Source organism: Coregonus lavaretus, assembly GCF_964263955.1.
Source record: "Coregonus lavaretus genome assembly, chromosome: 34".
Lineage (NCBI taxonomy): Eukaryota > Metazoa > Chordata > Actinopteri > Salmoniformes > Salmonidae > Coregonus > Coregonus lavaretus.
Window position 1 is genome coordinate 9,565,975 of NC_140021.1, and position 144,179 is coordinate 9,710,153.

At 45.5% G+C, this 144,179-nt stretch overlaps 3 protein-coding genes and 1 long non-coding RNA gene across 6 annotated transcripts in view; 3 read left to right on the plus strand and 1 right to left on the minus strand.

The window, feature by feature from the left end:
- Positions 1–6,910: 6,910 nt before the first annotated feature.
- Positions 6,911–120,075, plus strand: LOC311109402 (LIM zinc-binding domain-containing Nebulette-like). The gene is made up of 7 exons (XM_084152264.1): positions 6,911–7,042; positions 8,497–8,591; positions 42,521–42,605; positions 63,547–63,654; positions 113,525–113,702; positions 117,430–117,551; positions 117,793–120,075. Exons 1-7 carry the CDS (start codon positions 6,974–6,976, stop codon positions 117,967–117,969), a joined length of 834 nt encoding a protein of 277 aa, XP_084008390.1. The 5' UTR covers positions 6,911–6,973; the 3' UTR covers positions 117,970–120,075.
- Positions 120,076–124,870: 4,795 nt separating this feature from the next.
- Positions 124,871–132,935, plus strand: LOC311109192 (translocon-associated protein subunit alpha-like). 2 transcript variants are annotated; one of them, XM_084152031.1, is made up of 9 exons: positions 124,871–125,017; positions 127,616–127,740; positions 127,843–127,939; positions 128,279–128,541; positions 128,984–129,060; positions 129,203–129,281; positions 130,372–130,465; positions 131,284–131,298; positions 131,778–132,935. In XM_084152031.1, exons 1-9 carry the CDS (start codon positions 124,948–124,950, stop codon positions 131,843–131,845), a joined length of 888 nt encoding a protein of 295 aa, XP_084008157.1. In that variant the 5' UTR covers positions 124,871–124,947; the 3' UTR covers positions 131,846–132,935. The 2 variants fall into 2 exon arrangements, with proteins under 2 accessions (XP_084008157.1, XP_084008158.1); XM_084152032.1 differs by lacking the exon at positions 131,284–131,298.
- Positions 132,936–138,613: 5,678 nt separating this feature from the next.
- LOC311109422 lies at positions 138,614–141,652 on the plus strand. The gene is made up of 3 exons (XR_014610596.1): positions 138,614–139,153; positions 139,215–140,412; positions 140,461–141,652. It is a non-coding gene; the product is annotated as an uncharacterized lncRNA (long non-coding RNA).
- A 319-nt stretch (positions 141,653–141,971) lies between these two features.
- Positions 141,972–144,179, minus strand: part of LOC311109421 (ras-responsive element-binding protein 1-like) — a 63,383-nt gene continuing 61,175 nt past the window's right edge. For both annotated transcript variants that reach the window (XM_084152303.1, XM_084152302.1), the window contains exon 12: positions 141,972–142,696. In XM_084152303.1, coding sequence (XP_084008429.1) covers positions 141,978–142,696 — 719 coding nt within the window. In that variant the 3' untranslated portion in view covers positions 141,972–141,977. The remainder of the gene's footprint in view (positions 142,697–144,179) is intronic.

Consider the following 144,179-nt stretch of genomic DNA (forward strand, 5'->3'; position numbering starts at 1 on the left):
ATTTCCTCAAATTGCAAATCAGCCTTGTTATTCCAGATTATTTTATCATGTGCTGCCATAGCTTTTCCATAGATAAGATCACTCAATTTTCCAGTGTGTAACGCAAAATGGGGAATCCATGCTCGACAGTAATTAATCATTCCCAAAAAGCTCATCATTTGTTTCTTATTCAGAGGTTTAGGAGCTTCTAATATTGCCGTTGTTCTTGACGAGTTTAGGGTTCTCCCATCCTGCGTTATCGTGTGACCTAAATAAATTACCTCTTTCTGCCAGAGTTGTAGTTTATTTTTACTGACCTTGTGTCCTTGTCCTGCCATAAAGGTTAACAACTGGAGAGGATCCTTTTTACACCCCTCCTCTGAGGGGTTTGCTACCCGTATATCAAAATGTGGCTCCCCTCTTGGGGTTCAAACATTCTCATATTCATACGACTTTCATATCACATTCACACAACACCTGGAATCACCCCTTTCTGTTTATGTAGTCTTGACTAGTCCCCCAGAATGATCTCATAACATTACAGAGGAATTTATCCCCTCAAATGTAATCTTGACAATTCCTGACAGTCTCATACAACAGAAATGGGTTCTCCCTCCTCTAGCCACCTTTTCTATATAACAAGTAATTCAAAACAGTTTCACACAACACCTGAAATCACCCCTTCCTGTATAGGTAGTCTTGACTAGTCCCCCAGAATTATCTTATACTCTACGGAGGAATTTATCCCCACAATGTAATCTTGACAATTCCTGACAGTCTCATACAACAGGAATGGGTTCTCCCTTTCCTAGTGATCTTAACCATCCAAATTTACTCAATTATATCCTCTCTTTTACTTTTTGTATTTGTTTAACCCGGATTATTTGTTGAACATTACTGTTCTATAATCTACTACAGGTTCATCCCCTTAGGTATGCTTTCAATAGTTCCTTCTATTTCAATACCGGGGGAGTTTATTTTGGTAATGGCCTATTACCGTGAATCGTTACGGACCCACCCTAAGCAATCCCAGACTGCTTCCCTTTTAATTGGCTAATCCATTGATCTGTTGCTACTTTGAATTATGACGTTTACTTCAGTCAATATTTTAGCAAGTTCTCAAATCAATTTCCCCAATTAATGAATAAACACTACTGACCTTATCCTTGCAGCCGAGATTCAATGTAGGTTGGATTCCGTCACCGTCTCTGTCATTATCAGGTGTTCTCTGGCCTGTGTTATTGAACCCTTAATGCCAAAGGGCAGGTCTTTCTAATTACGAATGTTTCATTCGCCCGTCGACGGTTTTCAGAGTTACCTGGAATGACAGAGGTAGGTATTGGAATCCGGCTCGAAAGGACCAAGCTGTTAAGATAATGTATTAACTAACTATTTCAGTGTCTCTGTGCGTCTCCCAAAAGGTTGTAAGGCTTTTGGATCAAGAAACGGACAGAGCCTCAGTGCAATAGCCAGGTCTTTATTCAGAGAATTCTGTTATCACAATTTCAGAGTCCATCTTTTATACACACACATCATACAAAAATCCCACCCCGCTTTAGGCGGGCTGTATTGTTCCACTGTACATGGGTTTAGCTCATGTTTTCCTCTGCTCTCCTGACCATCAGGTCAAACACACAAACACACACACACACACACACACACACACATACACATACACACACAACATGTTCTTATCATAGTCTACTCCCTGCTCGGGCAGGCTGCATTTCTCAGTTATCGTCGTTCTCACAATATCCTGCAACATATTTCATACTCTCTTCCAAGCCTAACGGTTTCTCTTCTTCTTCGCCGTCCGGCCCAACTCCCACTCACATTGCCAAACAGCAACACAATGTAATCTCAACTTGCCCTACGCTCACACATTAGCAGGTAGTAGATTCTAACACATCTCACACAGTTTCGGAGTGTAATAATTAGTCACTACCAAGAAAGTACTAATCATACTTAAAACAAGAACATTTCACAACTCTATTTAAGGGTGGAACATTTAGTCATTTCTTTTAACCTGTATATATATTTTAATTTCTATATCAGTATCACGGGTATGACAATTACTTTTTACTGTTCTAATTAAGTTGGTAACCAGTTTATAATAGCAATAAGGCACATTTTACATGACGCTCTTATCCAGAGCGACTTACAGTTGGTGAGTGCATAAATTTTTTCACACTGGCCCCCCATGGGAAACGAACCCACAACCCTGGCATTGCAAGCGCCATGCTCTACCAACTGAGCTACATGGCATCTCAGGGGTTTGTGATATATGGCCAATATACCACGACTAAGAACAGCCCTTAGCCGTGGTATATTGGCCCTATACCACACCTCCTCAGGCCTTATTGCTTAATCATAGTATTCAAAACAAGTTAAATCGACAATGGAAAATGATCTGGCGAGTTTAATAAGGGCTAATTATCTTTTCTCTTGCGACATCTTAAGTTCCAAAAATTATTATTTAGATGGAAAACCACATTTTGTAGTAGTTACAAATTACGTCGCTATTCCTTCTTAATTAACTCTATAACGTAATGGAAAAGGGGTTTATTGGATAATTGTAGCAACTCGTCTTCCTGCGCCCCCAAAAATAATGTGGGCTAGCTTTCAGGACTTGTGGCCGGGTTTTGAGAGGTCATTGGGCTACAAATTGTAGCTAGACCTCTCAACCCTGGCCGCCGATAAACCCCACACAGAAGAAGGGGTGGGGGCGACAGCGTTAGCTAGCTAGCTATCCATACACCGATAGACAGTATCCTTCGCCCCCGCCTGTCAGGCACTTTACACATGGCACTTTACATATGGTTCTGGGTCTAGTTAGATTTTGTTAGATTGAATTAAGGCAAAGTTGTGAGTAGATTGCTTTTCTAAGGTTAAGTTACAACCAGGGGTGAAAGTATAATTAATTTCTTCCCAGTAAGTGACCTCCTATTTGTTTATGGGTCAAATCATAGAATTCCATATATAATCCCTATTAATTCAATAGGATCTCTGTTGGCCGTTGTAAAGATTTGTCATTTAACATTTATAAACTTTTATTGTGGCATAAACACAACCAGTCATTATGTTTTCATCTGATTGACAAACTATCACTTCAAAGGGCTCATTTACTAGGCTATCCGCGCACGTTCATCCACTCGCAATATATTTCCAGCCTCCATACAGTCGTGAATGGAGACATATGTTACACAAAACACCAAAAAGTGTAATGACATTTGGCCAGAATTTATGCGTCCACTGCTTTCTGCGCACGTCACGTTATCGGCCACTCTTCTCTGCCTTGGCGAAATGTATGTGTTCTCGTGGAACCACATCGCATTTTGGAGCGTAGGCTATAGGCTACCACCCGTTTTCAAGTACATTCGCTCATTTTTCATGCCTCTGACATACGGTAATGATAAAAAGTGGTGTAATAGCCTACAGGTTTCTTGATTTTTTTTAAATTATTGTGATAGGCTCCTGTTTTACCAGTACAAAGTCAAATTGTGTAGAGAGCTGTGTAGAGAGCGGATTGGGGTCACTATCAATCAAGGACTCCTGACTGACAATTATCAATCGTATGAACCCACTACAATCTGACCCGCCGAGCGTCGAATGCTTTGCCATGCTTATTTATAAGAAAATGAACGCATATAGTTAGTTTTTAGTCATGGTTGGTGACATTGCAGAAACCCGTATGGAAACTGCATATTTGTTCCGCCATTACATTTAGTACAATGATTGCTCGATGAAATAGATAGGCCTACAAGATTTTAGAGAAATATTTGTGATCTATTCTTTGGAGAACTTGGCAGTGGATTAGGGATAGGCCCCTACCACAAATAGCCGAGACATCATTAGGCACACGTTGAATCTAATTGCAGGACAGACATAGTGAACCGCACCATGAATTCCCTGCTTTTTTACGACACTTTTCGAGATACATAAATAAGAAGTATCAGGCGCAATGATTTTACCATTATCAGCCACTTGGGGGCGCACCACGCCCGTGTTATTTCTGAGAACACCGGTTTCTATCGTCACTGACACTATCACTATCATGGGCTACAGTGCTGTATCATGAGTGATGAGTCAAATTACAAATTAATGTCTTAGGAACAGAATACTTAAAGTAATAGACTAGGATATAATATCAAATCTTAGTAGGCACTTGCCGTGCTGCTTCCTCGTTTTTTTTTATTAGTCGTATGTACGGGATACGCAGGCCGTGGTGCACACTCGATGGTGCAGCGGTAGTATTTCAACAGGACCCGGGGCAGCGTGCCGAATTTCTTCAGCCGCCTTAGGAAGTAGAGACGCCGTTGTGCCCTCTTGACAATAGTGGTGGTGTTGTTGGTCCATGACAAGTCCTTGGTGATGTGGATGCCGAGAAACTTAAAACTCATGACTCTCTACTGCAGCTCTTATCCAGCGCGACTTACAGTTAGTGAGTGCATACATTTTCATACTGGTCCCCCGTGGGAATCGAACCCACAACCCTGGCGTTGCAAGCGCCATGCTCTACCAACTGAGCTACACGGGACTAGCTGATTGTTGACTTTCTAAAGTCAATAATCAACTCCTTTGTTTTGCTGATGTTGAGGGAGAGGGTATTGTCATGAAACAACAATGTCAGTTCACTTACCTCCTCCCTATTGGCCAGGGTTGGCCCACTGGTGGTTTTATTTGGCCCCTCAAGTTTTCTGAGCAAAAAATAATAATTAAAAATCAGGTATTGCTATCCCAAGTGGCGCAGTGGTCTAAGGCACAGCATCGCAGTGCTAGCTGTGCCACTAGAGATCCTGGTTCTAATCCAGGCTCTGTCGTAGCCGGCTGCGACCAGGAGACCCATGGGGCGGCACACAATTGGCCCAGGGTTGTGGCTTTGATTCCCACTGGGGGCCAGTATGAAAATAAAATAAAATAATGTATTCACTCACTTGCTCTGGATTAGAGTGTCTGCTAAATGACAAAAATGTAATGTATTTTTTTTACTTTTCATTGTTGGACATAAGACTGTAGAAACTACAGGAAATCAGTTCCACGTCGTTTTAATTTTGGAAATCGGTTCCCAAGTAGTCCCACTCATAATAGAGAGACACGTGATTGTATACAAATGTAAGCGAAGTTTGAAATGATGTTAGTCAAACATATATGTTTGGGCTTCTTGTGGTCAATTTGCAGTCTACAAATTATTTGTAATTATGTTCAGGCCCCCCAACCATCTGCTCAAGAAAAAATTGGCCGGCGGCTGAATCTAGTTGATGATCACTGCTATAGGCTGACTCGTGGTTGTTGGTTATCAGGGCTACAACCATTGTGTCGTCAGCAGACTTGATGATGGAATTGTTGCCGTACAAAGCCACGCAGTCGTGGGTGAACAGGGAGTACAGCAGAGGGCTGAGGACACCCCCTCTGTGGTCCCCTGTGTTAAGAGTCAGTGTGGAGGAGGTGTTGTTGCCAATCCTCACAGCCTCTGGTCTGCCCATCAGGAAGTCCAGGATCCAGTTGCAGAGGGTTGTGTCCAGACCCAGGGCTCTGAGCTTGGTGACGAGCTTCGAGGGAGCAATAGTGTTGAATGCTGAACTTTAGTCAATGAACAGCATTCTCACATAGGTGTTCCTCTTGTCCAGATGTGTTACTGCCGTGTGAATAGCGATGGAAATGGCATCTTCCGTGGATCTGTTGGAGCGGTAGGCAAATTGGAGTGGGTCCAGTGTGCCTGGCATGCACTCCCCGAATGACTGAAACACAGGCAGCCTATTACAATCGATGGGCCTATCTATTCCTCAAGAACCTCTTATTTCCCATAACACTTCATTGATTGACTGCTGCTGTTATGTCATTTCATGATAGGCCTGTGGGGTGGAAATGGTTTGCAGTCGACCATTATGAGGGAGTGAGTCATTTGGTATGGCTATTGTACTGAAAATGCTTTTTAAAGATGGGAAATTATGATACATTATTGCTAATGACAAATGCACACAGGGATGCACACCACTTTTTCAGGTAGTTTGTTGTGATTGGGATTTCTAGAGCTGTTGTTGTGTATGTGATCGTGGCTATATTTCATGACTAACTTGCACTCATACAAAAAAAAACCCAGGATGGGATCCTTTGATCTTCTTCCCACTGAATGTGTTATGTAATGCTGCCAGTCTCTTTGTCTTCACACAAATTACCATGGGAAATGTGCTGCCTGTGCTCATCTTTCAGTTGTGCTGCTGGTCCACAGATTTAGGATTGGTGCTGCTGGTCCACATATTTAGGATTGGTGCTGCTGGTCCACAGATTTAGGATTGGTGCTGCTGGTACACTGATTTAGGATTGCCACTCGGATGATGGAAACAAAAGGGATGGTTCTACAGAGAATGATGAGTCTTTTTTAAAGGAAAAGATTGCAAAGAGAAAGATTTACAGATTGTAAAGATAACTGTTCATATTATGCTTGGTCTTTGACACAACATAAACAAGTCAAAATTACTTATTTTTTGTGGCCTTCAACAACAATTTTAGCTTATCCATCAGCGTTCAACAGTACATTAAATTGAATAGGCTTATGTTGAATTTCATTTGCTGCCTAGTTTGGTTTCTCTCTCTCTCTCTCTCTCTCTCTCTCTCTCTCTCTCTCTCTCTCTCTCTCTCTCTCTCTCTCTCTCTCTCTCGCCCTCGCTCTCTCTCTCTCTCTCTCTCTATCTCTCTATTACGAACGCAGGAACATCATGTGGTCCTGGCTTGGCGGTGTCGCTGAATCAAACAGTTGGATCGTGGTAGGTGCTGTGTCACACAAGCAGCCACAGCTTACGTCTGTGCAATTTTAATGCGGCATCCACTCAGGACAGGATAGTGACTGTGCGAACTCTGAGAGACGCGCAACTTTGTTTATTTCTACCGACTTGACCTCGGGATATGAAGTAGAGCTGTTACCAGATTTCAAAGAACGACTTGCACACTAAAACATTTGATTTATTCTCGTGGGGAGTAAGACGCATATTTGAAAATGAACCCTCCGTGTGCGCGCTGTGGGAAAATTGTCTATCCGACGGAGAAAGTCAACTGCCTTGATAAGGTGAGATGATCACAATTTCAATGCACTGTTATGATGACGTCTATATCAGAATTGACTGCGCTGTATTTTTCAGGAGTCTGTTGGGGGATTTTTAAAACTTTGATTCAAACTTATCAGAATAGCCTACATTTGACTATACAAAAAGTTATTGTTTTTGTGTGGTTTTGGTTAGCTTGTGTTACTCTCATGGTAAGTGTATTATAATAACCTATCTATTGTAGTATATACTAAGAAAAAGGGCTTCCATCTCCTACGGGGACAGTTGGAAACCCTTTTAGGTTCTAGATAGCATCTTTTTTTCTAAGAGTGTAGGAGGATGCATCATATTGACATGGCTAGGGGATGGAATAGACTGCAAGTTTACCCTTTATCCCCTGAAGGACATATTCTCAGATTTGTACAATAGGGAATGACTGGCATTGTCTTGCATGTGATCCTTTCTTTTTTACCTGCGCATCCTTTTTGTGCACTTGATCAAAATATGAATTCTGGTTTATGGTTGAATATGGCCTACAACTAGTTAATGATCGATTAATAGCTACTTTGCATTATTTTTGTCTATATCAGACCTAGGTCTATACTACCCTACTACTACTGCTACTACTGCTACTGCTACTGCTACTACTACTACTATGTTTACCACTACTACTACTGCTACTGCTACTACTACTACTATGTTTACCACCACTACTACTGCTACTACTACTACTACTACTACTACTACTTTTACCACTACTACTACTACTACTACTACTACTACTACTACTACTACTACTACTACTACTACTACAGTTTAATAATAGTAAGGTTCTTTAGGAGTGAGCGTCTTATGTCAAAGTTGTCGAAGACCAACCCTATATAGCCTTTATCTTGACCACTTTTGTAAACTATCAACTTTTCCGCAGGCCTACCCATTACCTAAACCCCTAACCCTGGTCCTGGCCATATGGCTTTTTGGCACCAATGTGGCACACTTTCTGAGGACATCACACACATGCAATCCACATGAACACATCATGGGCATTGAATACTGTCTGGCACCCATCCAAACAAATCCATGGCCGAAAAGCCAGTGGACAGTCGTAGCACCGGTATATCTGCAACCAAATGCATGGCCTATTGTAGGCCTACAGCTCAGAACCCTATACATACACCAGAGACATATTCTTAGTAAAATGATTTACTCAATTTAGAATCAGTAATCTCCTCAGAATGAGTTGAAATAGATAACCTTTTTTAAATTAATAAACCTTTCTTCTTGAGGGCCTTATTAATTCACAAACTGGTCATTTTTGTTAGAACCACTTCTCTTGGTTGTGATAATAGAAATCTGGAATATCAGTAATCTCTACGCCTCCAATTAATAACGGCGATTATTGATTCACAATTATCAGATTTGAGCACCGGCACAAGGTCAAACTGACTTGAAATATAATTTGTGTTTTCTTTTCCAGAATTGGCATAAAGGATGCTTCCACTGTGAGGTGTGCAAAATGACCCTCAACATGAAGAACTACAAAGGCTATGATAAGAAGCCCTACTGCAATGCGTGAGTACAGTTGTTGCTTTAGCTATTTATTTGCTTTGGTTTTAGGGCTTGTCAGGGGTCTTAAAGTGTTTAGTTGATGAAGTGGTAGACATAGAGTATGGACACATGGGCATTGGGCATTAATGGGCAATGCATGTATAGTGGAGGTGATTTGGAATCACGCTCTCGTAATGAGGTGGCCCTGCCTGACACTTTATCTTTCAGGTTTCAGGAGAAGACCCAGATGCAGACAGTGTTGAAGTAACAAAAGTTTATTACAAAAACAGGGGGCAGGCAAACGACAGGTCAAGAGCAGGCAGAGGTCAGTAATCCAGATCAGAGTCCAAAAGGTACAGAATGGCAGGCAGTCTCAGGGTCAGGGCAGGCAGAGGTCAATAATCCAGGGTGGTGTGACCAGGTACAGAATGGCAGCCAGGCTCCGGGTTAGGGCAGGCAGAATGGTCAAAACCAGGAAAACTAGAAAACAGGAACTTGAGAAAGACAGGAGCAATGGGAAAACCGCTGGTAGGCTTGACGAAACAAAACGAACTGGCAACAGACAAACAGAGAACACAGGTATAAATACACTGGGGATAATGGGGAAGATGGGCGACACCTGGAGGGGGGTGGAGACAATCCCAAAGACAGGTGAAACAGATCAGGGAGGCCTCCTGAATGAAGCAGCAGTCTAAGGCTCTGCATCGCAGTGCAAGCTGCATTACTACAGATCCTGGTTCGATATAGGGCTGTGTCGCAGCCGGCCGCGACCGGGAGACCCATGAGGCGATGCACAATTGGCCCAGCGTCATCCGGGTTAGGGGAGGTTTTGGCCGGCCGGGATGTCCTTGTCCCATCGCGCTGTAGCGACTCCTGTGGCGGGCCGGGCACATGCACGCTGACGCAGTCGCCAGGTGTACAGTGTTTCCTCCGACACATTGGTGCTGCTGGCTTCCGGGTTAAGCATGCATTGTGTCAAGAAGCAGTGCGGCTTGGCGGGGTTGTGTTTCGGAGGATGCATGGCTCTCGACCTTCGCCTCTCCTGAGTCCGTACAGGAGTTACAGCGATGGGACAAGACTGTAACTACCAATTGGATATGACGAAATTGGGGAGTAAAGGGGGTAAATATATATATATATATATATATATATATATATATATATATATATATATATATATATATATATATATATATATATATATATATACAGTGAGGGAAAAAAGTATTTGATCCCCTGCTGATTTTGTACGTTTGCCCACTGACAAAGAAATGATCATTCTATAATTTTAATGGTAGGTTTATTTGAACAGTAAGAGATAGAATAACACAAAAAAAATCCAGAAAAACGCATGTCAAAAATGTTATAAATTGATTTGCATTTTAATGAGGGAAATAAGTATTTGACCCCCTCTCAATCAGAAAGATTTCTGGCTCCCAGGTGTCTTTTATACAGGTAACGAGCTGAGATTAGGAGCACACTCTTAAAGGGAGTGCTCCTAATCTCAGTTTGTTACCTGTATAAAAGACACCTGTCCACAGTAGCAATCAATCAAACAGATTCCAAACTCTCCACCATGGCCAAGACCAAAGAGCTCTCCAAGGATGTCAGGGACAAGATTGTAGACCTACACAAGGCTGGAATGGGCTACAAGACCATCGCCAAGCAGCTTGGTGAGAAGGTGACAACAGTTGGTGTGATTATTCACAAATTAACTGTCAATCCCCCTCGGCCTGGGGCTCCATGCAAGATCTCACCTCGTGGAGTTGCAATGATCATGAGAACGGTGAGGAATCAGCCCAGAACTACACGGGAGGATCTTGTCAATGATCTCAAGGAAGCTGGGACCATAGTCACCAAGAAAACAATTGGTAACACACTAGGCCGTGAAGGACTGTAATCCTGCAGCACCCGCAAGGTCCCCCTGCTCAAGAAAGCACATATACAGGGCCGTCTTAAGTTTGTCAATGAACATCTGAATGATTCAGAGGAGAACTAGGTGAAAGTGTTGTCATCAGATGAGACCAAAATGGAGCTCTTTGGCATCAACTCAACTCGCCGTGTTTGGAGGAGGAGGAATGCTGCCTATGACCCCAAGAACACCATCCCCACTGTCAAACATGGAGGTGGAAACATTATGCTTTGGGGATGTTTTTCTGCTAAGGGGACAGGACAACTTCACCCCATCAAAGGGACAATGGACGGGGCCATGTATCGTCAAATCTTGGGTGAGAACCTCCTTCCCTCAGCCAGGGCATTGAAAATGGGTCGTGGATGGGTATTCCAGCATGACAATGACCCAAAACACACGGCCAAGGCAACAAAGGAGTGGCTCAAGAAGAGGCACATTAAGGTCCTGGAGTGGCCTAGCCAGTCTCCAGACCTTAATCCCATAGAAAATCTGTGGAGGGAGCTGAAGGTTCGAGTTGCCAAACATCAGCCTCGAAACCTTAATGACTTGGAGAAGATCTGCAAAGAGGAGTGGAACAAAATCCCTCCTGAAATGTGTGCAAACCTGGTGGCCAACTACAAGAAACGTCTGACCTCTGTGATTGCCAACAAGGGTTTTGCCACCAATTACTAAGTCATGTTTTGCAGAGGGGTCAAATACTTTTTTCCCTCATTAAAATGCAAATCAATTTATAACATTTTTGACATGCGTTTTTTTCTGGATTTTTTTGTTGTTATTCTGTCTCTCACTGTTCAAATAAACCTACCATTAAAATGATAGACTGATTATGTCTTTGTCAGTGGGCAAACGTACAAAATCAGCAGGGGATCCAATACTTTTTTCACTCACTGTATATATATACAGTTGAAGTCGGAAGTTTACATACACCTTAGCCAAATACATTTAAACTCAGTTTTTCACAATACCTGACATTTAATCCTAGTAAAAAATTCCCTGTCAGTTAGGATCACCACTTTATTTTAAGAATGTGAAATGTCAGAATAATAGTAGAGAGAATGATTTATTTCAGCTTTTATTTCTTCATCACATTCCCAGTGGGTGAGAAGTTTACATACACTCAATTAGTATTTGGTAGCATTGCCTTTAAATTGTTTAACTTGGGTCAAACGTTTCAGGGAGCCTTCCACAAGCTTCCCACAATAAGTTGGGTGAATTTTGGCCCATTCCTCCAAACAGAGCTGGTGAAACTGAGTCAGGTTTGTAGGCCTCCTTGCTCACACACACATTTTCAGTTCTGCCCACACATTTTCTATAGGATTGAGGTCAGGGCTTTGTGATGGCCACACCAATACCTTGACATTGTTGTCCTTAAGCCATTTTGCCACAACTTTGGAAGTATGCTTGGGGTCATTGTCCATTTGGAAGAGCCATTTGCGACCAAGCTTTAACTTCCTGACTGATGTCTTGAGATGTTGCTTCAATATATCCACATAATTTTCCTTCCTCATGATGCCATCTATTTTGTGAAGTGCACCAGTCCCTCCTGCAGCAAAGCACCCCCACAGCATGATGCTGCCACCCCCCATGCTTCACGGTTGGGATTGTGTTCTTCGGCTTGCAAGCCTACCCCTTTTTCCTCCAAACATAACGATGGTCATTATGGCCAAACAGTTCTATTTTTGATTCATCAGACCAGAGGACATTCTTTGTCCCCATGTGCAGTTGCAAACCGAAGTCTGGCTTTTTTATGGCGGTTTTGGAGCAGAGGCTTCTTCCTTGCTGAGCGGCCTTTCAGGTTATGTCGATAAAGGACTCGTTTTACTGTGGATATAGATACTTTTGTACCTGTTTCCTCCAGCATCTTCACAAGGTCCTTTGCTGTTGTTCTGGGATTGATTTGCACTTTTCGAACCAAAGTACATTCATCTCTAGGAGACAGAATGCGTCTCCTTCCTGAGCGGTATGACAGCTGCGTGGTCCCATGGTGTTTATACTTGCGTACTATTGTTTGTACAGATGAACGTGGTACCTTTAGGCGTTTGGAAATTGCTCCCAAGGATGAACCAGACTTGTGGAGGTCTACAATTTTTTTTCTGAGTTCTTGGCTGATTTCTTTTGATTTTCCCATGATGTCAAGCAAAGAGGCACTGATTTTGAAGGTAGGCCTTGAAATACATCCACAGGTACACCTCTAATTGACTCAAATTATGTCAATTAGCCTATCAGAAGCTTCTAAAGTCATGACATTGTTTTCTGGAATTTTCCAAGCTGTTTAAAGGCACAGTCAACTTAGCGTATGTAAACTTCTGACCCACTGGAATTGTGATACAGTGAACTATAAGTGAAATAATCTGTCTGTAAACAATTGTTGGAAAAATTACTTGTGTCATGCACAAAGTAGATGTCCTAACCGACTTGGCAAAACTATAGTTTGTTAAAAAGACATTTGTGGAGTGGTTGAAAAACGACTTTTAATGACTCCAACCTACAGTGGGGAAAAAAAGTATTTAGTCAGCCACCAATTGTGCAAGTTCTCCCTCTTAAAAAGATGAGAGAGGCCTGTAATTTTCATCATAGGTACACGTCAACTATGACAGACAAAATGAGGAAAAAATATCCAGAAAATCACATTGTAGGATTTTTAATGAATTTATTTGCAAATTATGGTGGAAAATAAGTATTTGGTTAATAACAAAAGTTTCTCAATACTTTGTTATATACCCTTTGTTGGCAATGACACAGGTCAAACGTTTTCTGTAAGTCTTCACAAGGTTTTCACACACTGTTGCTGGTATTTTGGCCCATTCCTCCATGCAGATCTCCTCTAGAGCAGTGATGTTTTGGAGCTGTCGCTGGGCAACACGGACTTTCAACTCCCTCCAAAGATTTTCTATGGGGTTGAGATCTGGAGACTGGCTAGGCCACTCCAGGACCTTGAAATGCTTCTTACGAAGCCACTCCTTCGTTGCCCGGGCGGTGTGTTTGGGATCATTGTCATGCTGAAAGACCCAGCCACGTTTCATCTTCAATGCCCTTGCTGATGGAAGGAGGTTTTCACTCAAAATCTTACAATACATGGCCCCATTCATTCTTTCCTTTACACGGATCAGTCGTCCTGGTCCCTTTGCAGAAAAACAGCCCCAAAGCATGATGTTTCCACCCCCATGCTTCACAGTAGGTATGGTGTTCTTTGGATGCAACTCAGCATTCTTTGTCCTCCAAACACGACAAGTTGAGTTTTTACCAAAAAGTTATATTTTGGTTTCATCTGACCATATGACATTCTCCCAATCCTCTTCTGGATCATCCAAATGCACTCTAGCAAACTTCAGACGGGCCTGGACATGTACTGGCTTACGCAGGGGGACACGTCTGGCACTGCAGGATTTGAGTCCCTGGCGGCGTAGTGTGTTACTGATGGTAGGCTTTGTTACTTTGGTCCCAGCTCTCTGCAGGTCATTCACTAGGTCCCCCCGTGTGGTTCTGGGATTTTTGCTCACCGTTCTTGTGATCATTTTGACCCCACGGGGTGAGATCTTGCGTGGAGCCCCAGATCGAGGGAGATTATCAGTGGTCTTGTATGTCTTCCATTTCCTAATAATTGCTCCCACAGTTGATTTCTTCAAACCAAGCTGCTTACCTATTGCAGATTCAGTCTTCCCAGCCTGGTGCAGGTCTACAATTTTGTTTCTGGTGTCCTTTGACTGCTCTTTGGTCTTGGCCATAGTGGAGTTTGGAGTGTGACTGTTTGAGGTTGTGGACAGGTGTCTTTTATACTGATAACAAGTTCAAACAGGTGCCATTAATACAGGTAACGAGTGGAGGACAGAGGAGCCTCTTAAAGAAGAAGTTACAGGTCTGTGAGAGCCAGAAATCTTGCTTGTTTGTAGGTGACCAAATACTTATTTTCCACCATAATTTGCAAATAAATTCATAAAAAATCCTACAATGTGATTTTCTGGATTTTTCTCTCTCAATTTGTCTGTCATAGTTGACGTGTACCTATGATGAAAATTACAGGCCTCTCTCATCTTTTTAAGTGGGAGAACTTGCACAATTGGTGGCTGACTAAAGACCTTTTTTCCCCACTGTAGGTGAGTGTGCCGAAACACAGCCTCTAAGTCTGCAAACAGAACACACTTTGTCCTACCCTATACACACAGCCTATAGCATTTGCTTTATGGCTACTTTGGGTGAAAATGAACCCTGACCTTCAGGGCCATAAAGCTATTTCCTCTCCCAGTGGGGGAGACTAATAGAATGTATTCTTTGTTTCACCCAAGCCCACCTATTTCATTATGATACTACACCTCTCCATAGCCTCTAGAAGCCTTTAGTGTTCTGACTATATTCCCTATGTGGAATGTCCCACAAGGTCTTTGCAAAGTCATTATTTCAAGTGACGGGGCCAATAGAAAGATCATAGTTGAACTGTGCCTGAAAACAAACAAAAGTTTCTGTATGGCTGTGCATGTTTGAAAACTGGCGCACACACTTTGTCATGGTCATCAGTATGAAGGTGTTCCTCAATATGTTGGGGTGGTTCACTCTTTTCAGCACCACCCCCACGGGTTCCAAACCTTGGGTCAGTACCTCAAAGGTTCTTATAAAACCAAGTTTCTTGGGAATTCTGCATGCAGTCTCAATTTGGTGTTTGTCCTATTTTGTGAATTCTTGGTTGGTGAGCGGACCCCAGACCTCATAACCATAAAGGGCAATGGGTTCTATGACTGATTAAACTATTTCTAGCCAGATCCTAATTGGTATGTCAAATTTTATGTTCCTTTTGATGGTGTAGAAGGCCGTTCTTGCCTTTTGTGTGTCTCTCTCTCTCTCTCTCTCTCTCTCTCTCTCTCTCTCTCTCTCCTACTCTCACTCACTCTCTTGCTCTCTCAGTCTCTCTTTCACTCTCTCTCAAACTTTTTGGAAAAAGTAATGCTTCTTAGCCTTTGACCTCCAGGGTAAAGCTTCTCTTCCAGAGTCTCGGGACATAATCTACCAAGTTGTAATAATGGATGCTTTTCCCACTGGCTCCTCTGTGTCTAAGTATTATAAGATCTTGGTTTCTCCAGTATCTCCCTGTATGCATGCATATGTTTGTCAGGTTTTGGGTCATGATGGGGTAAAACAGTTGTAATAAACTCTCAAATCTTACAGATTGTGCTTTGCATTTACATTTTGGTCATATTTTAGTCTTATACCGAGTGACTAACAGTCAGTCCTGGGTTGGTATGAGACCCAGGAGTCACTCGCTCCAGCGCTCACCTCCGCTTAATCGGAGGTCAAGGAAGACTGTGAGGTCAATTACATATCAGGGGATGAGAAAATATTGAATCAGCCATTCCTGGCTCTTTTAAATGAGCCTGTGTGACACTGAGTTCCCAGTTCATCACTCATATTTAAGCATCCACTCTTGCAAAGCATTATTGCAGTGTAGAGGAAGGCTTGTGTTCAGTCATGCCAATTCCATCTTTTAAATGCAAATGTCTCTATAAAATATTAATATTGAATTAACATCTCTTTTTAAGTTAGAATAATTAGATTATGTTATGTAATCTGACTTCTCAATTGAAAGTGATGATGCAAAGATGTATCCCATTTCTGAGTCTGTCTGGTGTACTGTGTCTTATAGTTTAAAACCAAACCAAATATTGTATTTCCATAATATATTTTTATTTCATGTCTACAGTTACCATTACTCTACCATATGAGCCAGTGATAGACATGGATCATTTAGCTTTTTGAATTTAGGTGTACATAAAAAAAAAAAAAAAATGGGGGATAAAATATTGAATTTGGCCTTTACTACTGTAGCCCATAGAAACACATTAAATAACACATTCATAAATGGCAAAAAAAAGACAGTCAAACAATGAATATCCATTTTATGAGAATGGTGATGATGACATGAGGGATTTTCAACTACTGCCATTAAGGGATATGAGAAATGCCCCAAAAGCTTAGTAGCATTTCAAACACACAAGATAAGAGGATGTTTCATTGTACACAACACATACAGGAGTTGACAATGTTCTTTTGTCTGATCGACTCAGAGACAACGTCATTTGTCATGCAGACAAGAGATATGAGGGAAACTTATGTAACTCTCTAATCTTTTATGAGACAACCCAGAACTGAAAAGCTGTGAAAAGGCAGAGATCTGAAACAGAGTATCTTTTATAGAAGATACGCTCCAGAATGTTATGCATGAAAATAGTTGAACAAGTGAAAGCAAAACGAGTTATGTGTTGCATCGAAGCATGTGATTTTGACCTAATTAGGTATTTGATCAAATACAGCCAAGTTGCTTTTTATTTATTTTATATAATCCCCCCAACCACAAAGTGTTCCTGCTGCACAAGGGGTGCATCTCAATAGTCGCAAGCGGCATCCTCACCTCATCTCCTTTCCTCTACTTACTACACTAACATGCTGCTAAATGGCTGGTAAATGGCATATACTGTATATGATTATATATTATAACATCAAAGAACAGGAAAGGTGAAAGTGATTTCCAAGTCATTCAGTTCTAGCATCCTCCATATTGCTATTCACCTTAACTATCTTTTCAGATCAGCAAAGATTAAGGAAAGGAGACGAGGAGAGGAAGCCACTTTAAGACAATTGAGAAACACCTGGCGACTAACAGAAGTACCAGTGAAGTGGCACACTTGATGACTGAGCTCAATGATCAGAGCTTCGATATAATAGAGTGCTGGTGTCGTGTTCATTTGGATTACTGATGCCTGAGCTCATTAATCAAACCAAATTGTATTTGTCACATGCGCTGAATACAACAATGCAGTTTTAAGAAAATAGAGTTAAGAAAATATTTACTAAATACAATAAAATATAAAAAATATTTAAAAAAGTAACACAATAAAATTACAGAGTCAATGTGCGGGGGTACAGGTAAGTCGAGGTAATTTGTACATGTAGGCAGGGGTAAAGTGACTATGCATAGATAATAAACAGCGAGTAGCAGCAGTGTAAAAACAAAGGGGGGGTGGTGTCAATGCAAATAGTCCGGGTGGCCATTTCATTAATTGTTCAGCAGTCTTATGGCTTGGGGGTAGAAACTGTTAAGGAGCCTTTTGGACCTAGACTTGGCGCTCTGGTACCGCTTGCCGTGCGGTAGCAGAGAGAACAGTCTATGACTTGATTGGAGTCCACATGTGGTAAATTCAATTGATTGGACATGATTTGGAAAGGTACACACCTGTCTATATAAGGTCCTACAGTTGGCAGTGCATGTCAGAGCGAAAACCAAGCCATGAGGCCGAAGGAATTGTCTTTAGAGCTTCGAGACCGGATTGTGTCGAGGCACAGATCTGGGGAAGGGTACCAATTATGTTTTGCAACATTAAGGGTCCCCAAGTACATAGTGGCCTACATCATTCTTAAATGGAATAAGTTTGGAACCACCAAGACTCTTCCTAGAGCTGGCTGCCCGGCCAAACTGAGCAATCGTTGGAGAAGGGCCTTGGTCAGGGAGGTGACCAAGAACCCAATGGTCACTGATAGAGCTCCAGAGTTCCTCTGTGGAGATGGGAGAACCTTCCAGAAGGACAACCATCTCTGCAGCACCCCACCAATCAGGCCTTTATGGTAGAGTGGCCAGACAGAAGCCACTCCTCAGTAAAAGGCACATGATAGCCCGCTTGCAGTTTTCCAAAAGGCACTTAATGGATTCAGACCATGAGAAACAAGATTCTCTGGTCTGATGAAACCAAAATTAAACTCTTTTTTTTATTTATTTTTAACCTTTATTTAACCAGGTAAGCCAGTTGAGAAAAAGTTCTCATTTACAACTGCGACCTGGCCAAGATAAAGCAAAGCAGTGCGATAAAAACAACAACACAGAGTTACATATGGGGTAAAAAAAAAAACATAAAGTCAAAAAAATACAACAGAAAATATATATACAGTGTGTGCAAATGTAGCAAGTTATGGAGGTAAGGCAATAAATAGGCTATAGTGCAAAGTAATTACAATTAGTATTAACACTGGAATGCTAGATGTGCAAGAGATTATGTGCAAATAGAGATACTGGGGTGCAAAAGAGCAAAATAAATAACAATATAGGGATGAGGTAGTTGGGTGGGCTAATTTCAGATGGGCTGTGTACAGGTGCAGTGATCGGTAAGGTGCTCTGACAACTGATGCTTAAAGTTAGTGAGGGAGATAAGAGTCTCCAGCTTCAGAGATTTTTGCAATTCCTTCCAGTCATTGGCAGCAGAGAACTGGAAGGAATGGCGGCCAAAGGAGGTGTTGGCTTTGGGAATGACCAGTGAGATATACCTGCTGGAGCGCAGACTACGGGTGGGTGCTGCTATGGTGACCAATGAGCTAAGATAAGGCGGGGATTTGCCTAGCAGTGATTTATAGATGGCCTGGAGCCAGTGGGTTTGACGACAAACATTTAGTGAGGACCAGCCAACAAGAGCGTACAGGTCACAGTGGTGGGTAGTGTATGGGGCTTTGGTGACAAAACGGATGGCACTGTGATAGACTACATCCAATTTGCTGAGTAGAGTGTTTTTAGGCTATTTTGTAAATGACATCGCCGAAGTCAAGGATCGGTAGGATAGTCAGTTTTACGAGGGCATGTTTGGCAGCTTGAGTGAAGGAGGCTTTGTTGCGAAATAGGAAGCCGATTATAGATTTAACTTTGGATTGGAGATTCTTAATGTGAGTCTGGAAGGAGAGTTTACAGTCTAACCAGACACCTAGGTATTTGTAGTTGTCCACATACTCTAGGTCAGACCCGTCGAGAGTGGTGATTCTAGTCGGCTGGGCGGGTGCCAGCAGCGTTCGATTGAAGAGCATGCATTTAGTTTTACTAGTGTTTAAGAGCAGTTGGAGGCTACTGAAGGAGTGTTGTATGGCATTGAAGCGCGTTTGGAGGTTTGTTAACACAGTGTCCAATGATCGGCCAGATGTATACAAAATGGTGTCGTCTGCGTAGAGGTGGATCTGAGAGTCACCAGCAGCAAGAGCGACATCATTGATATACACAGAGAAAAGAGTCGGCCCAAGAATTGAACCCTGTGGCACCCCCATAGAGACTGCCATAGGTCCAGACAACAGGCCCTCCGATTTGACACATTGAAGTCTATCTGAGAAGTAGTTGGTGAACCAGGCGAGGCAGTCATTTGAGAAACCAAGGCTATTTAGTCTGCCAATAAGAATGCGGTGGTTGACAGAGTCAAAAGCCTTGGCCAGGTCGATGAAGACGGCTGCACAGTACTGTCTATTATCGATCGCGGTTATAATATCATTTAGGACCTTGAGCGTGGCTGAAGTGCACCCATGACCAGCTCGGAAACCGGATTGCATAGCGGAGAAGGTACGGTGGGATTCGAAATGGTCGGTGATCTGTTTGTTAACTTGGCTTTCAAATACTTTCGAAAGGCAGGGCAGGATGGATATAGGTCTGTAACAGTTTAGATCTAGAGTGTCACCCCCTTTGAAGAGGGGGATGACCACGGCAGCTTTCCAATCTCTGGGGATCTCAGACGTTACGAAAGAGAGGTTGAACAGGCTAGTAATAGGGGTTGCGACAATTTCGGCGGCTAGTTTTAGAAAGAAAGGGTCCAGATTGTCTAGCCCAGCTGATTTGTAGGGGTCCAGATTTTGCAGCTCTTTCAGAACATCAGCTGTCTGAATTTGTGTGAAGGAGAAGCGGGGGGGGCATGGGCAAGTTGCAGCGGAGGGTGCAGAGTTGGTGGCCGGGGTAGTGGTAGCCAGGTGGAAAGCATGGCCAGCCGTAGAAAAATGCTTGTTGAAATTCTCGATTATTGTAGATTTATCGGTGGTGATAGTGTTTCCTAGCCTCAGTGCAGTGGGCAGCTGGGAGGAAGTGCTCTTATTCTCCATGGACTTTACAGTGTCCCAAAACTTTTTGGAGTTAGTGCTACAGGATGCAAATTTCTGTTTGAAAAAGTTAGCCTTTGCTTTCCTGACTGCTTGTGTATATTGGTTCCTAACTTCCCTGAAAAGTTGCATATCGCGGGGGCTATTTGATGCTAATGCAGTACGCCACAGGATGTTTTTGTGCTGGTCAAGGGCAGTCAAGTCTGAGGAGAACCAGGGGCTATATCTGTTCTTAGTTCTGTATTTTTTGAATGGGGCATGTTTATTTAAGATTGAGAGGAAATTACTTTTAAAGAACAACCAGGCATCCTCTACTGACGGAATGAGATCTATATCCATCCAGGATACCTGGGCCAGGTCAATTAGGAAGGCCTGCTCGCTAAAGTGTTTTAGGGAGCGTTTGACAGTGATGAGGGGTGGTCGTTTGACCGCGGACCCGTTATGGACGCAGGCAATAAGGCAGTGATCGCTGAGATCCTGGTTGAAGACAGCGGAGGTGTATTTAGAGGGTAAGTTAGTCAGGATGATATCTATGAGGGTACCCATGTTTACGGATTTAGGGTTGTACCTGGTAGGTTCGTTGATAATTTGTGTGAGATTGAGGGCATCTAGTTTGGATTGTAGGATGGCCGGGGTGTTAAGCATATCCCAATTTAGGTCACCAAGCAGTACAAACTCTGAGGATAAATGGGGGGCAATCAATTCACATATGGTGTCCAGGGCACAGCTGGGGGCTGAGGGGGGTCTGTAGCAAGCGGCAACAGTGAGAGACTTATTTCTGGAAAGGTGGATTTTTAGAAGTAGAAGCTCAAACTGTTTGGGCACAGACCTGGATAGTATGATAGAGCTCTGCAGGCTATCTCTACAGTAGATTGCAACTCCACCCCCTTTGGCAGTTCTATCTAGACGGAAAATGTTATAGTTGGGGGTGGAAATTTCAGAATTTTTGGTGGCCTTCCTTGCACATTCCCTATGGTGAAGCATTTTTGGTGGCCTTCCTTGCACCATCCCTATGGTGAAGCATGGTGTTGGCAGCATCATGCTGTGGGGATGTTTTTCAGCAGCAGGGACTGGGAGACTAGTCAGGATCGAGGGAAAGATGAACGGAACAAAGTACAGAGAGATCCTTGATGAAAACCTGCTCCAGAGTGCTCAGGACCTCCGACTGGGGCAAAGGTTCACCTTCCAAAAGGACAACGACCCTAAGCACACAGCCAATATAATGCAGGAGTGGCTTCGGGACAAGTCTCTGAACGTCTTTGAGTGGCAGAGCCTGGACTTGAACCCGATCGAACATCTCTTGAGAGACCTGAAAATAGCTGTGCAGCGACGCTCCCTATCCAACCTGACAGAGCTTGAGAGGATCTGCAGAGAAGAATGGGAGAAACTCCCCAAATACAGGTGTGCCAAGCTTGTAGCGTCAAACCCAAGAAGACTCAAGGCTGTAATCGCTGCCAAAGGTGCTTCAACAAAGTGCTGAGTAAAGGATCTGAATACTTACACTACCAGTCAAAAGTTTGGACACACCTACTCATTTAAGAGTTTTTCTTTATTTGTAGTTTCTTTATTTATACAGAAGATAGCCCTATTTGGTAAAATACCAAGTCCATATTATGGCAAGAACAGCTCAAATAAGCAAATAGAAACAACAGTCCATCATTACTTTAAGACATGAAGGTCAGTCAATACGTACAATTTCAAGAACTTTTAAAGTTTCTTCAAGTGCAGTCGAAAAAAACATCAAGCGCTATGATGAAACTGGCTCTCATGAAGACCGCCACAGGAATGGAAGACCCTGAGTTACCTCTGCTGCAGAGGATATGTTCATTAGAGTTACCAGCCTCAGAAATTGCAACCCAGAGTTCAAGTTTGTGATTTATGGTTCCAACCGCCATGGCTTTGTGAGACGCGGTGTGGGTGAACGGATGATCTCGGCATTTGTATTTTCCACCGTAAAGCATGGAGGAGGAGGTGTTATGGTGTGGGGGTGCTTTGCTGGTGACACTGTCTGTGATTTATTTAGAATTCAAGGCACACTTAACCAGCATGGCTACCACAGCATTCTGCAGCGATACGCCATCCCATCTGGTTTGGGCTTAGTGGGACTATCATTTGTTTTTCAACAGGACAATGACCCAACACACCTCCAGGCTGTGTAAGGGCTATTTGACCAAGAAGGAGAGTGATGGAGTGCTGTATCAGATGACCTGGCCTCCACAATCCCTCAACCTCAACCCAATTGAGATGGTTAGGGATGAGTCGGACTGCAGAGTGAAGGAAAAGCAGCCAACAAGTGCTCAGCATATGTGGGAACTCCTTCAAGACCGTTGGAAAAGCATTCCAGGTGAAGCTGGTTGAGAGAATGCAATGAGTGTGCAAAGCTGTCATCAAGACAAAGGGTGGCTATTTGAAGAATCTCAAATATAAAATATATTTTGATTTGTTTAACACTTTTTTGGTTACTACATGATTCCATATGTGTTATTTCATACTTTTGATATCTTCACTATTATTCTACAATGTAGAAAATAGTAAAAATAAAGAAAAACCCTGGAATGAGTAGGTGTGTCCAAACTTTTGACTGGTACCGAATGTAAATGTGATATTTCAGTTTTATTTTCTTTTATAAATTTGCAAACATTTCTAAAAACCTGTTTTTGCTTTGTCAGTATGGGGTATTGTGCGTAGATTGATGAGGGGAAAAAACTATTTAATCAATTTTAGAATAAGGCTGTAACATAACAACATGTGGAAAAGGTCAAGGGGTCTGAATACTTTCTGTATATGAATTTAATTTTAATTTATTCAAGTCAACGAAGTCTCAGTTAACAGTATTAGCTAAGGTGCCTTTAATGATGATGATCACAGATTATTGTGAAATAGAAACAAATTGGTTATTGGAAATTTGTGACAGGCACATGAAAATGTATTTCTTCGTGTGCAGTACACGATTTTGTATAGAGTGCATTTCAATCACAGATAAAGACCAACCCAATAACAGACCAATTTAATTTTACCCTTGCATTATGCTGATAAGGCTTAAAATAGATTTCTTAAGTAATTCCCATCAGTGTAATTGTTAAGTGATACAAACCCTGTTTAGAACCCCCCCCCCCCCCCCCTTCTCTCTCTCTCTCTCTCTCTCTCTCACTCTCTGCAATTGCTGAGGTTGTGTTGTGCTGTAAGGGAAGGGATGTATTCAGCCGGCACCAAGGGCAAGATGGATTATTCAGTGAAAGTCTTCATTTTAACCTCTTATCTCTTGAGTAAATCAGCCCAAAACAGCTTTTAATCACCTCGACAGCCGTGTAGATAATAATAGGTCTTTCTGGCTCCCCAAAGCTTTTCTGTAAAGTAATTATATTAAACTGTTTTTATCCTTTTGGGTACGTTACTGTACCTGGTTAGGCTTGAGAAGAGTAAAAATATGAAAACCTCACATATGCCCTAATGCACCACAGGTTCTCATTTTATCTGCGGGAATATATGTTTTTTGAACTGGCCATAAACATACTCTATAGATAGAGTAGGGATATTTAAGGGGAGGTTCATACCCTGATGAAGGCTCTTTAGCGAAAAGCTCGGTCAAATAGATCCACATCAAGAAGAAATTAGTGTATGCAACTTTCTTATTCATTTGTATGAAGTGGAGGTCCTGAGATCTGCCTGTTTTAGGGGTCACCGCCAGGATGAGAGGCTGTTGTAGAACATATGGACTAGCACCAGAGTAGACCTGTCCTGTCAGGGGGAATAAAGCCCAGCTTCAACAGCTCCGTTGTGGGGGAAAGGGCCCCCGGGGGTGGATGCGTGCCGCCCCATTTACGCAGACAGACAGCGGGGGGGGGGGGGGACATCGTCTGACACAGGGGCCATGGATCCACCCTAAGCCTGAGGGTAGATAATACATGTTATATGTAATGTAGTCTACAGTGTGGCTGAGGCAGAAGTAGGGCATTAGAGGCATGGTCCTCTCTTGGTCCATTCTATCTACAATGGACCCTATACAGGACAATCACACCGACAATGTAGAGTTTTTTCACAATAGTGTTTTTTGAGCATTAGCCTGCATTCCTGCTTGATGAAATATCACCCAGGTAGTATAACAAGACAGGAGGAATAATGTCTGTAGTGTCCATGTTAGGTACACGGCTGCCAGTTTAAAACCTTTTACTGTAGTGGGCTAAATCAGGATCACACAGAGTGTTTCTTGGTAGTCATAAACAAATCTAGTTTGAAACAAAAGTATACACCTCACACACATGGTTATGGGCTTAAAAAAAAGAAGACACCTGTACCATGTCAGATATAGAGTTGAGATGTATTCAATTTTGAGTTTGCATCCCAATATTACACTTTATATACATCACAGAAGACTGAAATATAACAAAACTGTTTGACATAGAAACACCGGATTTTCGGAGGGTTAAAAAAGTAATAATAATAATGTTTATTAATTATGAAAAATATTCCACCCATGAGGCCACTAGGTCCGAGCAGGAAGGGCTACAAGTCCTTGTCGATAGCTGATGAGGGGGAAGACAATGCGCTGGTCTTTTCTATACTTTGTGCAGCAACCTGCATAACGACACTTGGAGCTGATGCCATGTTTATTCCGCTTGGCTGAGCATCATACAACTGACGAGAGGGGTTCGCTTGTAAGAGGAGTACAAAGAGAGTATCTTGCACGGACGGATTTACCTGGAGTAGACTACACGTCCTTGGGAGGTTTTATTTCAGCCACTATTTCAGCCGCTAGAAGCCTATAGAGGGTGACTGGTCAGGATGGATGTGAAAGTCATATTCCATACATGGGAGATGACAGCATTAAGATTGTAATAAACTGTCTCAGCGTGCACAGTCACAGAACAGCCAAGAGAGGGAGAGCACAGATTTAGCCTGTCGGTGATTCAATTAATTCAGCATTGCTTAACAAGGTATGAGTGATGGTTTTGGTGTACGTGCATTTATTTGGGTGTGTGTTCAAAAATGAACATTGAGAGGGATGGCCGTCTGTCGCTTTCTCTGTTATCTCCCAGCAGGCCAAGGGAACAGGAAGTTGGAACCCCCACCCCCGGACATCAAAGCAACCATTGTTTCTCTCTCACACAGGAAAACAAAACAAAACATCCCAGAATAAGACCAACCTAGTGCTACTGCAGACTAGGAGGGTCACCCACAGTAACATCATAATGCCACAGTAACATTAAAACAATGCCCTCCACATCAGTCCTCACAATACGCCAGCCTCAGAGCATTGTAAATCTCAGCCGTTTCACCCGAATGATAAAAAACTTTCAATGTGAACAGGATGTCTCCGAGTGTATTATTGGAAACGGTGTCTGGAAAGACATGGGGGTTATATTTAGGCCTGACGCGCATGTGAGAACCAAATGTTTCAGTCATGTAAATTAAGCGCTTTTGGATTGGTTTCTCTTACCAGGGGGGATGCGAAGACCTATTTAGCCTTTTCTCATTTACTCAGTGTTGATTTGATTTATTTATTTACAAGGGATTATGAGCACACACTCACGCAAAGCATTGAAGTCTAAATGTATAACATTATCCGATTGAAGTGGTGCGTTTTGTGCAATTAGCTGAAACACCCCTCCAGTGCCAATTATCAACGAGAGTAATGAACTGGTAGATTATGACTCACAGTTTTTACATGTTGGAGATGAGAAATACACTGAGTATACAAAACATTAAGAACACCAGTATGTATCAATAATTACTTTATCCTATCCCAGGTATTCCTTAAAGAGGTGGGGTTTCAAATGTCTCTGGAAGGTGGTGAGTGACTCCGCTGCCCTGGCGTCGTGAGGGAGCTTGTTCCACCATTGGGGTGCCAGAGCAGCGAACAGTTTTGACTGGGCTGAGCGGGAACTATGCTTCCGCAGAGGAAGGGGAGCCAGCAGGCCAGAGGTGGATGAACGCAATGCCCTCGTTTGGGTGTAGGGACTGATCAGAGCCTGAAGGTACGGAGGTGCCGTTCCCCTCACAGCTCCATAGGCAAGCACCATGGTCTTGTAACAGATGCGAGCTTCAACTGGAAGCCAGTGGAGTGTGCAGAGGAGCGGGGTGACGTGAGAGAACTTGGGAAGGTTGAACACCAGACGGGCTGCGGCATTCTGGATGAGTTGTAGGGGTTTAATGGCACAGGCAGGGAGCCCAGCCAACAGCGAGTTGCAGTAATCCAGACGGGAGATGACAAGTGCCTGGATTAGGACCTGTGCCGCTTCCTGTGTAAGGCAGGGTCGTACTCTCCGAATGTTGTAGAGCATGAACCTACAGGATCGGGTCACCGCCTTGATGTTAGCGGAGAACGAGAGGGTGTTGTCCAGGGTCACGCCAAGGCTCTTCGCACTCTGGGAGGAGGACACAACGGAGTTGTCAACCGTGATGGCGAGATCATGGAACGGGCAGTCCTTCCCCGGGAGGAAGAGCAGCTCCGTCTTGCCAAGGTTCAGCTTGAGGTGGTGATCCGTCATCCATACTGATATGTCTGCCAGACATGCAGAGATGCGATTCGCCACCTGGTTATCAGAAGGGGGAAAGGAGAAGATTAGTTGTGTATCGTCAGCATAGCAATGATAGGAGAGGCCATGTGAGGATATGACAGAGCCAAGTGACTTGGTGGATAGCGAGAATAGGAGAGGGCCTAGAACTGAGCCCTGGGGGACACCAGTGGTGAGAGCACGTGGTGCGGAGACAGCTTCTCGCCACGCCACTTGGTAGGAGCGACCGGTCAAGTAGGACGCAATCCAAGAGTGAGCCGCGCCGGAGATGCCCAGCTCGGAGAGGGTGGAAAGGAGGATCTGATGGTTCACAGTATCAAAGGCAGCAGACAGGTCTATAAGGACAAGAGCAGAGGAGAGAGAGTTAGCTTTAGCAGTGCGGAGAGCCTCCGTGACACAGAGAAGAGCAGTCTCAGTTGAATGACCAGTCCTGAAACCTGACTGGTTTGGATCAAGAAGGTCATTCTGAGAGCGATAGCAAGAGAGTTGGCTAAAGACGGCACGCTCAATAGTTTTGGAAAGAAAAGAAAGAAGGGAAACTGGTCTGTAGTTGTTGACATCAGAGGGATCGAGTGTTGGTTTTTTGAGAAGGGGTGCAACTCTCGCTCTCTTGAAGACGGAAGGGACATAGCCAGCGGTCAAGGATGAGTTGATCAGCGAGGTGAGGTAGGGGAGAAGGTCACCTGAGATGGTCTGGAGAAGAGAGGAGGGGATAGGGTCAAGCGGGCAGGTTGAGCAGGGAGGAGAATGTGGCAAAGAGCTTCCTAGGGTTAGAGGCAGATGCTTGGAATTTAGAGTGGTAGAAAGTGGCTTTAGCAGCAGAAACAGATGAAGAAAATGTAGAGAGGAGGGAGTGAAAAGATGCCAGGTCTGCAGGGAGTCTAGTTTTCTTCCATTTCCGCTCAGCTGCCCGGAGCTCTGTTCTGTGAGCTTGCAATGAGTCATCAAGCCACGGAGCTGGAGGGGAGGACCGAGCTGGCCAGGAGGATAGGGGACATAGAGAGTCAAAGGATGCAGAAAGGGAGGAGAGGAGGGTTGAGGAGGCAGAATCAGGAGATTGGAGGGAGAAGGATTGAGCAGAGGGAAGAGATGATAGGATGGAAGAGGAGAGAGTAGCGGGAGAGAGAGAGCGAAGGTTGCGGCGGCGCATTACCATCTGTGTAGGGGCAGAGTGAGTAGTGTTGGAGGAGAGCGAGAGAGAAAAGGATACAAAGTAGTGGTCGGAGACATGGAGGGGAGTTGCAGTGAGATTAGTAGAAGAACAGCATCTAGTAAAGATGAGGTCAAGCGTATTGCCTGCCTTGTGAGTAGGGGGGGACGGTGAAAGGGTGAGGTCAAAAGAGGAGAGGAGTGGAAAGAAGGAGGCAGAGAGAAATGAGTCAAATGTAGACGTAGGGAGGTTGAAATCCCCCAAAACTGTGAGGGGTGAGCCATCCTCAGGAAAGGAACTTATCAAGGCGTCAAGCTCATTGATGAACTCTCCAAGGGAACCTGGAGGGCGATAGATGACAAGGATATTAAGCTTAAATGGGCTAGTGACTGTGACAGCATGGAATTCAAATGAGGAGATAGACAGATGGGTTAGGGGAAAAATTGAGAATGTCCACTTGGGAGAGATGAGGATTCCTGTGTCACCACCCCGCTGACCAGATGCTCTCGGGGTATGCGAGAACACATGGTCAGACGAGGAGAGAGCAGTAGGAGTAGCAGTGTTTTCAGTGGTAATCCATGTTTCCGTCAGCGCCAAGAAGTCGAGGGACTGGAGGGTAGCATAGGCTGGGATGAACTCTGCCTTGTTGGCAGCAGAACGGCAGTTCCAGAGGCTGCCTGAGACCTGGAACTCCAGGTGGGTGGTGCGTGCAGGGACCACCAGGTTAGAGAGGCAGCAGCCACGCGGTGTGAGGCGTTTGTGTAGCCTGTGCGGAGAGGAGTGAACAGGGATAGGCAGAGGCATAGTTGACAGGCTGCAGCAAATGGCTACAATAATGCAGAGGAGATCGGAATGAAATGAACTAAACATCTGGGAAAGGAGAGAGCGGGGCCTCCCTCACCACAACTCCCAAATATAACTCTCCCAACTTCCACCTCAGAAACTATAATTGTTTCACTGAAACACCCGAATATAACTCTCCCAACTTCCACTTTAGAAATTAGAATTGTTGTAAACTACAGCGGTTCAATGTTTCTAGGAATAGACTCTAACTTACTTTATTCAGTATTCTTCCATGAAAACCGCCCAGGGCACCGTATCCTATGACGCCATAGCTAACTAGCATGCTAGCATCCAATAACACACGGTTTAGCACCAATACTTGGTTACAACAAACTACCAATAGTGTGTTAACACACTAAACAGATAATTTGTGTCCGTGTCTAGTTCCTTTCATAACGCAGCAATAATTAAACGTTGGCTAGCTAGCACAAAGTCAGTCATGCTAGCTACACAAGTGGACTACACATCTCGAATGTTCAGAAAGGGAAGCTTTATGTTGCAAAATTCTCATTGACTAAAATTATATTGTATTTAGCTGCTATAGTACTGCTAGCTGGTAGTGTTGGCTAGCTAGCAATGGCTGTGGTGTTGACTTTGTTTGAAAAACGGCGTCGCTGCGAACGAATGTAGCTGGCTAAAATTATATTGTATTTAGTTGCTACATGACTGCAGCTTGGCGCTGCTGCCCCCACACACACACACACTCACACACACTCACACACACATACACATACACACACACATACACTTAGAGAGAGAGTTGAGTAATGAGCCAGCCCTGATAGATGGATGATCTTGAGACAGAGGGAAAGACAGACACTGGGAGAGAGTGACTCTGGAGTGTGCAGCATCCCAGTCAACAACAGCAGCCCGCATTGATCCAACCTCCTCTAATTAGACTACACACACACGCACAACTGCATCTAGGTTTTATTTTTGTCAACCCTATCCAGCTTTTGTGTAGGTTAGGAATAGGAGGTACATTTGGACAGTAAAATACAATTGACTATTTTGGATGCGAAGGGAATGGCTTTCTGATCCTCTCCTGGCTGGCAGCCATGTTTTTCTGCCCTGCTGAGAGGAGCAAAAATGTTATTGTGTGTGGAGAGGTACAAGAGAGACTTATAAAACCCACCCCAATCCACTCCACCCCGACCCTGCCCCAAAAACGTGCTTCTAAAATAGTCCCTTTCAGGATACACTCTTAATTCTCAGGGTTGAAAGAGACATGAGTGTGTGGGCCGTTGCTACGGGAGACCATTTTCATCCCGATCATTATTCACTTAGAGTGTTAATTTGAGAAGTATACTTTAGTTCTGAACTATCTACAATGGCAATCAACAATCAATTGTACTGTATGTCTCTTGATACAAATTCACATCTGGACCATTGATTGTGTTGGTAAGCGACCCTGATAATAAGCTCTCTTTGAGGCCAGTTTTGCTTCCACTGTCAGGGTTATCAATCGATCACTCATCCATTATTTGTGACTGTTCTCCTGTAGGCCTGATAATCAATTTTCAATGTCCAGCTCTGGTTTGTAGATGCATTGCAGAGTCCAAAATGTAACACTAAGCATCATCCAACCCAGCTTCTAAAACCATAAATAAGACCGTGGGCATAATGACATTTTAATGCCTTGTTGGCTTCCACATCTGCCATTAGCAATATAATGCAGGCTGTAGTACTCAGAAGAATAGTGTGTGTGTGTGTGTGTGTGTGTGTGTGTGTGTGTGTGTGTGTGTGTGTGTGTGTGTGTGTGTGGGTGTCAATTTCTGATAGAGGGCATGCTAGTTAGTGCATATTTGTATGGGTATATAGTAAGCTATGTATTTGTGCTTAAGCCAGCATGAAATGTGTATGTGTGTGTGTGTGTGTGTGTGTGTGCATTGTGCCCTTGTGCTTCATTTGAACTAACTAGCTCTGTTTCCTGGGGTGGCTAAGAAACCCTCCCACAGTAAAGGGCAGCAAGCCAAGTCATCGTATCTTTCCCTCCTCTGTAACTATCCCATTTCTCTGAATCTGTCCTGAGCCAACACATTATACATTCAACATTATTTTACAAGGTCAGTTGATTGAGAACACAGTTCACTTCTCTTTTTAAAGAACAACCTGGGCAAGAGTCACAGTGGAGAGGGGTGGAATGAGACAATTGGAAGCTTGCGTTAGAATTTAGTTAGTGATTTTTAATTGTTTTGCTTGTCTTCACTGAAAGACCTCTATTAGATACTGTAGTGTTTCCCAAACATCTCGGGTAACCCCTGTTGTTACACTTGTTTGATCTATATATATATATACTAGCACACCTGATTCCTCTGGTCATCAAGCCCTGAATTATTTGAATCAGGTGTTCTAGGACTGAAATAGATCAAGACCCAAGATGGCATAGCAGTGCGGTTATGTTTTTTTCTGTGTCCTTGTGTAAATAGCCAGTTTTTTAGTTTTTTGTCTATTTTGTATATATTTCTAAATTTTACTTTTCATTCTTTAACTAAATATACTTTCCTGCAACCAACCTCACCCAACGTGGAAAGGATTATATTATTTCTTTATAACTTTTATCAAGAACCTTAAGCTGAAATTAGTCTAGCTGCAACCGAATGGCTACTTGCTATTAGCCACTGTTAGCGTCTTCACCATTGTCCGTGGCCTGCACTACCCACCAGCCAGCTCTAGCTCTAGCCTGGACAATTTGTCGGCCAGTCTGCACATATCGGAGCATATTGGATTTTCTGCCGGAATCACTGGACCCTAGCGCCGGATCATCGCAACCAGCTAGCTGCAACCAAATGGCTGTTGTCGTTGGCTAATTACCAATGCCCCTTAGCAAGCACCAGTTAGCCTTGAGCTAGCCTCGAGCCAGGCCCATCTCCCGGCTATCTACCTCTCTGTAAACCGGACAGGACCTCCTAGTGTTGACACAGAGACCCGCCGATCCAACACGACTGGTTTGCCGACAAAATCGTCTGATGTGGTTTCAACAGGCTTCCCATTACGACGTTGACTACGAAGATCCATCTGCTAGCCCCGGCCCGCTAGCACACGCAAGCCGGGCCTCTTGCTCGGCAGTGCTGTAGCAGCCCCCGAACTACCTCCGAACTCTCCTATTGCTGTTCACCGGACCTTATGATAACTCAGCTATACAGCTGATGCCTGCTGGACTGTTCCTTTATACGGTACCACATCCTGTTTATGTTTAGCCTCAGCCCAAACTTTGTCGCCATTACCAGCTGTTGTCTTAGCTCTCTCTAATAACACCTGTGATTGCTTTATGCCTCTCTCCCATGTCAATATGCCTTGCTTATTGCTGTCTTGGTTATTTCTTATTGTACTATTTCACTGTAGAGCCCCCAGCCCAGCTCAACCTGCCTTAGACAGCTCCAGGGATGCTATCTCTTTCATCGTTACCCAACGCTTAGGTTTACCTCCACTGTACTCATATCCTTCCATATCCTTGTCTGTACATAATGCCCTGAATCTATTCTACATGCCCGGAAATCTGCCCCTTTTTTTCTCTGTACCCAACGCACTAGAAGACCAGTTCTTAAAGCCTTTAGCCGTATCCTTATTCTACTCCTCCTCTGTTCCTCTGGTGATGTAGAGGTTAACCCAGGCCCTGTAGCCCCCAGTGTCACTCCTACTCCCCAGGCGTTATCATTTGTTGACTTCTGTAACCGTAAAAGCCTTGATTTCTTGCACGTTAACATCCGAAGCCTCCTCCCTAAGTTTGAGTTATTCACTGCGTTAGCACACTCCACCAACCCTGATGTTCTAGCAGTGTCTGAATCCTGGCTTAGGAAGGCCACCAAAAATTCAGACATTTCCATCCCCAACTACAACATTTTCCGTCTCGATAGAATTGCCAAAGGGGGTGGGGTTGCAATCTACTGTAGAGATAGCCTGCAGAGCTCTATCATACTATCCAGGTCTGTGCCCAAACAGTTTGAGCTTCTACTTCTAAAAATGCACCTTTCCAGAAATAAGTCTCTCACTGTTGCCGCTTGCTACAGACCCCCCTCAGCTCCGAGCTGTGCCCTGGACACCATATGTGTACTGATTGCCCCCCATCTATCCTCAGAATTCGTACTGCTTGGTGACCTAAACTGGGATATGCTTAACACCCCGGCCAACCTACAATCTAAACTAGATGCCCTCAATCTCACACAAATTATCAATGAACCTACCAGGTACAACCCAAAATCTGTAAACATGGGCACCCAAATTTACCCTCTAAATACACCTCCGCTGTCTTCAACCAGGATCTCAGCGATCACTGCCTTATTGCCTGCGTCCGTAATGGGTCCGCGGTCAAACGACCACCCCTCATCACTGTCAAACGCTCCCTAAAACACTTTAGCGAGCAGGCCTTTCTAATTGGCCTGGCCCGGGTATCCTGGATGGATATTGACCTCATTCCGTCAGTAGAGGATGCCTGGTTGTTCTTTAAAAGTGCTTTCCTCTCAATCTTAAATAAGCATGCCCCATTCAAAAAATGCAGAACTAAGAACAGATATAGCCCCTGGTTCTCCTCAGACTTGACTGCCCTTGAACAGCACAAAAACATCCTGTGGTGTACTGAATTAGCATCGAACAGCCCCCTGCGATATGCAACTTTTCAGTCAGGAACCAATATACACAATCAGTTAGGAAAGCAAAGGCTAGCTTTTTTAAACAGAAATTTGCATCCTGTAGCACTAACTCCAAAATGTTTTGGGACACTGTAAAGTCCATGGAGAATAAGAGCACCTCCTCCCAACTGCCCACTGCATTGAGGCTAGGAATCACTGTCACCACCGATAAATCTACAATAATCGAGAATTTCAACAAGCATTTTGCTATGGCTGGCCATGCTTTCCACCTGGCTACCACTACCCCGGCCACCAGCTCTGCACCCTCCGCTGCAACTTGCCCATGCCCCCCCCCCCCCCCCCGCTTCTCCTTTACACAAATTCAGACAGCTGATGTTCTGAAAGAGCTGAAAAATCTGGACCCATACAAATCAGCTGGGCTAGACAATCTGGACCCTTTCCTTCTAAAATTAGCCGCCGAAATTGTTGCAACCCCTATTACTAGCCTGTTCAACCTCTCTTTTGTAACGTCTGAGATCCCCAGAGATTGGAAAGCTGCTGCGGTCATCCCCCTCTTCAAAGGGGGTGACACTCTAGATCCAAACTGTTACAGACCTACATCCATCCTGCCCTGCCTTTCGAACGTTTTTGAAGGCCAAGTTAACAAACAGATCACCGACCATTTCGAATCCCACCGTACCTTCTCCGCTATGCAATCCGGTTTCCGAGCTGGTCATGGGTGCACCTCAGCCACGTTCAAGGTCCTAAACGATATTATAACCGTGATCGATAAAAGACAGTACTGCGCAGCCGTCTTCATCGACCTGGCCAAGGCTTTTGATTCTGTCATCCACCGCATTCTTATTGGCAGACTAAATAGCCTTGGTTTCTCAAATGACTGCCTCGCCTGGTTCACCAACTACTTCTCAGATAGAGTTTAATGTGTAAAATCGGAGGGCCTGTTGTCTGGACCTCTGGCAGTCTCTATAGGGGTGCCACAGGGTTCAATTCTCGGGCCGACTCTATTCTCTGTGTATATCAATGATGTAGCTCTTGCTGCTGGTGACGCTCGGATCCACCTCAATGCGGACGACACCATTTTGTATACATCTGACCCTTCATTGGACACTGTGTTAACAAACCTCCAAACGAGCTTCAACGCCATACAACACTCCTTCCGTAGCCTCCAACTGCTCTTAAACACTAGTACAACTAAATGCATGCTCTTCAACCGAACGCTGCTTGCACCCGCCCACCCGACAAGAAACACTACTCTCGGCGGGTCTGACCTAGAGTATATGGACAACTACAAATACCTAGGTGTCTGGTTAGACTGTAAACTCTCCTTCCAGACTCACATTAAGCATCTCCAATCAAAAGTTAGATCTAGAATCAGCTTCCGATTTCGCAACAAAGCCTCCTTCACTCATGCTGCCAAACATGCCCTCGTAAAACTGACTATCCTACCGATCCTTGACTTCGGCGATGTCATTTACAAAATAGCCTCCAACACTCTACTCAGCAAATTGGATGTAGTCTATCACAGTGCCATCCGTTTTGTCACCAAAGCCCCATATACTAGCCACCATTGTGACCTGTACGCTCTTGTTGGCTGGCCCTCACTACATATTCGTCGCCAAACCCACTGGCTCCAGGTCATCTATAAATCACTGCTAGGCAAATCCCCGTCTTATCTTAGCTCACTGGTCACCATAGCAACACCCACCCGTAGTCTGCGCTCCAGCAGGTATATCTCACTGGTCATCCCCAAAGCCAACACCTCCTTTGGCCACCATTCCTTCCAGTTTTCTGCTGCCAATGACTGGAACGAACTGCAAAAATCTCTGAAGCTGGAGACTCTTATCTCCCTCACTAACTTTAGGCGTCAGTTGTCAGAGCAGCTTACTGATCACTGCACCTGTACACAGCCCATCTGTAATTAGCCCATCCAACTACCTCATCCCCATATTGTTATTTATTTTGCTAATTTGCACCCCAGTATCTCTATTTGCACATCATCTTTTGCACATCTATCATTCCAGTGTTAATACGAAATTGTAACTATTTTGCACTATGGCCTATTTATTGCCTTACCTCCATAATATACACTGTATATATATTTTCTGTTGTATTTTTGACTTTATGTTTTGTTTACCCCATATGTAACTCTGTGTTGTTGTTTTTATCGCACTGCTTTGCTTTATCTTGGCCAGGTCGCAGTTGTAAATGACAACTTGTTGTCAACTGGCTTACCTGGTTAAATAATAAATAAAATAAAAAAATAAACTTGGAATGGCTGGGGAGCTTTGTTTTGGTGTTCTGTCCCTTATTGGACAAACTTGGTAAACCTGGCCCTCAACATAACAATTCCTACAATGTACAGAGTAGAATTTAGAAATTCACTGAGTTGGAGCATCCCAAAACAAGGAGCAAATGTACGATTCCTACTGTAATATTCTGTATAGTGAGCATACAGTTGATGTTGAAATCCACCCCAGGGCTATGCTGGGAGGTTTAACTACAAGTCTGAGTGTGGTTGGAACTAGGCGTTTCTTGAGATGCAACATTTTATTACCTTTTCATCTTTGACTGTTTTTATGACACAAGGACACACAAAGCGATGTGTTTGGTTTAACCTACTGCCTTAGATGTTGCCCACTGGGCACACACTGGTTGAATCAACATTGTTTCCACAGCATTTCAATGAAATTATGTTGAACCAACGTGGAATAGACGTTGAATTGACGTCTGTGCCCAGTGGGTGCTGAAGTAAAAACCTTGTTGTGAGTGGATGTGCTTTGTGCTTGTATGTTGCTGTCCGTATATCCAGTTTGTTCCTTAAACAGAGGTGATTTGTGCTCAGCTGCAATCCAGACCATTTTGTTGTGCCAACACGTATTTCTTTGTTCTCCATTCTGCTCCAATAAAGCAATATTATTGGAGAGAAAACAGACATTGTAAGAACCTCAAAGTAAATGAAAACGAGGGACTTTTTAGTGTTTTTTAATGCTGTAGTCCAGGGATAAACAGCTTATTGTAGGCCTACCTCTCATTTTTATTCTGGCCAAGGAAGAGGTACCTTGGCTGCCGAATGAGTGTATGACATCCCACAGAGTGGGCCTTTGTTTCAGGGGATTGGGTTGCGCCGGCCGAACAAAGTGTCCAGGGTTGCCAATGGAGACTGGGTCCACTGAAGTGTAACTCTAGGCCTGGAGAGGGGGGAGGTAGGGACAGAGCCCACTCACACACTCACTCACTTACAATACGCACACACACACACACACACACTGTCCCTCTCTCCTCTCCACAGGGCGTTTAGCTGAACTAGCCCAAGAGACGGTAACCAAAGCCCCACATGAAACCTTTCTCTGAGCCTCTGCTCATGTGACAGAGAGAGAATGCTTGTTTTGAAGGTACTCTAGCTACAAGTTTGTTTTTCCGGAATAGTTCCACTTGGGCCAAGTTGTTTACTGTGGTTTACCTGTCTTTCTTGCCGTCTTCTAGATTCCCCGTGGCAGGGCTATTCAACTCCAGGCCTGAGGGGCCCAAACCTTTCTTGTCAGGGACTGACTCAGACCAGGGACATCAACTGGTGGTAGAAAAGAGAGCCAGCAGAATGTTGACCCTCCGGGCCTGGAGTTGAATAGCCAGGCCCTATGGGGCTTACATCCCAGTAGCTATAGACATGCTACAGGCACCAATGGATAGAACAATACTGAATTCTCATTTGCGGTACCAGTGGTGAAAATGGGAATAGAGGATGGGAATAGAGGATGAGTCAGAGATCTACTTCCTGATCCTCTTGTTCCTGCTCCCCCCGTGTTGTGAAGCTCGTCCCCTAGAGACGGGTTAAGGGATCTCAACAGGTTGTTTACAGGAAGTCATTTCTGTGTGGATAGTGAGGCTACATACTGACAAACCTTATTGGCGTCACCAAAAAAAGTGACAAAGCCTGGGGGGTTTCATTACAACACAAGTTAGCTCTTGCTGAGTGAGTGTTCTGTGCGGTCGTTAAGGTCATACTGAGGTCATTTGATCATGTGATCAGAGGGGTCTAGTATTTTAGACAGGCAGCAGGACAACACATCCACGTTGAGGAAGGCACTCCCATCACATTCTATACTGTGTAAGTAGGAAAAACACAAAAAATGTTTGTTACATACACTGTATATCAGCAGCATCACCCTTTGAGAGAGATGGCAGGGAATGAGTCTGAAAGAGAGTGGGAAGGAGCACCCCTCAAAACGCCTAGAGCTCCGGTTTAAAAGAGTGGTCAAACTGAGCAGCTGAATATCCTCCTATCTTGGTATGAAACCTTGCCATCTGTCCAACACTCCACTCTGTAGCGTCCAGAGTCTGAATGAGTGAGATTCTGGATCCAGAGAGATAAAGTAGTTGGTCCCTTAGTCCTGCAGCCAGGGGGGAATACGGTTAGAAGTGTTCCACAGCAGCAAGCTCTCTTCAGCTGTGGAACTGAATAACAAACAGTAGTCTTTTTTATGATTAATAATGTCAAAGGTATATTATTTCCTTTCTGCTTCAGAATGATATGATCGGTATGTAAGGTTCTGACTAGAACAGCCAGTAGAATGCTAAGCTTTATGACCGAAGCCATTCTGGATATTTGTCGACTGCTGTCTCTGCTTCTGTTCAAGTCAGCACACATTCAAGCCAGTGATCTTATATCAGTTATATACTGAACAAAAATATAAACGCAACATGTAAAGTGTTGGTCCCATGTTTCATGAGCTGAAATCAAAGATCCCAGAAATTTTCCATACGCACAAAAAGCGTATTTCTCGAAAATGTTGTGCACAAATGTATTTACATCCCTGTTAGTGAGTATTTCTCCTATGCCAAGATAATCCATCCACCTGACAGGTGTGGCATATCAAGAAGCTGATTAAACAGCATGATCATTACACAGGTTCACCTTGTGCTGGGGACTATAAAAGGCCACTCTAAAATGTGCAGTTTTGTCACACAACACAATGCCACAGATGTCTCAAGTTTTGAGGGAGCGTGCAATTAGCATGCTGACTGTAGGAATGTCCACCAGAGCTGTTGCCAGATAACTTAATGTTCATTTCTCTACCATAAGCCGCCTCCAACATTGTTTTAGAGGATTTGGCAGTACGTCCAAGCGGCCTCACAACCGCAGACCACATGTAACCACACCAGTCCAGGACCTACAAATCCGGCTTCTTCACCTGCGGGATCGTTTGAGACCAGCCACCCGGACAGCTGATGAAACTGAGAAGTATTTATGTCTGTAATAAAGCCCTTTAGTGGGGAAAAACTAATTCTGATTGGCTGGGCCTGGCTCCCAAGTGGGTGGGCCTATGCCCTTCCAGGCCCACCCATGGCTGCGCCCCTGCCCAGTCATGTGAAATCCATAGAATAGGACCTAATTAATTTATTTCAATTGACTAATTTCCTTATATGAACTGTAACTCAGTAAAATAATTGAAATTGTTGCATGTTGCATTTATATTTCTATTCAGTATATTTTACTCTGATGTCGCAAGACTTTTAGTTGATCATATCTATTTATCTCTTGAGTTTACGAGATCAGGGAGTGTCAGAGTAGAGTTTGTAGTCATGGTAAATGCCAGAAATTAAAACATGCTGATAATGATGCAGGTGGTGTTTTTTTTAACTTTGTGGTCTGAAGATTCTACATCTTTTTCATTTCCCTCCTGAGATAATCTCGCCTGGCCTACATACACACAACAGTGTTGCTTGGTATATCCTTGAATCAGAGTTCAACATTTGGTGTTTGGTAGGGTCTCTCTCTCTCTCTCTCTCTCTCTCTCTCTCTCTCTCTCTCTCTCTCTCTACCCCTAATCTCCCTCAGTCACTTTCTCAGTCATATACAACTATCATCTGATCTCTCTCACTATCTGTCCCTCTCTTCCCGCTCTATCTCTACCACCCCATCCCCACCCCTCTCATTCATCCTCTTTCTCAGTGCTCTGTCCATCTTTCTCTATCTCCCTCCCCTCTCCCTGCTTTGAAGTTCTCTCTAGACTCCCATGTGTGCAGGTGGTGAGTTTTGCCAGCTCCCCCTGGCATCCTCATTCACAGCACGACCATGTGCTCAACCACTTCATCCCTCCATTCTTCCCTCCTCTATTCCTCTGTCCCTCTATTCCTCTATTCCTCTGTCCCTCTATTCCTCTATTCCTCTGTCCCTCTATTCCTCTATTCCTCTGTCCCTCTATTAATCTGTCCCTCTATTACTCTATCCCTCTATTCCTCTATTCCTCTGTCCCTCTATTCCTCTATTCCTCTGTCCCTCTATTCCTCTATTCCTCTGTCCCTCTATTCCTCTATTCCTCTGTCCCTCTATTAATCTGTCCCTCTATTACTCTATCCCTCTATTCCTCTATTCCTCTGTCCCTCAATTATCCTGTCCCTCTATTCCTCTGTCCCTCTATTCCTCTATTCCTATGTCCCTCTATTCCTCTATTCCTCTGTCCCTCAATTCCTCTATACCTCTGTCCCTCTATTCCTCTGTCCCTCTATTCCTCTATTCCTCTATTCCTCTGTCCCTCTATTCCTCTGTCCCTGTATTCCTCTGTCCCTCTATTCATCTGTCCCTCTATTCCTCTGTCCCTTTATTCCTCTATTCCTCTATTCCTCTGTCCCTCTATTCCTCTGTCCCTCTATTCCTCTGTCCCTCTATTCCTCTGTCCCTTTATTCCCCTATTCCTCTATTCATCTGTCCCTCTATTCCTCTGTCCCTCTATTAATCTGTCCCTCTATTCCTCTATCCCTCTGTCCCTTTATTCCTCTATTCCTCTATTCCTCTATTCCTCTGTCCCTCTATTCCTCTATCCCTCTGTCCCTTTATTCCTCTATTCCTCTATTCCTCTATTCCTCTGTCCCTCTATTCCTCTGTCCCTCTATTCCTCTATTCATCTGTCCCTCTATTCCTCTGTCCCTTTATTCCTATATTCCTCTGTCCCTCTATTCCTCTGTCCCTCTATTCCTCTGTCCCTCTATGCCTCTGTCCCTTTATTCCTTTATTCCTCTATTCCTCTGTCCCTCTATTCCTCTGTCCCTCTATTCCTCTGTCCCTTTATTCCGTTATTCCTCTATTCCTCTGTCCCTCTATTCCTCTGTCCCTCTATTTCTCTATTCCTCTGTCCCTCTATTCCTCTGTCCCTTTATTCCTCTATTCCTCTATTCCTCCAAACACACAAGGGCCCTACTGCCCTTCATCCCCCTCTCAAACACAGACACAGACACACAGACACAGACACAGACACAAAGACACACAGACACACAGACACATACACACAGACACACAGACACACAGACACAGACACACGTACACACAGACACACGGACACAGACACACAGACACAGACATACAGACACAGACACACAGACACAGACATACAGACTCAGACACAAACACACAGACACACAGACACACAGACATACAGACTCAGACACAGACACACAGACTCAGACACACAGACACATACTCAGACTCAGACACACAGGCACACAGACACACAGACACAGACACACAGACTCAGACACAGACACACAGACTCAGACACAGACACACAGACACAGACACACAGACTCAGACACAGACACACATACTCAGACACAGACACACAGACACATACACACAGACACACAGACACAAGTACACACAGACACACGGACACAGACACACAGACACAGACATACAGACACAGACACAGACACATAGACTCAGACACAGACACACAGACACAGACACACAGACTCAGACACACAGACACACAGACATAGACACACAGACTCAGACACACAGACACACAGACACAGACACAGACACAGACACTCAGACACAGTCACTCCAGCACCCTCTGGGAATGAATAGATAGTTTAAGTGGGATTTCCATTAAACCTATTCAACCAAATACGTTTTCTTTACATTTGCATTATACATTTGTTTTACAATAAGCTTTATTGAACCAATTTGTACTTACATGGACCAACTTCAAATTTTTTATGAACCAAACTTGCAATCTTGAAGTGCAAGAAGACTGATATTTGTGTGTGTGTGTGTGTGTGTAGTTTGCTTATTAGAATTTTGTCCTTCCATCATTCATATCAAAAGGCTGTGGGAAGGAGCCGGCCGCGACCGGGAGACCCATGGGGCGGCGCACAATTGGCCCAGCGTCGTCCAGGGTAGGGGAGGGAATGGCCGGCAGGGATGTAGAGCATGGCGTTTGCAACGCTAGGGTTGTGGGTTCGATTCCCACGGGGGGCCAGTATGAAAAATAAAAAGATAATGTAAGTCGCTCTGGATAAGAGCGTCTGCTAAATGACGTAAATGTAAAAAAAATGTAAATGTAAATGTAAGAACCTAGAGGGTTTCCCAGGTAACAGGGATATGTTTGTCACTGTTGTTCAGTTCATTCAATGGCTCCTTTGTCAATGTTGTCTGTTTTACGAGATTAACGTCATTGGGTCATATCTGAACTTTCCTGAGGTTTTGTTTAGTCCTTTTCAATAGGCCATTGTTTTAGGAAGTTTCACCGGCACCTATTACGTTTCATTCCCATTTTGTTCTCAACACAGTGCTTGGGTTTTTTTTACTTTTGCGGGTTGTTCCATGGGAGCATTTTTGATCATTGTTTCTAAAAGTTGGCCATATGCCAATAGGGCTCAGTTGTTGTCATTTTTTGGTCTGACGAGCTATAGATGATTGTGAATAACCAAAATGTAAGAGACACCCTTGCACTCAATAGACATGACACCTTAACTCTTGGGAATCAATTAGGTGACTTCCTACTTGAATATCAGGACGGTAAACATTAAATTGCCTCCATTCTTTGCCATTAGATTATAAGAGCGAATAATGTATGCAGATGCAGAGGTGAGGAAAAGTCTTACCTTAGCAGTAATTTGTTTTCATAATTTGGTGTTGCTCTTACTTTTTAGGGCTTTATGATCCACTTTGGGTACGAATTGTACAGTTCTCTGTAAAAAATAATAAATGATGACGATGATAACATTCTCTCTCTCTCTCTCTCTCTCTCTCTCTCTCTCTCTCTCTCTCTCTCTCTCTCTCTCTCCAGGCATTACCCAAAGCAGTCCTTCACCATTGTGACTGACACCCCAGAGAACCTGAGGCTGAGACATCAGAGTGAGTTACAGAGCCAGGTGAGACGCCCTCCATTTTGGTACATGTCGTCAAATGCACATCACTTTGAGGTGCTGGGCTGGAAACATTATGTAATAATGAAGGAACTAGAGGATCCAGACTTTGTCATCATAGAAGTGTAATATGTGCAGGTGTAGGATCTTAATTTGATCACTCTTTTGTTGCTGAGAATGTTCCTGCAGATGAGCTTGGTGATTTGCATAAATTCACTGAAAACCCACACTAACACACGGTTACAGTGCATTCGGAAAGTATTCAGACCCCTTGACTTTTTCCACATTTTGTTACGTTACAGCCTTATTCTAAAATTGATTAAATAGTTTTTTCCCTCTTCAATCTACATACAATACCCCATAATGTCAAAGCAAAAACAGGTTTTTATAATTTTTTGCAAATGTATTACAAATAAAAAACGGAAATATCACATTTACCTACAGTGAGGGAAAAAAGTATTTGATCCCCTGCTGATTTGGTACGTTTGCCCACTGACAAAGAAATGATCAGTCTATAATTTTAATGGTAGGTTTATTTGAACCGTGAGAGACAGAATAACAACAAAAGAATCCAGAAAAACGCATGTCAAAAATGTTATAAATTGATTTGCATTTTAATGAGGGAAATAAGTATTTGACCCCTCTGCAAAACATGACTTACTACTTAGTGGCAAAACCCTTGTTGGAAATCACAGAGGTCAGACGTTTCTTGTAGTTGGCCACCAGGTTTGCACACATCTCAGGAGGGATTTTGTCCCACTCCTCTTTGCAGATCTTCTCCAAGTCATTAAGGTTTCGAGGCTGACGTTTGTCAACTCAAACCTTCAGCTCCCTCCACAGATTTTCTATGGGATTAAAGGTCTGGAGACTGGCTAGGCCACTCCAGGACCTTAATGTGCTTCTTCCTGAGCCACTCCTTTGTTGCCTTGGCCGTATGTTTTGGGTCATTGTCATGCTGGAATACCCATCCACAACCCATTTTCAATGCCCTGGCTGAGGGAAGGAGGTTCTCACCCAAATTTGACGGTACATGGCCCTGTCCATCATCCCTTTGATGCAGTGAAGTTGTCCTGTCCCCTTAGCAGAAAAACAACCCCAAAGCATAATGTTTCCACCTCCATGTATGACGGTGGGGATGGTGTTCTTGGGGTCATAGGCAGCATTCCTCCTCCTCCAAACACGGCGAGTTGAGTTGATGCCAAAGAGCTCCATTTTGGTCTCATCTGACCACAACACTTTCACCCAGTTCTCCTCTGAATCATTCAGATGTTCATTGGCAAACTTCAGACGGGCATGCATATGTGCTTTCTTGAGCAGGGGGACCTTGCGGGCGCTGCAGGATTTCAGTCCTTCACGGCGTAGTGTGTTACCAATTGTTTTCTTGGTGACTATGGTCCCAGCTGCCTTGAGATCATTGACAAGATCCTTCCGTGTAGTTCTGGGCTGATTCCTCACCGTTCTCATGATCATTGCAACTCCACGAGGTGAGATCTTGCATGGAGCCCCAGGCCGAGGGAGATTGACAGTTATTTTGTGTTTCTTCCATTTGCGAATAATCGCACCAACTGTTGTCACCTTCTCACCAAGCTGCTTGGCGATGGTCTTGTAGCCCATTCCAGCCTTGTGTAGCACTACAATCTTGTCCCTGACATCCTTGGATAGCTCTTTGGTCTTGGCCATGGTGGAGAGTTTGGAATCTGATTGATTGATTGCTTCTGTGGACAGGTGTCTTTTATACAGGTAACAAGCTGAGATTAGGAGCACTCCCTTTAAGAGTGTGCTCCTAATCTCAGCTTGTTACCTGTATAAAAGACACCTGGGAGCCAGAAATCTTTCTGATTGAGAGGGGGTCAAATACTTATTTCCCTCATTAAAATGCAAATACATTTATAACATTTTTTATATGCGTTTTTCTGGATTTCTTTGTTGTTATTCTGTCTCTCACTGTTCAAATAAAGCTACCATTAAAATTATAGACTGATCGTTTCTTTGTCAGTGGGCAAACGTACAAAATCAGCATTGGATCAAATACTTTTTTCCCTCACTGTAAGTATTCAGACCCTTTTTTCAAGTCTCTCCAGAGATGTTCGATCGGGTTCAAGTCCGGGCTCTGTCTGGGACATTCAAGGACATTCAGAGACATGTCCTGAAGCCACTCCTGCGTTGTCTTGGCTGTGTGCTTAGGGTCATTGTCCTGTTGGAAGGTGAACCTTTGCACCAGTCTGAGGTCCTGAGCACTCTAGAGCAGGTCTCCATCAAGGATCTCTCTGTACTTTTCTCTGTTAATCTTTCCCTCGATCTTGACTAGTCTCCCAGTCCTTGCCACTGAAAAACTTCCCCACAGCATGATGCTGCCAACACCATGCTTCACCATAGGGATGGTGCCAGGTTTTCTCCAGACTTGACGCTTGGCATTCAGGCCAAAGAGTTCAATCTTGGTTTCATCAGACCAGAGAATCTTGTTTCTCATGGTCTGAGAGTCATTAGGTGCCTTTTGGCAAACTCCAAGCGGGCTGTCATGTGCCTTTTACTGAAGAGTGCCTTCCGTCTGGCCACTCTACCAAAAGGCTTGATTGATGGAGTGCTGCAGAGATGGTTGTCCTTCTGGAAGGTTCTCCCATCTCCACAGAGGAACTCTGGAGCTCTGTCAGAGTGACCATTGGGTTCTTGGTCACCTTCCTGACCAAGGCCCTTCTCCCCCAATTGCTCAGTTTGGCCGGGAAGCCAGCTCTATGAAGAGTCTTGGTGGTTCCAAACTTCTTCCATTTAATAATGATGGAGGCCACTGTGTTCTTGGGGACCTTCAATGCTGCAGAAATTTTTTGGTACCCTTCCCCAAATCTGTGCCTCAACACAATCCTGTCTCGGAGCTCTACGGACAATTCCCTCGACCTCATGGCTTGGTTTTTGCTCTGACATGCACTGTCAACTGTGGGACCTTATATAGACAGGTGTGTGCCTTTCCAAATCATGTCTATTCAATTGAATTTACCACAGGTGGACTCTAATCAAGTTGTAGAAACATCTCAAGGATGATCAATGGAAACAGGATGCACCTGAGCTCAATTTTGAGTCTCATAGCAAAGGGTCTGAATACTTATGTAAAAAAGGTATTTCTGTTGTTTATTTTTAATACATTTTCAAACATTTCTAAAAACTTGTTTTTGCTTTGTCATTATGGGGTATTGTGTGTAGATTAATGAGGGGAAACAAATATTTAATACATTTTAGAATATGGCTGTAACGTAACAAAATGTGGAAAAAGTCAAGGGGTCTGAATACTTTCCGAATAGACTGTATATTAACAGTATTTCACATTTCATGTAGCCTACTTTTGGCCAGCTAATAGCCTAACCACCGATCAAGAAATGTTATGCACTAAACATTAAAATCCTGTTGTGCTGTGACAACATAGGTCAAATTAAGATCCTACATCTGTAGCCAGTGAAAAGCCACACCTATGTGTTGTTCCTTTGCTATCCCTCCCTTTCTCCCTGTATTTGGCTGTCAGGGACATGCAGCCACAGCCCATCTGTCAGGGACATGCAGCCACAGCCCATCTGTCAGGGACATGCATCCACAGCCCATCTGTCAGGGACATGCAGCCACAGTCCATCTGTCAGGGACATGCAGCCACAGCCCATCTGTCAGGGACATGCAGCCACAGCCCATCTGTCAGGGACATGCAGACACAGCCCATCTGCCAGGGACATGCAGCCACAGCCCATCTGTCAGGGACATGCAGACACAGCCCATCTGTCAGGGACATGCAGCCACAGCCCATCTGTCAGGGACATGCAGCCACAGCCCATCTGTCAGGGACATGCAGCCACAGCCCATCTGTCAGGGACATGCAGCCATAGCCCATCTGTCAGGGACATGCAGCCACAGCCCATCTGTCAGGGACATGCAGCCACAGCCAATCTGTCAGGGACATGCAGCCACAGCCAATCTGTCAGGGACATGCAGCCACAGCCCATCTGTCAGAGACATGCAGCCACAGCCCATCTGTCAGAGACAGACAGACACACACACACATACACACACACACACACACACACACACACACACACATACACACACACAAACACACACACACACACACACACACACACACACACACACACACACACACACACACACACACACACACACACACACACACACACACACACACACACTGGGTGTCCACATGCTGGCCCTTTGGACAGCACACAGCCTAGTGGAAGAGACAGGAACATCAAAGAGAGTGAGGAGGAGGAGGAGGAGGAGGAGGAGGAGGAGGAGGAGGAGGAGGAGTGCTGCATAGAGGACGAGAGCTCACTCACAGAATCTGTCTGGTTTGGTTTACCCTGAATCTCTGGTCTACAGAGAGCTGTATTTCTTTCATTCTACAGTCATAGACACTGTGGATCCTCAAAATGCATCCAACTTGTGCCTGGAGACATGGATAGCTAGCTTTACATGTATTCATTCACCTTTAAGTTTCGTCATTGAGCACAAGCAAGGCTCTCAGGGATTCATCTGTAATGATAAGCTTCTGACTGTCAGAATCATCAAGGCACTCTCATCATCCGCTTCACACAGATTATGGGATTGTATCACTTTTATTAATCATCAGTGGCTTCCATTCCCCCACTCTCACATGGGCTCATGTATCCATAGCCGCTGATCAAATTATGTCATCTATAGCTGCAGATGATGATTGTTAGTTAATAATACGTACAAAAGCTGAAGAACATAAACACATCCAGGAACTTGTTTGCAGGTGCTGGAATGAACTCATGAAAAATAAAAATGAAAATGCTGCACACTGCTGTTCATGCTCCAATGTGATTTTATTGATACAATATTTCGGCCCTTAGGTTTTTATCATTGATTTATACAATGAGTGGGTCTAATCCTGAATGCTGATTGGTTAAAACCGTATTCCAGCCAGTGTCTATTCCACAAGTTACCACCGGCTAAATCTATGACTTTAAAATGCCTATTTACTCTGTTCCAGCTGACTGCGCAATCCACTGTCTCATCAGCCCAGCCAGGCAATTTATAAACTTGATCTCCACTATAAAAAGCATCTAGACATTATCTCACATTTCTTTTAGACTAACATTTAGTTTTTAACAGCGGAGATTTGTATAAACCTTGCTGTCTGTCTCTCCGCCATTTGCAACATTGTTTTAATATTCAAATTCGATTTCCAGCTGTCCCATAGTAATGAATGTGTCGGGAGTCGGGACAAGACAGACAGGCCATCAGCGTTTCTCAGCCAGTCAAAACGAAACGAAACGAAACGAAGTGCAGCTAGTTTGCAGTCTTTCCAGCTTCAGTTTGAAGTGATTGTGTTCGCTGTGTTGTTGGCTAGCTCGCAAACAACAGTGTCCTGATGAGAGAGCACATTTTCTATGCCAAGTGAAATCGCACATCATTAGCTCATTGTTATGGATGTGTCCAAATAAATGTCACTAGAAAACATTTGATGTGACTGTAAGTTAGCCGTAGTTGGCTAGCTAGTAAGCAAGGGAAAAGAACGTTGCCAGCCAGTATGGCAATGGAACATTTATAACGAACGACTGGGTTTTGTCCGTAGATACAGAACAAAAAGACTGAACGACTGGGTCGCTGGCAACCGAACCGATAGGACGAACGACCAGCCGGCTTGGGTAGCAACCCTAGATTTGTGTTTTTATGGAAAATATGTAAATCATTGGTAGCCCGTTGTATAAAAGTGATAATGCCCTCAAAGCCGGTGTTTGGAGAATATATTGGATATATTGAAAATATTGGCACAACATTATCACTTAAATGGATGCCTGATGAAGACCAAAGGGTCAAAACATTGTATCAATTAAATAACCTGGGAGCATGAACAGTAGGACCTTACTAATATGTGCCATTTAGCAGAGGCTTTTATCCTTACCGTCTTATAGTGCATGCATACATTTTGGTATAGGTGGCCCAGAGGGAATCTAACCCACAACCCTGACGTTGCAATTACCATGCATCTGAGCCATACACAGCCGCTTCACTATATGTCAACATTCATCCAACTTTATCAGTGGATCAGGGTTTACAATGTGGTGCACACACACACACACACACACACACACACATACACTGTAACAACCAGTGGATGGGAAAATACAGTCTTGTCTCTGCTTCGCAAACAAGCAATTCATTCTTTGGCCTGTTTTTTGGAGCGCATTCTCAAAGGCGGCGGCACGTCAGTAATGAGGTTATTTAAGCTTGAGGTAACTAATCTGAGGGGCCAATAGGGCTCTGGCTCCGCTGGAGATTTCCCTGAGTAACCTATGGTTCTATTTACATGGTCCCAAAGTCTAAAGAAGTAGGATCAAGTGTTGAAAATATAAAGTTGAAGGAAGAAGTATCTCTTTTACCCTTCTGCTTCTAGCTATAGAGGGGCATACTGTATACACATCTAGTTTTATACATCACATTCTAATCTTTTAATGTCATTTCGAACTAAGCCAACATTTTGTCGCTGGATACACCTGGTTCTTTTCACTGTTAAAGGATAAAGGAATTCCGATCTCCTTACATATTTGTATTATTTTTGTATGCCAGGAATAGGAACAGAAGCAGAGAGCATGAAGTGTGTAGGGCTCACAGGGGATTGAACCAGGATCCCAGCCACTACAGTTGAAGTCGGAAGTTTACATACACTTAGGTTGGAGTCATTAAAACTCGTTTTTCAACCACTCCACAAATTTCTTGTTAACAAACTATAGTTTTGGCAAGTCGGTTAGGACATCTACTTTGTGCATGACACAAGTAATTTTTCCAGCAATTGTTTACAGACAGATTATTTCACTTATAATTCACTGTATCACAATTCCAGTGGGTCAGAAGTTTACATACACTAAGTTGATGGTGCCTTTAAAAAGCTTGGAAAATTCCAGAAAATGATGTCATGGCTTTAGAAGCTTCTGATAGGCTAATTGACATCATTTGAGTCAATTGGAGGTGTACCTGTGGATGTATTTCAAGGCCTACCTTCAACCTCAGTGCCTCTTTGCTTGACATCATGGGAAAATCAAAAGAAATCAACCAAGACCTAAGAAAAACATTGTAGACCTCCACAAGTCTGGTTCATCCTTGGGAGCAATTTCCAAACGCCTGAAGGTACCGCGTTCATCTGTACAAACAATAGTACGCAAGTATAAACACCATGGGACTACGCAGCCGTCATACCGCTCAGGAAGGAGACGCGTTCTGTCTCCTAGAGATGAATGTAATTTGGTGCAAAAAGTGCAAATCAATCCCAGAACAACAGCAAAGGACCTTGTGAAGATGCTGGAGGAAACAGGTACAAAAGTATCTATATTCACAGTAAAACGAGTCCTATATCGACATAACCTGAAAGGCCGCTCAGCAAGGAAGAAGCCACTGCTCCAAAACCGCCATAAAAAACCCAGACTACGGTTTGCAACTGCACATGGGGACAAAGATTGTACTTTTTGGAGAAATGTCCTCTGGTCTGATGAAACAAAAATAGAACTGTTTGGCCATAATGACCATCGTTATATTTGGAGGAAAAAGGGGGAAACTTGCAGGCCGAAGAACACCATCCCAACCGTGAAGCATGGGGGTGGCAGCATCATGCTGTGGGGGTGCTTTGCTGCAGGAGGGACTGGTGCATTTCACAAAATAGATGGCATCATGAGGAAGGAAAATCATGTGGATATATTGAAGCAACTCCTCAAGACATCAGTCAGGAAGTTAAAGCTTGGTCGCAAATGGGTCTTCCAAATGGACAATGACCCCAAGCATTCTTTCAAAGTTGTGGCAAAATGGCTTAAGGATAACAAAGTCAAGGTATTGGAGTGGCCATCACAAAGCCCTGACCTCAATCCTATAGAAAATGTGTGGGCAGAAACCTACAAGGCCTACAAACCTGACTCAGTTACACCAGCTCTGTCAGGAGGAATGGGCCAAAATTCACAGAACGTATTGTGGGAAGCTTGTGGAAGGCTACCCTAAACATTTGACCCAAGTTAAACAATTTAAAGGCAACGCTACCAAATACTAATTGAGTGTATGTAAACTTCTGACCCACTGGGAATGTAATGAAATAAATAAAAGCTGAAATAAATCATTCTCTCTGCTATTATTCTGACATTTCACATTCTTAAAATAAAGTGGTGATCCTAACTGACCTAAGACAGGGACTTTTTACTAGGATTAAATGTCAGGAATTGTGAAAAACTTAGTTTAAATGTATTTGGCTAAGGTGTATGTAAACTTCCGACTTCAATCAATCTTCTTCTATCCATAGGTTTTCTTAACCTTCATTTGGTGACAAACATTTGGTATAATATTTTCTGTAACTTGGGCCTACATTAGAACATCAGACAGCCCATTAAGGGAGGGTGGGGATATTATGTAGTATAGAGGACTTAAGAACAAGCGCTTGTCTTCTGTGTCAGGGCGACAGTCATACAGCACTCACTCCCTCTAAGCTAGGCTTTCTGGGTGTGACCGTTAGCTGACTGTTAGCTTTTAGCCTGAAACTAGACACAACATGTCAGCTTGAACAGCCTTTCTGGTGGAACTCTCTTTCTGGTGGAACTCCCATGCCCAATAGTGTCCCGCTCTTATTATGTCATCTTTCACGCTTGAGTTCTCTTGTTTCTTTTTCTCCTTTGACCATAATAAGCATGTGACTGATAAATGTAGCCTCAGCAATAATGCAGACATACAAAATGGACCACATTTTGGGGCATGTCTGGCCAATGAAAATGTTCATAACACATACTATAATTCACCAAAACAGCCTGTTCTGTGGTGCATCACTGGGGCCAAGCTTCCTGCCATCCAGGACTTCTATACCAGGCGGTGTCAGAGGAAGGCCCTAAAAATTGCCAGACTCCAACCACCCTAGTCATAGACTGTTCTCTCTGCTACCGCACGGCGAGAGGTTCCGGAGCGCCAAGTCTAGGTCCAAAAGGCTCCTTAACAGCTTCTACCCTTAAGCCATATTTACATTTACGTTTACATTTATGTCATTTAGCAGACGCTCTTATCCAGAGCGACTTACAAATAGGTGCATTCATCTTATAGCCAGTGGGATAACCACTTTACAAAGTTTTTTTTTTTTTTTTTTTTTTTGGGTGGGGGGGGGTTGGGGTAAGGGGGGGGTAGAAGGATTACTTTATCCTATCCCAGGTATTCCTTAAAGAGGTGGGGTTTCAAATGTCTCCGGAAGGTGGTGAGTGACTCCGCTGTCCTGGCGTCGTGAGGGAGCTTGTTCCACCATTGGGGTGCCAGAGCAGCGAACAGTTTTGACTGGGCTGAGCATGAACTATGTTTCCGCAGAGGTAGGGGAGCCAGCAGGCCAGAGGTGGATGAACGCAATGCCCTCGTTTGGATGTAGGGACTGATCAGAGCCTGAAGGTACGGAGGTGCCGTTCCCCTCACAGCTCCGTAGGCAAGCACCATGGTCTTGTAGCAGATGCGAGCTTCAACTGGAAGCCAGTGGAGTGTGTGGAGGAGCGGGGTGACGTGAGAGAACTTGGGAAGGTTGAACACCAGACGGGCTGCGGCATTCTGGATGAGTTGTAGGGGTTTAATGGCACAGGCAGGGAGCCCAGCCAACAGCGAGTTGCAGTAATCCAGACGGGAGATGACAAGTGCCTGGATTAGGACCTGTGCCGCTTCCTGTGTAAGGCAGGGTCGTACTCTCTGAATGTTGTAGAGCATGAACCTACAGGATCGGGTCACCGCCTTGATGTTAGCGGAGAACGACAGGGTGTTGTCCAGGGTCACGCCAAGGCTCTTCGCACTCTGGGAGGAGGACACAATGGAGTTGTCAACCGTGATGGCGAGATCATGGAACAGGCAGTCCTTCCCCGGGAGGAAGAGCAGCTCCGTCTTGCCAAGGTTCAGCTTGAGGTGGTGATCCGTCATCCATACTGATATGTCTGCCAGACATGCAGAGATGCGATTCGCCACCTGGTTATCAGAAGGGGGAAAGGAGAAGATTAGTTGTGTGTCGTCAGCGTAGCAATGATAGGAGATCACTGCTGAACAGTTATTCAAATGCCTACCCGGACTATTTGCATTAAACCCCCCCTTTTTTACGCTGCTGCTACTCGCGGTTTATTATCTATGCATAGTCACTTTACCCATACCTACATGTACATATTACCTCAATTACCTCGATTAACTTGTACCCCTGCACATTGACTCAATACTGGTACCCCTTTATATACAGTTGATGTCACGTTCGCTTACAGACGGGACGGACCAAGGCGCAGCGTGATATGCATACATGTTTATTTATACTGAATAAACACCATGACAAAACAACAAATGAAACGAAACGTGAAGTCCAAGGTAGGCAAACAACATACCACACACGGAACAAGATCCCACAACCCACTAGTGCCAATAGGCTACCTAAGTATGGTCCCCAATCAGAGACAACGAGCGACAGCTGCCACTGATTGGGAACCACACCGGCCAACATAGATCTAGACGATCTAGATCTAACCTAGAAAATACAACATAGAACATACTACACAGAAAATACACACCCTGACTCAACAAATACGAGTCCCCAGAGTCAGGGCGTGACAGTACCCCCCCCCCCCCCCCCCCCCCAAAGGTGCGGACTCCGACCGCACAACATAAACATAACAGGGTAGGGGCCGGGTGGGCATTCCGCCTCGGAGGCGGATCCGGCTCCGGGCGTGACGACCTCTTACTCTCCGCCTCCCTGTTACGCCCCTGGTCTGGTCTGGACCTCGGCGCGCTGCTTCCCCTCTCCTTCCTCCCACGATGTACCAAGCCCTGTCTGGACCCTGGTGTGGGAGACCCCGAACCTGGAGAGGGGCTGATGTCTGGGTCTGGACTGGAACCGCTGACTGGAGCTGGACCCGACGACGGTGGAGCGAACTGCTCTGGCTCCGGAGTGGAGCCGCTGACCGGAGCTGAATCAGGCACCGGTGGAGCGGACTGCTCTGGCTCCGGAGTAGAGCCGCTGACCGGAGCTGGACTGGACCCCGGTGGAGCGGATTGCTCTCGCCAGCCCGGCGAGGGGCAGGAACAGGCCGGGCCGGGCTGGCGACGCGCACCACTGGCTTGGTGCGAGGAGCAGGAACAGGCCGGGCCGGGCTGGCGATGCGCACCACTGGCTTGGTGCGAGGGGCAGGAACAGGCCGGACCGGGCTGGCGACGCGCACTACTGGCTTGGTGCGAGTGGCAGGAACAGGCCGGACCGGGCTGGCGACGCGCACCACTGGCTTGGTGCGAGGGGCAGGAACAGGCCGGACCGGGCTGGCGATGCGCACCACTGGCTTGGTGCGAGGGGCAGGAACAGGCCGGACCGGGCTGGCGACGCGCACCACTGGCTTTGTGCGAGGGGCAGGAACAGACCGGGCTGGCGACGCGCACCACTGGCTTGGTGCGAGGGTCAGGAACAGGCCGGACCGGGCTGGCGACGCGCACCACTGGCTTGGTGCGAGGGACAGGAACAGGCCGGACCGGGCTGGCGACGCGCACCACTGGCTTGATGCGAGGGACAGCAACAGACCGGACCGGGCTGGCGACGCGCACCACTGGCTTGGTGCGAGGGGCAGGAACAGGCCGGACCGGGCTGGCGACGCGCACCACTGGCTTGGTGCGAGGAGCGGGACTGGGTTCCTTTATTAACCCCCGCTCCTTCTGCTGCCTAACCAGCTCCTCTCGCCGTGCCTCTACACTTTCCTTCTCCCTTTTAGCCTCCTGTAGCGCCTCCCTCTGACCGAATAACTCCTGCTCCCTCTGAACCAATAGCCCCCGTAACATGGTGGCCTCCTCTCCTAAGCTGCAGACCCGCCCTTTAACGGCCTCCTGCTGCCTCGTCGTCCACACCGTGTGCCCCCCAAAAGATTTTTCTTGGGGTTGCCTCTCGGGTCTCCGTCGTTTCTCAACGAGCAACAGCTGCCTCTGATTGGGAACCACACCGGCCAACATAGATCTAGACGATCTAGATCTAACCTAGAAAATACAACATAGAACATACTACACAGAAAATACACACCCTGACTCAACAAATACGAGTCCCCAGAGTCAGGGCGTGACAGTTGAAGTCGGAAGTTTACATACACATTTACATTTACGTCATTTAGCAGACGCTCTTATCAAGAGCGACTTACAAATTGGTGCATTCAACTTATGATAGCCAGTGGGACAACCACTTTTTTTTAGGGGGGGGTGGGGGAGGGGGGGGGTAGAAGGATTACTTTTATACTATTCCAGGTATTCCATAAAGAGGTAGGGTTTCAAGTGTCTCCGGAAGGTGGTCAGTGACTCTGCTGTCCTGGCATCGTGGGGGAGCTTGTTCCACCATTGGGGTGCCAGAGCAGCGAATAGCTTTGACTGGGCTGAGCAGAAACTGGGCTTCCGTAGAGGTAGGGGGGCTAGAAGGCCAGAGGTGGATGAACGTAGTGCCCTCGTTTGGGTGTAGGGTCTGATCAGAGCCTGAAGGTAAGGAGGTGCCGTTCCCCTCACAGCTCCGTAGGCAAGCACCATGGTCTTGTAGTAGATGCGAGCCTCAACTGGAAGCCAGTGGAGTGTGCGGAGGAGCGGGGTGACATGAGAGAACTGGGGAAGGTTGAACACCAGACGGGCTGCAGCGTTCTAGATAAGTTGTAGGGGTTTAATGGCACAGGCAGGGAGCCCAGCCAACAGCGAGTTGCAGTAATCCAGACGGGAGATGACAAGTGCCTGGATTAGGACATGTGCCGCTTTCTGTGTAAGGTAGGGTTGTACTCTGCGAATGTTGTAGAGCATGAACCTGCAGGATCGGGTCACCGCTTTGATGTTAGCGGAGAACGACAGCGTGTTGTCCAGGGTCACGCCAAGGTTCTTTGCACTCTGGGAGGAGGACACAATGGAGTTGTCAACCGTGATGGCGAGATCATGGAGCGGGCAGTCCTTCCCCGGGAGGAAGAGCAGCTCTGTCTTGCCGAGGTTCAGCTTGAGGTGGTGATCCGACATTCATACTGATATGTCTGCCAGACATGCAGAGATGCGATTCGCCACCTGGTTATCAGAAGGGGGAAAGGATAAGAGCAGAGGAGAGAGAGTTATCTTTAGCTGTGCGGAGAGCCTTCGTGACACAGAGAAGAGCAGTCTCAGTTGAATGACCAGTCTTGAAACCTGACTGGTTTGGATCAAGAAGGTCATTCTGAGAGAGATAGCAGGAGAGTTGGCTAGAGACGGCACGCTCAAGAGTTTTGGAGAGAAAAGAAAGAAGGGATACTGGTCTGTAGTTGTTGACATCGGAGGGATCGAGTGTAGGTTTTTTGAGGAGGGGTGCAACTCTTGCTCGCTTGAAGATGGAAGGGACATGGCCAGCGGTCAAGGATGAGTTGATGAGCGAGGTGAGGTAATGGAGAAGGTCTCCGGAAATGGTCTGGAGAAGAGAGGAGGGGATAGGGTCAAGCGGGCAGGTTGTTGGGTGGCCGGCCATCACAAGTCGCTAGATTTCATCTGGAGAGAGAGGGGAGAAAGAAGTCAAAGCATAGGGTAGGGCAGTGTGAGCAGGACCAGCGGTGTCATTTGACTTAATAAATGAGGATCAGATGTCGTCAACCTTCTTTTCAAAATGGTTGATGAAGTCATCCACAGAGAGGGAGGAGGGAGGGGGAGGAGAAGGAGGATTCAGCAGGGAGGAGAAGGTGGCAAAGAGCTTCCTAGGGTTAGAGGCAGAGGCTTGAAATTTAGAGTGATAGAAAGTGGCTTTAGCAGCAGAAACAGAGGAAGAGAATGTAGAGAGGAGGGAGTGAAAAGATGACAGGTCCGCAGGGAGTCTAGTTTTCCCCCATTTCCGCTCGGCTGCCCGAAGCCCTGTTCTGTGAGCTCGCAATGAGTCGTCAAGCCACGGAGCAGGAGGAGGAGAGCGAGAGAGGAAAGGATACAAAGTAGTGGTCGGAGACTTGGAGGGGAGTTGCAGTGAGATTAGTAGAAGAACAGCATCTAGATGATGAGGTCAAGCGTATTGCCTGCCTTGTGAGTAGGGGGGGACAGTGAGAGGGTGAGATCAAAAGAGGAAAGGAGTGGAAAGAAGGTGGCAGAGAGAAATGAGTCAAAGGCAGACGTAGGGAGGTTAAAGTCACCCAGAACTGTGAGGGGTGAGCCATCCTCAGGAAAGGAACTTATCAAGGCGGCAAGCTCATGGGCGATAAATGATAAGGATGTTAAGCTTGAATGGGCTAGTGACTGGGACAGCATGGAATTCAAATGAGGAGATAGACAGATGGGTCAGGGGGAAAAGAGAGAATGTCCACTTGGGAGAGATGAGGATTCCTGTGCCACCGCCGCGCTGAACAGATGCTCTCGGGGTATGCGAGAACACATGATCAGACGAGGAAGGAGCAGTAGGAGTAGCAGTGTTTTCTGTGGTAATCCATGTTTCCGTCAGCACCAAGAAGTCGAGGGACTGGAGGGTAGCATAGGCTGAGATGAATTCTGCCTTGTTGGCCGCAGAACGGCAATTCCAGAGGCTGCCGCAGACCTGGAACTCCTCGTGGGTCGTGCGCGCAGGGACCACCAGATTAGAGTGGCAGCAGCCACGTGGTGTGAAGCGTTTGTATGGCCTGTGCAGAGAGGAGAGAACTTTGATAGACAGACACATAGTTGACAGGCTACAGAAAGGCTACAATAAAATGCTTTTCGCACCAAAGTACGTTCATCTCTAGGAGACAGAACGCGTCTCCTTCCTGAGCGGTATGACAGCTGCGTGGTCCCATTGTGTTAATACTTGCGTACTATTGTTTGTACAGATGAACTTGGCTGATTTCTTTTGATTTTTCCATGATGTCAAGCAAAGAGGCACTGAGTTTGAAGGTAGGCCTTGAAATACATCCACAGGTACACCTCCAATTGACTCAAATGATGTAAATTAGCCTATCAGAAGCTTCTAAAGCCATGACATCATTTTCTGGAATTTTCCAAGCTGTTTAAAGGCTTAGTTTACGTAAACTTCTGACTTCAACTCTATAGTCTCGTTATTGTTATTTTATTGTGTTACTTTTTTTTACTTTAGTTTATTTTGTAAATATTTTCTTAACCCTTATTTTTCTTAAAACTGCATTGTTTGTTAAGGGCTTGTAAGTAAGCATTTCACGGTAAGGTCTACGCCTGTTGTATTCGGCGCATGTGACAAATACAATTTGATTTGATTTGATTTGATTTGACACTGTTTATTGTATGAAGATCTACAATAATCGAACACTCTAGTGACTCACTGACAGACTAGCGCGTGCATATTGTTGTGTGTGTGTGTGTGTGTGTGTGTGTGTGTGTGTGTGTGTGTGTGTGTGTGTTTGGTAGCATGTTTCGGCAGCAGATTATTGGCTTACTGGAGGGGAGGGACAGAAGGACTCACACACACACACACACACACACACACACACACACAGAGATGTCCACTAAGTGGTTTCCAGAAGGAGTCAGGCTATGTCCTAGGCCAGGGAGAGGGGCATCACACACACACACACACACACACACAAACATTAATACATGGAATACAGAGGTCAATCAATCACTCCAGTCTCTCACTGACAGAACTAGCTCTTGCACATTGAGTGTTCATCTGTAATTGGTTTATCCTCATGTGTGTTTGGTCCTATGAGTGTGTCTGTTGAATACGCTAATTTCTCTCTCCATGTGAGGAGACACTGTCCTGGCATCAGTGCGTTCATGCCTGATGTACTTTCAGCTTTTGTCCATTAACAATACTGCCTCTCTGTCCCCTAGCTGGCTGAGTGACTCTGATACAGTCACTGAGCTCATATTGGCCCCTGCTCATATTGTCTGGCGGCCAAGCACCCCCCACAATGGCTGTGCAGACGCTCACTGTGTGACCAGACGATCTGAAATGCTATGAGTCAGAGTAACCATGTGAGGTAGCCATCCACCTTTCTAAAATCAGCCCACAATTCTTTGCAAACCCAGTCGGTGATACCAACTTAAACCGATCCCAGTCCATAAAACCGACCGAGCGCATCCTTAGTGTAGAACAACATCGTCAGTGGTGAACAGCATCCTCAGTGGAGAACAGCATCGTGATTTGGTTGGGTCTAATTGTGTTGCTGTCCTGGGGCTCTGTGGGGTCTGTTTGTGTTTGTGAACAGAGCCCCAGGACCAGCTTGCTTAGGGGGCTCTTCTCCAGGTTCATCTCTCTGTAGGTGATGGCTTTGTTATGGAAGGTTTTCAGTGGTGTAAAGTACTTAAGTAAAAATACTTTAAAGTACTACTTAAGGAGTTTTTTTGGGGTATCTGTACTTTACTTTACTATTTATATTTTTGACAACTTTTACTTTTACTTCACTACATTCCTAAAGGAAATTATATACTTTTTCCTCCATACATTTTCCCTGACAACCAAAAGTACTCGTTACATTTTGAATGCTTAGCAGGACAGAAATGGTCCAATTCACACACTTATCAAGAGAACATCCCTGGTCATCTCTACTGCCTCTGATCTGGTTGACTCACTAAACACAAATGCTTTGTTTTTTAATGATGTCTGTGGATTGGAGTGTGCCCCTGGCTATCTGCAAATTTAAAAAACACAAACAATTGTGCCATCTGGTTTGCTTAATATAAGGAATTTGAAATGATTTATACATTTACTTTTGATACTAAAGTACATTTTTGCAATTACATTTACTTTTGATACTTAAGTATATTTAAAACCAAATACTTTTAGACTTTTACTCAAGTAGTGTTTTACTGGGTGACTTTCACTTTTTTTACTGAGTCATTTTCTATTAAGATATATTTACTTTTACTCTGTTTTACATTGTACACTGAGGATATTTTTGCAGAATTCTGCATGCAGTCTCAATTTGGTGTTTGTCCTATTTTGTGAATTCTTGGTTGGTGAGCGGACCCCAGACCTCATAACCATAAAGGGCAATGGGTTCTATGACTGATTAAACTATTTCTAGCCAGATCCTAATTGGTATGTCAAATTTTATGTTCCTTTTAATGGTGTAGAAGGCCGTTCTTGCCTTTTGTGTGTGTGTGTCTCTCTCTCTCTCTCTCTCTCTCTCTCTCTCTCTCTCTCTCTCTCTCTCTCTCTCTCTCTCTCTCTCTCTCTCTCTCGACTGTGCAGGGGAGCAAAGCAGAGCCTTTCTCACTACATCCATTCTACTGTTGTTTACCACGTACAGCACCTGCCCTAGAGCCACAAATAGACACAAGCTTCTTCACACCAATTGAGATGCCCTGTTAGTGTATATATCTATATATCTGTTTCCATCAAAGCACACTGGTACACTTTGAAACGTCTGCATAATGGATGTATTACGCAACGTACGAGTACTGTACATCTGCCATTTTAATGCGTGTATCAGTGAGTCACCCAGCAGAAGCAAGAGCTGAGAAGACTGGGGGTGGCAGGTAGCCTAGTGGTTAAAAAGGCGTGCCAGTAACCGGAGGGCTGCCAGTTCAAATCTGGCGGGAAGTGAGCTGGCAACCGGAGGGTTGCTGGTATCAATTCCTAGATGCCGTTGTGCCCTTGAGCAAGGCACTTAACCCCCCACAACAACAGCTCCCGGGCGCCCAGTGCGTGGCAGCCCCCGCACCTCTCCAAAACCTGCAATTGACCAATAAAGTGATATTAATCTTATGAGAGGACCTGAGAACATATTTCATTCATATGATGTGTAACATAGACCGTATTCATGTGAACTTCTAGCTCCTGGTAGTCGGTATGCAGGCTTTTGCTCCAGCCCTGCTACGTGTGAAATCTCAGAGGAGCGAACATCCCCTTCATCCCAGCCATTCCCTTGTGCTGTCAGTATGATCCCTCTGGTTAGAGAAACATGAACGCCGGGCGTATTTATCAACCCGTGTTTTTCCAGCTCTAATTTGACAGGCTAATGATATGAGTCATAACTCACTGGTTGAGCCTTACATAACGGTAGCAAAGCCCCAGGATAGTAGACTATTAATACCGAAGGACAGAATATCGCCAATGATAGGCTACTTTGGGGTGAAATCCGTGTGAAAGTACACAAAGATCATGCCCCCAAAAACATGCTAACCTCTCACCATTACCAATAACAGGGGAGGTTAGTATTTTTGGGGGGTATGATATTTATGTCTCTATAACTTTCTCACTCATGATTATTCAAGATTTATTCATGATTATATGTAACCATGGTAGCATCCACATTCATGTAGAAGTGTTCAGAAACATATTCTATTCTTATTTACAATAAAAATGACTACAAAATGACACAACACAATTTTTACCATTAATTGACACTACCGGTCAAAAGTTTTAGAACAAGGGTTTTTCTTTATTTGTACTATTTTCTACATTGTAGTGAAGACATCAAAACTATGAAATAACAAATATGGAATCATGTAGTAGCTCAGATGGTAGAGTTGGGTCCCGTGTAGCTCAGTTGGTAGAGCATGGCGTTTGCAACACCAGGGTTGTGGGTTTGATTTCCACGGGGGGACAGTATGAAAAATGTATGCACTCACTAACTGTAAGTCGCTCTGGATAAGAGTGTCTGCTAAATGACTAAAATGTAAATGTAGTAACTAAAAAAGTGTTAAACAAATCAAAATATATTTGAGATTCTTGCCATTCTCTCAACTAGCTTCCCACATATGCTGAGCACTTGTTGGCTGCTTTTCCTTCACTCTGTGGTCCGACTCATCCCAAACCATCTAAATTTGGTTGAGGTCGGGGGATTGTGGAGGCCAGGTCATCTGATGCAGCACTCCATCACTCTTCTTCTTGGTAAAATAGCCCTTACACAGCCTGGAGGTGTGTTGGGTCATTGTCCTGTTGAAAAACAAATGATAGTTCCACTAAGTCCAAACCAGATGGGATGGCGTATCGCTGCAGAATGCTGTGGTAGCCATGCTGGTTAAGTGTGCCTTGAATTCTAAATAAATCACAGACAGTGTCACCAGCAAAGCACCCCCACATCATAACACCTCCTCCGCCATGCTTTACGGTGGGAAATACACATGCAGAGATCATCCGTTCACCCACATCACATCTCACAAAGACATGGCGGTTGGAACCAAAAATCACCAATTTGGACTCCAGATCAAAGGACAAATTTCCACCGGTCTAATGTCCATTGCTCGTGTTTCTTGGCCCAAGCAAGTCTCTTCTTATTATTGGTGTCCTTTAGTAGTGGTTTCTTTGCAGCAATTCGACCATGAAGGCCTGATTCACACAGTCTCCTCTGAACAGTTGATGTTGAGATGTGTCTGTTACTTGAACTCTGTGAAGCATTTATTTGGGCTGCAATTTCTGATGAACTTATCCTCTGCAGCAGAGGTAACTCTGGGTCTTCCATTCCTGTGGCGGTCCTCATGAGAGCCAGTTTCATCATAGCACTTGATGGTTTTTGCGACTGCACTTGAAGAAACTTTCAAAGTTCTTGAAATGTTCCGTATTGACTGACCTTCATGTCTTAAAGTAATGATGGACTGTCATTTCTCTTTGCTTATTTGGGCTGTTCTTGCCATAATATGGACTTGGTCTTTTACCAAATAGGGCTATCTTCTGTATACCACCCCTACCTTGTCACAACACAACTGATTGGCTCAAACGCATTAAGAAGGAAATAAATTCCACAAATTAACTTTTAAGAAGGCACACCTGTTAATTGAAATGCATTCCAGGTGACTACCTCATGAAGCTGGTTGAGAGAATGCCAAAAGTGTGCAAAGCTGTCGTCAAGGCAAAGGGTGGCTATTTGTTTAACACTTTTTTGGTTACTACATGATTCCATATGTGTTATTTCATAGTTTTGATGTCTTCACTATTATTCTACAATGTAGAAAATAGTAAAAATAAAGACAAACCCTTGAATGAGTAGGTGTTCTAAAACTTCTGACCAGTGGTGTATATTGTACACAACATAACCCAAAACACAACCAAAACAAACTGCTAATGCAGCAAACAAGTTTGAAGAGTCACAAGCTTGATGTAGTTATTGTGTGCTATGAATATGGGACCAAATACTACACTTTTTGACTAAGTTTAATACACTATAAGTGAATTTGTCAAAATACTTATGACACCTTCAAATGGGGGGACTAGATACATAAAATGCTTTCATTTCCAAACAGTAAAACAGATACCCTCAAATAAAAGGTGACATTCTGTACTGTCACCTCATATAAATCATTTGATCTCAAATCCAAAATGCTGGAGTATAGAGACAAATTAAAAGTTTTAGCTTCACTGGCCAAATAAATAGGTAGGGGAGTGTATGTCATATGTTTTTTATGTGTACTGCGCCACAACCAAATTGCCCTTCGTGGACAAAAAAGTTATACTGAATTGAATTGAGGCTATATAATTATACTACGTTTCTTTACAATCCTATATAGCAGTCTAGTGATGTATGAATTATTCCTAGTGTGCCCTTGACAAAGTATAATTATTCTGCACAATAAGATAACGATCAGGTGTGAACATTAATACTTTATGTCAGAGCTTATGACGTGAGACTTCAAAGTGTTGGAGAATTAAAGCTCTTGAAACTCCAATAGGCTCGTCAAGGATGAAGATTGGTCTAATTTGCGTTGAATATGTTCCCTACAGAAAACTCTTCTATAGTATGTGTGTTTCTACATTTGTCTGAATGATTGTCTTGCTCTTGAAAGGGCCTACAAAACAACTGTCACTTTCAATTCACACCCCTTAATCTTCAATTTTTTCAAAGAATAAATGGAACCAAGAACAAACTTAAATTAACCAGTTTATTTCCAAACAAAACACATATTTCTTTTAGACCAGGCTTTTTACCCCGGTATCTTCAGTTCAGAACAGCAGACTCGCCAGTTTCCCATCACAACACTATTGGGCTTCAGTTTAGAACCACTGTTGAACGTCAGCATTTTCAGATGGCAAAGTACTTTCTTCAAACCTCATCCCTATCTCTTGTTTCAGGTGAAATACAAAAAGGACTTTGAGGATAGCAAAGGCAGAGGCTTCAGCATTGTATCGGACACGCCCGAGCTGCAGAGACTGAGGAAGACACAGGAGCAGATCAGTAATGTATGCTTCGTGAGGTCACTTTCTCTATACCCCCTGGTCACCATGGTTACCCCTACTTCCTCTTCCTGTCCTTGTGTTACCTCATCAAACCCCTGACCTTACACGGGTGTGGGTGTCCTGTTTGTACTGTTGTGGGGAGTCTGTCAATGTTACATAATGTGGAGGAATGGAGGAGAGGAAAGTGTGTGTGTGTGTGTGTGTGTGTGTGTGTGAGTGTGAGTGTGTGTGAGAGAGAGAGAGAGAGAGAGAGAGAGAGAGAGAGGGGAACGAAAGCCTGCTGGGAAGTGGAGCTTGAAAGCTGGACCAGTGTGTGAATCAGAGGGTGCATTTTGGTCACTGAGCAAAATCACGGGTTCGCACAACACACATTCAATATACACTGAGTGTACAAAACATTAGGAACACCGTCCTAATATTGAATTCCACCCCCTTTTGGCTTCAGAACAGCCTCAATTCATCGGGGCATGGACTCTACAAGGTGTAGAAAGCGTTCCACAGGGATGCTGGCCTATGTTGACTCCAATGCTTCCTACAGCTGTGTCAAGTTAACTGGATGTCCTTTGGGTGATGGACCAGTCTTGATACAAATCGGAAACTGTTGAGCATGAAAAACCCAGCAGCGTTGCAGTTCTTGACACACTCAAACCAGTGCGCCAGGCACCTACCATACCCTGTTCAAAGACACTTAAATATTTTGTCTTGCCTATTCACCCTCCGAATGGCACACATACACAATCCATGGCACACATACACAATCCATGTCTCAATTGTCTCAAGGCTTAAAAATCCTTCTTTAACCTGTCTCCTCCTCTTCATCTACACTGATTGAAGAGGATTTAACAGGTGACATCAATAAGGATCATAGCTTTCACCTGGATTCATCTGGTCAGTCTATGTCATGGAAAGAGCAGGTGTTCCTAATGTTTTGTACACTCAGTGTTTGCTCCTCTTTCTCCTATCTTCTCTTAACAACTCATATCTTCTTTTATTGACTCCTATCTTCTCTTATCGACTCCTATCTTCTCTTAGTGGCTCCTATCTTCTCTTAACGACTCCTATCTTCTCTTATTGACTCCTATCTTCTCTTATCGACTCCTATCTTCTCTTAACGACTCCTATCTTCTCTTATTGACTCATATCTTCTCTTATCGACTCCTATCTTCTCTTAACGACTCCTATCTGCTCTTATCAACTCCTATCTTCTCTTAACAACTCCTATCGACTCTTATCTTCTCTTATCAACTCCTCTCTTCTCTTAATGACTCCTATCGACTCCTATCTTCTCTTATCGACTCCTATCTTCTCTTAATAACTCCTATCTTCTCTTATCGATTCCTATCTTCTCTTAACGACTCCTATCTTCTCTTAACGACTCCTATCAACTCGTATCTTCTCTTATTGACTCGTATCTTCTCTTAACAACTCCTATCGACTCTTCTCTTATCGACTCCTATCTTCTCTTAACGACTCCTATCGACTCTTATCTTCTCTTATCAACTCCCATCTTCTCTTATCGACTCATATCTTCTCTTATCGACTCCTAACTTCTCCTATCAACTCCTATCGACTCCTATCTTCTGTTTTCGACTCCTATCTTCTCCTATCGACTCCTATCGACTCCTATCTTCTGTTATCGACTCCTGTCTTCTCTTATCGACGCCTATCTTCTCTTAACGACTCCTATCTTCTCTTATCAACTCCTATCTTCTCCTATTGACTCCTATCTTCTCTTATCAACTCCTATCTTCTCTTAACAACTCCTATCTTCTCTTATCGACTCCTATCTTCTCCTATCAACACCTATCTTCTCCTATCGACTCCTATCTTCTCCTAATCTCTCTTCTGTATCACAGACTACATTGAAATAATACACTAACAGAATGGCTGTTTACCTTTTCATAATGACACACACACACACTACAGTATACACACACACACAAACAGACACACTACAGTATACACACACACACACACACAAACACAGACAGTACACACACACACACACACACAGTACACACATACAGTACACACACAAAGTACACACACACACACATACAGTACACACACAAACACACACACACAGTACACACACACATACAGTGCACACACACACACTACAGTATACACACAAACACACACACAGTACACACACACACATACAGTACACACAAACACACACACACACAGTACACACACACACATACAGTACACACAAACACACACACACACACTACAGTACTGGTAAGTGCACGAGGGGCCTTCACACGGCCAGTCTCAGTTTATGTAGATGACACACAACATGTAAGCGGTGCCAGTGAATATCCTTGGCCAATCCCTCCAATCAAGACTGTGCTGAGACCAAATGTGCTGCCAAACGAATTCAACACTTCAATCAGGTGAGAAATCTCAAGCGCTTCAGGAACCTTCAGGTGCATCTCAATAGTCTAATGTGGCTTCCTCTCTTCGTCTCGTCTCCATCAGCTACGTATGATAGTGTGGGTGAATGCACATGGTGGATTCCTACCAGGGAGTTCCTTTCTGCTGTCATGTGTTTTCACATCAGTGCAAAGGAAAGGAGAGGGCACCGCTTTAAACTGATGATATGCACCGCTTGTCTTGGGGTCACTAGTGTACCTTTAGACTTCCAGTCATTGGCAGAATATCGCAGTATCCCTTTAAATACAACACACTCTTAACCTTCCACATACTGTATGTGCTCTCACCTATCCAGTGTGATCTGATTGAAGTGCCCGCAGGTCCTTCTGGGGGAGGATAGGGTTACGGGCGCCGTCGTCCCAGATGTGGCACAGAGGCACATTGACCCACTGCTGATCCAGGTAAATGAGACCCACTCACTGCCCAGTCCAGGCCAACTCGCCTGACCGTGTGATCGCATCATTCCACTGTGTAAACCCACCCGGAGGGTATTACCGTAGCTACATCTACCTCCTTCATTAGCTAACACATCAGAGAGCGAGGAGGGCAATCTGAAACCTACACATGGTTCTGTTATTAGCCAGCCCTCTCTTATTTGGTTTGTGTTCAACCGTAGACATCACGTTATCGTCTGTTGTTTTGATCGTGTGATCATTCTAATTAAATAAATATGTTCACCTTCAACGCTGCGCATTGGTCCTCCTCCTTAGACGATCGTGACAGTTTCAAAGCAGTTTGGTTTGATTTGAATTAACTTTTTTAAATTTTAAATTACCTCTGGAGGCTTTAGGAAATTCTGTCAGTTGTTCACCGATGAGGTATCCTGAAAAGTGGTTTCAAAGATTAGTATGTTAATGCTGCTGAACAGAAAAGCAGGCAATTTCATAGTCTAATCCAAAAACAAGCCTAATAAATCTTTCTCATTCAACATCCATTGGATACCTTTGTGTGTCATCTAGCACTTGGCAGGTTTTCAGGGCCTAGAGAAGTAAATCTATATTTCTGCTAATGCTAGTTAGTGGCTAATGCTACATTAGCTTCAGGTTTAGTTGCTAATGCTAGTTAGGGGCTAATGCTACATTAGCTTCAGGTTTAGATGCTAATGCTAGTTTATTTAACTACCATTCACATGAGGACAACAACTACATGGTTTACTTGTATATGAATGCTGTGGTGGTACTGAGACAGGACTGAATGACTTCTGTTTCTGAATCATGGCTAATATTAAGCTAAGAATACAGAGCGGTGGCCCCCCAAAATACACATCCACCTCTCACCCCTACCGCACCGGCCCAGAATCCTCAGGTCTGGTTTTCAACCACACCTTGGTTGTTACGGTGTGTGTTTAGCAGCACCACGCCTACCAGTCTTATTACCCTGTTATCCAATCACAAACAACATGGAGAAACATGAATGTGGCTATTTATAAAAATGCCCACGGGTGATGTGGAGCAGAGCATGCTGGGCGATCTCTGAGGAGAAGGAAGTAACTAGAGAAAGTACACAAGCCGTGATAAGTTCCAGCCATCTCCTGTGATTACCTTTAGTTAACATTCTTTGTTTTAGCCAAGGCTAGTGTGCGTCCTTCAGAAATGTGAGTTCATATTTCTTACAATTCATGTGTTGTGGACGCACTCCTTTGTTATGCTAATTAATGTTTTTTTTCTGCGAGCTAGCGACTGTAAGCTTGCTAACCCTGTTGTTTGTCATCTCATTTCAGACATTTAGCATTTCAGTGTCTAGTCTTATATGCCCTGTGGTTATATGGATGTATACTGTATAGATTATGTGGGTATTTTGTTAGCGATGAGCCTTGTGGATGCATTATACATTCAAGTTCAAGTAAGTTCAAGTAAGATTGCTGTTCATTGACTATAGCTCAGCATTCAACACCATAGTACCCTCCAAGCTCATTATTAAGCTCGAGGCCCTGGGTCTGAACCCCGCCCTGTGCAACTGGGTCCTGGACTTCCTGACGGGCCGCCCCCAGGTGGTGAAGGTAGGAAACAACACCTCCACTTCGCTGATCCTCAACACTGGGGCCCCACAAGGGTGCGTGCTCAGCCCACTCATGTACTCCCTGTTCACCTATGACTGCGTGGCCAAGCACACCTCCAACTCAATCATCAAGTTTGCAGACGACACAACAGTAGTAGGCTTGATTACCAACAATGACGAGACAGCCTACAGGGAGGAGGTGAGGGCTCTGGGAGTGTGGTGCCAGGATAATAACCTCTCACTCAACGTCAGCAAAACAAAAGAGATGATCGTGGACTTCAGGAAACAGCAGAGGGTGCACCCCCCTATCCACATCAATGGGACCGCAGTGGAGAAAATTGAAAGTTTCAAGTTCCTCGGCATACACATCACTGACAAACTGAAATGGTCCACCCACACAGACAGTGTGGTGAAGAAGGCATAACAGAGCCTCTTCAACCTCAGGAGGCTGAAGAAATTTGGCTTGGCACCTAAAACCCTCACAAACTTTTACAGATGCACAATTGAGAGCATCCTGTCGGGCTGTATCACCGCCTGGTACGGCAACTGCGCCGCCCGCAACCGCAAAGCTCTCCAGAGGGTGGTGCGGTCTGCCCAATGCATTACCAGGGGCAAACTACCCACCCTCCAGGACACCTACAGCACCCGATGTCACAGGAAGGCCAAAAAGATCATCAAGGACATCAACCACCCAAGCCACTGCCTGTTCACCCCGCTATCATCCAGAAGGCGAGGTCAGTACAGGTGCATCAAAGCTGGGACCGAGAGAATGAAAAACAGCTTCTATCTCAAGGCCATCAGACTGTTAAATAGTCATCACTGGCACATTAGAAGCTGCTGCCTATAGACATAGACTAGAAATCACTGGCCACTTTAAGAAATGGAACACTAGTCACTTTAATAATGTTTACATATCTTGCATTACTCATCTCATATGTACAGTCGTGGTCAAAAGTTTTGAGAATGACACAAGTATTGGTCTTCACAAAGTTTGCTGCTGATATTTTTGTCAGATGTTACTATGGTATACTGAAGTATAATTACAAGCATTCCATAAGTGTCAAAGGCTTTTATTTACAATTACATTAAGTTTATGCAAAGAGTCAATATTTGAAGTGTTGACCCTTCTTTTTCAAGACCTCTGCAATCCGCCATGGCATGCTGTCAATTAACTTCTGGGCCACATCCTGACTGATGGCAGCCCATTCCTGCATAATCAATGCTTGGAGTTTGTCAGAATTTGTGGGTTTTTGTTTGTCCACCCGCCTCTTGAGGATCGACCACAAGTTCTCAATTGGATTAAGGTCTGGGGAGTTTCCTGGCCATGGACCCAACATTTCGATGTTTTGTTCCCCGAGCCACTTAGTTATCACTTTTGCCTTATGGCAAGGTGCTCTATCATGCTGGAAAAGGCATTGTTCGTCACCAAACTGTTCTTGGATGGTTGGGAGAAGTTGCTCTCGGAGGATGTGTTAGTACCATTCTTTATTCATGGCTGTGTTCTTAGGCAAAATTGTGATTGAGCCCACTCCCTTGGCTGAGAAGCAACCTCACACATGAATGGTCTCAGGAGGTTTACTGTTGGCATGACACAGGACTGATGGTAGCGCTCACCTTGTCTTCTCCGGACAAGCTTTTTTCCGGATGCCCCAAACAATCGGAAAGGGGATTCATCAGAGAAAATGACTTTACCCCAGTCCTCAGCTGTCATGAGCCCTCTCACTCCACCGGGTTACCACCTTAATTTGTTTCCACTATCTTCCACTCTGCTCACCACTCTCTCTCTACTCAGCCTAACTAGCTCCACCTGTCCCTGCTCTGCTCGGCTCTAATTACTCTGCCAGCTGCGCTGCATTACCCACTAACCTCTCCCAATATTTAAAGCCCTGTCTTTCAGCTCTCCTTTGTCAGATCGTCTGCAAAGCTCACACCCGGAACCTGTTTGCTCGCGCTTCTGGCTCACCCTTGTTTTGTGACCCCGGACCTGCCTGATTCTTGGATACTCTTCTGCCCCAGGAAAACCAGACCTGCTTTCTGCCATTACGACTCCTGACTACTCTTCGATCCCGGTAACTCTGACCAGCCTTCTGCCTTGCTACAACGTATTTGGATTTCCCTTGAACTGTACTTCTGCCTTGTTTCATCCGCCCCGTTGTGTCTGTGTTCCCCCCCCCCCCCCAGGACTTCTGGACCACCAACCACCGGCGTCATAGGACGCATCGCTGCCACTGGGGGGGGCACAGACCCAGCACATTGGACGGAATCCCTGTTATTCCCAGTAACCCCTGGAGCCTTCACTCACTCCCTACTTCCCTTTTCCCTTAAGTTTTAATAAACTTTCTGGTGTGACGCAATTGTGGTCCTCTGGTCGTCTGTCTGAACCGTGACAGTACGATCTGACCATCATGGACTCAGCGCACACTTCCCCCGACATGGAAACCGACGAACCTGAGCAACCCACCGCCATGCTACGCCTGGAACACACTGAGAGAGAGCTAGCCCGCATGAGCGGCGACATCACCTCTCTGCTTCAGGTCGGCCACCAACAGCATCAGCAGTTCCAGCAGCACCAGCAGCAGTTCCAGCAGCAGCAACAACAACTCGCCATGATCATCCAACTCCTCACCAACCTTACCCCAGCCACTCCGCCCACCGGCCCGTTTCCAGGCAGTCTGCCCACCAGCCCTGCCCCCGAGTTACCTGCCCCGGTCATTGCAGCCGCTGCTCCGGAACCCAAGATTGGAAACCCCGAGCGGTTCAACGGCGATTCAACCCAGGTCCGGCCATTCCTGACTAGCTGCCGACTTCAGTTCTCCTTGCAGCCAAGGACCTTCGCCACGGAGGGGGCTAAAGTTGGGTATGCCATCACTCACCTGACGGGCCGAGCTCGACTCTGGGGAACAGCAGAGTTCGAACGCCAAACCCCCGCATGTGCAACCTTCGACCTGTTTGCTGAAGAGATGCTGAAGGTGTTTGACCTGGATTCACCAACCGCAGAGGCGTCTCGTGAACTGTTCAGTATTCGACAAGGCAGACGTACAGTCGCAGACCATTCCATCGACTTCCGAACCCTGGCAAGACGAAGTTCTTGGAACACACCATCGTTGGTGGACGCGTTCTTCCATAGCTTGGCTGACTATATCAAGGACGAGTTGGTCTCCCATGAACTGCCTTCCACTCTTGATGAAGCCATCGCACTGACTGTCCGGATCGACAGAAGGATACAGACCCGTCGTCGTGAGAGGGGGCGCCAAGGTCCACCAACTACCGGCATTCGGAGAGATCCGACTGGGCTCCTGTCATCTACTGCCACTCACCCAAGTCAGCTTGATCAGTCTGAGCCTATGGAGATTGGGCGAGCCTCTCTCACTCCTGCAGAGCGCCAGCGCCGCTTCACCTCAAACCTCTGCCTCTATTGTGGAGGTGATGGACATCGTGTGGTAACCTGCCCTTTAAAAGCCGAAGCTCACCGGGCATAGGGGGAGTCCGGTTGAGCTCAATGACCATCCAGTCCTCCGACCGCAAACCCCTGCTGCAAGTTCACCTCCGCCTCTCTGACTCAACTCACACCCTGGCTGCTCTGGTGGATTCTGGCGCCGAAGCCAACATAATGGACATCAAGCTGGCACGCCAACTGGGACTGGAGAACCTCCGTTTGACACCTCCTATTCCTGCCCGGGCACTGGACGGACACTTACTCGGATCGGTCACTCATGTCACGGCCCCGGTCTCGATGGGTCTGTCCGGAAACCATCAAGAAACTATCCAGTTTCACCTGCTCCCCTCTCCAGGCCAACCCCTCATCCTGGGTTACCCATGGCTCCGCCGGCACAACCCTCAGCTCGACTGGGTGACCGGGGTGATCAGGGAGTGGGGAGAGGACTGCCACCGAACCTGCCTGCTTGCTGCCGCACTACCCCCTCGGCCAGTACCTACTAACTCCGCTCCTGACCTCTCCAATGTCCCAGAATGCTACCATGGTCTCAGAGAAGTGTTTAACAAAGCAAGAGCCACATCTCTGCCCCCTCACCGACCGTACGACTGTGCCATCGACCTCCTCCCTGGAACAGCCCCTCCAAAGGGCCGTCTTTATTCGTTGTCTGCTCCTGAAAGAAAGTCCATGGAGGACTACATCAATGACTCTCTGTCCGCAGGATTAATCCGTTCATCTTCATCTCCTGCTGGTGCTGGCTTCTTCTTTGTGGGGAAGAGGGACGGATCTCTTCGCCCCTGCATCGACTACAGGGGACTCAACGACATCACAGTGAAAAACCGTTACCCTCTGCCTCTGCTCACCTCTGCTTTTGAGTTGCTCCAGGGAGCCACTGTTTTTACCAAGTTGGATCTCAGAAACGCTTACCACCTAGTGCGGATCCGGGAGGGAGATGAATGGAAGACCGCATTCAATACACCAACAGGCCACTACGAGTATCTGGTTATGCCTTTTGGCCTCACCAATGCTCCTGCTGTGTTCCAGGCTCTAGTGAATGATGTACTGCGGGACATGTTAAACAAGTTTGTCTTCGTTTACCTGGATGACATCTTAATCTACTCCAGAAACCTGTCTGAACACACCCGCCATGTCCAGCAAGTCCTTCATCGTCTTCTGGAGAATTCCCTCTACGCCAAGGCAGAGAAATGTGAGTTTCACGTCAAGACAGTGGCCTTCCTGGGGTACATAGTGGCAGAGGGAAGTATCCAAATGGATCCTGCCAAAGTATCAGCAGTCACTTCATGGCCAGTTCCGGAGAACAGAAAGAAGCTGCAACAGTTTCTGGGGTTTGCTAACTTCTATAGAAAGTTTATCCGGAACTACAGTACCGTTGCTGCCCCTCTCACTGCTCTAACCAGCACCAAGCAACCCTTCACCTGGACCCCAGCAGCCGACAAGGCCTTCAGTACCCTCAAGGTAAGGTTCACCTCCGCTCCCATCCTCCAGATGCCTGATGTGGACCGGCAATTCATTGTGGAGGTGGACGCCTCGGATGTGGGAGTTGGTGCTGTGATTTCTCAGTGGGCTGCGGAGGATAGGAAGCTCCATCCCTGTGCCTTTTTCTCACGTCGGTTGTCCCCCTCTGAGTGCAATTACGACATAGGGAACCGAGAGCTGCTGGCTGTGAAGCTTGCCTTGGAGGAGTGGCGTCACTGGCTGGAGGGGTCCACCATTCCATTTCTCGTTTGGACCGATCATAAGAACTTGGAGTACATCCGCACGGCCAAACGGTTGAACTCCAGGCAGTCCCGCTGGGCCCTGTTCTTCACCAGGTTTAATTTCACTCTGTCATACCGGCCTGGATCACGCAACACCAAGCCAGACGCCCTCTCCCGTCAATTCCAGAAGGATGACAACCCCTCCAAGGATCCTGTGTCGATTCTGCCAAGTCCCTGCATCGTAGCAGCTCTGACCTGGGCTGTTGAGGAACAGGTGCTGGAAGCTCTCCGTAACCAGCCAGGTCCCAGCACTTGCCCAGCTGACCGCCTTTTTGTCCCCGAAAACCTGAGGTCCCAGGTCGTTCAGTGGGGACATGACTCCCGCCTAGCTTGTCACCCTGGCTCCACCCGCACTTACAACCTGCTCGCCCAGAGGTTCTGGTGGCCCTCTCTGAGAAGGGATGTACGGGAATTCGTCCAAGCCTGCCCCATCTGCAACCAACACAAGTCGTCCTGCCAGCCCCCAGCCGGATTGCTGCAGCCCCTGCCTGTGCCCAGACGTCCCTGGTCTCACATCGCCCTTGACTTTGTCACGGGGCTGCCCCCTTCAAGTGGCATGACCGTCATTCTCACCATAGTTGACCGATTCAGCAAGATGGCACACTTCATTCCCCTCCCCAAGCTCCCAACCGCCAAGGAGACCGCCCAGGTGGTCCTGGAACACGTCTTCCGGATCCACGGACTGCCAAAGGATGTAGTTTCTGACCGTGGTCCACAATTCTCCTCCGCTTTTTGGAAGGAGTTCTGTCACCTGCTGGGAGCCACAGTCAGTCTGACTTCCGGATTCCATCCCCAATCCAATGGGCAGTCAGAGCGGGCAAATCAGGAGCTCGAGAAGGCACTGCGATGCATGACTTCACGCAACCCCCACTCCTGGTCGCAGCAATTGACATGGGTGGAGTACGCACACAATTCTCTGACCTGCTCTGCCATCGGTATGTCCCCTTTCCAATGTGTTTATGGATACCAGCCTCCTCTATTTGCCAGCCAGGAAGGGGAGGTTACTTGCCCATCTGCACTTGCTTTTGCCCGTCGATGTCGCCGCACCTGGTCACAAGCCCGAGCCACACTCCTCAGATCCGTTGCCAGCTACACTACCGGGGCCAACCGTCGGAGAATTCCTGCTCCCACCTACCATGTTGGTCAAAGGGTGTGGTTGTCATCGAAGAACCTGCCACTCAGGGTGGAGTCGCAAAAGCTGGCACCTCGGTTCATTGGCCCATTCCCTATCATAAGAGTGATTAGCCCAACTGCTGTCCGGCTCCAACTGCCTAATTCCATGAGGGTGCACCCCACTTTCCATGTGTCTAAGATTAAGCCCATTCATGAGAGTCCGCTGGTCCCTGCTGCGCCTTGTCCTCCTCCTCCACAGCTCGTCGATGGTGGTCTGGTTTACACCGTCCGCCGCCTGCTTCGGTCCAGACGGAGGGGTAGGGGTCTCCAGTACCTCATTGACTGGGAGGGCTATGGACCTGAGGAGAGGACCTGGGTGCCAGCTAGTCGGATTGTGGATAGGACTCTCATCACCGCCTTCCACCAACGGCATCCTGATCAACCTGCAATCCGTAGGGGCCGCCCCAGAGGGGTCCCTAACCGTCCTGCCCGCTCGGCTTCCTGTCCTGTGCCTGATCCTGTCTCGGGACCTGTCCCATCTCCCGACCACGGCCCTCCGGCTTCCTCCGAGGATGAGGACGTTCACTCGGACCGTTCGGAGGAGTTCTAGCCCTCCTCCGGCTCCCCTCCTCCCGCCCGGCGTGGTGTTGCTCTTGGGACTTCTGGGGCCGTCCCTTGGGGGGGGGGTTCTGTCATGAGCCCTCTCACTCCACCGGGTTACCACCTTAATTTGTTTCCACTATCTTCCACTCTGCTCACCACTCTCTCTCTACTCAGCCTAACTAGCTCCACCTGTCCCTGCTCTGCTCGGCTCTAATTACTCTGCCAGCTGCGCTGCATTACCCACTAACCTCTCCCAGTATTTAAAGCCCTGTCTTTCAGCTCTCCTTTGTCAGATCGTCTGCAAAGCTCACACCCGGAACCTGTTTGCTCGCGCTTCTGGCTCACCCTTGTTTTGTGACCCCGGACCTGCCTGATTCTTGGATACTCTTCTGCCCCAGGAAAACCAGACCTGCTTTCTGCCATTACGACTCCTGACTACTCTTCGATCCCGGTAACTCTGACCAGCCTTCTGCCTTGCTACAACGTATTTGGATTTCCCTTGAACTGTACTTCTGCCTTGTTTCATCCGCCCCGTTGTGTCTGTGTTTCCCCCCCCCCCCAGGACTTCTGGACCACCAACCACCGGCGTCATAGGACGCATCGCTGCCACTGGGGGGGGCACAGACCCAGCACATTGGACGGAATCCCTGTTATTCCCAGTAACCCCTGGAGCCTTCACTCACTCCCTACTTCCCTTTTCCCTTAAGTTTTAATAAACTTTCTGGTGTGACGCAATTGTGGTCCTCTGGTCGTCTGTCTGAACCGTGACATCAGCAGTCCAATCCCTGTACCTTTTGTAGAATATCAGTCTGTCCCAGATGTTTTTCCTGGAGAGAAGTGGCTTCCTCGCTGTCCTTCTTGACACCAGGCCATCCTCCAAAAGTCTTTGCCTCACTGTGCGTGCAGATGCACTCACACCTGCCTGCTGCCATTCCTGAGCAAGCTCTGCACTGGTGGTGCCCCGATCCCGCAGCTGAATCAACTTTAGGAGACGGTCCTAGCGCTTGCTGGACTTTCTTGGGTGCCCTGAAGCCTTTTTCACAACAATTGAACCTCTCTCCTTGAAGTTCTTTATGATCCGATAAATGGTTGATTTAGGTGCAATCTTACTAGCAGCAATATCCTTGCCTGTGAAGCCCTTTTTGTGCAAAGCAATGATGACGGCACGTGTTTCCTTGCAGGTAACCATGGTTAACAGTGGAAGAACAATGATTTCAAGCACCACACTCCTTTTAAAGCTTCCAGTCTATTATTCTAACTCAATTAGCATGACAGAGTGATCTCCAGCCTTGTCCTCGTCAACACTCTCTCCTGTGTTAACGACAGAATCACTGACATGATGTCAGCTGGTCCTTTTATGGCAGGGCTGAAATGCAGTGGAAATGTTTTTTGGGGATTAAGTTCATTTTCATGGCAAAGAGGGACTTTGCAATTAATTGCAATTCATCTGATCACTCTTCATAACATTCTGGAGTATATGCAAATTGGCATCATAAAAACTGAGGCAGCAGACTTTGTGAAAGTTAATATTTGTGTCATTCTCAAAACTTTTGACCATGACTGTATATACTGTATTCTATACTATTCTACTGTATCTTAGTCCATGCCGCTCTGTCATTGCTCGTCCATATATGTATATGTTCTTAATTCCATTCCTTACTTAGATTTGTGTGTATTGGGTATATGTTGTTGTGAAATTGTTAGATATTACTTGTTAGATATTACTGCACTGTCAGAGCTAGAAGCACAAGCATTTCACTACACCCGCAATAACATCTGCTAAACATGTGTATGTGACCAATACAATTTGATTTGATTTAAAGTTCATACAGTTGTGTGATGATTATGGTGCTACTCAGTACTGCTGTGTAGTTGCACTCCTCTGATCATTCATTAGTGAAGTCACAGCCATGTTGTTAGGTTGTATTGCCCTGTGCAGCAGATAACATATTGTAGCCATATTATTTATAGCTTATGTAATTGGAGGTTATATTAAATCAAATCAAATCAAATCAAATCAAATGTTATTGGTCACATGCGCCGAATACAACAGGTGCAGACATTACAGTGAAATGCTTACTTACAGCCCTTAACCAACAGTGCATTTATTTTTAACAAAAAAAGTAAAAATAAAACAACAACAAAAAAAGTGTTGAGAAAAAAAAGAGCAGAAGTAAAATAAAGTAACAGTAGGGAGGCTATATATACAGGGGGGTACCATTACAGAGTCAATGTGCGGGGGCACCGGCTAGTTGAGGTAGTTGAGGTAATATGTACATGTGGGTAGAGTTAAAGTGACTATGCATAAATAATTAACAGAGTAGCAGCAGCATAAAAAGGATGGGGTGGGGGGGCAGTGCAAATAGTCCGGGTAGCCATGATTAGCTGTTCAGGAGTCTTATGGCTTGGGGGTAGAAGCTGTTGAGAAGTCTTTTGGACCTAGACTTGGCACTCCGGTACCGCTTGCCGTGCGGTAGCAGAGAGAACAGTCTATGACTAGGGTGGCTGGAGTCTTTGACAATTTTGAGGGCCTTCCTCTGACACCGCCTGGTATAGAGGTCCTGGATGGCAGGAAGCTTGGCCCCAGTGATGTACTGGGCCGTACGCACTACCCTCTGTAGTGCCTTGCGGTCGGAGGCCAAGCAGTTGCCATACCAGGCGGTGATGCAACCAGTCAGGATGCTGTCGATGGTGCAGCTGTAGAATTTTTTGAGGATCTGAGGACCCATGCCAAATCTTTTCAGTCTCCTGAGGGGGAATAGGTTTTGTCGTGCCCTCTTCACGACTGTCTTGGTGTGTTTGGACCATGATAGTTTGTTGGTGATGTGGACACCAAGGAACTTGAAGCTCTCAACCTGTTCCACTACAGCCCCGTCGATGAGAATGGGGGCGTGCTCAGTCCTCTTTTTTTTCCTGTAGTCCACAATCATCTCCTTTGTCTTGGTCACGTTGAGGGAGAGGTTGTTGTCCTGGCACCACACGGCCAGGTCTCTGACCTCCTCCCTATAGGCTGTCTCATCGTTGTCGGTGATCAGGCCTACCACTGTTGTGTCGTCGGCCAACTTAATGATGGTGTTGGAGTCGTGCCTGGCCATGCAGTCATGGGTGAACAGAGAGTACAGGAGGGGACTGAGCACGCACCCCTGAGGGGCCCCCGTGGATCAATGTGGCAGATGTGTTGTTACCTACCCTTACCACCTGGGGGCGGCCCGTCAGGAAGTCCAGGATCCAGTTGCAGAGGGAGGTGTTTAGTCCCAGGATCCTTAGCTTAGTGATGAGCTTAGAGGGCACTATGGTGTTGAATGCTGAGCTGTAGTCAATGAATAGCATTCTCACGTAGGTGTTCCTCTTGTCCAGGTGGGAAAGGGCAGTGTGGAGTGCAATAGAGATTGCATCATCTGTGGATCTGTTGGGGCGGTATGCAAATTGGAGTGGGTCTAGGGTTTCTGGGATAATGCTGTTGATGTGAGCCATGACCAGCCTTTCAAAGCACTTCATGGCTACAGACGTCAGTGCTACGGGTCGGTAGTCATTTAGGCAGGTTATCTTAGAGTCCTTGGGCACGGGGACTATGGTGGTCTGCTTGAAACATGTTGGTATTACAGACTCAGTCAGGGACATGTTGAAAATGTCAGTGAAGACACTTGCCAGTTGGTCAGCACATGCTCGGAGTACACGTCCTGGTAATCCGTCTGGCCCTGCGGCCTTGTGAATGTTGACCTGCTTAAAAGTCTTACTCACATCGGCTACGGAGAGCGTGATCACATAGTCATCCGGAACAGCTGGTGCTCTCATGCATGCTTCAGTGTTGCTTGCCTCGAAGCGAGCATAGAAGTGGTTTAGCTCGTCTGGTAGGCTTGTGTCACTGGGCAGCTCGCGGCTGTGCTTCCCTTTGTAGTCTGTAATAGTTTTCAAGCCCTGCCACATCCGACGAGCGTCAGAGCCAGTGTAGTACGATTCAATCTTAGTCCTGTATTGACTCTTTGCCTGTTTGATGGTTCGTCGGAGGTCATAGCGGGATTTCTTATAAGCGTCCGGGTTAGAGTCCCGTTCCTTGAAAGCGGCAGCTCTACCCTTTAGCTCAGTGCGGATGTTTCCTGTAATCCATGGCTTCTGGTTGGGGTATGTACGTACGGTCACTGTGGGGACGACATCATCGATGCACTTATTGATGAAGCCAGTGACTGATGTGGTGTACTCCTCAATGCTGTCTGAAGAATCCCGAAACATGTTCCAGTCTGTGCTAGCAAAACAGTCCTGTAGCTTAGCATCTGCGTCATCTGACCACTTTTTTATTAACCGAGTCACTGGTGCTTCCTGCTTTAGTTTTAGCTTATAAGCAGGAATCAGGAGGATAGAGTTATGGTCAGATTTGCCAAATGGTTGGCGAGGGAGAGCTTTGTATGCGTCTCTGTGTGTGGAGTATTTGGTTATTGACCAAATACTTATTTTCCACCATAATTTGCAAATAAATTCATTAAAAATCCTACAATGTGATTTTCTGGATTTTTTTTCTCAATTTGTCTGTCATAGTTGACGTGTAACTATGATGAAAATTACAGGCCTCTCTCATCTTTTTAAGTGGGAGAACTTGCACAATTGGTGGCTGACTAAATACTTTTTTCCCCCACTGTAACTGCCATTTACTAGTGTATAATTTAGCCCTTTTCAGAAACACACAAACTAATGGTTAACACAATTGTCAAGCCATACACTGTGCTATGCTGTGCTGTGCTGTGCAGTGCCGTTACTGCTCTGTGAATCAGCGTCATTAAACAACCTCAACTGGAATCCTACCGGTCTGTCATCTGTGCCCTTACGTGCATCTGGAAGAGAACACATAGTGCTAAGTAAAACCTAACCCTACAGAATATATATATTTATTTAACCTTTATGTAACTAGGCAAGTCAGTTAAGAACAAACTCTTATTTACAATGACAGCTTACCAAAAGGCAAAAGGCCTCCTGTGGGGACGGGGGCTGGGATTAAAACATTTTATATATATAAATATAGGACCAAACACAGATCACAACAAGAGAGACAACACAACACTACATAAAGAGAGACCTAAGACAACAACATAACATGGCAGCAACACACGACAACACAGCAAGGTAGCAACCCAACTTGAAAACAACATGGTAGCAACACAACATGGTAGCAGCACAACATGGTAGCAGCACAAGACATGGTACAAACATTATTGGGCACAGACAACAGCACAAAGGGCAAGAAGGTAGAGACAACAATACACCATGCGAAGCAGCCACAACTGTCAGTAAGAGTGTCCATGATTGAGTCTTTGATTGAAGAGATGGAGATAAAACTGTCCAGTTTGAGTGTTTTTTGCAGCTCGTTCCAATCGCTAGCTGCAGCGAACTGGAAAGAGGAGCGACCCAGGGATGTGAGTGCTTTGGGGACCTTTAACAGAATGTGACTGGCAGAATATACAGTCCACCAAGTCCTCAACTACAGCTACACTAAATGCATTCCTTTGCCCTAACTCTCCTCTTACCCCCAGCAACTAGTTTGCAGTGTGGCATTTAGGACAGGTCTCCCTTCTAAAAGATAATTTAAATCTTAATGGGATCACCTGTGTGAACACAGGATGAATAAATTATGAATAAATACATTTGAGCTGTTGCCCAAGTCCTATCAAGAAACAAACGTAAGGTTATCTTTGGTTGCTGTAAATCCTTGCTTCTCATACGCAGGGCCATATTAACCCAGGGGCTGAAGCCCTGGGGCCAGGCCCAAGAGGCTGAGAAAAATAGAAAAAGATAATGGTCCTTTAATGACAGTAGAAAGCCTACTGCCACTCTGCTGATCATCAGATGGGGGGAGGAGAGGAGGCAGGGGGCCCAAGTGGGTTCCACGAGCCTGCTGCCTTGGTTGGGTGTCTGATTTAGTAGAAAAATAAATAAAACATCATAGCTGTTAACCAAATAGGGCACAGATGATAGTGGGGGTACCCCGTAGGCCTACCGGTAAAACATGAGCCTATCACAATCATTAAACAAAACAAAAAAACATAACTGGTTTTGTTCATGCCACATTAAAATGTATTCAATTTTTACATTAAATTGACATGTTTTTCCTATAAGGCTATAAAAAATCTAAGCCCCGGGGCCTATGATTTCTTAATCCGGCTCTGCTCATATGCCATCCCCAATGTAATGCTAACGGACCAAGGCAGTGAATTTACGATCAGTACATAGTAAATAGTACTGACGTGATGGATCGGAAGCACAGACTTTTATGGTTCTGATGTTAAATGGGACTAAATGGAATGTGCAGCACTGTCCACATGATCAGCCCTAAGGGATTTATGTTTTGTTTGTCTGCAAGTGATGTTGACAGAGCTTCAAAGGAGACATAACGATGGGTCGAAACTTTTACATTTGATCTCTCGATTTTGGCTGTTTGTTCCCCCTATGAAACGGTTGAGTGAACGTAGCGGCCAGATGGCTGCCCTATTTAGAAAGCTAATACAAATCCTTTTGGCTCATGCCACCCTGTGCATACTACTGTATGGACAGGCACTTTTTTCCTGTGGCCCAAACCTCACTCCACAATGTACAATCCAGACCTGCGGGTTCAAATAGTATTTGTTTTCTTCCAAATACTTTGAGCATTTTATTGAGCCTGTCTGGAGTGCCAGATGAGTGGGGTTTGTAGTGCACATTTGGGACTATTCCATTGGTTCCAATGTGCCGGGCAAGCCCAATCAGGCACAGCCAAAGAACCCAACCTCAGACCTATAAGGTTCCTCCTCTCCAAACTTAGACGGCTGCTAAGATGTTCTTTGGTCCATAGGACTACAGCCAATTAACTACAGTGATTGATGGTTGGATTGCCACTCCATTGGCTTCTCTGGGCCATATGAATAACGGTCAGTGACAGAGGATGGTTTAGCCCACTCAACTGTAAATGAATATTGATGAACTGGCAATATCATCCCAGTTTACCTTTGTTGGGAGTCATGGCAGAATTGTAAAAGTCTGTTTATATTAGATTAGACAGTGGCCAGCAATGACACTTGGCTGTCAGTGATGATGGTTGTCCACAGTAACGGCCTTGTCTGTGTTGAGTTGCCCACAGCTTACACATTTCCTGCTGTTTAGTAGAATCTAGACCAGGTGGGGGCGAAGTACGGACCGCGGGCCGTATCCGGAACGCCGGCACTTCAATCCGGCCCGCGAGACATTTTTTAAATGTATTAAATATTATTATATTTTAGTTATGATTTTCGGCCTAAAATTACTCATTCGATGATATACAAACAACCTCCAATAGATGGCGCTGTAGCCTGGCAGCGCGCTCTGTATTTGGGCCTACAGTCAGATTCAGAATGCGCTCAGTCATCATAGCCACTTCATTGCTTTACGACTTTTGACGTGAAAAATTAGTGCTGCCAAAATGAGAAAAGCATAGCAAGCCTTTTGCTGAAGGGCAGTTTGTGAAAGAGTGTATGGTGGAGACTGCTGGTATACTTTGTCCTGAGAGTAAAAGCCAATTCGAGAAAATTAGCTTATCACGCAGAACCATCACCAGGCGCGTGGAAGTGATAGGTGAGGAGCTAATCTCCGATTTGAAGAAAATAGCAGATGGCTTCGATCTTTTTTCTATAGCACTGGATGAGAGTACTGACATCAGAGACACTGCTCAACTTTAAATTTTTGTCAGAGGAATAAATGAGAACTTTGAAATAACAGAGGAACTTCTTGCGATGGAATCAATGATGGGAACAACCAGGGGCTTATATTACAGGGTGTCTGCCTGCTTGGAAAAAATGAATCTACCGTGGAGCAAACTGACAAACGTCACAACAGATGGATCACCAAATCTAACCGGTAAAAACATTGGCCTACTAAAAAGATTGCTGTCACGATCGTCTAAGGAGGGAGAGGACCAAGGCGCAGCGTTGAAAGCAAACATATTTATTTTATCAAGATCACACGATCAAAACAACGAAACGTGACCAGCCACCGGTGGAACAGGCACGGGCCGTGCCGGACTGACGACGCACACCACTGGCTTGGTGTGGGGAGCAGGAGCGGGCCGAGCCGGGCCGTCGAAGCGCACCCCCGACCTGGTGCGGGGAACAGGCACGGGCCGTGCCGGACTGACGACGCACACCACTGGCTTGGTGTGGGGAGCAGGAGCGGGCCGAGCCGGGCCGTCGAAGCGCACCCCCGACCTGGTGCGGGGAACAGGCACGGGCCGTGCCGGACTGACGACGCACACCACTGGCTTGGTGTGGGAAGCAGGAGCGAGCCGAGCCGGGCTGGCGACGCGCACCACAGACTTGGTGCGGAGAGCAGGAACGGGCCGGACTGGGCTGGCGACGCGTACCACAGGTTTGGTGCAGGGAGCAGGAACAGGCTGGGCCGGGCTGGCGACGCGCACCACAGACTCGATGCGGGAAGCAGGAACAGGCCGGGCCGGGCTGACGACACGCACCACAGGCTCGATGCGAGGAACAGGAACAGGCCGGACCGTACTGGGGACACACACCACTGGCCCTACGCAGGGATCAGGAACGGGCCGGACCGGACTGGTAACACACCCCAGTACCTCTCGCCGTGCCTCCACACTTTCCCTCTCCTCTGTGACCAGTGGCCCCCTTAACCTGGCGGCCTCCTCTTCACACCCGCTGGACCGCTCCATCGCGGCCTCCTGCTGCCCCGTCGTCCACGTCGTGAGCCCCCCCCTAAAAATGTTCTGGGGTTCTCTCCTCCCCGTGGACCAGGCCTCCCTAGCTCTCGCCAGACTCTCGATCCATTGCTTCATAGACCAGCCTCTCTCCTCTTCACTTAGCGTGGCCCAGCCGAAACTCCTACTCCCCTGATCCAAGGTCCTTCCTCTCTCCTCTTCACGCTGCTTGGTCTGGTTTAGGTGGGATTTTCTGTCACGATCGTCTAATGAGGGAGACCAAGGCGCAGCGTTGCGAGTGAACATATTCTATTTATTTAAATGCTCACACGAACAAAACAATAAACAACGAATGCGTGACGTCTATGGTTCAACACGAACACACACGAACAAAATCCCACAACCCGAAAGAAAAACAGACAGATTAAATATGGCTCCCAATCAGAGACAACCAGCCGACAGCTGACACTCGTTGCCTCTGATTGGGAGTCACACCGGCAAACATAGAAAATAGACAACCTAGAACACCCACCAAAGAAACGGAAAACATAGAATGACTCATTATGTTGAGCCAGGGTGTGACAATTACAAGACAAAGTAAAAGAAGAAAGCCCTAACTCGGAGGAATTGATATTTCTTCACTGTATTATTCATCAGGAAGCCCTGTGTAAAAGTGTGTTAAAGCTGGAAAAACTTGTGGTTGTAAAACTTGTCAACTTTATACCCAGTGTTGCCAACTTAGCGACTTTGTCGCTATATTTAGAGAGTTTTCAGACCCCTCTAGCGACACATTTTCAAAAAAGCGACTAGCGACAAATCTAGCGACTTTTTCTGGTGTAATTGGAGACTTTTGGAGACTCTGACGTGAAAGCACGTATCGTTCTTACTCTTATCAATGAGCAGCGGGTGCTGCCGCCCACCCCCGTCCCAAAGCACTCACAGGCGGCCCAGTCCTCGCGCAGCAGTCCCTCCCAGCTGCAGTCAGAGCAGGAGATGTTCACCCCTCCGCGTCCAGACTGCAAATGAATCGCACATGCGGGAAGCCACCGCTGGCTGATCCCGACCTGGCTTACATTCAGGTCGGGATATAATTGAAGGGTGTTTTTTACTCACTTTTTGTCTCTCCCGAGACGTTATTCCTCTCTCCTACAGTGTCCATCACAATTACATGCACATGGCCAATTATGCAAATTAGGTGATGACGTCATTTAGCTACTTCTAGCGACTTTTAGGACAGCCAATAGCTACTGTGGGAAATTATTCTCTTATATTTTAGATGTGCTGTCAGCTTAATAAGAAAGCATTATTGATTAAACATAATAGGTTTGTGCTGTACTGATATAGACTGTTTAACATAACAAGCTGTGATTAATGTGGGGAACTATTAGGGGGTAGGCTGAGATAAGACTTGTGTCACACAGACACACACACTGCCTCTTTGTTTGATGCCCTTGCCAAGAGAGGTGACCAGACCCATTGTACACATTAAGACTTTAATAACCGTGACTGGGGTAGGCAAGGCTTATGCTTTTTCATGGTGATGTTATGCAGTGAGAATTATCCAGCAATGCACTTGGATACAGGTAATAACTAATCAGTCAGATTTGGACTGAGGTGATTGGATAACTGTAAATATGGCTCACAGTTGAGATGAGAATTGTTCCTTAATATGCTTTCAAAAACAGACCATTCCAAATGAAACGATGCTCTTACCATACGTTTCATTCAAAATTTAGAATATATTTTCTTTACACATACATTTTGCATGTCTCCAGTCATATAATATACAGTATATATCTATTTTGAAGTTTACATATTTGTGACTGTAAGTTTGATTGTACTTTACAAGGGTAGAGATGCAGGATCTGTGTGTGTGTGTGTTTGACTGTGTCTGTGATGTTATAAATTATATCAATTTTGTGAAAGATTTGTGAGAAATGTGTTCACAAAAAACAAGGGTAGAATTGTTCTGCAAGCATATGTACACCTACAGTACACTAGTAGTTGCGTGTCAATGTGAAAATGAATAAAGGCTTCACATGTTTTGTCACGCATATAGTATGTGGCCCTTCACTTGGTTTCAAAAACTAAATGTGGCCCTTGAGACAAAAGGTTTGCCCACCCTTGATCTAGACTGTGCTGATTGCAGAGTAGCAGTTGTGGTTAGGTGGGTGTACAAGAGGTACTGATGGTGATGACGGATTTCAGTCAGAAAATCGTAACCCTTCACAGTATCCTATAAATTGACAGTCAAAGCATGAGGATGTATTAGATGTTTTAATGAACGGATTCCACTAATAGCCATTGCATGCTCTACAAACAGTGTTGCGTTGTTTTGAGCATTTTTGTGTCTTCAAAATCAGCTACCACAGCTCTGCTCAGTGCCTTTGAGATAAGAGCCGAGGCACATGGCCGCATGAAGCAAGAATAGAGCCTCTTTTAACTGACTGCCCATTGACTTTCACTCTGCCAATAGGGAGCTCAGAAATAGAGCCTATTTTAACTGACTGCCCATTGACTTTAACTCTTTCAATAGGGAGCTCAGAAATAGAGCCTCTTTTAACTGACTGCCCATTGACTTTCACTCTGCCAATAGTGAGCTCAGAAATAGAGCCTCTTTTAACTGACTGCTCATTGACTTTCACTCTGCCAGTAGGGAGCTCAGAAATTGTGCGTGAGCTATTCACTGGCAAAATGATATGCCCACTGCGGTGGCATGGCATCTAGTTTTGAAACACTGGCATTTTTTTGATTAGAATGTCCATGTGTTGTGTTCGTTTTGCCATCTCTTTGACTTTTCGGTGTAATTTAAATGGATGTGAAAGCAAGGGCACTGAGAGCAATGCAAAACAACTTGATTTGTTTGTCTTTTTGGAAAATGTCATTGCTGACGACTTTACACCTACAAGTGGATTTCCTCATATTTCATCTTGGCAGGATACATAATAACGACAAGTGCTGCTTGTTGGAACATGAGTCACTGGGCCGAATTGCATTTCCTCAATAGACTCACTGTGATGTCAGGACTTGGCTCCAAATTAGTCTGTCATCCAGTTAAAGCTATCTAGCTTTCTTTGTGCCGTACAAACCCAATGCTACCCTATTCCACTAGATATAACAAGAGGAGAAAAACTCCCACAGGATTGGTCCCTAAAGCCCTATATTTAAAGGTAAATGATGGTCATAGTGAAGTCTAAAGGAGGGATATTGAATGTTAATATCCATTATTCGTGTCCTGCTGTATCCAATCAGCTTGTTTGGACACTGAGTGGGAGGATGGGAGTCTGGTAATGCTCTTTTCATGCCAACTCCTCCATATCTGATTTATTGGCTTCAACAGCTCACACCCCTCCCCTGGTCTCTTCATGCTGTCATTGTTACCCAGTTAAGTTTTCTTTATAAGGCTACTGAAGGGTAAGGAGGTAGTTGCCTTTTTGGACTTGCACTTGTTATCTCAAATAACAAAAAAACTGTACAAAAATAAATAATTGAGACCAAAAACTAGTGTGATGATAGACATTTTAGTGGGGATATCTGGATTGGGACATTCCTTCCAGTGTACGACACCTTTCCTGAACTTCCTACCCTTAAGACTGGCCCTCTGATACACATGTACAGTATCACCAACGATAACGCCCCAAGTGGGGTCTAAATCGGAAAAGCAGGGATGATAAGGAGTACCCAACATAGAGTCGAGTGGGAGAGTTGAGCCAGAAAAGAAAAGCCTTCCAGAAAAACATTTAGACTCTTAGGCTGGCCACATGTCCATTACCTGCCTCAAAACCATCTATTTTGTGTGTTTTACTTTGTTTTCAGTCATCTGGATGGAAGGAACGGGAGAGGTAACGGTTATCTTGATGGAAGGAATGGGAGAGGCAACGGTCACCTGGATGGAAGGAACGGGAGAGGCAACGGTCACCTGGATGGAAGGAACGGGAGAGGAAACGGTCACCTGGATGGAAGGAATGGGAGAGGAAACGGTCACCTGGATGGAAGGAATGGGAGAGGAAACGATCACCTGGATGGAAGGAACGGGAGAGGTACCGGTCACCTTGATGGAAGGAATGGGAGAGGCAACGGTCACCTGGATGGAAGGAACGGGAGAGGCAACGGTCACCTGGATGGAAGGAACGGGAGAGGAAACGGTCACCTGGATGGAAGGAACGAGAGAGGAAACGGTCACCTGGATGGAAGGAACGGGAGAGGTACCGGTCACCTTGATGGAAGGAATGGGAGAGGAAATGGTCACCTGGATGGAAGGAATGGGAGAGGAAACGGTCACCTGGATGGAAGGAATGGGAGAGGAAACGGTCACCTGGATGGAAGGAATGGGAGAGGAAACGGTCACCTGGATGGAAGGAATGGGAGAGGAAACGGTCACCTGGATGGAAGGAATGGGAGAGGAAACGGTCACCTGGATGGAAGGAACTTCGGAGGAAGCGGACACCTGGATGGAAGGAACGTCTGAGGAAACAGTCACCTGGATGGAAGGAACGTCTGAGGAAACGGTCACCTTGATTGTAGGAACGTTGGAGGAAACATTGTCGGGAGATGCAGCGGTGGGCGAATGTGGCGCAGGCGCTGAAGCTGAGGTGAGAACGCCGGCTGGCATTGCCCAGGCCTGTGTGTCTTTCTAATGAAGCTGCGGGGGGGATTTATACCTACTGTAGCTATGTGCTTTGTTTTCCTGTCAGGCCTTGGCTGCTAAGCCTGTCTTGCGCAGACCCAGTGTGTAAGTCGCCAGGAGGTGCAGTGTTCTGGCAAGCGACATAAGTAGGATTCCTCCTCTGTGTTCTCTGATGCAGCCTGTTGTTATTGTGGGAGGTTGTGGCAGGATTCACTGCTGTGTCAAGTAATGGGTTGTAGCCACCTGTAAAGGGTTTGGGGGAAAGCCCTTGAGGGATTTAGTCATGCCTACACCACAGATGAAGAGGCTTGTTGCCCAATCTGGGGATAATTCATCTGGACTGAAATGAGAGTGTGAGCCCTTTTTTGTGCTCAACACCCCTAGGAGAGAGAGATTATTATGGAAGCTAAACTCAAAGAGAGGTGAGTCTGGAGGCTGAAGGTGTCCTAAAATGTACACTGTACGCAATACAGCCCACTGGGCACAGACGTCATTTCAACATCTAGTTTTGATTTGCATTTGGTTGAGTTGTCAACTTAAAAATAGTTGAGAAGGCTACTTCGCTCCGCTCATACAGGAGTAGTAAAGGCCCTGGGCACTACTTTTGTGAAGAAAACAATGTTATTTTTGAATTTGTATTTTTTTAACATTCTGATTTATCAGGGGTTGCTGCAGCACCCTTAGCACCACTACGTGGAAACGACGTTGATTGAACCAGTATTTGCCCAGTGGGCGGGGACTGTCTCGTCTATAACTAGAGAGCAAATGGGAACCAAACGAGCATAGAAATGTATAGATTGGATCATAATTCCTTCCCTCTACTCCAACACAGAAGATAACAGAAGATAACCATGGTGATACGATCCCTTAAATGAAATATGTTCTTTATGGCTGTCAAATTGAAGGAGTGTGTGCTTCCCACCCATTAAATAAGAAGAAAGAGATGTAGAGAAGTATAACGTAGGTGGCTATTTTGGATTTCAGCTGCTTATCATTCAGAAGTCCCCGCCCCCTCATTTTTCCTCTTGTCATATGGAGAAAAAAGTGAGGGCGGGCAGGATGGTTAGAGAGGTTTGCGAATGGCCATTTGAACGTTTCCTTGTTGTCTCTCAACATAATAAACCAATTAGTTTGCAACATGAATCTGCATAATTACGAAGTATCCATTTATGATGCAGAACAATTCCGACACGTATCAACGTGCTCTCTAATTATGACACCCCACAACTAAGTGGAGATAAAACTTTTAGCGACTGCTGGCCATCAAATTTAACACCAGAGTGGAGAGGCACTCTGGCTTTTTGAATACTTTTGGCAGGAAGAAAGACATTGTTGAAACATGATTGCAGGACATAAACGATTAACACTATATTACTTCAGCATAGTTTTATTCTATTTCATGTTCAAGAGGGGTATATTTTCCTCTCTTCAGCTTCTGAGTCCCCTAGTTGAATAAATGGAAAGGCCATCTCTATTCCCCCCTGTTCTGGAGATGTAGAGGCTTTTCTAGTCTGACTTTTACTGTGCCAACTAATGATGCTGGTAAAAATGCGAATGGTCAAATACAGTGGGGAAAAAAAGTATTTAGTCAGCCACCAATTGTGCAAGTTCTCCCACTTAAAAAGATGAGAGGCCTGTAATTTTCATCATAGGTACACGTCAACTATGACAGACAAATTGAGCAAAAGAAATCCAGAAAATCACAATGTAGGATTTTTAATGAATTTATTTGCAAATTATGGTGAAAAATAAGTATTTGGTCACCTACAAACAAGCAAGATTTCTGGCTCTCACAGACCTGTAACTTCTTCTTTAAGAGGCTCCTCTGTCCTCCACTCGTTACCTGTATTAATGGCACCTGTTTGAACTTGTTATCAGTATAAAAGACACCTGTCCACAACCTCAAACAGTCACACTCCAAACTCCACTATGGCCAAGACCAAAGAGCTGTCAAAGGACACCAGAAACAAAATTGTAGACCTGCACCAGGCTGGGAAGACTGAATCTGCAATAGGTAAGCAGCTTGGTTTGAAGAAATCAACTGTGGGAGCAATTTTTAGGAAATGGAAGACATACAAGACCACTGATAATCTCCCTCGATCTGGGGCTCCACGCAAGATCTCACCCCGTGGGGTCAAAATGATCACAAGAACGGTGAGCAAAAATCCCAGAACCACACGGGGGGACCTAGTGAATGACCTGCAGAGAGCTGGGACCAAAGTAACAAAGCCTACCATCAGTAACACACTATGCCGCCAGGGACTCAAATCCTGCAGTGCCAGACGTGTCCCCCTGCTTAAGCCAGTACATGTCCAGGCCCGTCTGAAGTTTGCTAGAGTGCATTTGGATGATCCAGAAGAGGATTGGGAGAATGTCATATGGTCAGATGAAACCAAAATAGAACTTTTTGGTAAAAACTCAACTCGCCGTGTTTGGAGGACAAAGAATGCTGAGTTGCATCCAAAGAACACCATACCTACTGTGAAGCATGGGGGTGGAAACATCATGCTTTGGGGCTGTTTTTCTGCAAAGGGACCAGGACGACTGATCCGTGTAAAGGAAAGAATGAATGGGGCCATGTATCGTGAGATTTTGAGTGAAAACCTCCTTCCATCAGCAAGGGCATTGAAGATGAAACATGGCTGGGTCTTTCAGCATGACAATGATCCCAAAAACACCGCCCGGGCAACGAAGGAGTGGCTTCGTAAGAAGCATTTCAAGGTCCTGGAGTGGCCTAGCCAGTCTCCAGATCTCAACCCCATAGAAAATCTTTGGAGGGAGTTGAAAGTCCGTGTTGCCCAGCGACAGCCCCAAAACATCACTGCTCTAGAGGAGATCTGCGTGGAGGAATGGGCCAAAATACCAGCAACAGTGTGTGAAAACCTTGTGAAGACTTACAGAAAACGTTTGACCTGTGTCATTGCCAACAAAGGGTATATAACAAAGTATTGAGAAACTTTAGTTATTGACCAAATACTTATTTTCCACCATAATTTGCAAATAAATTCATTAAAAATCCTACAATGTGATTTTCTGGAGAAAAAAAGTATCATTTTGTCTGTCATAGTTGACGTGTACCTATGATGAAAATTACAGGCCTCTCTCATCTTTTTAAGAGGGAGAACTTGCACAATTGGTGGCTGACTAAATACTTTTTTTCCCCACTGGATATGCACTCATTGTAATGCCATGCCAGTTGTTGGCACAGTGTCCAAATGGAAAAGCATTGATAAGCAGTATCAGCCCAAGGAACAATTGGCTAGCTGAGCTTGATGCTATAGCTACAATATACCCTGTAACACAACCGGTACAGTCTGACAATGTGCCAAGCAGACCCATGCGCTTAGGTTACTGTATTCATTAATAATGAGCTCTTAGTGCACGGTCACCAATAGAAATTGCCTTATTAGTCATTTGTCATTACCTAATTAGCTTGCGATAAGCTTATCTTGAACCATTATAAAGGCAGACATATCAGCTGACACCCTCCAGGTTTTTAACCGTTTGCAGACGGTAGCTACAGTATGTGCTTTGTTCTCCTGTCAGGCCTCGGCTGCTAAGTCCGTCTTGCCCAAACCCGGTTTTGCCAGGAGGTGCAGTGTTCTGGGAAGTGGCGAAAGTAGGATTTATCCTCTGTGTTCTCTGATACATACATCCTGTTGTTATTTTGGGAGGTTGTGGCAGGATTCACTGCAGTATCCAGTAATGGATTGTAGCCAGCTGTAAAGGGTTAGGAGGAAAGCAGCCTTTCTTCAGGCCTGTGTAGATAACTCTTATGCTGAAAACAATATTCTTTGTATCGACCTGTATTTTGCTGTTTGTCATGACACCATGTTATTAAAATAATAAAGTTGTCCATCGAATTAGGTGGGTGGTGGTGGGGGCCTAAGAAAGACAAAAGAACAAAACATAACACCTCTCTCCTACAATCCTGTAGGTGAAGTACAAGGAGGGTTATGAAAAATCCAAGTCCCAGAACCTCTTCATTCCCGATGTAGAGTTGCAGCATTCCAAGAACATCTGCGCTTTCATCTCTGAGGTGAGTTGTGTGTTGGCATAATTCTCTGCTGTCTCTTTCTCTGTCTCTCTCTCTCTCCCTCTTCCCTCTTCCTGGCACATTGGCACCTTGGCAAGCAGCAGAGACACAACACATTCCTCAGCACAACAAAGATACAGTTGTCCTTCTGAACGGAGCTGCAGGACAGGAATGAAACTGCTCAAGGATGTCACCATGAGGCCAATGGTGATTTTGAAACAGCTACAGAGTTCAATCGCTGTGATGGGAGAAAATTGAGGATGGATCAACAACATTGTAGTTACTCCACAATAATGACCTAAATGACAGAGTGAAAAGAACAATGGAATAAAAATATTCCAAAACATACATCCTGTATGTGTCACGGTTTCGGCCGAGACTGCTCCTCCTCCTGGTTCGGGCAGGCTTCGGCGAGCGCCGTCCCCGGAGTACTAGCTGCCACCGCTCTATGTTTCGTCAGTCGATTGCTTTTGTCTGTCTGTATCACCTGTGTCCATTTGTGTGTTGATTGCGTGCCCTATAAGTTCCTTGTTTTGTGTTAGTATTATTGTGTGTTGTTATTTTTACTGCCACAGTGTCGGAGCTACGTCTTTGCTCCCTGTTTGTTTTGTGTTTAGTGTTTACGCGTGTGCGTAATTCTCCCTCGCCTCTTTGTGTTTTTGAGGTCAGAGGTTTTCCAGTTTCTTTGGACTATTAAATATACTGTTGGACTTTACCTCAGTGTCCTGCGCCTGACTCCTCCACCACATCCACATCGGTAACGTGACAGAACAACACACCAACATGGAGTCAGCAGGAACAGCGGCGGTACCCGAATCCCTGGAGGACCGGATCAACTACCAGGACAACATGATCCGGCAACTCGGGACCGCCATGGACGAGGTGTCCCACACTCTGCGCCGATTGGTGAATCGAGAGGTGCCCACGCACTCTTACAACATCCCATCACCAACGGCCAGTCCTCCTCTCTCAGCACCGGAACCCAGTGGCATTCGGCTCTCGCTCCCGAGGGCATATGACGGTTCTGCAGCCGGGTGTCAGGGATTCCTCCTGCAGGTGGAACTTTACCTTGCCACCATACACCCGGCGCCCTCGGGATACGAGAGCGTCTCCGCCCTCATCTCCTGTCTATCCGGCAAGGCGTTGGAGTGGGCCAACGCCGAATGGAGGGGAATAGACGCCGCAACCATCACCTACGCGTAGTTCTCCCGCCGCTTCAGGGCTGTCTTCGATCATCCACCTGAGGGGAAAGCGGCGGGAGAGCGTCTATTGCACCTTCGACAGGGGAAGAGGAGCGCACAGGAGTTCGCACTGGAGTTCCGGACACTAGCGGCTGATGCGGGGTGGAATGAGAGGGCCCTCATCGACCACTACCGGTGTAGCCTACGAGAGGACGTTCGACGTGAGCTGGCCTGCAGGGACACCAACCTGTCGTTCGACCAGTTGGTGGACATTTCCATCCGTCTAGACACCCTGCTGGCTACCCGCGGACGTCCCGAGTGGGGGTCGTCCATTCCACCCTCCAGCACCTCCGAGCCGATTCCCATGGAGCTCGGGGGTGCTGGCGCTAGAGAGAGGAGGAGAGGGAACCCGAGGGGGGCCATCCCCTGCACCACCTGTGGTCGTGGAGGACACACCGCGGCCAGGTGCTGGGGAGGGTCTCCTGGGAGAGGTGACAACAGGCCACGCACTGGGGAGTCATTTCAGGTGAGTAGGCGCCCCACTTACCCAGAGCTTTCTGTTGGTCACATGAGTATTCCTGTGAGATTTCCACAGGTGGCACCTCATTCCCAGCATAAGGCGCTAGTAGATTCAGGCGCAGCTGGGAACTTTATTGATCGGGCATTTTGTGGAAGGTTAGGAATTCCCCTTCGGCCGGTAGAAGCTCCATTTCCTGTCCACGCATTAGACAGCCGGCCGTTGGGGTCGGGTCTGATCAGGGATGTCACAACACCACTGACGATGACGACGCAGGGGGGTCATGAGGAGACCATTCAGTTTTATCTGATTGACTCTCCTGCGTACCCCGTGGTGTTGGGCCTTCCCTGGTTAAGCACCCATGATCCTACCATAGCGTGGCAACAGAGGGCTCTTATGGAGTGGTCTGCCCAGTGTGTAGGGAGATGTCTAGGTGTTTCCGTAGGGGCGACCTCGGTAGAGAGTCCGAACCAAGTGCCCGCACTGCGCATTCCCCCTGAGTATGAGGATTTAGCACTCGTGTTTAGCAAATCGAGGGCAACACGGCTACCTCCTCACAGACAGGGGGACTATGCGATAAATCTCCAGACAGGAGCAGCCCTTCCCCTTACATAGCCGAGTCCTTGGCACAGGGATACATACGGTCCTCTACTTCCCCGGTCTCCTCGAGTTTCTTCTTTGTGAAGAAGAAGGACGGGGGATTGCGCCCGTGTATTGATTACCGTAGTCTCAATCAGATCACAGTTAAATACAGTTACCCACTTCCACTGATTGCGACGATGACGGAGTCATTACGCGGAGCGCGGTTCTTCACAAAGTTGGATCTCAGGAGCGCGTACAATCTGGTGCGCATTAGGGAGGGGGATGAATGGAAAACAGCATTTAGCACCACCTCGGGTCATTACGAGTATCTCGTCATGCCATACGGGTTAATGAATGCTCCTTCAGTCTTCCAATCCTTTGTTGACGAGATTTTCCGGGACATGCATGGGCAGGGTGTAGTAGTTTACATCGACGACATCCTAGTGTATTCTTCTACACGAGCCGAGCATGTAGCCCAGGTGCGCCGAGTGTTGAGAAGACTGTTGGAGCATGACCTGTATGTCAAGGCAGAGAAATGCCTGTTCTTCCAGGAGTCCGTCTCCTTTTTGGGTTATCGGTTGTCCGCGTCTGGCGTGGAGATAGAGGTAGACCGGGTATCGGCCGTGCGTAATTGGCAAACTCCAACCACTGTAAAAGAGGTGCAGCAGTTCTTGGGTTTTGCTAATTACTACCGGAGGTTTATTCGGGGTTTTGGACAGGTTGCAGCTCCCATTACGTCCCTGTTAAAGGGGGGTCCGGTTCGTTTGCAGTGGTCGGCTGAGGCGGACAGGGCATTTGTCAAACTAAAGAACCTGTTCACCTCGGCCCCTGTGCTGGCGCATCCGGATCCCTCTTTACCCTTCCAAGTAGAGGTAGACGCGTCCGAGACCGGTATTGGGGCAGTTCTGTCACAACGGTCCAGCACGCCACCTAAACTCCGCCCCTGTGCGTTCTACTCCAAGAAGCTCAGCTCGGCGGAGCGTAATTATGATGTTGGGGACAGGGAGCTGTTAGCCGTAGTCCAGGCCCTAAAGGTGTGGAGGCATTGGCTTGAGGGGGCTCAACACCCTTTCCTCATTCTGACTGATCACCGTAACCTGGAGTACATCCGGGCAGCTAGGAGATTGAATCCTCGTCAGGCTAGGTGGAACATGTTCCTAACCCGGTTCGTTTTTAAGATCACATACATCCCTGGGTCCCAGAATGGTAAGGCAGACGCCCTGTCCTGGCGGTATGACACAGAGGAGAGGTCCAACGAGCCTACTTCCATATTGCCGGAGTCTTGTTTGGTGGCTCCGGTGGTATGGGAGGTCGATGCGGAAATCGAGCGGGCACTGCGTACCGACCCTACTCCCCCCGAGTGTCCTGTGGGGCGGACGTACGTTCCGCTCGAGATTCGTGATCGACTGATTTATTGGGCTCATACATCACCCTCCTCTGGACATCCAGGTATTGGCCGGACTGTGCACTGTCTTAGCATGAAATACTGGTGGCCAACGTTAGCTAGGGATGTGAGGGTTTATGTCTCCTCCTGCTCGGTGTGTGCCCAGTGTAAGGCGCCTAGACATTTGCCCAGGGGTAAGCTACACCCCCTGCCCGTTCCACAACGACCATGGTCCCACCTATCGGTGGATTTCGTAACCGATCTTCCCCCCTCCCAGGGGAATACCACCATTTTGGCCGTTGTGGATCGGTTTTCCAAGGCCTGTCGTCTCCTTCCCATGCCGGGTCTCCCTACTGCCCTACAAACCGCTGAGGCCCTATTTACCCATGTTTTCCGGCACTAGGGGGTCCCCGAGGATATAGTGTCTGACCGAGGTCCCCAGTTCACCTCCAGAGTTTGGGGGCGTTCATGGAACGGTTGGGGGTCTCGGTAAGCCTTACCTCGGGGTACCACCCAGAGAGCAATGGGCAGGTGGAACGTGTCAACCAGGATGTGGGTAGGTTTTTGAGGTCCTATTGCCGGGACCGGCCGGAGGAGTGGTCTAGGTTCATCCCCTGGGCAGAGATGGCCCAGAACTCTCTCCGCCACTCCTCCACCAATTTAACACCTTTCCAGTGTGTTTTAGGGTATCAGCCGGTCCTGGCACCATGGCACGAGAGCCAGATCGAGGCTCCTGCGGTGGACGAGTGGATTCGGCGCTCGGAGGAGACGTGGGACGCTGCCCATGTCCATCTGCAGCGTGCCATCCGTCAACAAAAGGCGAGCGCCGACCGCCACCGCAGTGAGGGACCGGTGTACGCACCGGGAGATCGAGTCTGGCTCTCGACTCGAAACCTGCCCCTCCGCCTGCCCTGCCGGAAGCTGGGTCGGCGGTTTGTGGGGCCCTTCAAAGTCCTGAGAAGATTGAACGAGGTGTGTTACAGGTTACAACTGCCTATAGAGTATAAAAATATTAACCCCTCGTTCCATGTGTCTCTTCTCAGGCCGGTGGTAGCTGGCCCACTCCAAGAAGATGAGATAGGAGAGACCCCTCCGCCCCCTTTGGACATCGAGGGGGCCCCGGCGTACCGGGTCCGGACCACCGCCGGATGAGTGGTCTCCAGTATCTCGTGGAGTGGGAGGGGTACGGTCCGGAGGAACGGTGCTGGGTGCCCAGGAGGGACATACTCGATCCATCCCTCCTGACTGAGTTTCACCATGGGCATCCCACGCGCCCGGGTCCGCGTCCTCCTGGCCGTCCCCGAGGCCGGGGTCGGCGCACGGCTGGAGCCGCGCGTCAAGGGGGGGGTACTGTCACGGTTTCGGCCGAGACTGCTCCTCCTCCTGGTTCGGGCAGGCTTCGGCGAGCGCCGTCCCCGGAGTACTAGCTGCCACCGCTCTATGTTTCGTCAGTCGATTGCTTTTGTCTGTCTGTATCACCTGTGTCCATTTGTGTGTTGATTGCGTGCCCTATAAGTTCCTTGTTTTGTGTTAGTATTATTGTGTGTTGTTATTTTTACTGCCACAGTGTCGGAGCTACGTCTTTGCTCCCTGTTTGTTTTGTGTTTAGTGTTTACGCGTGTTCGTAATTCTCCCTCGCCTCTTTGTGTTTTTGAGGTCAGAGGTTTTCCAGTTTCTTTGGACTATTAAATATACTGTTGGACTTTACCTCAGTGTCCTGCGCCTGACTCCTCCACCACATCCACATCGGTAACGTGACAGTATGCAACAAGGCACTAAAGTTATACTGCAAGAAAACACAGCAAAGGAATACACTTTTTGGCCTAAATGCAAATCCAACACAACACATCACTGAGTAACTGCCTCCTTATTTTCAAGCATGGTGGTGGCTGCATCATGTTATGGGTATGCTCGTCATCGACAAAGACTGGGGAGTTTTCAGGATAAAAAGAAACGGGATGGAGCTAAGCAATGCAAAAACCTAGAGGAAAACCTGCTTCAGTCTGCTATACACCAGACACTGGGAGAGGAATTCACCTTTCAGCAGGACACTAACCTAAAACACAAGGCCAAATCTACACTGGAGTTGCTTACCAAGAAGACAGTGAATGTTCCTAAGGGGCCAAGTTACCTGCCTAAATGACTACCGACCCGTAGCACTCACATCTGTAGCCATGAAGTGCTTTGAAAGGCTGGTCATGGCTCACATCAACACTATTATCCCAGAAACCCTAGACCCACTCCAATTTGCATACCGCCCCAACAGATCCACAGATTATGCAATCTCTATTGCACTCTACACTGCCCTTTCACACCTGGACAAAAGGAACACCTATGTGAGAATGCTATTCATTGACTACAGCTCAGTGTTCAACACCATAGTGCCCTCAAAGCTCATCACTAAGCTAAGGACCCTGGGACTAAACACCTCCCTCTGCAACTGGATCCTGGACTTCCTGACGGGCCACCGCCAGGTGGTAAGGGTAGGTAACAACACATCCGCCACGCTGATCCTCAACACGGGGGCCCCTCAGGGGTGCGTGCTCAGTCCCCTCCTGTACTCCCTGTTCACTCATGACTGCATGGCCAGGCACGACTCCAACACCATCATTAAGTTTGCCGATGACACAACAGTGGTAGGCCTGATCACCGACAACGACGAGACAGCCTATAGGGAGGAGGTCAGAGACCTGGCTGTGTGGTGCCAGGACAACAACCTCTCCCTCAATGTGATCAAGACAAAGGAGATGATTGTGGAATACAGGAAAAAGAAGAGGACCGAGCACGCCCCCATTCTCATCGACGGGGCGGTAGTGGAGCAGGTTGAGAGCTTCAAGTTCCTTGTTGTCCACATCACCAACAAACTAACATGGTCCAAGCACACCAAGACAGTCGTGAAGAGGGCACGACAAAACCTGAAAAGATTTGGCATGGGTCCTCAGATCCTCAAAAGGTTCTACAGCTGCACCATAGAGAGCATCCTGACTGGTTGCATCACTGCCTGGTATGGCAACTGCTCGGCCTCCGACCGCAAGGCACTACAGAGGGTAGTGTGTACGGCCCAGTACATCACTGGGGCCAAGCTTTCTGCCATTCAGGATCTCTATACCAGGCGGTGTCAGAGGAAGGTCCTAAAAATGGTCAAAGACTCCAGCCACCCTACTCATAGACTGTTCTCTCTGCTACTGCACGGCAAGCGGTACCAGAGCCCCAAGTCTAGGTCCAAGAGGCTTCTAAACAGCTTCTACCCCCAAGCCAGACGACTCCTGAACATCTAATCAAATGGCTACCCCTTCCCTTTTACGCTGCTGCTACTCTCTGTTTATTATATACGCATAGTCACTTTAATAACTCTACCTACATGTACATATTACCTCAATTACCTCGACTAACCGGTGCCCCGCACATTGACTCCGTACGGGTACCCCCTGTATATAGCCTCGCTATTGTTATTTTTACTGCTGCACTTTAATTATTTGTTACTTTTATTTCGTGTTATTTAATTTAATTTTTTGTGTGATTTTTTTGGTATTCTTTCTTAAAACTGCATTGTTGGTTAAGGGCTTGTAAGTAAGCATTTCACTGTAAGGTCTACACCTGTTGTATTCGGCGCATGTGACAAATAACATTTGATTTGTTCATGACGCACCTTGTGTTGGGTGGAGAAAATAAAACCCCTATTACGTATTCATGCGCCTGTCTTCAAATCCTTATACAACGTGACACATACCTCAACTCACATCCATTTCTTTGCTTTCCAGTTCAAGTACAAAAGTGAGAAAGTATTCAAAGTATTCTGGTTCGGCTTACACTCAACTCCCTGAGACAATGGAGACGGACAGACAGAGCTCGAGCTCGAGCGCTCACAGAGACGCAGAGCGAAGTGAGCACGAATTTTCCTCAGGGACATGAATATTAATGCTAATAGAAACATTGCAAGTTTTATATGTCTACTTATAAAATCTTTATGAATATATGACAGTTATCCCCATACACGCTAGACATGACTTCATGGTGTCATTTGTGGTAGTATAACATTAAGTTAATGTCAAAACCCATTACGATTCATTGTCTTTTCTTCTACCCTTCTAGCTCAAGTGCAAAAAGAGAAGGAAGAGAAGTATCTCCCAAAGCATCCATTCTAGCAGATACAATGGAAACCCAATTTGTCAAAAATGTGTCTGAACTGCAAAGTCAGGTAAAAAGAGCTGCAGGTATTCTTTTCTGTTTTGGGTTATAGTTCACCCAAAGTTCACATAGATGTTCTTACTTTAATGACAATGTTCGCGAGACAAGCAGTTTACAGATTTTACGCTGTTACGATGTTTACACCTCTGATGCGGAGTGAAGTCAATCGTAGTTTATGTCATTTATCTGCGTTGGTTTGAATCCCTGCATTGGCTTCAATAATTATCTTTCAGACTAAGTACAAGAAGGCAGGGAAGAAGAAGGCAAAGTCTTTCTACTCTGTGATGCGAGAGACTGGAGAGCCGACATGCCAAGCGGTCTACCAGGTACAGGACAGTAGACCTACAGCGCGAACACTGACCACCCCGGCCTCATCACACTTATAGGACATCTCTGTTTCGTCAGTAGCACTGCTAATGAAATAAGCGCTTAGGCGCAAACCCTAACTTCCACTTATTTCTATAGTCATGCATTGATGTCAACAGCTAGGTTTCCAACCAATTGGTGACAGATTTTCATGTGAATATTCTAAAATCTGCATAAAACAATATGATGTATTTCCAGCAAACTGACTTATTGCGGCTAAAAGGCTGTTCGTGATGACGTGGTGCACATAAAAATTACTTTTGCAGTTCAATTCCCATGTACCGAATAAAAAAATACAAGTTAAATGGATTTCCATTGCATTTTCAACTCTACTGATAGTTTTGTCTGTGTGTGTGGGTCTGTGTGTGTGGGCGGCAGGCCAAGTACAAGGAGGCAGGCAAGCAGCAGTTCTCCACTTCTCTCTACTCAAAGCTTCCATAGACGTTGCAGACCCAGCACACCAAAGAGTCCTAACAGTTACAGAGCGAGGTGAGTCACACACACACACACACACACACACACACACACACACACACACACACACACACACACAGTCAGGATTCATGGGATCTGTTTTCATATACTTTATATGCTACCAGGGCTTATTTTGGTGGATAATTTGACTTTACAACATTCAGTACTGCTTAACATTTTTGGACAAACTAGTTTTATTTTGCTCTGTTTTCAGAAAAGTATAAAGAGGGACGTAAAAATAAAATGTCAACCTCCTTGTATTCTTAACTTCCTGACACAATAGAAATAGAAGTTTGCCCAAGAGCTTACAGAGCTTCAAAGTGAGGTAGCGAGCTTGAACTCTTCAAATCATCTTATTGTGATTCTGTCTACTAGGCTTATTTGCACCAATGCAATCCATGTCATCATTTGCTTACATCACCTAAAGGTACAAGTGTTATGGCTTTTCTTATGTCCACCAGAACAAGTATAAAGAAGACGGGAAAAATACTCTTTCCACAAGCGTTTATTCTCAACTAGCAGAGGCCAAGGCTACGCACAAACAATTTTTATACCAGCTAATTGGCTCAGCAAACTAATGTATTGTGTAATGTGTAAGGTCAGTTTTCACATCTATTATGTCATGCTTATGACAATGTTATGTAGCTCATGACGGATGGTCTACGTAAAATGTAACCGACTTTTTCAAGATTTCAATGGGATATTTTCAGGGAGAACGTCACGATGTAGCAGCAGACCTTAGAAACAAAACAAACTTAACTTTGTGTTTTAGAAAAAGTATAAGGAGGCAGTAAAGAAGCAAAACTCTCTCTACCAGTGGAGGCTGCTGAGTGGAAGACGGCTCATAATAATGGCCCGAACGGAGAAAATGGAATGGCATCAAACACCTGGAAACCATCTGTTTGATGTATTTGATACCATTCCACTGACTCCACTCCAGTCATTACCACGAGCCTGTCCTCCCCAATTAAGGTGCCACCAACCTCCTGTGCTCTCTACGCCACCATACCACAGACTATGGATACCCAGCACGCCAAAGAGGCTTCTCTGGTTGGTGAATCAGTTCCAGGGCCTCGTGTAGTCAACATGTTGAATATGAAATGGTTGGTGAATCAGTTCCAGGGCCTCATGTAGTCAACACGTTGAATATGAAATGGTTGGTGAATCAGTTCCAGGGCCTCGTGTAGTCAACGCGTTGAATATGAAATGGTTGGTGAATCAGTTCCAGGGCCTCGTGTAGTCAACACGTTGAATATGAAATGGTTGGTGAATCAGTTCCAGGGCCTCGTGTAGTCAACACGTTGAATATGAAATGGTTGGTGAATCAGTTCCAGGACCTCGTGTAGTCAACACGTTGAATATGAAATGGTTGGTGAATCAGTTCCAGGGCCTCGTGTAGTCAACACGTTGAATATGAAATGGTTGGTGAATCAGTTCCAGGGCCTCGTGTAGTCAACACGTTGAATATGAAATGGTTGGTGAATCAGTTCCAGGGCCTCGTGTAGTCAACACGTTGAATATGAAATGGTTGGTGAATCAGTTCCAGGGCCTCGTGTAGTCAACACGTTGAATATGAAATGGTTGGTGAATCAGTTCCAGGGCCTCGTGTGGTCAACACGTTGAATATGAAATGGTTGGTGAATCAGTTCCAGGGCCTCGTGTAGTCAACACGTTGAATATGAAATGGTTGGTGAATCAGTTCCAGGGCCTCGTGTAGTCAACACGTTGAATATGAAATGGTTGGTGAATCAGTTCCAGGGCCTCGTGTAGTCAACACGTTGAATATGAAATGGTTGGTGAATCAGTTCCAGGGCCTCGTGTAGTCAACACGTTGAATATGAAATGGTTGGTGAATCAGTTCCAGGGCCTCGTGTGGTCAACACGTTGAATATGAAATGGTTGGTGAATCAGTTCCAGGGCCTCGTGTAGTCAACACGTTGAATATGAAATGGTTGGTGAATCAGTTCCAGGGCCTTGTGTAGTCAACACGTTGAATATGAAATGGTTGGTGAATCAGTTCCAGGGCCTCGTGTAGTCAACACGTTGAATATGAAATGGTTGGTGAATCAGTTCCAGGGCCTCGTGTAGTCAACACGTTGAATATGAAATGGTTGGTGAATCAGTTCCAGGGCCTCGTGTAGTCAACACGTTGAATATGAAATGGTTGGTGAATCAGTTCCAGGGCCTCGTGTAGTCAACACGTTGAATATGAAATGGTTGGTGAATCAGTTCCAGGGCCTTGTGTAGTCAACACGTTGAATATGAAATGGTTGGTGAATCAGTTCCAGGGCCTCGTGTAGTCAACACGTTGAATATGAAATGGTTGGTGAATCAGTTCCAGGGCCTCGTGTAGTCAACACGTTGAATATGAAATGGTTGGTGAATCAGTTCCAGGGCCTCGTGTAGTCAACACGTTGAATATGAAATGGTTGGTGAATCAGTTCCAGGGCCTCGTGTGGTCAACACGTTGAATATGAAATGGTTGGTGAATCAGTTCCAGGGCCTCGTGTAGTCAACACGTTGAATATGAAATGGTTGGTGAATCAGTTCCAGGGCCTCATGTAGTCAGCACGTTGAATATGAAATTGTTTTATTTTCTCTCTCTTCTCTCTGTCCTGTCGTACTCTCCAGAATCTGTACAAGGAGAAGTACAACGCGGAGAAGGTCCAGTTACACAACCATGGAGACCTTACCAGAGGTTCAAATCAAACTTGATCTAAAGTGCATCTACAGAAAAAACAATACAATACTTTTTTTTTTAAAGGTGTTGGACATGGTGTTGGTTTACCTCACTGTAGTCCCAAGCCTAGACAAGTGGGTCACACTCTAAATGAACTACAACTCATTAAGGATTTAGAAGTCTTCATCAGCACTGCGTAGATGTTCACAAATCATTTCTAAGCAAAGTCACACTACATAAGAGGTGATAAAAGGTCCTTACATGTTATGTTTCGACAACTTTTTCCCCACCCTTTATATAGCATAAGATATTTGCTTGTGAATAATTTCTGAAGCACCTATATAGGCCTTATAAAGGGTTTATGAAGGCTTCATTAATCCTTCAAAGTGGTAGTTCATTTACAGTGGGACAGACAACTTTGCTGGTGCTGTGTAGGTGAGGGTGTGGGTGGGTAGTAACATTCATAAAACATTCAACACCACCACAAAAACAACCCCAGTCCCCAGCTGTGCTCTTTCTCCCTCTCTCTCACACACACACACACACACACACACAATCTGCATCATTTAGAGGGAAGCCCATGTACATAACAGTATGTAGCAGAGAATATAGCGAAGTTAGCCTTTTCATATAGTGGGGAAATGTTTTTATTGTGTTGTCTGTTGTTGATCTCTGTGAGTGCGTACATGCATGTGTGTGCCTGCGTGCCTTTGTTCACCTTTGTTTCTCTGGTTCACAGGTGGCCTATGGGAGTAAAACGAAGCATTAAATCTACATTAGCTTGTCTCCAACCATGAAGGAAATTAGATGAGGAAAGGAGACAATGGAAGGAGATGATTTACGAGTATTGGGACAAAACCATGCATCTCGATACTGTTCTGACATGCCCCTTCTGCCACTGTTAATGAAAAGGAGATGAGGAAAGGAGACAAGGGAAGGATACTATTTTTGGGGGGGACAGAGCCATGCAGTCATTAGTGTTCTGTCCTCCTGCCACTGTTTAATGAAAGGACATTCATGCCTGGCCTGGTCCCAGACCTGCTGAGTCCCCTGGTTCCGCACCACAGACCTGCTGAGTCCCCTGGTTCAGCACCACAGACCTGCTAAGTCCCCTGGTTCAGCACCACAGACCTGCTGAGTCCACTGGTTCAGCACCACCGAACTGCTGAGTCCCCTGGTTCAGCACTACAGACCTGCTGAGTCCCCTGGTTCAGCACCACAGACCTGCTGAGTCCCCTGGTTCAGCACCACAGACCTGCTGGTTCAGCACCACAGAACTGCTGAGTCCCCTGGTTCAGCACCACAGCACTGCTTTGTCATGACTGCTGGACAGAGAGCTGAAGAGGGAGGTGGGGTGGGTGGGGGGGGAGGGTTTGCTGAGGGGAAAGGAGAGGCAGGGGAGGAAGGAATGGGCTTGACATTGATTACCTGATGTGGGTGTCTATCTCATCATTTCTGCTGATCCTGTGCATACTCACATATCTCTCTCTATGTCTCTCTCTCTCTCTCTCTCTCTCTCTCTCTCTCTCTCTCTCTCTCTCTCTCTCTCTCTCTCTCTCTCTCTCTCTCTCTTTCTCTCTCTCTGTCTGTCTGTCTGTCTGTCTGTCTGTCTGTCTGTCTGTCTGTCTGTCTGTCTGTCTGTCTGTCTGTCTGTCTCTCTCCCTCTCTCTCTCTCTCTCTCTCACACACACACACACACAAACACACACACACACACACTCATAACACATATCAGCTGCAGTACAAGGAAAAGTTTGAGAGGGAGTTTAAAGGTCAGAAGCCCCAGTACAACCCTAGCGACTATGTGTTCTTCAAACACACACAGGCTGCCCCCCCCTCCCCTCACCAGCCAGGTGGGTCTCCAACGTGCCCTGTCCCTCCCCACACATACCCCAACGTGACCTGTCCCTCCCCACACATACCCCAACGTGACCTGTCCCTCCCCACACATACCCCAACGTGACCTGTCTCTCCCCACACATACACCAACGTGACCTGTCTCTCCCCACACATACCCCAACGTGACCTGTCTCTCCCCACACATACCCCAGTCACGTGCACTTATACCATTTTCACACTATCGCACAGACCCCAACTGTACTGTGCTGGCTCATATTTTTTCCCCACAGTCCTTTCTAAGTTCCCCACAGTTCCCCATTATGGTGGATGCGTAACCTAGGGGGCGCGTTCAGCAGGACACAGGACGCAACGTTCAGATAGAAGTATGCTATGTAGATCAATCATGTAGAATAAGGATTCACATAATCTCTATTTGTGACCTTTCTATCTGCAACGTTCAACAACTTTTTGGCTACTGAAAGTGGCCATGGCCAGCGCAGTACAGCTCAGCTTGGCTCAGAAGTGGGGTATTACAGTGCACCCTCCTACAATGTCCCTACAAAACAACCTGTAAATGCTACACCCCTCTCAGGTCCTCTCCTGTCTCATGGGTTTGTTCCATTGAGCTTCCTCTGTTTTATTTCTCTCAACGTGCACTTAGCTAAAATTCAGGCTGCTGCATTAGCAGTTACCATGGGAACCTTTTAAAGGCAAATTGAGGGTTTGGTGTAAACTAAAAATAGTGGGAGCGGGGCCCTTTTGGATGAGAAGCACGTCAGACGTCTTAGGACTTGAGAACAAATCACCTGTGTATTCACCAGGGTTGGGGACGATTCCTCTGTAGCTCAACTGGTAGAGCACGGCGCTTGTAACGCCAAGGTAGTGGGTTCGATCCCCGGGACCACCCACACACAAAAAATGTATGCACGCATGACTGTAAGTCGCTTTGGATAAAAGCGTCTGCTAAATGGCATATTATTATTATTATTATTCCACATTTTAGTTCAGTCAATTCAGGAGGTGGATTGACATTGAACTTATTGAGTTGAAAACATCCCCAGTGACAACAATGGGCCATTTTTTATTGACTTGAATTGAAACGGGAGTCGACCCCAAACTTGTTGTACCACTGTGGGATGAGTGAGGCGAATGCCGTATTGTTTGTCTCATAGAATCCTCACCTTGCTTCCTCCTCCTTGCCTTGCAACCCCCAAATGTGAAGGACAACACTAATTTCTCAGAGGTTTCTATCTGGGGTTGTTTGTTCTTTGTAGGTTAAGTATAAGACCAATCAGAACCAGGTGATTGAGGGATCCATGGACCTGCCCAACCTACTGCACCTGGAGGTACGCACTACATGCCACCAAGCTGCAGAGCAACGGAATGTTTACCTCTTCTCTGTTTCAGATTACTACTTGCGTGGCCAACCCTCCTAGAGAGCCACTGGGTATGCACTGTGCATGCTTTTGCTCCAGCCCTGCTCTAACACACACCTGTGTTCTCTGTCTATTCAGGTAAAGTACAACAAGAAGTACGAGCGGTCTAATGGACACTATCGTATAGCACAGGACACAGCAGAACAGCGCCTCCACAAGGAGAATGCGGTACTGCACAGCCAGGTCGGTATAGTAAGAGATTCCACACACTGTGATTTATGCCCCCATGGAGTTTATGGTCAAAACATCTCAATAAACCACATGGGAGCAGTGCTTTCTTTGATCTCCAGTACCCTCTAAAAAAACACTGGATGTTTTTAAAAAGATAACAATCCTATATGGCTCGGTTGGTATAAGCGTGGCGCTAGCAGCAAGGTTGTGGGTTCACCTCCTGCAGAGATCACATATAGACATAAAAATGTATGCACTCATTGTACTGTAAGGTGCATATATTATAGAGTAAATGATAACTCACATGTTGTCTATTGTCAATGTTTCTGTCTGGGTTGTGGTTTAATGGCTGTGCTTTCCCCACAGGTGAAATACAAGGAGTATGATGAGAGGGACAAAGGTAAGTCCCAGATGGAGTTTGTGGACACAGTGTCTTACAGTGTACAAGGAGGCTCAGAAAATACAAAGCAAAAAAAACACTAAAACGTAACAATATGCCCAGTGTTTACAGAGCTCTGTGCCTATGCTACTTCACAGTGCCATGGCAATTTCAAACCCCATGTTAGGTAGGCAGGGGTTAGCGTTAGAGGTCAGGGTTACCTTGTTGATGTCACTTTACAGTAAAGATGCAACATGCTGAAATCTGTGTGTGTGTGCCTGCGTGTGCGTGCGCGTGTGTGTGCGCGTGTGCGTGCATCTGTGCTTGTATGTCTGTGTTTGGTAATGGTAATGACAGAAGGGTGATGGCGTGCCTCTTTCTTCCCACTGACCTCAGAGAGCGTACAGGAAGGAGTATGATGACCACGTCCGGGGCAAGGCCTTAGTGGACATCGACCTGACCCCTGGGTACCTGACTGCCCGCCACGCCAGCAACGTGAGTTCTGTGCTAAAGTAGCCCTAGGGGCACACATAGTGCCAACATAGCCCTTCATGAGATTTTAAAGGGATAGTTCACCTCAAAATCAAAGTGTTTCAAATGTTTCTATACATCAAATTTGGTCTTAAGTCCATGTTGCCATCTTCTGATATACACCATCTACACATCCATTCATTTAGGAAATAAAAACAGACTTGATTGGGAATGTCCATTCTAGTAATGATATTTCTATGGTTGTGTCACGCTCGTTGATTGACGGCTCGGACCAAGGTGCAGCGTGGTAGGCAAACATTTTTATTTATTAACTGAATACAGACCAAACAACAAAATACAAACGAACGTAAAGTTCTGCAGGCTACACAGCTACTAACCAGAAACAAGATCCCACAAACTAGGAAAATGGCTGCCTAAGTATGATCCCCAATCAGAGACAACGATCGACAGCTGCCTCTGATTGGGAACCACACCCGGCCAACATAGAACTACACATCCTAGAATAGACACCCCAAATCACACCCTGACCTAACCCACTAGAGAATAAAAGGGATCTCCAAGGTCAGGGCGTGACAGGTTGCTGCCTACAGATGGAGTACAGGAGTGAAGGACTGGAGGTGAAGGGGAGGGGAGGGGGCTCTCAGGTCTGTGATTGGAGGACACACCAGGCCTCATACGGACTAAAAATGCCACATCCTCAATGAGGTAGACTCCTTCTATAGTCTTTCACAACAAGGTCAGTTTTTTGATCCCTTGGAATTTACATACACACACACACAAACATTTGTGATGCACAATATCACACCATCATTGCATTATGTGAGAATTAAGCATTGTTGAATCTGTCCCTCTAGAAAGAGTACCTGGAGAATAGGCATGGACATCAGTGGTGATGTACTGGAGATGCAGAGGACCAAGAAGGCCACTGAGTTAACCAGCCAGGAAGGACCCAACCCATACCTTCATGAGATTTTGTGGTCCTCTGTAGCTCAGCTGGTAGAGCACGGCGCTTGTAACGCCAAGGTAGTGGGTTCGATCCCCGGGACCACCCATACACAAAAATGTATGCACGCATGACTGTAAGTCGCTTTGGATAAAAGCGTCTGCTAAATGGCATATTATTTATTATATACCGCTAGTTAACCAGCCAGGAAGGACCCAACCCATACCGCTAGTTAACCAGCCAGGAAGGACCCAACCCATACCGCTAGTTAACCAGCCAGGTAGGCCCCAACCCATACCGCTAGTTAACCAGCCAGGTAGGCCCCAACCCATACCGCTAGTTAACCAGCCAGGTAGGACCCAACCCATACCGCTAGTTAACCAGCCAGGAAGGACCCAACCCATACCGCTAGTTAACCAGCCAGGAAGGACCCAACCCATACCGCTAGTTAACCAGCCAGGTAGGCCTCAACCCATACCGCTAGTTAACCAGCCAGGTAGGCCCCAACCCATACCGCTAGTTAACCAGCCAGGAAGGACCCAACCCATACCGCTAGTTAACCAGCCAGGAAGGACCCAACCCATACCGCTAGTTAACCAGCCAGGTAGGCCCTAACCCATACCGCTAGTTAACCAGCCAGGTAGGGCACAACCCATACCGCTAGTTAACCAGCCAGGTAGGGCCTAACCCATACCGCTAGTTAACCAGCCAGGTAGGCCCCAACCCATACCGCTAGTTAACCAGCCAGGTAGGGCCCAACCCATACCGCTAGTTAACCAGCCAGGTAGGCCCCAACCCATACCGCTTGTAAACCAGCCAGGTAGGGCCCAACCCATACCGCTAGTTAACCAGCCAGGTAGGGCCCAACCCATACCGCTAGTTAACCAGCCAGGTAGGCTCCAACCCATACCGCTAGTTAACCAGCCAGGTAGGGCCCAACCCATACCGCTAGTTAACCAGCCAGGTAGGCTCCAACCCATACCGCTAGTTAACCAGCCAGGTAGGGCCCAACCCATACCGCTAGTTAACCAGCCAGGTAGGGCCCAACCCATACCGCTAGTTAACCAGCCAGGTAGGGCCCAACCCATACCGCTAGTTAACCAGCCAGGTAGGGCCCAACCCATACCGCTAGTTAACCAGCCAGGCAGGTTTCACCTGATACTGCTAGTTAGGCCCAACTCCATTTCTCTCCCTCGCCCCTATAACTACGTTCTGCACAGATCGGTAAGGACTGCACAGGTAAAAGCAGTATAGTGGAAGCTCCACTTAGTCTTACTAGAGTCTAGGTAGAGCCATCATCATATTGCTTACTATTCAAAGCCTTTACTAAATGTAGACAGGAGACACAAAAGGGGTAGAAGCTGAAATGGAACCAGACACATTTGTCATATTTTAAGTTCTCAGTACTTTAAATGTGACACAGCACTAAAGTAGCACATCTGCTTTGTGAGAAAAAATTATAATCTGAGAACACCTGCTCTGTTTTACACTAATACTAATCAGCCCAGAATCATTATAATCAGGCAAAATAACAGGCAGCAGATGGACTGTCAGGACCCGTCCAGCCTCAGGGCTCCATTACACAACAGCAACACTCACAGACAACGTATGGCCCTCCCTCATCACTTATAGATGGACCCAAGCTTCGCTTGTCTGCATCTCTCTCTTATGAAACGGCCTCATTAAACATTCATTTTAGAGACTATAACATGCCTGTCTATTTTCTGTCACTCTAAAACAAGTCCTTCATTTGAGACCTTGGTCAAGTTCATTAGGGCACACAGTAGCAAAACGTTTTGCAACAGGGAACAAAAAAGAGTGTTTCTGTCATGATGCTTTTGATGTCCTGTTGTTGCCAAGCTGCCCTGAGTCTCTGAGTGTACGTGTTAGTCTGTGTTTGACTGTTCCAGGCCTCCTACAAGCAGACAGCCCAGCTGAGGGAGAACTTGTATGGAACGGTGACCGAGACACACCAGAAATACTGTACGCCGCCTACCTGAAAGATGTCTACAGCCAGGTAGGGGTAACTCTCAGTACTGCATCCCACCACGAGTAGCACTTTTATTTTACACCACAAGAATGGGATAGGTGCTTGAATGGTGTGTCAATCTCTCAACTTTATGCAGAAGAAGTACAAGGATGAGGCGGAGAAGCTGAAGGATTCGTATGGGTTCAACACCCCTGAGATGGAGAGAGTGAAGAATAACCAGAGGAACATCAGCTCAGTGAGGGACAGAGTACACACACACACACACACTTTTACGCAGTATTATCTGTCAACACAGTTACCCTTTTGCTCTAAACCTCCAGTGTCGGTACGCTTGGGACTCAAAGCTGCAGAAAAGCCTGATGTCTTCTGTCACCGACACTCCGGAAATCGTCCTCGCCAGGGAGAACACAAAGGAAATCAGTGATGTAAGATGTCATCCTTTGTTCTACACAACCATGTACAGGACATGTAGTCGTTGGGCCGTATGAACTACAGTATGTTGCTGTGAGGGTATTGTTCAGCCTCTAGCAGAAAAACACTGTGGCTAGATCTATTATGCACTTCACTTTCTTATTGTAACAAGGTCTTCAATTATCATCAAGATGATGAGGATGAGAGTGATGGTAGCATTTGTACGGTGAGCATGTAAACAGCGCCGCTGTAAGTGTGTGTGACGGCTCTGTTCCATGTCCAGGTGAAATAAAGAGGGAACGGAAAGTCATGGAAACCGTTGACATGGAGAGGGTCCGCAGAAACCAGGAGAACATCAGCTTGGTGAGAGGTTAAACCTTGTCTGACCTTTGACCTCACAGGAAGGGCTTGTTTTGAAAAACAGGCATCTTTGTTGTGTCTGCCTGTCCCTTTTCATCTGGGTTTTGTTTGGATTTTCTACAGCTTCATTGGTGCAAACTAAACATCACAAACCGCAGACACACTGAACAATCATTCAGTCAAATCTTGGGTTGTTACTTAGACAATCCGACATCTGAATTCGCTCCAAGCCCACAATGATTTCTGTACACTAATTTGGTCTGAAACTCTGTCCTGTCCTGCCTGACACAGGCAGCCTTTCACACTGGCCCTGGTCCAGTCTAAGTCATTACAGCCATTAGTGGATCCTGCTGAACAATCCCCCATTGAGGGAGTAGAGCAGACTGAAAGAACACGGGGGCCCTGCCTGGCAGCCCAGGCAGGACCTCTGGCGCCATGGTGACTGAACCGGGACACTATTTTCACCCAGATGCCAATCACTAATGATGCTCAGCAAGCAAAATTTGTCATGGGACGTCATAATGATGTAATTTTACATTGACATTACATTTTAGTCATTTAGCAGACGCTCTTATCCAGAGCGACTTACAGTTAGTGAATACATATTTTTTTATACTGGCCCCCCGTGGGAATCGAACCCACAACCCTGGCGTTGCAAACGCCATGCTCTATCAACTGAGCTATATCCCTGCCGGCCATTCCCTCCCCTACCCTGGGCCAATTGTGCGCCGCCCATGAGTCTCCCGGTCGCGGCCGGCTGCGACAGAGCCTGGATTCGAACCAGGATCTCTAGTGGCACAGTTAGCACTGCGATGCAGTGCCTTAGACCACTGCGCCACTCAGGTTGCAAACTGTTTTCTGGTTGCAAACTGTTTTTCTGGTTGTAGAGACAGATAAACTCTGACTTGTGAATGTTGTTTTAACGTTGTGTGAAGTATAAAAAGCAGCTCCAGGCCACCAGTGTGGGACCAGTGTGGGAGTCACCCCAGAGTTGGAGAGAGTCCGTCAGAACCAGCTCGGCAAGTCACATAGGATGCATCTGAAATGGCAACCTACAGTATATGTGGGCTCTGACCAAAAGTAGTGCACTATGTAGTGGAAATGGCCTAGGTGGGAGTGTGCTAAGCAGTATGACCACCAATTACTTTTGTGCTACTTTAGATAATTGAGATGCACCCCGACCTACTTTTGTGCTACTTTAGATAATTGAGATGCACCCCGACCTACTTTTGTGCGTTGCAGGTGAAGTACCAGGGCGGGATGAAGGAGGTGAAGGGGCGGTCCTGCAGCGAGTTGGACACGCCCGAACAGGGAGTCCCAGAATGACATCTAACATGACCGAAGCGCACCGCGTGTGGGACTGCTGCACCTTTAACCCTCAGAGCTAAAGCGTTAAAAGCATGGCTGTTTCCTTCTATGAGGGAGCCATAATGAATGTATGTTTGTGAGCGTGTCTGTGAGTGCACGCGCGTGTTTTACTAATAAAGTGATTTTTACATGGTTTCTTGTGCAGAGTTTTTTTGCATACTGACCAAAATACACCCTTTGCTCTCTGACCAAAATGCACACAGGTTGTATGTGTGTGTGTGTACGTCTGCGTGCACGTGTGTGTCGGTATGTGTGCTTTTGTATGCATGCATCCACGTGTGTACACTTGACAGACGTTTTGCCTGGTGTGACACAATTTCACAAATGTGTAAATGTACATCAATAATGTTCCTCTCATTAAGCTGCCACACAAAACTCTGAGTTGTTATCGCGACGCTGAAAGTGTGCCACCCATATTTGCTTTGACAGGTGAAGTACCACGAGGACTTTGAGCGGACGAGGGGCCGAGGCTGCTCCCCAGTGATGGAGGACCAAAGCATGGAGAGAATGCACCACCGGAACAACCTAATGATGAGTGAGGCAGCCTACAAGGGAGTGCACCCACAGGTGGTGGAGTTGGACAGGAGACCTGGAGGCATCATCGTAGGTGAGTGGCACACAAAATGGCGGGCACCACCCGTCCTCAAAAAGGATTTGAACTTAAAGTAAGGGGAGTTGATTCTTCATTCATCTCATCTTTGAAGAATTTGTGATGTCCTTTAAACAAAGTTACAGTTTTTCTATGAAATTGCTGTCTAGTGTCTAGCAATTGTGGGTTGTTTAGTGTCAGTCACTACAAGGATACAAGCCACAGGAGGTTGGTGGTAACTTAATTGGGGAGGATGGGCTCGTGGTAATGGCTGGAGCGGAATAGGTGGAATGGTATCAAATACATGGGTAACATGTGTTTGATGCCATTCCATTTGCTCCGTTCCAGTCATTATTATGAGCCGTCCTCCCCTCAGCAGCCCCCACTGATACAAGCCCAGATGTGTACACGTTACATTTGTGGAAACTGAAAATATCTATTGTGACAGGTTTCTCACTCTGCAGATGGAAGTTCCAAGTTGGACTCTACTCACCTGGCACGAAACTGTATGTGTTTTCCATATCTAATCTACATGACTTCAACTGTGTATTTCTGTTATCAATTTCCAGTCTTTTCTCTCTAAATGACCTCTCCCTGACCTTTCCCCTGTCAAAGGCCTTAAGGTGCGGTGGACAGACCCAGGTTCCATCTTTGACTTTGACCCTGTGGAGGATAACATTTCAGTCTAAAAGTCTTCACAGACTGTCTGGTGCTACAAACCCTATGAGAGGGTGGAATACCTCCCGAGTGGCCCAATGGGGCGGCGCACAATTGGCCCAGCGTCGTCCAGGGTAGGGGAGGGAATGGCCGGCAGGGATGTAGCTCAGTTGGTAGAGCATGGCGTTTGCAACGCCAGGGTTGTGGGTTCGATTCCCACGGGGGGCCAGTATGAAAATAAAAAAGAATAATATATGCACTAACTGTAAGTCGCTCTGGATAAGAGCGTCTGCTAAATGACGTAAATGAGATGTTTTCATCTCTCCACACACCTTATATAGACTACTGTATATCGCCCTCCTACTTGACCTTTATTACCCTACTTGACCTGTACTCTACTTATCTCTTCTACCTTCAGTTGCATTTCATCCTCCTCATGTTCTCTGTGTTCTTTCCATTGCCTCTCTCTGTCATTTTCCTGACTGTTTTATTTATCCTACTGTCTCTACGCCCTCTTGTGGCGGCGCCCGGCAGCAGTCGGTGCTCTCGCAGGCCCAGTCAGTTAACTTAGTTAGAGTTGGGCCAATAACCGAAAGGTCGCTCGTTTGAATCCCTGAGTCGACAAGGTGAAAAATCTGTCGCTGTGCCCTGGAGCAAGGCACTTAACCCTAATTGGTCCAAGGTCGCGGTTGATAATGTCTGGCCGTGACCCCACTCTCTGAGGGTGTCTCGGGGAAGTTGGGACATGCAAAAAACACATTTCCAAATAGGACAAATACTGCACTGCTCAAAAAAATAAAGGGAACACTAAAATAACACATCCTAGATCTGAATGAATGAAATAATCTTATTAAATACTTTTTTCTTTACATAGTTGAATGTGCTGACAACAAAATCACACAAAAATTATCAATGGAAATGAAATGTATCAACCCATGGAGGTCTGGATTTGGAGTCACACTCAAAATGAAAGTGGAAAACCACACTACAGGCTGATCCAACTTTGATGTAATGTCCTTAAAACAAGTCAAAATGAGGCTCAGTAGTGTGTGTGGCCTCCACGTGCCTGTATGACCTCCCTACAACGCCTGGGCATGCTCCTGATGAGATGGCAGATGGTCTCCTGAGGGATCTCCTCCCAGACCTGGACTAAAGAATCCGCCAACTCCTGGACAGTCTGTGGTGCAACGTGGTGTTGGTGGATGGAGCGAGACATGATGTCCCAGATGTGCTCAATTGGATTCAGGTCTGGGGAACGGGCGGGCCAGTCCATAGCATCAATGCCTTCCTCTTGCAGGAACTGCTGACACACTCCAGCCACATGAGGTCTAGCATTGTCTTGCATTAGGAGGAACCCAGGGCCAACCGCACCAGCATATGGTCTCACAAGGGGTCTGAGGATCTCATCTCGGTACCTAATGGCAGTCAGGCTACCTCTGGCGAGCACATGGAGGGCTGTGCGGCCCCCCAAAGAAATGCCACCCCACACCATGACTGACCCACCGCCAAACCGGTCATGCTGGAGGATGTTGCAGGCAGCAGAACGTTCTCCATGGCGTCTCCAGACTCTGTCACATCTGTCACGTGCTCAGTGTGAACCTGCTTTCATCTGTGAAGAGCACAGGGCGCCAGTGGCGAATTTGCCAATCTTGGTGTTCTCTGGCAAATGCCAAACGTCCTGCACGGTGTTGGGCTGTAAGCACAACCCCCACCTGTGGACGTCGGGCCCTCATACCACCCTCATGGAGTCTGTTTCTGACCGTTTGAGCAGACACATGCACATTTGTGGCCTGCTGGAGGTCATTTTGCAGGGCTCTGGCAGTGCTCCTCCTGCTCCTCCTTGCACAAAGGCGGAGGTAGCGGTCCTGCTGCTGGGTTGTTGCCCTCCTACGGCCTCCTCCACGTCTCCTGATGTACTGGCCTGTCTCCTGGTAGCGCCTCCATGCTCTGGACACTACGCTGACAGACACAGCAAACCTTCTTGCCACAGCTCGCATTGATGTGCCATCCAGGATGAGCTGCACTACCTGAGCCACTTGTGTGGGTTGTAGACTCCGTCTCATGCTAACACTAGAGTGAAAGCACCGCCAGCATTCAAAAGTGACCAAAACATCAGCCAGGAAGCATAGGAACTGAGAAGTGGTCTGTGGTCACCACCTGCAGAACCACTCCTTTATTGGGGGTGTCTTGCTAATTGCCTATAATTTCCACCTGTTGTCTATTCCATTTGCACAACAGCATGTGAAATGTATTGTCAATCAGTGTTGCTTCCTAAGTGGACAGTTTGATTTCACAGAAGTGTGATTGACTTGGAGTTACATTGTGTTGTTTAAGTGTTCCCTTTTATTTTTTTGAGCAGTGTATATAAGCACCCACCAAATTATTATTATTAAATGGGATTTGTTTTCGGGGTCCACAACAAAACAGGGCCAAATTATTTGAGGTCATACAGATGCTTGGACTCAACACACCAATAACAAGCATGTGTGCACACACAGGGTGGAAGGAGAATACATCATTTATTCATATTTTAATTATTTCATCCATGACTATCAGTGTGAGCCCTGATCCCCCCTCTTACCTTACTCCTCTCCCAGCACGTGTCTGACCAACAGAGTGCCTCCCTCTCCCCATCTCTCTACAACCTGACCAACAGAGTGCCTCCCTCTCCCCCATCTCTCTACAACTTGACCAACAGAGTGCCTCCCTCTCCCCCTTTTCTCTACAACCTGACCAACAGTACACTAATAGGTTGTATACAGAAGTCCCTAACCCAATATTTGAAAGACTCCAAGGGTTTTGGAGATGGTTGTGGTGTTTAAACCCTAACACTCTCACAGTTCTCTTCTCTACCCACAGAAATACCTAACAGTCAGTGACTTTTTGATTCATGTCCAGGTCAACTGGGGATGGCATGGTTCCATTCTGATTCCATTGTGATGTAATGTTCTAACAGCCACCTAGTATGCACAGTGAGACTCAAAGGAGATGGTATTCCTGCTCAAAAACAGTTTTGAGCACTAAATGAAAGGTCTCAAACTTTTGTCATCAATGTCTTTGTGTCTTCCTGTCTGTCTTTGACTACCAGCTCCTGTGCTACCTGGGGCGTACCATCAGAGTGCCCAGCCACAGCAGCCGGGGTACGGCTATATGCACCAGACCAGCATGTCCTCTGTGAGGTCTGTGCAGTCCCCCCCATCTGTCACCATGGTGAGTTCCAATGCAAGCAGTCTATTCTTGTAGGTTTTGTGAATTCATACAGGATCTTATTTGTATGCCATGGCCAATTCAATTAGGAAACTATCCAAAATATGTCACTCATATTTGTTTGCAAATTGTTTTTGTGAATTCACACAATCAGCTACTTGTGTGCCCTGATATTTATGTTGTATAATTAATGTTGTAGACATAAACACACACGATTAACATTGTTGCCATTCCTCCCGTTCAGAGAGTGTACCGGGCGCTCTACGACTACGCAGCACAGGACCACGACGAGGTGTCTTTCCGCGACGGTGACGCCATCGTCAATGCTCAGCCTATCGACGAGGGCTGGATGTACGGCACCGTGCAGAGGACTGGCAAATCAGGCATGCTCCCTGCCAACTATGTGGAGTGCTTCAACTAAGGAACGCATCTCAATAGTCTTCAAATGGTTTCCTTTCCTCTCCCCTCGTCTCCTCTCCTCCATCTGCACTGACGTGAAAGCAAAACGATTGGATAGGTGGACGAAGATAAGGTGGACTGGATGCCTGCTGGGAACTTGACCTCCACCAGTCCAGTTATTTTCATGTCACACAGTTGAAGGAGAGGAGATGAGGAAAGTAGGCCACTGTAGATTATTGAGATGCACCCAAGGGCTAGGCTTACCATGGTTTGGTGGAGTCCTCTCCCCAAGTGTCTGTTTGAAGCCTGGTCCTGGAGGGCTACTGTACATCATTAGAGATAAAGGAACTGGGTGGCGTTGTTCAATTTGTTCTGTCTAGACTACAGGCCCAAACTATCATAGCCACATTACCCGCTGAAAATGATCATGTAAAAATGTATCATGTAATAATACGTTTTGCTTTTGGTTTCATTTAAAGCATTGGTGGCTTGTCTTACGTTATCAGTTCATGAAAGAATATATATAATTCAATCAGAGAATTGTAACCCTCAAATAGGCAACATTTAGCAGACAAAAAAAGGACCTATTCAATGGAATACAGTTACCACTTTCCGGTACAAGTTGACAACATAATGATTCCCACACTAGAAAGGACATTTTAATCCGTTAAGCAGTTTCTTTTTCTTTCACACAATAAACATTGTTGTGTTGACTTCATGATTCCAAACGTGCATTCTTGCAGCACAAGAACAATACTGTTTTCGACTTATCCTGGAAAAGCGGTTAGCAGGTTTGCTTGAATAGTGCCCAACCTCTTTCTCCAGCACCGGAATTGGGAGGGACCCGCTTTCTTCTTGTACTCCTTTGTATTTCAATTATTATATTTTGCATTTAGACATCAACACTAACCTTGTTTTATGTACAAAGTAGGGGAGGGGAGAGGGAGTGGAGGAGAAATTTACTTTTCAGGACAATCCTGAGCGATTGCCAGACAGTCAGCTGTTTAGCTTTTGTTATCTCATTAACACGCCGCTTCGTACTGTTTCTGTCTGATGACATAAGGGTTGGTTTAAACCAGCTCCACAAGTAAATATAGTTGATACAAACTATAGTAAACGAGTCACACCATCTCACCTCTTGCTGTGAGTTCAGTGGAGTGTTTACATCTCTTTTACCAGTTTAGCCTCACACAGGCTTTGATTAGATTATGTCCACATAATTTAGAGCTAACTGGCAACATGATTGTCATATGTTGCCATGTAAACAGTGTCAAGTAAGAATGGTATAGGAAGTTGGATTGTAATCTTAAGATTTCTAAACTATTGTGAACACTATTTTGATTAATAAGCTCCTATAAAGTATTGGATGGTTCTATTTTACTCTTCACTGTTGCAGACACTAATGACAGGACACCCTTTGGAAAAAAAGCCTCCAAAAGGGTTCTTCTGCTGTCCCCATAGGAGAACCCTTTTTGGTTTCAGGTAGAACTCTTTTGGGTTCCATGTAGAACCCTCTGTGGAAAGGGTTCTACATGGAACCCAAAAGGGTTCTACCTGGAAACAAAAGGGTTCTACCTGGAACCAAAAAGGGTTATTCAAAGGGTTCTCCTATGGGGACAGCCAAAGAACCCTTATTGGTTCTAGATAGCACCTTTTTTTCTAGTGTACATGTATTTGTGCATGTTATAAATGGTTTACAATATCTTGAGGTGTGCAAAATCCATGCACACTATTGTGACCATTCAAGGACTTCATTTCTGGGTACATGGTAGCTGGGGATTCTATCTCTTTACCGTAGTTTTGTACATTACATTTTATTACTGAAAGTGGTAATAAACAGAAATGAAAACGTTGTGAAATGCTCATATTGGCCTTTAATAGACAATAACGGGACAGCAAGAAACATCAAGCTTGGTGTGTTGCTGATACAATTTATAAAGCCTTTTTAGGTCCAAAGGTTTTTGCTTATAGTAGTTCTGTTTTTAAATGTCTCTGTAAAAAAATTTTACTCAGTTTGTACGCCATCACCGAGTTTTATTGAGATGTCCCTTTTTCCTCAGTTAACAATGTTTTTAAAAAATGTAATTAATTTCAGTGTGTCAGGTGAAAAAAATAAAAACGCTTTGTCAACAATTATTTTGTAATTGACTCATTCAAACACCTTTTGAAAAGCTACAGTGGATTATACATGGTCAATGTATTAAGTTTAACATATCACCTAATGACAATACCACCATTTGTCTAAGGTTATTGTGCATGTATGGTGGTTATAGCATGACTTATTATACAGTATATCTTACTATATCTAGGATATTGACAGCTAAGTGCAAAGGTCACAGCAGGCACTGATGATGCATCATAATTGACGCATCATAATGACATCCAGCAACATTGCGTCATAATTTATAGGCCATACGTTTATTTACGTGGGAGCAACAGGTAGGAAATGCATTACTACTGTAGAAAATAGAGATGCCAGTTATGATGATATCATATCAATGATAGGCCAAGTTGTAATGATTTATTATCCAAAAAATTCACAACCTGAATTCATGACCTGTTTAGATTATTAAATAGTGCATGTTTATTTTCCGTAAATATAACACAACTCACATGCCCCATTTGATAATCTCAGACAAAATCTCAATATTGACCTAATGTTTCAATCAATTCTAGTAAAAAAAAATATCCATACAAATGTTACATGAAAATATCCAGAACTAATGTCCATCATGTCTTATGTATCAGGTCATTCTGGGTGGACTCTCATCAGGTCTAAAAGGACAGTGAGTGAGGGACTCAGTGTGTAATTGGACTAACACATTAAAGACCCTGATACACTTGCTGTATTTGAACAGTGTAACGGAATGGACCTAGACCAAACAGAGCCTGTGGACCACCTAGGCCAGCACCTATCATCGGCACCTCCAAACAAACCAATCACAAACTCACAATGTGTCCACCGGGGGCGGGACATTCCAATAAACAGGAATCATGCTGTTACTGCTCAAACACAACCCGAGATGGCTTCATCCTCACCAGTAAGTCTATAGGTTATATAGGAGCCATATTGATTGTACCAGGATGTGGACATGGAGCTAGGGCTAAAGTTAGGGTTGTGGTTAACGGTTAGGGTTGAACCGGGACGTGGACCTGAAGCTAGGGTTAGGGTTGTGGTTGGGGCTAGGGTTAGAGTTGAACCGGGACGTGGACCTGAAGCTAGGGTTAGGGTTGTGGTTGGGGCTAGGGTTAGAGTTGAACCGGGACGTGGACCTGAAGCTAGGGTTAGGGTTGTGGTTGGGGCTAGGGTTAGGGTTGAACCGGGACGTGGACCTGAAGCTAGGGTTAGGGTTGTGGTTGGGGCTAGGGTTAGAGTTGAACCGGGACGTGGACCTGAAGCTAGGGTTAGGGTTGTGGTTGGGGCTAGGGTTAGAGTTGAACCGGGACGTGGACCTGAAGCTAGGGTTAGGGTTGTGGTTGGGGCTAGGGTTAGGGTTGAACCGGGACGTGGACCTGAAGCTAGGGTTACACCCTGTTGTGTTTAGGTGTCAAACTGAAGAAAACCTGAAACAGGGAGGGACTACCTTGACTTTTCCAATAGGAAATGTTCCTTTTGTTTTCTCATCAGTCTAATCACCTGATTTACTTAATGAGCTAGAAAGTGATCATTCCTCAATAGCCTAGATAAGTAGGTATATTTATCTACCAACCGCATAAACTGTCCACAGACGCAGACGACTGTGACAGACTTGGTTTGCCATGCCCCTGTCCCTGGCGATGACCAATCCAAACACAGCGTGCAGCATGTCCTGTTGCGTGAGCTTCTGTACATGTCAGACGAAATCGCCCACCTGCGCCAGGTGAGCCACTGCCTGGCCGAGTACGAACGGACGCTGAGTCGGCTGGAGTTGGAGAACGCCCAGCTGAGGAACATGGAGTCTGACCTGCTAGAGAGCGCCGAGGTCAGCGAGAGAGGCCTCAGGCTGGCCAGGGAGAGTCGCCGCCACAAGGACCAGGAGATCCACGACCTGAGAGAGGCCAACTGGGTCCTGGCTCTCACCAACGACAGGCTGAAAGAGGCCTGCCGGGAGAAGGATAGGTGTCTGGTGGATTGCCAGACCAAGTGGAGTAGGAAGCCTGGGGGGATGCTACCGTTCGCGGAGGAAGGGGAAAGGAGGACATTGCTGGGCCATGGAAATAAGGGAGGTGAGGGAAGTGAGGAATCGGTGGAGGAGAAAGGCTCTCTGCATGAGAAGAAGGAGCTCTACAGCAACTCTATAGCAGACTACAGTCTTCACCTACATCTCAAAGGGAGCGGAGGGGATCCGTGCTTTGAGATGCAGCTTCCCTTGAGTTCAGAGGGGCCAGGTGTGGCTCAAGTATGCCTTCTTCTAAGACAACTGGAGACCGAAGTCCACAGTCCGGGTAAGACGGATGCAGGCAGGAACCAAGCCATCTGGAACTTTGGTGCCAGCCTTGGGAAATTGCATAAAACATTGAAAGGAGGAGAGATAGATGATGAAGTGGAATATGGGATTGATGATGATCAGAAAGGGGCTCCATGCACTAAAGACAGTATGGAGGAAGAAGCAGAAGCACTTGAGGAGGCTGAATTCATTGAAGAGGACTTTGTTGAGGTCTGTAGGCCTATTCATTCATCCATTATCCCTCCCATAATACATTTTAGCAAATGATCAATCTCTCACTACATCCTTTTTCTCCATAGACTGTTGAAGTTGACGACAGCTGTGAAACATTGTGACTGCAGAAATAACTGTTTTTGAAGACATGCAGAGAAATGTCTTTCTTGACTCATTCTCCTTTGAACACCATTTTACTTCACTTCCACTTTACAATTTTTTTATGTGCTATAAAGGTCAAGTCAAACATCTAAATGCCTCAGTGTACTATTTGATAGAAAATGTAATGTATTAATTTGTTTTAAAGAAATGTAGGCTTACAAAATGAAGAAATCCATCCACTTTCTCTCACAAAAAGTAAATCCAGGTAAATCCCTTCAGATTTGATGACGTCGTGCATATATATATATACACTACCAGTCAAAAGTTTGGACACACCTACTCATTCAAGGGTTTTTCTTTATTGTAGAATAATAGTGAAGACATCGAAACTATGAAATAACACATATGGAATCATGTAGTAACCAAAAAAGTGTTAAACAAATCTAAATATATTTTATATTTGAGATTCTTCAAATAGCCACCCTTTGCCTTAATGACAGCTTTGCACACTCTTGGCATTCTCTCAATCAGCTTCATGAGGTACTCACCTGGAATGCATTTCAATTAACAGGTGTGCCTTCTTAAATGTTAATTTGTGGAATTTATTTCCTTCTTAATGCGTTTGAGACAATCAGTTGTGTTGTGACAAGGTAGGGGTGGAATACATAAGATAGCCCTATTTGGTAAAAGACCAAGTCCATATTATGGCAAGAACAGCTCAAATATGCAAAGAGAAACGACAGTCCATCATTACTTTAAGACATGAAGGTCAGTCAATCCTGAAAATGTAAAGAACTTTGAAAGTTTCTTTAAGTGCAGTCGCAAAAACCATCAAGCGCTATGATGAAACTGGCTCTCATGAGGACCGCCACAGGAATGGAAGACCCAGAGTTACCACTGCTGCAAAGGATAAGTTCATTAGAGTTACCAGCCTCAGAAATTACAGCCCAAATAAATGCTTCACAGAGTTCAAGTCACAGACACATCTCAACATCAACTGTTCAAAGGGGACTGTGTGAATCAGGCCTTCATGGTCGAATTGCTGCAAAGAAACCACTTCTAAAGGACACCAATAATAAGAAGAGACCTGCTTGGGCCAAGAAACACGAGCAATGGACATTAGACCGGTGGAAATGTGTCCTTTGGTCTGGAGTCCAAATTGGAGATTTTTGGTTCCAACCGCTGTGTCTTTGTGAGACGCGGTGTGGGTGAACGGATGATCTCCGCATGTGTCGTTCCCACCGTAAAGCATGGAGGAGGAGGTGTTATGGTGTGGGGGTGCTTTGCTGGTGACACTGTCTGAAATGTATTTAGAATTCAAGGCACACTTAACCAGCGTGGCTACCACAGCATTCTGCAGCGATACGCCATCCCATCTGGTTTTGGCTTAGTGGGACTATCATTTGTTTTTCAACAGGACAATGACCCAACACACCTCCAGGCGGAGTAAGGGCTATTTTACCAAGAAGGAGAGTGATGGAGTGCTGCATCAGATGACCTGGCCAATTGGTTTGGGATGAGTTGGACCGCAGAGTGAAGGAAAAGCAGCCAACAAGTGCTCAGCATATGTGGGAACTCCTTCAAGACTGTTGGAAAAGCATTCCAGGTGAAGCTGGTTGAGAGAATGCCAAGAGTGTGCAAAGCTGTCATCAAGGCAAAGGGTGGCTATTTTAAGAATCTCAAATATAAAATATATTTTGATTTGTTTAACACTTTTTTGGTTACTTCATGATTCCATATGTGTTATTTCATAGTTTTGATGTCTTCACTATTATTCAACAATGTAGAAAATAGTAAAAATTAAGAAAAACCCTTGAATGAGTAGGTGTGTCCAAACTTTTGACTGGTACTGTATATTTAAGCAATAAGGCCCTAGGGCCTTCTCGACCCAAGGCAGGGTGCCTGGATACATGGATTGGACATATACCACAAACCCCCGAGGTGCCTTATTGCTATTATAAACTGGTTACCAACGTAATTAGAGCAATAAAAATAAATGACAAAACATGTATTTGTACAAAACATGTATTTTTACTGCTCTAATTACGTTGGTAACTATATATATATATATATATATATATATATATATATATATATATATATATATATATATATATATATTTGCGCATGCCCACAACCGGATAGCATGTCATATATATATATATATATGACGTGCCATGTGGGCATGCGCATTTCAATTTAGCAATCGGAACTGTAGCTAGGCTTCAAGGAAGTAGGCTTACTGATTTCACATCAAAATGATAAAATTTCTACCTAAACTGCTTTTGCTAGTATTACTAGCTTTCCCGGCAACGATTATCATGAAAGGTGAGTCTGTCGAACTGGAATTAGGTTGACTAGCTGAAGTGAAACAGCCTTGGCAATTACAGTTAAGCTAACGTTAGCTAACTAACGTTAGCTTTATGGAAGGCCACTGACACTGTCCCATGCGCATTTTGATATGTGCAAAAGGATTTTCTGTTAGTACGACATTGTAGCTACTGTCCTTCTCAAATAATAGTTTTATTGGTGTCGATACTGGCTACACGTTTTAGTACCTATTCATTACAAATGTAATTTAATAGTGAGTCTTGCTTAGTCAAAAGTGGTAACTACAGTAGCTAGACTGACGTGTCCTTACCAGCTTGCTCCTAGCTGTCATTCATGTAGCCAGCTAACGTTAACTAGGTTGCTAAATAAGTTGCTAACTGTTAGCTAAGATTTGCAACATGTTAATTATTTATGCATAGTCACTTTAACTCTACCCACATGTACATATTACTTCAACTACCTCACCCCCCTGTATATATAGCCTCCCTACTGTTATTTTATTTTACTTCTGCTCTTTTTTTCTCAACTCTTTTTTGTTGTTTTATTTTACTTTTTTATTAAAAATAAATGCACTGTTGGTTAAGGGCTGTAAGTAAGCATTTCACTGTAATGTCTGCACCTGTTGTATTCGGCGCATGTGGCCAATACAATTGGATTTGATTTGAACATAGGGTCGTGCATTATCATGCTGAAACATGAGGTGATTGCGGCAGATGAATGGCACGAAAATGGGCCTCAGGATCTCGTTACGGTATCTCTGTGTATTCAAATTGCCATCGATAAAATGCAATTGTGTTCGTTGTCCATAGCTTATGCCTGCCCATACCATAACCCTATTGCCATCATGGGGAACTCTGTTTACAACGTTGACATCAGCACACTGCTCGCCCACACAACACCATACACGTGATCTGTGGTTGTGAGGCCGTTTGGACATACTACCAAATTCTCTTAAAATAACGTTGGAGGCGGCTTATGGTAGAGAAATTAACATTAAATTCTCTGGCAACAGCTCTGGTGGACATTCCTGAAGTCAAATGCCAATTGCACACTCCCTCAACTTGAGACAAAATGTGGCGTTGTGTGACACAACTGCACATTTTAGAGTAGCCTTTTATTGTCCCCAGCGCAAGGTGCACCTTTGTAATGATCATGCTGTTTAATCAGCTTATTGATATGCCACTCCTGACAGGTGGATGGATTATCTTGGCAAAGGAGAAATGCTCACTAACAGGGATGTAAACCAATTTGTGCACACAATTTGAGAAGATTTTAGTGCGTTTGGAGAATTTCTGTGATCTTTTATTTCAGCTCATGAAACATGTGACAACACTTTACATGTTGCGTTTGTTTTTGTTCAGTATATTAATAAAGTCTGATTTAATCAACAAATACGATAGTCAATTTAAAAAGGTTAAAGGTACAAGACTGTGTACATATCTGGCTATGTTGGCAAAGCCACTATATATCCCATCGAGCCAAGAAGGGAGAGGCTGCCCATTTTCACGGTTCCAAGACCAGTCAGAAACGCCCAGCTAACCCTACGCCAATGACGCCGGTGGATCTCAAAACTGAATTTAAGTAGCAATGATATCCTTCGCCACCTTTGTCTGACGACAAGACAGATTGCTCGAACCAGTCATGACTATTCAACAAAACAAATAATTTTCAAGTGTCTTTCTAGCAAATGTCTTAGTTACATGATTGTATAACTAGCAAAGGAGTTTTGATGTTGAGGGTGCAGTGTTTATGAAGTTTGGCAATGAGGACGAAAAACTAGCGTAGTTCAGCTAGCCAGCTAGTTTAGCCAGGGAAAACAAACTCGGACAGAATATAGCTGGGCGCACATGCACACTAGGCTAATTCAGGACACAGATGATTGTTTTTATGCCCTGACATCAGGAGCTGGCGGCAAAGTTTTGATTAAACAATTCAGACTGAAACTAATACATCAGGTGACAAATATTTAAGGAGAGCTAATCGGTATACAATCCCGAAATCAAATGTAACTGTCAATAGTAAAACAAAGCTTAAACTGATGTTTTGAGTGAACCTGAATCCAGAAAATGTATGGTGAAATTGCTTCTGGACACTGTAGACTCCTCTTCTTCACCATTCTATGCCTAGCCTTAATCTCCTGTCACTCAATTCACATCAAAAACCATGATTTCAACAGGGGACAATGAGCCTCAGAGATCTTGGCCACAGAAGCCCTCTATTTTTGGCAAAGCCTAGCATTCATATTTGTTGTCCAGACATTGTAGCCAGCAGTGTTTTGCTTGAGTGGTTTAACGATAGAAGCTTGTGATATGAAAGAGTCATTTGATAATTCAATGACTTTTGCTATGCCTAGGGCCTGTGACTAAAATGAATACAAGATTTGTTCAACCTCAGTTTTAATCCCTTGATAAGATAGTAGCTATGTAGCTAAGCGCCCTTGCTGCAGCCATGGTAGGTCTGTGATTTGAACACAATAATAATAATAATAATAGGTTTCATTTTGACTCCTTGACTTCTCTACTAACTCAAGTTAGTTTTCACAAAATTAGATTTCGTGAGATTTAAGTCAGATGTATTTCCTTACAATCAATGCAGGGCCATTGGTAGCAGCCCAGGATGCTACTGAGGACGAGGAGGCAGCTGATGAAGATGATGTTGACGTGAACGCAGAGGATGAGGATGACGAGGCAGAAGTTGAAGATGATGAAAATACGGAATTGGTAAGAGATTAGGCTACTTTTGTCTGCCTCCCTAGTTTCTAATCTGTCCTGAGGCTTTTTTTGTAAAACAAAATATCGGAACGTCTCCTTTGTATATTTTAGACGGAAGAAAAAGAGGAAGAGGAGGAAGAAGCCATAGGAGGAGATGTGAAAGCCTCCCCCAATGCTGACACCACCATCCTCTTCGTCAAAGGAGATGGTAGGAGTACGGGCACAGACTAGGGCTCGTCTCAACCTATCTGCATGTTGAATTTTACACTTAATTTCCTCATGATTGTTTTGAACTGCTTGTTTTCACTTCAATTCTAGGACTATGACTTGTATTTGTAGATCGATTGACTTAGCTACGATGCTTAGGATATAATATGTTGTTTCAACCTCCTTATTTGAGTGCATTTATTGCACGTTGCACTGAACAAAGGTATGCTCAATTACTTGAATGAAAAGGAATTAATCTTATTCTGATAAGCCTTCAAATTCACCATAAAGCCACCACTCCTACTCTTCTGTTGCTCTTTCTCCTGGCTTTTGCCGTCAGACTTCCCAGCCAACGACATTGTGAAGTTCCTGATGGGCTTCACCAACAAAGGCAGCGACAACTTTGTGGTGGAGTCGCTGGATGCATCCTTCCGCTACCCTCAGGACTTCCAGTTCTACATCCAGAACTTCACAGCCCTGCAGCTGGGCATAGTGGTGCCTGCCGGGCGCCAGGCCACATTCGAGTACTCTTTCATCCCTGCCGAGCCCATGGGCGGGCGCCCCTTCGGCCTGGTTATCAACCTCAACTACAAGGACAGCAACGTAAGTCAGCCATTTTGTGGTAGTCTTTTTCACAAATGATTGCATATCATTGGTGTCGTTTTTCAGTTTCCCATCTCTTGGCAAGTGTTGAGATATTTACATTTACATTTTAGTCATTTAGCAGACGCTCTTATCCAGAGCGACTTACTGTTAGTGAATACATATTTTTTTATACTGCCCCCCCGTGGGAATCGAACCCACAACCCTGGCGTTGCAAACGCCATGCTCTATCAACTGAGCTACATCCCTGAGATATAACAACATCTAGCTGCAAAGCTTCTTTCATTAATGTTATATTAGGAAATTATAGTGGAAATTATTTTAACTCGTGGTGTGTGGCTGAAGTCTGAGGTTGCACTTTTAATGAAGCCGGGAAAGATGAAGGATAGTTCACCAGCTGGAGGTGATATCTGAGCCTCTCCCTTGCACCTCTCTCTCTCAGGGTAACTTGTTCCAGGATGCTGTATTCAACCAGACAGTGACCATCACAGAGAGAGAGGACGGACTGGACGGAGAGACGTAAGTGAGACCAGATGGACTAGCCCTGTGTTGGAAGACATTCAGAAGGGCTAAATGAAACCACTCTATTGGGAATGGCTGCCAAACAAACAGCCGCCACACCAGGTGTGTCTTAACTCTTCGCTCTCTTCTGTATCTCTAGGATCTTCATGTATGTGTTCCTGTCTGGTCTGGGCCTGCTGGTGGTGGTAGGCCTTCATCAACTGCTGGAGTCCAGAAAGGTAAAGCTACAAAGCCCATGCCAATGAATGCAGAAGAAAAATAATGAATTAAAGCTGCAATATGTAACTTTTTGGGCGACCCGACCAAATTCAGATAGAAATGAGTTGTAGTTCTGTCATTCTCATTGAAAGCATCTCTAAGAAGCGGTAGATCTGTTCTTTGTGCACTTTTTCTATGCTTCCCGTTCTTAAGTTTCGTTTTTGCGTCTTTTACTTTTGTTTTGTACACCAGCTGAAAATACAATATTTTTGGTTATGGACAATATATTTCACAGTGGTTTAGATGATACAATGATTCTCTACACTATACTTTCTTTTTTTTGTCACTAACTGAAATTAGGTGAACTATTAGAATTTTAGCAACCAGGAAGTGGCGGAGTGATTTCTGCGTAGTGCACCTTTAAGCATATTATTCCTTTGTTTATGTGTGTGGTTTCCTCATTTTTCCAAGAATGATTCGAAGACTGAAAGATATGTACATTTTCGATAGCTTTGCTGAAGCAATTCACCATGACAAGATTTACATCGAATGTTGGTAGATGAGCAGTCCAGAGAAAGGAATTAGGAGATGCCTCTTCACATTCAACAGTGGGATTCTCCCAGTTCAGATTGTCAGTTGATGAGTCAATGTTCTTCTTTCAGGGTGAACACAGTGAGAGTCAGAAAAGGATTCGAGCTAGTTCCACCATTTCTCTGAGGAACATGGAGGTAGACAGGGAAAGAGGAGGTGCCAATTTACAACTTTTGGCGAGTTCGGTTTCAGCTATTTCGTTGAAAAGCAAGAATGAGGGCAAAATGGATGTATACTACTACTACGAAAGAAAAATGACTAGAGGAACAATGTTGAAAAGGCCATGGGTGTGGAAGATGGGTTTTGGGGATTGTTTTTCAATGTTGTTTTGAGAAAGTTCAAGTCTTTAACCCACACTAGAACATTTCAGAAGACTGAGGGGAAAATGCTGAAGAAGGGTTAAGGGTGTGCAAGACCATTTTAGGGTTTGGTTTCTGTAGAAGTCTAGTGAAAGTATAAGTTTCGTGGCTTCCTCTTTTGTTTGGTCACTTCCTCTTGTGTCCCCCACACCCTGTGCAGAGGAGGAGGCCAGCTGCCAAGGTGGAGATGGGCACATCCAGCCACAACGATGTGGACATGAGCTGGATTCCCCAGGAGACCCTTAACCAGATCAGTAAGTCCCCACCACACCACTCACTCACTCAACATTATGCTAGCTAGTAGTCACAGGGGAGCTAGCTGTTTTATTAGCCACAGGACATTATGCTAGCTAGTAGCTACAGGGGAACTAGCTGTTTATGCTAGCCATTAACCACAGGACATTATGCTAGCTAGTAGCCACAGGGGAGCTAGCTGTTTTATGCTAGCCATTAACCGCAGGACATTATGCTAGCTAGTAGCCACAGGGGAGCTAGCTGTTTTATGCTAGCCATTAACCGCAGGACATTATGCTAGCTAGTAGCCACAGGGGAGCTAGCTGTTTTATGCTAGCCATTAACCACAGGACATTATGCTAGCTAGTAGCCACAGGGGAGCTAGCTGTTTATGCTAGCCATTAGCCACTGGGGATCCAGCACCTTCAACAGCTCTGCCTAGGTTACTAACAGTGTAAAGTGAAATATATGGGTATATCTTAGATTGGCTGCATAAGTGAATGATAAAAATGTTTTGAAGCTACAGTGTCAAATTAAATGTGTTTAAGAGCTGCTATGCCCCGTCCTTGCTGTGGTCCTCTCTCTATAGCCTACATGTTCCTCTCTCTATAGCCTACATGTACCTCTATTGTGCAATCGCCTCTAGTTCACCACCTGCTGTCAGCTTTGTAACGTTGCAATGTTTCCATAGATGCCTGTTGTCGTCTTTGGGGGTATTTAGCTTTTCTAGAATTCTCTCTTTTGGCTGGTGTTTCAAAACGACCTGTTCTCTCTCTGTGCATGGGGTCATTCACTCTTTTTTTTTTCTCTCTCCCTCTCTCTTTCCTTGCGTCTTTAGTGCAGAGTCGGCGAGGTGAGGCTTCCCTTTCTCTCAGGAGTGAACGGTAGTAGAGTAGTAGTTTAGCTAAATGTTAAGTTTGCTCTAGTTGTAGTCCTAAAGAACGCATCTGTTTGAATCAACAGCTAATGTAATTAGCATATTCAGAAGCACCTATATCTCATTGCTTCATGTTAGTCTCTGTTGTAGCATCTATGGTCACTCAGTTGGCTATGGTCACTGACATCAATCCCTAGCCCCTACCCCGAGACACTCCTCATAGGTCTGAAAGGGTCAATTAGATATAGGCAAATATGGTGATAGTGGTCTGGAGTTTCTACCATATTGCTTAAACTCATCCGATTCTTACAGATCTACAAGATGCGGCTAGGTGTTGATTTTAGACTGTGCCTATGCAAAAAGTATTTGTAAGATCTCCTCCATATCTGATCCAAAGAGTCTAACAAGGACATCAGCTGCAAACCTACCCTAAAACTCTCCTGTCGTTTCCCCAGACAAGGCTTCCCCCAGACGATCTCCCCGCAAGCGGACACAGAAGCGCTCTGCTGGTTCGGACGAGTGATGGGCCCCCCCGCCCAGTTCTGCCAGTGGCGCTTGGCACCTGACGCACCCATAGCACCACCCTGCGCCAATCTTGTCAGCCGGGGAGAGGCAACAGCCTTCTTTCACCACAGAACCAAGTACCATCCTCTTCACAAGAGGCTGGTTTCTACCGCTAAACTAGACAATAAATACCAAACGGACCCATTTTTTTATTCTGTCGAGGCGTTATTATCACAGAGGTGTTGTGATGAAGAAACGGTTAATGCATTTTGAGTGAGTTTTTGTGAAGATTAAAGTCCTGAAAGATCAAGATGGTGTGGGTGGGGAAGGGGGGGGGGGGTGTTAGAGCTAGGTAATTGAAAGTGGTGGATGATACACCAGTTTTTTTTTTTTTTTTTCTTCTAGGTTTTTTTGGGGGTTGCGACTGCTTTTCCTTTTTTGACCCGTGGATATCTTTTTGAGGCAGAATAGTGATTGTTGTTTTTGGTATCCCGGAAAGCCATGATTACACACCCCTTGTCTTCAAAAAAAAATGTTTTGCACTGGTTAATATCTACTCATTTGTGTTTTTGTCACATTGTTGTCCTCTGCTGCTTGGTGGCACAGAGGATGGCCGGCTTTGAATCTTGTCATTTGAAGTGCACTGCAACGTTCGGCCATCTTTCAGAGCTTGGATGATTCTGTGAAGACATGAGTATATTGTAAACGGTCTTCTTTTGTCCTCCAATGTGCCTGTGAAAAAAACAAACATGTTTTGTCTCATTTACTGTAAACTTGCATTCACATATTTCAGGCTCGATTTATGTCAAATACAAGTTTGAATTCAGTATTTAATTTTAGATCTGAATAAAGCACTGGTGTGTGTGTGTGTGTGTGTGTGTGTATATATTGATGAGTGCACTGCAAAGCTAATTTAGTTTCTTGACTTGTCTGGAATTACAACTCGTGCATTTTACAGGCACAGTACATTTACTACTGTATTGCAAGGCCCCCCATTTCATAAACATCTGAGAGGGGCTTTGGGCTAACTGTTCGGCACTGACTTTCAAGGACTGTCAAATTTGTGAAAACAAATGTTCGCAATTAAATCTTCCTTCCCCCCCCCTTTCTATTGTTTGATTCATGGCATCTTTCACTGAGCTTTTTAATGACCATTTGAGAATAGATGGATTCCAAATTGATTTTTGATCTGTATATCAACTTTTAATGAAAACATATTGTAGTAAACTTGGTACAATTTTTGAAATTGCATTGCTTAAAAATAAATAACCTTTTTAAAAGTAAAATGCAGTGCGATGTCTGCGCATTGTGGTTTGTTTGAATCCCGGGCCTGTATCCACAAGAGTCTCAGTGTAGGAGTGCTGATCTAGGATCTGACCATATAATCTTATTCATTATGATTTAAAAGGCAAAACTGATACTAGATCAGCACTCAGACACTTTGTGGCTACGGCCCCGGCCTTAGAGATACACTATGTGACCAAAGGTATGTGGACACTTGCTTGTCGAACATCTCATTCCAAAATCATGGGAGTTGGTCGCCCCTTTGCTGCTTTAACAGCCTCAACTTTTCTGGGAAAGCTTTCCGCTAAATGTTGGAACATTGCTGCGGGGACTTGCGTCCATTCAGCCACAAGCATTAGTGAGGTCCGGCACTGATGTTGGCGTGCCAATTCATCCCGATGGGGTTGAGGTCAGGGCCAGTCAAGTTCTTCCACACCGATCTCGACAAACCATTACTATTAAAAGTCAACTTTGGGCACGAAAAACAGTGCCACCTCTTTCTAAATTTTCAAACAGAAATGGGGTGTGTTCATAGATGTTTAATTCTGGCCATGCGCGCCGCGACCGAAATAGCTAGTTAGTCAGCTAATGATGCTTTCAAGACAACAGGGAGCTCTGAAGAAAAAAAATATGTAAAATCATGTCGTCAGTGATCTTCAAGTCAGAAAGTTCTAGAAAGATACACCGAGTTTCCATCTTGGAATTCCGAGTTGGATGACCGTTCACAAAATTGTTCCCCAGTCATTATTTAAATTTGTTTGAGTTCCCAGTTGTTTTGAACGCACTGAAGTCAGAAGTCGTTGATTTCCGAGTTCCCAGTTGTTTTGAACACGGCATAAGCTAGCCACTATAGCTAGCCAGTAACTCCTCCAGTAGGCCTACACTATTTATACAAGAGTATGTTTACTAGATACACTATATATACAGTGGGGAAAAAAAGTATTTAGTCAGCCACCAATTGTGCAAGTTCTCCCACTTAAAAAGATGAGGCCTGTAATTTTCATCATAGGTACACGTCAACTATGACAGACAAATTGAGATTTTTTTTTCCTGAAAATCACATTGTAGGATTTTTAATGAATTTATTTGTAAATTATGGTGGAAAATAAGTATTTGGTCACCTACAAACAAGCAAGATTTCTGGCTCTCACAGACCTGTAACTTCTTCTTTAAGAGGCTCCTCTGTCCTCCACTCGTTACCTGTATTAATGGCACCTGTTTGAACTTGTTATCAGTATAAAAGACACCTGTCCACAACCTCAAACAGTCACACTCCAAACTCCACTATGGCCAAGACCAAAGAGCTGTCAAAGGACACCAGAAACAAAATTGTAGACCTGCACCAGGCTGGGAAGACTGAATCTGCAATATGTAAGCAGCTTGGTTTGAAGAAATCAACTGTGGGAGCAATTATTAGGAAATGGAAGACATACAAGACCACTGATAATCTCCCTCGATCTGGGGCTCCACGCAAGATCTCACCCCGTTGGGTCAAAATGATCACAAGAACGGTGAGCAAAAATCCCAGAACCACACAGGGGGACCTAGTGAATGACCTGCAGAGAGCTGGGACCAAAGTAACAAAGCCTAACATCAGTAACACACTACGCCGCCAGGGACTCAAATCCTGCAGTGCAGACGTGTCCCTCTGCTTAAGCCTGTACATGTCCAGGCCTATCTGAAGTTTGCTAGAGTGCATTTGGATGATCCAGAAGAGGATTGGGAGAATGTCATATGGTCAGATGAAACCAAAATATAACTTTTTGGTAAAAACTCAACTCGTCGTGTTTGGAGGACAAAGAATGCTGAGTTGCATCCAAAGAACACCATACCTACTGTGAAGCAAGGGGGTGGAAACATCATGCTTTGGGGCTGTTTTTCTGCAAAGGGACCAGGACGACTGATCCGTGTAAAGGAAAGAATGAATGGGGCCATGTATCGTGAGATTTTGAGTGAAAACCTCCTTCCATCAGCAAGGGCATTGAATATGAAACGTGGCTGGGTCTTTCAGCATGACAATGATCCCAAACACACCGCCCGGGCAACGAAGGAGTGGCTTCATAAGAAGCATTTCAAGGTCCTGGAGTGGCCTAGCCAGTCTCCAGATCTCAACCCCATAGAAAATCTTGGAGGGAGTTGAAAGTCCGTGTTGCCCAGCGACAGCCCCAAAACATCACTGCTCTAGAGGAGATCTGCATGGAGGAATGGGCCAAAATACCAGCAACAGTGTGTGAAAACCTTGTGAAGACTTACAGAAAACGTTTGACCTGTGTCATTGCCAACAAAAGGTATATAACAAAGTATTCAGAAATGTTTGTTATTGACCAAATACTTATTTTCCACCATAATTTGCAAATAAATTCATTAAAAATCCTATAATGTGATTTTCAGGATTTTTTTTCTCATTTTGTCTGTCATAGTTGACGTGTACCTATGATGAAAATCACAGGCCTCTCTCATCTTTTTAAGTGGGAGAACTTGCACAATTGGTGGCTGACTAAATACATGTTTTCCCCACTGTATATAAAAGTATGTGGACACACATTCAAATTCGTGGATTCAGCTGTTGCATCCACACCCGTTGCTGACAGGTGTATAAAATAGAGCACACAATCTCCATAGACAAACATTGGCAGTAGAATGGCCTTACTGAAGAACTCGGTGACTATCAACGGGCACCATCATAGGATGCCACCTTTTCAACAAGTCAGTTTGTCAAATTTCTGCCCTGCTAGAGCTGCCCCGGTCAACTGTAAGCGCTGTTATTGTGACGTTGAAAGTCTAGAAGCAACAACGGCTCTGCCACACAAGATCACAGAACAGGACCGCTGAGTTCTGAAACGCGTAGCATGTATAAAATCATCTGTCCTCGGTTGCAACACTCACTACCGAGTTCCAAACTGCCTTTGGAAGCAAAGTAAGCACATTAACTGTTTGTCTGGAGCTTCATGAAGTGGGTTTCCATGGCCGAGCTGCCGCACACAAGCCTAAGATCACTCTGCGCAAAGCCAAGCGTCGGCTGGAGTGGTGTAAAGCTCGCCGCCATTGGACTCTGGAGCAGTGGAAACGCCTTCTCTGGAGTGATGAATCACAATTAACCATCTGGCAGTCCGAATCTGTGTTTGGCGGATGCCAGGAGAACGCTACCTGCTCCAATGCATAGTGCCAACTGTAAAGTTTAGTGGAGGAGGAATAATGGTCTGGGGCTGTTTTTCATGGTTTGGGCTAGGCCCCTTAGTTCCAGTGAAGTATAAAAAATTTAAAAAATGATGCACTCACTAACTGTAAGTCGCTCTGGATAAGATGACTAAAATGTAAGGGAAATTTTAATGCTACAGCATACAATGACATTCTAGACGATTCTGTGCTTCCAACTTTGTGGCTACAGTTTGTGGAAGGCCCTTTCCTGTTTCAGCATGACAATGACCCGTGCACAAAGTGAGGTCCATACAGAAATGTTTTGTTGATCGGAGTGGAAGAACTTGACTGGCCTGCACAGAGCCCTGACCTCAACCCCATCGAACACCTTTAGGATAAATTGGCACGCCAACTGCAAACCAGGCCTAATCGCCAACATCAGTGCCGGACCTCACTAATGCTTAATGCTCTTGTGGCTGAATGGTAGCAAGTCCCCACAGCAATGTTCCAACATCTAGTGGAACGCATTCCCAGGAGAGTGGAGGCTGTTATAGCAGCAAAGGGGGGACCAACGTTTTTTAAATGAGATGTTTGACAAGCAGGTGTCCACATACCTTTGGTCATGTAGTGTATCTCTGGACTTGTGGAATGGTGTGCGTGTATAAAGTGAGTTGTGTATTTGCAGAGATCTTGTCTGTATTTGACAAATACAGTTTAATATACATGACATCTAAAACACAAATATAAATGATGTATTCACAGGACCTGAGTTTGAGAACCTGGAGTATCTCTTTTGTTTATTTGATCGTCCAAGAAATCGCCCCAAAGCTTCAGGTTAGAGGGTCGTTCCACGAAATGAGTCCCTTTTACATGCCTTTGATAGGTTAAGTAGAAATTGTGCCTGATATATTAAATGAAGTGAACTTTAATATAGACCACATGGGAAATTCTATAAATCTGATTTTTAATATGAATAAAGACTTGCTAAAGTGCCAAAATGCCGCATTTTGACATGTCCCTCTGTGCACTCTATGACTTCTCTGAAGATTTTAGCCCCAAAATGTCTTAAGTTTTCACCATCATTGTAAAGCCCCAGTTTTTTTTTCATGTGATTAGTCATTCATTTTAAGGTTAAAAAAAACAACCTGGCCCTCATTTTAAGGTCAACCCTGTTACATGAACTGAACTCTCATTTTAATATGGTGTAACTATTCCTTATTCAAAATAAACATTAAACATCTAATAGTCAAATCATAGTGTAATAGCAGGTGAGCTGGTTCTACTCCTTTTGGCCATTTTCTGGTGTTTTGTGGTGGGAAACTGAGTGGGTTGAGCATAACACGTTGTCAACCCTGTAACCCATAGATAGACAGGCTAGAAAGTTCTTACAATTACATTTTTGGGGGGAAACTTGCATTCAATTGCTCCTCCCTGTTTGCACACAACAAGCTTCTATTCCTCCTGTCACAAGGGGATGTATAGCTGATTTAAGATAAAATCGTCCACCCAGTTACCCATTGATAGACAGGCTAGAAAGTTTTAATAATTCAAATTTTTTGATGAAGCTTACATTTACATTTAAGTCATTTAGCAGACACTCTTATCCAGAGCGACTTACAGTTAGTGAGTGCATACATTTTCATACTGGCCCCCTGTGGGAATCAATTGTCCCTCCCTGTTTGCACACAACAAGCTTCCATTCCCCGCTCACAAGGGGATGTATGGCTGATTTAAGATCATTATTTGGCACTTACTATAGTCATTTCTTTAATTTCACCCATTGAGATGGGAAAACGTGTTTTTTATTAAATTAACCAAGTTACACTACCAAAAAGGGACTCATTTCATGGAACGACCCTATACAGTAAAAAAATTAAAATAAATGGGAACCACTTGGGCATGGGCGAATGCTGACTGAGTACGTTCACTTTGCACCCTACATTCATTCACTTACTTGATTGATTCACAGTGTATAGGATAGGGTTGACCGGAACCGTAATATGCTGGCTTGGATATTTTCTTTTCACATTGTTCACACTTTCCAGAACCTTGAGGCCACTTCCACGCTCAGATTGCACAACTGATGTACACATATTGGACTCAATGGTTGTGATTCAACAGATATTTTTGCGATACAACCAAGGGTTTGTCTGCACAAAAACTTTACACAATCATTGTGTGTCTCCAAAACAGCTCTGAAAACATTTTTGTAAAGACAAACTGTTGTATCACAACTGTTGTGTCTAATGTGTTGTAGAGTGTGAGTGTGTACAGGGCCATACATAGTGTAAAACAGAATTCATAGTACAGGTGATCAATGCAGGTTTGTGCCAGACAATAAAAGACACCACCAGGCCAGTTTGATTCACACCTTTCCTTAATATATCTTTATTGCTTAAATTTTTTCGACACAGAACAGCTTACATTTCTGATTCTGAAGCACTGTAATACCAGGAGGGAGGGGAGCAGTGTAGCTAACGTTAAAGGTTCTGATCAAAGTCCATTTATGGGGTGAGTTCTGGTGTGGCCGTAGCATTGACACAAAGTTCCCTTCAACAAAGGGTCAGAACGTCAGACAGTGACACAGCCACTTTCATTGGTCTTTACAGAGTCACGATTTAAATCCTCGTCAAACGAGAGAGGTTGATACGGTGAGGGAGGGGGTAAAAATGTATAATCAATCAAAATCAGACAAAAAAAAGAAAGAAAAACATTGTTTATGGGTATACTATTAAAAAAGAATGCTGCTGACAGCACACTCTCAACCACGAGGATTTGAGCACAAGCTCATTTTCTCTGTTCTGCTGATTTGAGTTCACAGTCAAGTGCTAAATGTAGTGATTGAGTTTTAATCGTAAAAAAAATTCATTACTTGTAAGAACTTCTTGCAACTCAGGAAAATGAAGTAATAATAATAATAATAATAATATGCCATTTAGCAGACGCTTTTATCCAAAGCGACTTAGAAGTATTGAATATGCATTTTATAAAGACCCTGAGAGCAAGATGGAGAGAAAAAAAGAAATCATCCATAATCGAACAAATTAGGGTTACATGAAAAACAAGCCTAAAACTCACCCATTATCTGAAACACAATGAATTTCACAGTTTTATACGTATTTATATATCTGAGAACAAAACAAAAAATCTTAGCCAAACTAAAAATAATAAACAAAACAAAAATAGACACGCACAGTCTATAAACACATACAAAGGTCTACATAAAGCTTTCGAATCAATAGTGATTATTGCTAATAGAAGTCCCGGGCCGATGCTGGGCGACCATTTTGTGGATTTCAATCCGTTATTCTCTGCAGCATCAATGTGGTAATAATACATGGCTTCTCCTCAAGTCACATCTATTCACCCCTCACCGGATTTCCAAATAAATACAATAAAAACAGTCCATGTGCATTCTTATGGGACTCATAATCATACACCCACACAGGGTCAAAGGTACAAATGAGATAAGTTGAGTGAGTCCCTTAACACAGTGTTTTTTTTAGAAAACAATTGCATTTAGCATTCTATTTTGACAATACTTTCCCTGTGCCTGAGAGCAGGGTTGGGATGGGGGCGATACTGGGGTACGGCCACTAGAGGGCAGACTTCTTTCTGCATGGAGTACTAGCCTCGCCACCTGTCAATGCGCATCACCCCCTCCTTTCCCCTCCACTTAATACTCTGTGTTACGTTCAAGTTCCAAACACAGCTCAGAAATTCACTTCAGTTCATTCTCTCTCTGATTGCCGTAGTAGGTTTGTTTGTATTTTGTTAGTGCCATATGGGCAGTTGTCTGGCGGCGGCTGACTAGTCCAGCGCTCTCTGCTCTCGGTCCGTCAGCCTCCAGCCAGCCGATGCTGCCTGCGTCTTACTGCGCCATGAGGTTTGATTTGTTTGCTTCTGAGGTTTTTTAAAAATATAAAAAGAGAAGAAAGAAGAAAAAACACAGGAAAAAAAGGAAATACTTTTAGATAAACTTCAACCCGGCAAGGTGACATGATTGACATTTGAGTCCCACCTCGGAAAGATGCTCTGGGCTGGGGGGTGGAAGGAGGGGCGAGTGGGGTGGTGGAAGGAGGGGCGAGTGAGGTGGTGGAAGGAGGGGTGAGTGGGGTGGTGGTAGGAGGGGTGAGTGGGGTGGTGGAAGGAGGGGTGAGTGGGGTGGTGGAAGGAGGGGTGAGTGGGGTGGTGGAAGGAGGGGCGAGTGAGGTGGTGGAAGGAGGGGTGAGTGGGGTGGTGGAAGGAGGGGTGAGTGGGGTGGTGGAAGGAGGGGCGAGTGAGGTGGTGAAAGGAGGGGTGAGTGGGGTGGTGAAAGGAGGGGTGAGTGGGGTGGTGGAAGGAGGGGTGAGTGGGGTGGTGGAAGGAGGGGTGAGTGGGGTGGTGGAAGGAGGGGTGAGTGGGGTGGTGGAAGGAGGGGTGAGTGGGGTGGTGAAAAGGGGTGAGTGGGGTGGTGGTAGGAGGGGTGAGTGGGGTGGTGTTAGGAGGCTGCCTGAAGGGAGGCAGCAGGGCTACAAAAGTTCAAGTAGACAAAACCGACAAAAAACTGAGTGGTGTTCCACCTAGAGCACGAGGTGAGTTCTGCATCCAAATAACCTAGCAGAACCACAGGTAGGGCTCTAAGAACACAGTGACGGTTGGTTTTGGAAGACATCTAAAGTAGCCGCAAGGAAATGAGTTGCCACTAAGGGGGAGGTGGACACAACACAAGCCAGACACACTGGTGGTAGTACAGACAGTACAGAACGCTAGAAGGTGACTGTGAGAGATGGGGGGGTACACATATCAAGCCCTTTTGTTCTGGAATAGTACATTTCCGCAAACACCTTATATACCCCAACCTCTCCTGAACGAATAACACACACACAACCACACAATACTCCCACATGCAACATGGTCAACACATATGAAATTAAATGAGAATGATTCTGAAAACAAACAAAAAAAAAATATTCAGGCAAATATTGCCCATATCATCTATGGCAAATAAAGAGAGCCTAGGGGAAGGGGGCATGTTAAAACAAAACGCAAAAGCAGAGATCTCAGATATGGTACGCTATCCATTGTCAAGTCTGTTTTCTTTGATTTGCCTGTCTCCTAACACCAAATTATGTCACAGTTCATTCATGTATTCTCAATACAACCAGAGAGACTGTAGATGTTGGTTATCAGGGATAAGGGATCATGAGAGAGATAGTAAATCAAGATGAAGGGGAGAGAACAACAGTCTTTTTTCAGGACACCTTTGTGACAGGTATCTGCTATAGCTGTGTTTCCAGTTACATAAGTGACTTTATCCCCACTGCTTGTGAACTTACTCAGTCTTTTCTCAGTCTCAGCATTGTTTTTAAGGTACGACTGTGGTTTAAATATACAATAACTGTTCTTTTTTTCTGTCACACACTTGATCATTTAATATAAATCGGTCATGTTAAATTTGATTTAATTTATTGCTTATTCAACGTTCATCTCATAGAATCCAAAAACAATTATGTAATCATCATAAAACGCTATAAAAAATTAGATCCTCCATAGATAAATGTAGATAAAGATATAGCAAAAAAACAAACAAAATAGAAGTAGTAAGGCACTTAGAAACAAGGTGTTTCTTCTTGATTTCATCGTCTTGCATTTTTTAGGAGTACTTCTATCTTATGGCACTGCGGCACATACAGTGGTCCACTGCATAAAGAGAACCAGAGACTGGGGTAGGGAGGAGGGAGCCTCCCTCACTCAACGCCCACCAAGGGAGCTTCGCCAGCGGGTAGGATGTGCTCCAGGGAAGGCTTGGTGTGGATCTCCAGTAGGCCTTGGATGAAGCCTTCCGAGGGGCCATCGGGGTCTTTCTCTGGGGTAGTGGGCTGTGGGGCTGGGGACTCTGTGGAAGATTCTTTGGGGGTTTCTGTTGGCGGTTGAGTGGCTGCATTGTCATCTGTTTCTCTAGCCATTTCAGAGGCTGATACCTCAGCGTCTAGTTCTACAGCTGTTTCAGAGGGGCCGTCTGAGGATTGTTCTACAGATGGGTCAGGAACGGATTCAGAGACTGGTTCCGAGGCCGGTTCCGAGTCTGCTTCCGTGACTGGCTCAACGAGCGGCTCAGCAATGGCCTCTGTAGCGGACTCTGACTGGGCTGGTTCAGTGGTGGACAGGGACTGGGCCTGGAATATGGGGCCCGGCAGAGGGGCCTCTTTCTCAGTTCCCTCGCCTCCCTCCTCCCTGGCCCCTCCGGTGCTTTCGCTCTCGTTCTCTGAAGGGGGGCAGGTGCTGGTGGGGGTGCACTCTCCCTCCTCACTAGCTGAGTCTCCGGCCGGGGCCTCTGCCCCGTTGGCATCAGCTTCTTCTGCCCCCTCGCTACCCCGTGGCTTCAGGTGGATCCGCTGGTGCCTCACCAGGCTGTGCTTCAGGGTGAAGGTGCGCTCGCACGTCTGGCACTTGTAGGGCCTCTCACCTGAAGAAAAACACAAACATGTACATCATTATTTACACCAGAACAGGGACAGGTAAAACATATCTTTAAAGAAGGTAAAGCTACAACAATAAATGCATAAAGAAATAGCTGATAGTATCAACCAGGGGCGCAACTTTCACTGGGGATGGGAGGAGGGACATGTCCCCCCCACATTCTGAAATTACATTTTTGTCCCCCAGTTTTATAATTGGAATGTGATGCAAAAACGATGCAACAGTGTGCTTTAGGACCATGCAGACGCCTCCGAGCGGTCGGGTAGGCTGTTTGGAGTGCCTATCCGACCGGATAAAAAAAAATATATATACTGCTCAAAAAAATAAAGGGAACACTAAAATAACACATCCTAGATCTGAATGAATGAAATAATCTTATTAAATACTTTTTTCTTTACATAGTTGAATGTGCTGACAACAAAATCACACAAAAATTATCAATGGAAATCAAATTTATCAACCCATGGAGGTCTGGATTTGGAGTCACCCTCAAAATTAAAGTGGAAAACCACACTACAGGCTGATCCAACTTTGATGTAATGTCCTTACAACAAGTCAAAATGAGGCTCAGTAGTGTGTGTGGCCTCCACGTGCCTGTATGACCTCCCTACAACGCCTGGGCATGCTCCTGATAAGGTGGCAGATGGTCTCCTGAGGGATCTCCTCTCAGACCTGGACTAAAGCATCCGCCAACTCCTGGACAGTCTGTGGTGCAATGTGGCGTTGGTGGATGGAGCGAGACATGATGTCCCAGATGCGCTCAATTGGATTCAGGTCTGGGGAACGGGCGGGCCAGTCCATAGCATCAATGCCTTCCTCTTGCAGGAACTGCTGACACACTCCAGCCACATGAGGTCTAGCATTGTCTTGCATTAGGAGGAACCCAGGGCCAACCGCACCAGCATATGGTCTCACAAGGGGTCTGAGGATCTCATCTCGGTACCTAATGGCAGTCAGGCTACCTCTGGCGAGCACATGGAGGCTGTGCGGCCCCCCAAAGAAATGCCACCCCACACCATGACTGACCCACCGCCAAACCGGTCATGCTGGAGGATGTTGCAGGCAGCAGAACGTTCTCCACGGCGTCTCTAGACTCTGTCACATCTGTCACATGTGCTCAGTGTGAACCTGTTTTCATCTGTGAAGAGCACAGGGCGCCAGTGGCGAATTTGCCAATCTTGGTGTTCTCTGGCAAATGCCAAACGTCCTGCACGGTGTTGGGCTGTAAGCACAACCCCCACCTGTGGACGTCGGGCCCTCATACCACCCTCATGGAGTCTGTTTCTGACCATTTGAGCAGACACATGCACATTTGTGGCCTGCTGGGGGTCATTTTGCAGGGCTCTGGCAGTGCTCCTCCTGCTCCTCCTTGCACAAAGGCGGAGGTAGCGGTCCTGCTGCTGGGTTGTTGCCCTCCTACGGCCTCCTCCACGTCTCCTGATGTACTGGCCTGTCTCCTGGTAGCGCCT

Bases quoted from the DNA above. Each gene is read 5' to 3' on its own strand.
- LOC311109192 (XM_084152031.1), top strand. From the start codon at position 124,948: ATGATAAAATTTCTACCTAAACTGCTTTTGCTAGTATTACTAGCTTTC. The intron at 125,018-127,615 runs GTGAGTCTGTCG...CAATCAATGCAG, and splicing joins GGCAACGATTATCATGAAAG to GGCCATTGGTAGCAGCCCAG. The intron at 127,940-128,278 runs GTAGGAGTACGG...TTTTGCCGTCAG, and splicing joins CCTCTTCGTCAAAGGAGATG to ACTTCCCAGCCAACGACATT.
- LOC311109402 (XM_084152264.1), top strand. From the start codon at position 6,974: ATGAACCCTCCGTGTGCGCGCTGTGGGAAAATTGTCTATCCGACGGAG. The intron at 42,606-63,546 runs GTGAGACGCCCT...CTCTTGTTTCAG, and splicing joins AGAGTGAGTTACAGAGCCAG to GTGAAATACAAAAAGGACTT. The intron at 117,552-117,792 runs GTGAGTTCCAAT...CCTCCCGTTCAG, and splicing joins CCCCCCCATCTGTCACCATG to AGAGTGTACCGGGCGCTCTA.